This window comes from Heterodontus francisci, chromosome 2 (assembly GCF_036365525.1).
Source record: "Heterodontus francisci isolate sHetFra1 chromosome 2, sHetFra1.hap1, whole genome shotgun sequence".
Classification (NCBI taxonomy): Eukaryota; Metazoa; Chordata; class Chondrichthyes; order Heterodontiformes; family Heterodontidae; genus Heterodontus; species Heterodontus francisci.
In genome coordinates, this window is record NC_090372.1 from 163,585,664 (window position 1) to 163,729,842 (window position 144,179).

At 44.9% G+C, this 144,179-nt stretch overlaps 1 protein-coding gene across 1 annotated transcript; it reads right to left on the reverse strand.

Moving 5' to 3' along the window:
* Positions 1–47,439: 47,439 nt before the first annotated feature.
* On the reverse strand, positions 47,440–102,125 carry LOC137380849 (alpha-2,8-sialyltransferase 8F-like). The gene is made up of 7 exons (XM_068053264.1): positions 102,024–102,125; positions 101,715–101,923; positions 100,581–100,667; positions 92,571–92,715; positions 76,052–76,164; positions 67,590–67,679; positions 47,440–47,899 (listed from the first exon to the last, which is right to left on the reverse strand). The coding sequence occupies exons 1-7, from the start codon at positions 102,123–102,125 to the stop codon at positions 47,440–47,442; spliced, it is 1,206 nt and encodes a 401-aa protein (XP_067909365.1).
* Positions 102,126–144,179: the final 42,054 nt, after the last annotated feature.

Sequence of the window (144,179 nt, forward strand, 5' to 3'; positions counted from 1 at the left end):
GCAGTCTCAAGTACTAAGAGACAAGTGAGAATGCCAGAATGACCAAATCAATGAGCAAATCAAAAACGGCCACAACCATGACTGCAGAACATCGAGTGAAAGAATTTGGAAGGCAAATTCTGAATGCCAATGGTGGAATATTGTTTTGTACAAACTGCAATGTTTCGTTGGATCACACATGGCGAGCAATAGTTCACTGCCACTTCGAATTGAAAGCCATCACAGCAGGAAGAGAGCATCTGACACCACACTGCCAAAAAATGAACACCTAAAAAAACATGCAACAATTTCATCTCTTGTTAAGAAGTCAACAGAGAGCTCAGAAAATCGTCAGTTGGTTACAATGGAACTTGTGGATGCTTTTGCAAGCACCAACATAACATTGGAAAAACTTACTCACCCAAAGCTGCGGGAATTCATTCAATGTAATGTGCAAAATGGTGGTTGCTTGCTAAGTGCAAATAAACCTCAACAGGACTACCTACCAAAAGTTTTTGCTACACATTGCGAGGAGATGAAGTCGCAGATTAACACGTCAGTTTTTTGCAATTATTTATGATGAGTCCACAGACGAGCAAGACGATAATCTGCTGCATGTTTTGTTTGATTTTATGTCTGGTAAGGCCAAAGATGTACAGTCAGTAAAGCTAACAACAGTGCTCGCAGACTGCATCCACTTAGAAGCTGTTAATTATTTCTTGGGAAACTGCAGTGTAATCAAAATTGTTTTAAAATTCGGTGCAGATTTCAACAAAGCGTCTGCTTACATTAGTGACAATGCAACTTACATGACAAAATCTTTCAAATCTGTTCTCCAAGGTGAAATGCCTGATGCTATCTATTTTACATATAATGCACATATAGGGCTGAATTTTATGAGCCCCCTAAGACAGGTTCTGAGGTGGGGAGCACATAGAATTGTGCCAGGAGGTGGGGCGGAGAGACCGTTGCCTCCCCGTTGCAATGCGACTTTGTCGGAGACAGGATAAGCCGTCAACAGCCTTCCGGCCCAGAGGCCAATTGAGGCCCTTCAGAAACCTATTAACAGCCACTTAAGGGCCTCTTCCACTACCATCACCACCCTCCTCCCCCCCCCACCCCCCCCACCTGCCCCACCCCTACTGGCATTAAGCTAGTGGCAGGGGAGCCTCTGCCATGCAGGGAGATCACCCAGTAAAACAAGCTAACCTCCCTTCGGGCTTGGGGTGGTGGTGGGGGGGGGGGGGGGGTGCCCTCCTCCGTGGGCAATCTGTGGCCCTGGCAAACCTACCTCATTTACCTGAGGTACGGGCTCCATCACTGGGCCTAGGTCCAAGCCCTCTGTAGTACCGGCAGCAGCCGCCAGTCCCAGTGGAACCGATACTCCTGGGTGCCAGCCCTGTGACTGGCCAGCAGTTCTTGGAGGCGGGATCCCTGTCTTTAAAGGGATGGGGATCCCTGTGCCGGGTTGCTAATTGGCCCGGCTCTGTAAAATCGCTCTAGGGGGGCTCCAGCTGGCTGAGGTGCATAGACGGTCCTTCATCAAGAACACATTCAACTTTAAGGAAGCCAACATTTAAAAGCCCGAAAGAATGTACTGTAAACACAAACTTTGCCTCCCGGAACTGTGAAAACCTTACATAGACACAATGAGTGACTTTTTTAATATACTAGTCAAGAGACAGCTAATGAAGCCATTAGGCCACACAATGGGGGTTTGTGTCAGCCCAGTTAAACGAATTTGTCTTGATCCCTGTGGCCAAACTATAGAAATGTAAATGATATCTACAGACTAACGAACTTTATGTAGCCACTGCATCTGGATGTGCCCCACATTCCTTAGAAATGCTAATACCAGAGAACCTTCTGATTAGAGCAAAACCTACCTGATATGATAACCAGGATATTCCTCATTGAAACCACCTTAATATGTTAATAGATTATTCATGAACCAGAATAGGAGATCATTACAATATGTAAGAAGGCACAGATTCGGGGAGAGGTTTGCGGCAATCATTGTCACGGGTGCGATTTTCTTTCTTGTTGGTTGTAAAAAAAATGCGTGTTTTAGCTGTAGTATTAGCAGCAGATAGCAGGGCAGAAGCAGCAGTTTTTCAGAAGCAGGAATTCATGGGTTAATAGAGTGAGTGCAACTCAGAAGGGAGTGGTGTTTGTATGATACTGATCTTTGTAAGTTTATCAATGTTACAATAAACTATTACAGAACAGTTGTGTGCCTTGACCTAGTGTGGCTTTCGTGCAGAGAGATCGACTATTGACATGCTGTTCTCCCTTCGTCAGATACAGGAGAAATGCCGTGAACAACAGATGCCCCTCTACATTGCTTTCATTGATCTCACCAAAGCCTTTGACCTCGTCAGCAGACGTGGTCTCTTCAGACTACTAGAAAAGATCGGATGTCCACCAAAGCTACTAAGTATCATCACCTCATTCCATGACAATATGAAAGGCACAATTCAACATGGTGGCTCCTCATCAGAGCCCTTTCCTATCCTGAGTGGTGTGAAACAGGGCTGTGTTCTCGCACCCACACTTTTTGGGATTTTCTTCTCCCTGCTGCTTTCACATGCGTTCAAATCCTCTGAAGAAGGAATTTTCCTCCACACAAGATCAGGGGGCAGGTTGTTCAACCTTGCCCGTCTAAGAGCGAAGTCCAAAGTACGGAAAGTCCTCATCAGAGAACTCCTCTTTGCTGACGATGCTGCTTTAACATCTCACACTGAAGAATGCCTGCAGAGTCTCATCGACAGGTTTGCGTCTGCCTGCAATGAATTTGGCCTAACCATCAGCCTCAAGAAAACGAACATCATGGGGCAGGATGTCAGAAATGCTCCATCCATCAATATTGGCGACCACGCTCTGGAAGTGGTTCAAGAGTTCACCTACCTAGGCTCAACTATCACCAGTAACCTGTCTCTAGATGCAGAAATCAACAAGCGCATGGGTAAGGCTTCCACTGCTATGTCCAGACTGGCCAAGAGAGTGTGGGAAAATGGCGCACTGACACGGAACACAAAAGTCCGAGTGTATCAGGCCTGTGTCCTCAGTACCTTGCTCTACGGCAGCGAGGCCTGGACAACGTATGCCAGCCAAGAGCGACGTCTCAATTCATTCCATCTTCGCTGCCTTCGGAGAATACTTGGCATCAGGTGGCAGGACTATATCTCCAACACAGAAGTCCTTGAAGCGGCCAACACCCCCAGCTTATACACACTACTGAGTCAGCGGCGCTTGAGATGGCTTGGCCATGTGAGCCGCATGGAAGATGGCAGGATCCCCAAAGACACATTGTACAGCGAGCTCGCCACTGGTATCAGACCCACCGGCCGTCCATGTCTCCGTTATAAAGACGTCTGCAAACGCGACATGAAATCGTGTGACATTGATCACAAGTCGTGGGAGTCAGTTGCCAGCATTCGCCAGAGCTGGCGGGCAGCCATAAAGACAGGGCTAAATTGTGGCGAGTCGAAGAGACTTAGTAGTTGGCAGGAAAAAAGACAGAGGCGCAAGGGGAGAGCCAACTGTGCAACAGCCCCAACAAACAAATTTCTCTGCAGCACCTGTGGAAGAGCCTGTCACTCCAGAATTGGCCTTTATAGCCACTCCAGGCGCTGCTTCACAAACCACTGACCACCTCCAGGCGCGTATCCATTGTCTCTCGAGATAAGGAGGCCCAAAAGAAAAAAGAAAAAAAGAAGAGCAGGGCAGAAGCAGCAGTTTTTCAGAAGCAGGAATTCATGGGTTAATAGAGTGAGTGCAACTCAGAAGGGAGTGGTGTTTGTATGATACTGATCTTTGTAAGTTTATCAATGTTACAATAAACTATTACAGAACAGTTATGTGCCTTGACCATTTGCTCCACCCAGATGAGTTCACCCTGAATCTTCAGAGTATAAGAGGGGAGGTGTTGATTCACTTACCTACAGTTTCAAAGCTTGTTTTTCGAGACAGTCCCTAACTAAAAGTGAAACTAAAAACTTTAGGGTTCTGGGGCGACAGAACTAGTTTGAACCAGAGTCATCCCCAGGTCACAAGATTGCAGGCTGCAGATGGTGGGCTGGATATAGTGGAGTTACCGGGGCTCCTGGTGCTAGGCCAAAAAGGCGGTGGGAACTCTGCCTTGGCCTTTTGGAGCCCCCCCACCCCCGACTCTATTTAATGGCACTCAGGCAAATATTAGCCCAGCGCCGGGATTCTCTTCCCTTTAAGGACAGGGATCCCACCTCCAAAAGCTGCCAGCCAATCAGAGTACCGACAGCTCAGTAGCATCGGCAGCATCACCAGGAGCATTGACCACTGCCAGTATTACTGGAGGCCAGGGAGCAGGCCCAGCGCTGGAGACTGGGAGAGAAGGTAAGTGAAGTGAGGTCACCGAGGCCAGTCTACTGGGCCCCAGCGATGGCGGGTAGGGGCGAGTGTGCGATGTGTGTGGCGGGGGGGGGGGGGGGGGGGTGGGGGGGAAGCGTTGTTAAGGGAGGTGGGTTGTTTGCTACCAGGAACCCTCTATGGGACACAGACTTTCCATAGAGAGAAACCCCTCCCACAGCCCTCAGGGACACCACCTCATTTTACTGAGCGTCCACCCCGCGTGGCAGAAGCCCCCATTACCACTAGAATAATTCCAGTGGTGGTGGGAATAGGCCTTTAAGTGGCTAATAATGGACTTCTTAAGGGCCTCAATTGGCCTCTGGGCAGGAAGGCCGCCTTTGGCCTTTCCCGTTCCCGACCGAATCACGTTCCGACAAGAAGGCGTCTGGACCTCTGCTCCCCGCCTCCAGTCGCAATTCTTTGGGCCCTTCCACCTCCTAGCCAATCTCTGGGGAGTGGCCCATTTAATCCAGCCCAGTGTGTGCAGGCATTTTGCAGACAAGCTGAGAAAGAGGAAACTGTATCCATGAGCTGGCCATAGGCAAGTGCATGTTGCTGCAGCTGTTTTCAGTTACTTAAAGAAATACTGGTGGATCCACACCATTAGGGCTGTCATTGTAAACATGGACTGAAATGACTGAAATGACGATGTAACTGATCTGTCAGGGGTAATGGAAGAGTGGGCCAGGGTGAAGTGGAGGGAACGATCCTTTCGGAATGCTAACAGGGGAGGGGAAGATGCATTTGGTAGTGGCATCACACTGGATGTGGCGGAAATTGAAGAGGATGATCCTTTGGATGTGGAGGCTGGTGGGGTGGAAAGTGAGGACAAGGGGAACCCTGTCGCGGTTCTGTAAGGGAGGGGAAGGAGTGAGGGAAAGTGCGGGAAAAGGGCCAGACACGGTTGAAGGCCCTGTCAACCACAGTGGGGGGGAATCCTCGGCTGAGGAAAAAGAATGACATATCAGAAGCACTGTTGTGGAAGGTTGCATCATCAGAGCAGATGCGTCAGAGATGGAGAAACTCTGAGAATGGAATGGAGTCCTTACATGAGGCAGGGTGTGAAGAAGTGTAGTCGAGGTAGCTGTGGCAGTTGGTGGGTTTATAATAAATATTAGTAGACAGCCTATCCTCAGAGATGAAGACAGAGAAGTCGAGGAAGGGAAGGGAATTGTTGGAGATGGACCATGTAAAGGTGAGTAGGGTGGAAATTGGAAGCAAAGTTGATAAAGTTTTCCAGTTCTGGGCGGGAGTAGGAAACGGCATCGATACAGTCATCAATGTACTGGAAAAAGAGTTGGTGCGGGGAGGCCTGAGTAGGACTGGAACAAGGAATGTTCGACATATCCCACAAAAAAACAGGCATAACTAGGACCCATGCGGGTACCCATAGCAACACCTTTAACTTGAAGGAAGTGAGTGGAGTTGAAGGAGAAATTCTTCAATGTGAGAACACGTTCAGCCAGGCGGAGGAGGGTAGTGGTGGATGGGGACTGGTTGGGCCTCTGTTCAAGGAAGAAGCGGAGAGTCCTCAGACCATCCTGGTGGGGGATGGAGATGTAGAGAGATTGGACGTCCATAGTGAAGATGAGGCAGTTGGGGCCAGGAAACTGGAAATTGTCCAAATGACGTAGGGCGTCAGAAGAGTCACGGATGTAGGTGGGAAGAGACTGGACCAGGGGCGAAAAGATAGAGTCAAGATTGGTAGAAATAAGTTCAGTGAGGCAGGAACATGCTGAAATGATGGGTCTGCTGGGACAGTCATGTTTGTGGATTTTAGGAAGAAGGTAGAAGCAGGTTGTCCAGGGTTGTGGGACTATGAGGTTGGAAGCTGTAGAGGGAAGATCTCCGGAGGAGATGAGGTCAGTGACAGTCCTGTGGACAGTAGCTTGATGTTTGGTGGTAGGGTCATGGTCCAGGGGGAGGTAGGAAGAAGTGTCTGAGAGTTGACGCTCAGCCTCTGAAAGGTAGAGGTCGGTACGCTAGACAGCAACAGCACCACCCTTGTCTGCAGGTTTGATGACAATGTTGGGGTTATATCTGTGAGAACGGAGTGCAGCAAGTACAGAGGGGGCAGGTTAGAGTGAGTGAGGGGAGCAGAGAAATTGAGATGGCCGATGTCTCGCCGACAGTTTTCAATGAAAAGATCAAGAGCGGGTAAGAGGCCAGAGGAAGGGGTCCAGGTGGAAGGAGCATGCTGGAGGTGGGTGAATGGGTGTGCTGGTCGGGGGTGGACTCCTGGTCAAAGAAATGAGCCCGGAGGCGAATGTGATGGAAGAAGAGCTCAATGTCATGCCGAGTGCAAAATTCATTGAGGTGGGGTTGTAAGGGGATAAAACTGAGTCCTTTGCTGAGTAGAGAACATTCAGCATCAGAGAGGGGAAGGTCAGAGGGTATAGTGAATACATGGCAAGGGGTCAGATCAGAAGTGATGGGGTCAGAGGGAAGTGAAGGGGAAGAAGGATCTGGAGGTGCATTAGTCTCTGGGATCTTTTCTTCTCCTCTCATTGCAAACATTCCAATGGCGCAAATACCTATGATTATCAAAACACTGGCAGGATGAACCTCATTAAGGGAATCCTGTAACTTCTTCTGTTCCATGGACATCATTACGGTCAGATGAGTGAGGAACCTTAAAACAGAGTGAAGGAAGACACCTGGATGATTGAGAGAGGGACAGACACTCACATCATGGTTGGCAACAGAGGCCATCCTCTTTGTCCTTATTACTAGCACCTGCTTGGGACTCTGTCCATGAGAGGTAACATCACCCTTGACCACTCACAGACCTGACCATGACAGGGAGCAATCCCTGATCACCACAGTTTCTGAACACATGTCCAGAGGGTTATAAGAAAGGCAAACCTTCCTTTGCTCTTCACTGTACAGCCAGACCATTGGCAAACATGTCAGAAGTTACATCTTTTCCCCTGGGCATCTGATCAGTGCTCCAGGTGTGAACAGAGACTAGAGGGGACCAGCTGGGCTGGGTAAGAGAAAAGCTTGTGAGTATTATTCAGTGAACGTATAACCCTTTAGTCTCCTGGTTGGGTTAAAATGGAGAGTTGGAGGGGAAGTGCCAGTTTTCTGTGATCGAGTTAAAGAGATTGAAGGACGAGGCTGGGATTGTGTGGAAGTTCCAGCTTTGTGGATATCATCCAGACAACTGGTCTCATAGTTTAAAGTAAGACATGCCAGTTGTCCTGTGGATTGGGAGGATTCAATTCCTGTGGGTTAGTTATAAAATGAGGTCACAACTTAATTGAAAGCGGCCAGTTTGTAAGTTTTGTTGATAGGTCCTTCATGGCATAATTCACCTGTTCATCAGCTATAAGTGTGATTTTGAAGCATAGTTCAATAAAGTTAGTTCAAGAATTTTGTAATCCTATTGCTTTGCCAGTGTCATTATTTATTTTATTCCAGTCTGAATCCTCAGCAAATGGAATGTGTGTGTGGGGTTGGACAGTCAATGGGTTGGTGGGGGTATAGGAAAAGATATTAATCACGCACAGTAATTGATCATGCAGGGAAATATCCTATCATTGATCCCAGTGACATTGCGCACAAGAGGAGAGTGAGGGTCAATCCTAGATATAAGGCAATCCCCTTTCCTTTATCTGGCGCTGCAGTTGAGATAGCCTGGCCAGCAATTGGAAGAAGATCACTCCTGAACGACTGATCATTGACCAGTGGGAACTTGGTGAGACTAAAAACACAGACTAGGTAAAAGTCTGTGGGTATCATTTGTAACATTGATTTTACAATGATATTCACCAGGATTTTAGTGCTATTTTACTGGAATTCTATGTAACCTATGTGTAATCTTTGATCTTGTAGGGCATATTTAATTTTTTTTGAAAGCCATGCGGAGTAAAGCTTAAGGTACTCCAAGGGACTCCCGCGTGTTGGCATTTATTTTCTTATCAGGTCAAATCTGTAGTTAAGTAGGACTAGACTTGTGAATAATTGTTTTTAAGTTGCTTGTCTTACACATGAGCAGAGGTGAGGAGGTTCAGGTGTAATGTGCCATTTTTCTGTTGGAGACCATAACAGTGGAGTTCGGGATTGAAGGGGAATTGTTGCCAGATGACACACGGTGGCTGCATCTTGGAAGATGGGATCTGAAGATCTACCTGAAGAAGTTTAGACCTTTGAAGGACTTTGTGGCTGTAATTAGTGCCATATATGCTGAGTGGACTGCACAGTAAATCCGTGAGATCTATCTTTGATGTATCTGAAAAAGAACATGCAAATCTGTAAAATTTATATTGACCGTGATTTATCTGTTATTTCACATTTAAGTTATGTTGATTTTGGTTTGACTGCTAAAGTAAAAGTTATAAAAGTGAAATCTTGACCATTTGCTTTTTTTATTGGGGTCATTTGGTAAATTCAGTTCTTTTGGTTTGTTGATCTCCATGGGGATCATAACAAAATCGGGGCCTTGTCCGAGCTTGATCCAAATTAGGCCGTGAAATAGGTTTACTGGAATTTTCCAGAATTTAAACTAACAAGATTACACATTTAGTTTTGTTGAATACAGTGGGAAATCAACGTGAGTCCCTTTTGATGCTCAGGCCTTTGCAGGGAGAGAGAGAATTTGTCTCTTAATGTCTTGGAACAATTGACAAAGGTTAATTTGATTGCTGCAGCAAGCATGTCAGTGTCAGTGTAAGCCCAGGAACTAAGAAAGCCGAGATCATCCAAGAATTGGCTCATCATTTGAAGCTCGAGAAAGAAAAGGATGGGCTAGATTTTGTGCTGGAGGGGGGGTCTCGGCGCTGGGACTAAAGGCAGGGAGAACCCCGCCTCTGCCTTTTCCTATCACCCTGGAGCAATCCTCTAGTCTTTTTAAATCAAAGTTTCAGGAGGCAGGATCCCCGTCTCTTTAAAGTCTCAATGGCAGTGTCGGCAGCACCACCGGGAGTGGTGGCTACTGCAAAGGCCTTGGACCCAGGTCCAGCAGTGGAACCCCAGAACAGAGGTAGGTGAGACAGGATAGCTGAGGCCAATCCAGAAGGCCCCAACCAGGAGGGTGGAGGGGGTGATCATGCAGTCGAGAGGGAGGGGAGGTTCCCAGGGGGTAAAGTTGTTCCTGGTGGGGGTCCTCCGTGGGCTACAAAAATTGCCCACGAAGGAGGCCCTGCTGCAAGCCTGCAGGGAGGGTACCTCATTTTACAAGGTGTCCTTCCCATGCAGCAGAAGCACCCTCCCCCCCCCCCCCCAACACCCACACCATTGGTAAGATCGAAGCAGCAGTGAGAGGCGGCCAAAATTGGCCGTTAATAGTACACTTAAGCACAATTGGCCTCCAGGTGGGAAGGCCGTCCTCAGCCTATCCTGCGCCTGGTGGGAAGATCTCTTGGTGATGGGTCCTCCACCCCACTGACACTCCCACCACCACCCGTCGTGATACTCCATGCCACCACCTCCCTCCCCCCACCGCTTCCGAACCCGTCTCAGTGGGCATCACAAAATCCTGGCTGATGTTTCTGTTAGCATTCAAGTAGAACTAGCCAAAATTGAGTTCGAAAGAGAGAGGATGAAATTGAAAGGAAAATGGCGAGGTTAGAAAGAGAAATGAGAAATCCTGAATTAGAACGAGAAAGGGAAAAGGAAAAACTTGAATTCGGAAGAAAAAGGGAACAGGAGATTTTAAAAAGGGAGAAATTTGAATGAGAGAGGAAAGCTCAGAGTCCTTGTACATGCATTGGGGACAAACATGGATGAATTGCAACAATTGTTTATCCCTGTCTGGCGCAAAAGTAAAACGGAAAACGTAGCCAAACCATGGCGTACAAGGGAAATTAGAGATAGCATTAGATCCAAGGAAGAGGCATATAAATTTGCCAGAAAAAATAACAGACCTGAGGATTGGGAGCAGTTTAGAATTCAGCAAAGGAGGATCAAGGGATTGATTAAGAAGGGGAAAATAGAGTACGAGAGTAAGCTTGCGGGGAACATAAAAACTGACTATTTTTTAATTTTTTCATGGGATGTGGGCATCGCAGGCCAGGCCAGCATTTATTGCCCATCCCTAATTGCCCTTGAACTGAGTGGCTTGCTAGGCCATGTAAGAGTCAAACACATTGCTGTGGATCTGGAGTCACATGTCGGCCAAACCAGGTAAGGACAGCAGATTTCCTTCCCTAAAGGACATTCGTAAACCAGATGGGTTTTTACAACAATTGACAATGGTTTCATGGCCATCACTAGACTAGCTTTAAATTCCAGATTTATTAATTGAATTCAAATTCCACCTTCTGCTGTGGTGGAATTCGAACCCATGTCCCCAGAGCAATACCTGGGTCGCTGGGTTACTAGTCCAGTGACAATACCAGTACGCCACCACCTCCCCTGTAAAAGCTTCTATAGGTATGTGAAGAGGAAAAGATTGGTGAAGACAAATGTAGGTCCCTTACAGTCAGAAACAGGGGAATTTATTATGGGGAACAAAGAAATGGCTGACCAACTAAATGCATACTTTGGTTCTGTCTTCACAAAGGAGGACACAAATATCATACCAGAAATGTTGGGGAACACAGGGCTTAGTGAGAGAGAGGAACTGAAAGAAATCAGTATTAGTAGAGAAATGGTATTGGGGAAATTAGTGGGATGAAGGCCAATAAATCCCCAGGGCCTGATGGTATGCATCCCAGAGTACTTAAAGAAGTGGCCCTAGAAATAGTGGATGCATTGGTGGTCATCTTCCAAGATTCTATAGACTCTGGAACAGTTCCTACAGATTGAAGGGTAGCTAATGTAACCCCACTATTTAAAAAGGGAGGTAGAGAGAAAGCAGGGAATTATAGACCAGTCAGCCTGACATCAGTAGTGGGGAAAATTCTAGAGTCCATTATCAAAGATTTTATAGCAGAGCACTAAAAGAACAGAGGTAGAATCGGGCAGAGTCAGCATGGATTTACGAAAGGGAAATCATGCTTGACAAATCCACTAGAATTCTTCGAGGATGTAACTAGTAGAGTTGATGAGGGGGAGCCAGTGGATGTAGTTTATTTGGTCTTTCAGAAGTTCCACATAAGAGATTAGCATGTAAAAATAAAGCGCATGGGATTGGAGGTAGTGTATTGCGATGGATAGAAAATTGGTTGACAGACAGGAAACAAAGAGTAGGGATAAATGTGTTTTTTTCCGAATGGCAGGCAGTGACTAGTGGGGTATCGCAGGGATCGGTGCTAGGACCCCAGCTATTCACAATATATATTAACGATTTAGATGAGAGAACTGAATGTAATATCTCCAAATTTGCAGACGACACAAAACTTGGTGGGAGGATGAATTGTGAGGAGGATGCAGAGAGGCTTCAGGGTGATTTGGACAAGTTGAGTGAGTGGGCAAATGCATGGCAGATGCAGTATAATGTGGATAAATGTGAGGTTATCCATTTTGGTAGCAAAAACAGGAAGGCAGATTATTATCTGAACGGCTATAAACTGAGAGAGCGGAATATGCAGCAAGACCTGGATGTTCTTGTACACCAGTCGCTGAAGGTAAGCATGCAGGTGCAACAGGTGGTAAAAAAGGCAAATGGTATGTTGGCCTTCATAGCGAGAGGATTCGAGTACAGGAGCAGGGATGTCTTGCTGCAATTATACAGGGTCATTGTGAGGCCACACCTGGAATATTGTGTGCAGTTTTGGTCTACTTATCTGAGGAAGGATGTTCTTGCTATAGAGGGAGTGCAGCGAAGGTTTACCAGACTGATTCCTGGGATGGCGGGACTCACATATGAGGAGAGATTGAGTCGGTTCGAATTATATTCGCTGGAGTTCAGAAGAGTGAGGGGGGATCTCATAGAAACCTATAAAATTCTGACAGGACTTGACTGGGTAGATGCAGGAAGGATGTTCCTGATGGTGGGGGAGTCCAGAACCAGGGGTCATAGTCCAAGGATACAGGGTAAAACTTTCATTACTGAGATGAGGAGAAATTTCTTCACCCAGAGAGTGGTGAGCCTGTGGAATTCAATACCACAGAAAGCAGTTGAGGCCAAAACATTGTATGTTTTCAAGAAGGAGTTAGCTATAGCTACTGGGTCTAAAGGGATCAAAGGGTATGGGGCAACAGCGGGAACAGGTTACTGAGTTGGATGATTAGCCATGATCATAATGAATGGCGGAGCAGGCTCGAAGGGGTGAAGGGCCTACTCCAGCTCCTATTTTCTATGTTTCTATGTAAGTTGAGGCAGACCAAGAGCAAACTCCTCATAGTTTGATTTGGCAAAGAATATTCATTTGGTACCTAAATTTAGTGAGGAGGGAATACTAATGTACTTTATGTCATTTGAGAAAATTGCTACAAATCTGAATTGGCCTAAATCATCTGGACAATGCTCCTACAATGTGTTTTTGTAGGGAAAGCTTTGGAGGTGTACTCTTCTCTTTCAGAAGCATACTCGCATGACTATGACAAAATAAAGACTGCTGTTCCCAATACCAATGAGTTGGTACCAGAGGCCTACAGACAGAAATTCAGTAATTTAGAAAGGAAACAGGGCCAGACATATGTGGAATTTGTTACAGAGAAGGAAATGGTGTTCGATAGGTGGTATAGATCGATGAAGGCTGCACAAGACTTTGAGAGCCTTAGGGAAGTGATTCTGATCGAAGAATTCAAAAATAGTGTCCCTTTGGGAATAAGGTCTCACCTGGAAGAACTTAAAGTTCTTAAAACAAAGAAAGCCACAGTGGTGGCAGATGATTATAAATGGATTCAAAAGAACAGTAGTTATGGGCCCCAATTTGGAAACTTCAGAAAAATTGGAGAGATAGGAAGTTTGATAAAAAGAGATCTGGTTTGATTGAGAAAGATGGAAAAGGTAAAGAGACAGACACTCGTCAGGCTAGTAAAAGAGACAGTCCGGAGGACAAGTTTGGTTCGAGGGAACCAACGTGTTATTTTTGTCATAAAAAAGGACATGTGAAGGCTGAGTGTTGGAAGTGGAAAAACAAGCCTGTCATATGTGTACAGTCAAATGGTGTCCCCTTGGAAATATTGTCCTCGCGGGAAACGTTTATGACAAGCAGATAGTTTGTCCCATGTTTACTGATAGAATGAATCAGGTTGCAGAAAACTATACAAGTTTCCTATTTGAGAGTGAAGTATCGCCACTTCTGTCTGGTGAGGCAGGCAAGTCAATTGTTATCCTTAGAGATCCAGGGCAGCACAGTCACTGATGTTGCCAGGTGACATGAATTTCTTCCCTGGTAGTTGGCTGAATGCGAAGCTGTTAGTTCAGGATATTGATGGAACCTATTTATCTGTTCCCTTAGATTGGGTTAATTTAAAATGTGACTTAGTCACTGGCTCTGTTACCCTTGCTGAAGAAATACTATGACCGTGAGCATAGTCAGCCAGTAGGTGGAGCACAGTGGGTAGAGAATGTAGATGGCGATACTGGTGATACTGCATGTAATGAACTAGATGATGAGTCTGAGACTGAGTGTTCTCAGATTGAGCCTCCTGCGGTGATGCTGGCGAACGCAGGGGTATTGGAGGGTCTGGATGAGGTGCTACAGCATCTACCTGAGCAACAGAAGAAAGACATAGCTGACCTATTGAGGGAATATAAGCCTGTATGCACAGATAAGTCAGGTTGTATTTCGCTAGCTATTCATGAGGTTGATATAGGGGAAGCTAAACCAATTAAACAAAACTCTACAGACTCAATTCCAGCAAGTTGGCCAAAGTCAGGGAGGAGGTTCAATATATGTTAAATAATTATATAATTGAACCCAGCTAAAGTAGTTGGCATTCTCCTGTCATTTTGGTCCTAAAATCAAACAGTTCTCAAAGATTCTGCATTGACTACCAAAAAAATTAATGCAGCAACTAAGACAGATTCCTATCCATTCCCAAGGCTCTGGGATTGTGCTGATAGGGTGGGGAACTCGGCCTATGTTAGCAAGATTGATTTGCTTAAAGGATATTGGCAAGTCCTCTATTACGACCAAGCCAATTAATTTCTGCTTTTGTGACACCAGATGGTCTGTTTCACTGTAAAGTCATGTCATTTGGTATGAAAAATGACCCGACTACATTTCAAAGAATAGCCAATCAAATGATTGTCAAGTTGAGTAAATGTGTTGACCTTTTGTTATACAGCAACATATGGAGTGGTCATGTGCATATTTAAGAGTTCTATTTGACAGGCTGGCCAAAGCTGGTCATGTCATAAACTTGGCAAAGAGCAAGTTTGCCAAGGCCAAAGTCTTTCATTCTGGACCTATCGTGGATCAAAGTCGAGTGAGAGGCCAAGCCCAAGGTTCAGGTAATAATAGACTGTCCTGTATCCAAGACAAAGAAAGAAATGATATGATTTCTGGGAATGTGTGGGTTCTACAGGAAATTTGTCCCTGATTTCAGCACAGTAATCATCCCATTGATGAATCCATTAAAGAGAAACATGCGGCTGGGTTTTAAGAGCTTGCTGCTGATGTCGATGGTGAGCTTAAAAATTGGTGGCCTGCGACAAAGAACCACCACAACCCGAAGCGCAGTGGCTCATTTAAATAGCCGGGGTGGCCCATGCCCCCAATCATGTGGAGGGGGCGGGCTTTTTGTCCCTGGCAATGGTGTCAGCTGCCTGTGCACAGGCACTGATGCCATCTTTAAAGGGCAGTCAACCCTACCGGCTTATTTAAATATTTAAAGACATATTCAACAAAATTAAATAAATACATTTTATTTGCATTAATTTTATGAATTTGAATATGGTGATTGTGGCTCTGTCGCCAAGCGCCTGCCAGGAGGATCGGGCCGGGCCCTGCCGGCATCGAGGTCTGTGGCGGGCCTTATCCAGAGCCATCTTCAGAACCCCCCTGCCTCCCCCACCTCCTGCCACGGATCTCGATGTTGAGGGCTGCTTAAAAACCAGCCCATGATGTTCGAATGGTCAGAGTCATGCCAAATGACATTTGAGAAGTTGTCAGCTATTTTGATAAAGGAACTAGTTGTTGCAACCCCAGATTTCAGTAAGACATTCAAGGTGGCCTTTGATGCCAGTGAGATAGGGGTAGGAGCGTGACTCTTCAAAGATGATGATGCTGGTATGGAACGGCCTGATAGCTACTTCTCTAGGATGCTTAATAAGCATCAAAGAAAGTATTTGACCATCGAGAAAGAGGCTTTAAGTCTTGTACTGGCTCTACAACAGTTTGAAGTATGTGTAACCAATGGTCAGGGGAAAATGCTAATTTATAAAGACCACAACCCACTTGTCTGTCTAGAAAGTTTCAGAACAAAAAACATCATTCTGCTTTGCTGCAGTTTGATATTACAGCCACTTACACAAAAGATTGTGCATTTTTCAGGGAAAAGAAATGTAATTGCTGATGATTTGTTCAGAGTTTAAAGACGGCATGTAAGACAGAAGGAAGGCTCTGCGTTATGATAAATTTATGTTTGAATTTTGCTAATTGTAATTGTCACATTTACTTGGTTTTGTTACTGGTAAAGCCCTTATGATTTTGGTAATATGATATATATAATTGTGGAATATGAAAATTACTACTTAAAGCTTTCTTTTTCCTCCAAGGATGGGGGAGTGTGATGGATTCTGTGGATTGCGAGACCAGTGGGGGAACTTGTCCAAGCTGTTGTCTGAACAGATGACTTGTTGAATGTTCTGTTCAGTTCACTGACTCTGGTTTCAACGCTTGTTTTTTGAGGCAGTCCCTAACTAAAAGTCAAACTAAAAACTTCAGGGTTCTGGGGAGACAGAACTGCTTTGAACCAGATAAGAGACAGAGTCATCTGAACAGAGTTATCCTCAGATCACAAGACTGTAGAGTTCAAACAGGCTGCAGGTGGTGTGTGCAGGCAGTTTGTAGACAAGCTGAGAAAGAGGACACTGAATGGCCATAGGCAAATACATGTTACTGCAGCTGTTTTTAGGTTACTTAAGGGAATACTGGTGGATCTACACCATCAAGATTGTTGTGTGCAGATCTGAGGAGGTTCTGGAGCAATGCACCTTGTTTGGTTGGAGACCGTACCTGTGGAGTTCGGGATTGAAGGGGAACTGCTGCTGATGAGACTCAGTGGCTGCATCTTCGAAGACAGGATCTGGAGATCTCCCTGAAGGAGGACTTTGTGGCTGTAATTGGTGCCATATATGCTGAGTGGACTGCCCAATAAATCCATGAGATTTATCTTTGTTGTATCTGATAATTAACATGCAATCTGTATCATATATATTGACCATGATTTCTCTGTTATTTATGTTTAATTTATGTTGATTTTGTTTTGCTTGTTAAAGTATAAGTTATTTAAGTGAAATCTTGACCATTTGTTTTTTTTTATTGGGATCATTCACGAAATTCAGTTCTTTTGGTTTGTTGATCTCCATGGGGATCAAAACAACTTAAATAACTCTTTTGTCTTTTAAATTTTCCAGAACAAAAGGTCTTCTTCAGGCAAAATTTTCAAGATCTGGTCTCAAAATCTTCATTTCTATGTTACAGTTTAATTAAACAAACACCTTATTTTGCAGTAATCTTCTCTATTCACTTTGCAATGCTCGCTCTTAAATGTTCCAGCATCCTTTCAGTTAGGCTGAATTTCTACCTTCCCAGCTACCTCTCTGCTTCTTCTTTTACCTCACGTTCCAACACCCGCCAGTTCTCACCGAAGTTTGTGTCCCAATTCATGGCGGCCTGCTGTATCCTCCAGAACCTGGCCATCATGAGAGCACAACCCGAGCCACCAGCTATACAGTGGTCAGCTCAGGAGCAGGAGGAGCAGGAAGAGGAGTAAGAAGAAAAGGAACATAAGGAGCAGGAAGAAGGGAGGAGGCAACCAGGCTGTCCCCTTTTGGCCTACGCTGTCAGTGATCGCCTCATTTGATAACAGAACACAAACCCAAATCCCCAGAGTAGAACAGCCACATATCTAACCATCCCTCTGTGATGGATGTCACAGCATCCTCATGGCCACAATGCTGAAATAAAAGTCACCACAAAATTCCAAACTAATTTTATCCAACAAACCATCCAATATTCCATACAAATGTCAATTAATCACCCTTGTGCATTCCCTTAATGTTTGTCTTTGCCTGTCCTGGTCCTCCTGTACAGTGCTACCTCTGTGGCTGCAGAATGGCTGGAGGAAGGCTGCTGACTTTCACTGGCGGAGACTGCAGATGGTCTTGCAGGATGTCCTCGAGCAGTTCTGGGCCTAGAAGCTTTGAACTACACCAACTCAGCACGGATGTCAGCAGGCTGGTCTGGCTGGCTAACAGGGAACAGCAGGGGTAGAGTGGCAGCGGTGGAAGCATTAGTGCTGTCATCCAGAGTCAGAACAGCAAGTTCGTATTCTACAGAGCCACCGACACTCCCCTGGGGCAGTGTATCAGCAATCCTAGTAATCTGCTGGATCACAGATGACTGGACTGCTGTGAGACCCTGAAAGCCACTTTGAGTCTGGTATCGACAGCCATGATGGCCAGAGTCTGAGTCTGCATGGCATCAAGCTTGGTTTGCAGGGCAATGAGCTGCGATTTCATGACCTCGGTCTAAGCTCCCAATTCAGCACTCAGATGTTGGGTGGTTTCTGCTTGTGCTGCAATGGAAGATGAGAGATCAGCCATCACATGCTACATCATGGTCAAGTCCACAAGATTTCTCAGGGAATTCACCATCACTTCCACCCAGGAAAGGATGGGCTCCAAGCTCTGTGCAAAAGCCTGTGCCAAGTTGGAACCGGACTGCTCTATGTTCCTTGACAATGACATCAGGCTTTCTTGCAGGCCTGCCAATATATTAAGCATTTCTGTGTGCATGCCCCTCAGCCTTTTTCTATACGCTGCCCCATCAAGTTTCACAACTGCTTCATCTGCAGCAGAACTCATGTGCGACCTTGCCCTTTGGGGAGCTAGCACCTGCTCCATTCTTTGCCCCTGCCCTGGCTGCAGGCTTCTCAGCTGTTTCTTCTTCATCAGTGTCCTGCTCCTCTTGCACTTAATGCTCTCACATCAGTGCTTGATCAGGTCCCAGTTCTTGGGCATTTGGAAGGTGAAAGGCACAGGGGTACGGTTGGGTCAGAAAAGGGGGAAAGTAAGAGATCCATGCTTACCCCATCTTCAGCTTGAAACTCTGAAACCTTTTATATTTTGTTCTTACTTTTCCTTTCTATCTCTTTTTTTATAGTAAGGCAAAGAAATCAATCAGACAGGTTTTCTTAGATTTAAACAAAAAAGGTGTAAGTTTATTAATCTGAAACTCTAATTCGGTTAACGACTACAAATATGCGACGCGACCACACTAGCATACATACATGGTAAACATACACGCAGATAGAGACAGAAAAAGTAGGAAGAATAAAGGGGAAATGTTTGAGGCAATGGCTGGCTTTCTATTTACGGTCCTTAGAGTTCGATTTGGAGTCTTTGGTTGCCGGAGAGTCTTGCCATGTTGTTGGGGCATAGTGCATGTTTTAAAACCATTTTCGAAGTAGGAGATTTTTCTCTCTTGAGGTTTAAGTGACTTCAGTGGATCCGGAGATTAGTGAAAGAGAGAGAGTCAGCCAGGAGAGAGGATCTTGTTCCAAGTTCAGTTGCAATTGGCAGTCTGCCCCAAGCTATCCTGTGAGCAGTTCAAAACCAGACCTGGGCCAGCAGGTTAGTCACGTGACTCGCTTTTTTAACAAACTCCTGCACTTGTGGATTCCAAAGCTCTAGGTGGGAGGGTTAAGTGCAGTCTCTTACACCAACAAGATGTGGATCACTATTGCCCAGACCAATCTCTGTTAATTGAATCAGTGAGCAATTCTTTTGTCTCTCCAAGCACTGTCGCTTAGTAAGCAAATGTTTTTCCAGCCACTGCTGATCTCATTAAACAAGTCATCTCTCCACTTCAGCAACAGTTTAAAATTAATGTTCATGTGATGAAATTAATATGCCTCATTCTTGCCAGGTGGGGGTCTTCAAGACACTATGTTTATCACATTTTTTTGATTAGAGATACAGCACTGAAACAGGCCCTTCGGCCCACCGAGTCTGTGCCGAACATCAACCACCCATTTATACTAATCCTACACATCCCATATTCCTACCAAACATCCCCACCAGTCCCTATATTTCACACTCCTCCTCTTTAACTACAATATCTACATTGCCCCCTTCTTTTGTGAAGATAGACGCAAAGAATTCATTAAGAACCATACCAAAATCTTCCGCCCCGACACATAGGTTACCTTTTTGGTTTTTATGGGTCCTACTCTCTCCTTAGTTATCCTCTTACTCTTAATGTATTGATAAAACATCTTTGGGTTCACCATAATTTTGCATGCCAATACTCTTTCATGTCCTCTCTTTGCTTTCCTAATTTCCTTTTTGATTTCATCCCTCCACTTTCTATCCTCCTCTCGGCTTTCTGTAGTATTGAGTTCTCGGGTTGGACATAAGCTTTCCTTTTCTACCTTATCTTACCCTGTAGGCTCCATGACATCCATGGGGCTCCAGATTTGGCTGGCTCACCCTTTTTCTTTGTGGGAACATGTTTACCTTTAACCCTTGAATCTCCCTTTTGAATGCCTCACACTGCTCTGACACTCATTTACTTTCAAGTAGCTGTTTCCAGTCACTTTCGCTAAATCACTCCTCAGTTTAGTAAAATTGGCTTTGCCCCAATTGAGAACTCTAACTTCTGTTTTATCTCTGTCCTTTTCCGTAATTATGGTAAAATTGACTGAATTATCCCCTTTCCTATCCTGAGTGGCGGGAAACAGGGCTGTGTTCTCGCACCTACACTGTTTGGGATCTTCTTCTCCCTGCTGCTCTCACATGCGTTCAAGTCTTCAGAAGAAGGAATTTTCCTCCACACAAGATCAGGGGGCAGGTTGTTCAACCTTGCCCGTCTAAGAGCGAAGACCAAAGTACAGAAAGTCCTCATCAGGTAACTCCTCTTTGCTGACGATGCTGCATTAACATCCCACACAGAAGAGTGTCTGCAGAGACTCATCGACAGGATTGCGGCTGCCTGCAACGAATTTGGCCTAACCATCAGCCTCAAGAAAATGAACATCATGGGACAGGATGTCAGAAATGCTCCATCCATAAATATTGGCGACCACACTCTGGAAGTGGTTCAAGAGTTCACCTACCTAGGCTCAACCATCACCAGTAACCTGTCTCTCGATGCAGAAATCAACAAGTGCATGGGAAAGGCTTCCACTGCTATGTCCAGACTGGCCAAGAGAGTGTGGGAAAATGGTGCACTGACACGGAACACAAAAGTCCGAGTGTATCAAGCCTGTGTCCTCAGTACCTTGCTCTACGGCAGCGAGGCCTGGACAACGTATGTCAGCCAAGAGCGACGTCTCAATTCATTCCATCTTCGCTGCTTCCGGAGAATCCTTGGCATCAGGCGGCAGGACCGTATCTCTAACACAGAAGCCCTCGAGGCGGCCAACATCCCCAGCATATACATCCTACTGAGCCAGCAGTGCTTGAGATGGCTTGGCCATGTGAGCTGCATGGAAGATGGCAGGATCCCCAAGGACACATTGTACAGCGAGCTCGTCACGAGTATCAGACCCACCGGCCGTCCTTGTCTCCGCTTTAAAGACGTCTGCAAACGCGATATGAGGTCCTGTGACATTGATCACAAGTCATGGGAGTCAGTTGCCAGTGATCGCCAGAGCTGGCGGGCAACCATAAAGGCAGGGCTAAAGTGTGGTGAGTCGAAGAGACTTAGCAGTTGGCAGGAAAAAAGACAGAAGTGCAAGGGGAGAGCCAACTGTGTAACAGCCCCGACAGCCAATTTTATCTGCAGCACCTGTGGAAGAGTCTGTTACTCCAGAATTGGCCTTTATAGCCACTCAAGGCGCTGCTTCACAAACCACTGACCACCTCCAGGCGCTTACCCATTGTCTCTCGAGACAAGGAGGCCAAAGAAGACTGAACTATGATCACTACTGCCAAAATGCTCTCCCATTCCTTCCACCTGCTCAGATTCATTTCCTAAAACTAAGTCTAAAACTGCACCCTCTCTTGTTGGATTTGTTACATACTGGCCAAAAAAGTTTTCCTGAATGCACCTCAAGAATTCTGCTCCCTCAGTTCTTGAATTGAATTTGGCCTTCCCCCAGTTAATTATTCTTACCCTGGATTGTTCTTTGTCCTTTTCCATAGTCAGCCTAAACCTTATGATACAATGATCACTGTTCCCTAAATGCTCTCCAACTGAAACTTGATCCACTAGGCCCACCTCATTCCCAAAAAAAACAGGTCTAGCAATGCCTCCTTTCTTGTTGGACTAGTATCATACTGTTGTAGAAAATTTTCCTGAACACACTCTAGGAACTCTTGCCCCTCACTGCCCTTTACACTACTATTATTCTGGTCTGTGTTTGGATAATTAAAGTCCCCCATTATAATTACTCTATAATTTTTGCACTATGCACCCTATAATATTGCCTGCCTCCTTGTTCCAAAATCTTAGAGTGTAGGAAACTTTACTTGAAGGTAAAGTATACATTGAATGAGAAAATGTAGGCAGCAGAATAAATGCATCTTCATCAGCAGATACTTAAGGATGTCAGGATAGTATGAGGTGCCACCACTGCGGTATAAGGGGACATTTTGCCCACGATTGTAGAAAACCGAAAACCGATTATAGAAAAAGGGGCAGGACAAAGGAAATAGAATGCAGGCAACCCCCACCCCAAGTGCCCCTAGTTACGAGGAGTTTGAGGAATTTATGAAATGGCTGCAGTCTAAAGAGATAGGGTACCCCCAAGATAAGGTCCATGCTGCTCATGGCAGGGACTGCCAAGAGGTTTTAGCATGAACGGGCTGTGCCCAGCCTGTGTACCTATATCCACTCAGATACGATGGATACGATAGATCATGGCCTAGATTTTTAAAGGCCACTGGGGATGGTAGTGAGTGTGCACGTGATTTTAAGATTGCATTCTTGAAGGTCAGTATTAGGTCCCGCCACCTCTGAAACACAAAGTAATTTTAAAGGGATGCCAGGAGGGAAGGAATGGCAACCCTGCACACCTCCAATTCAGTGACTGTTGAGCTCATTGAGGAGCTCATGAACAGGCTTGTCAGCAGCAGTTTACAATCTTAAAAGGAAGGGCACAGGGAACATGCCAAGTCTGGAACACAGCAGGGTCTACAAGTGGTGCACACTGTGGAGGGCCATGAGGGCTATGGGTGGGGCTATTTGAACTAAAGAAAGCTCAGCTGCTCCAAACGTGTCACAAAGTGGCCATTACTGCAGCTGTAAGTCTTGTTTTCTCAGTGGTGAATGATAGGAATCTGGAGAGGGATGTGTGTCTGCTGGCATCACTTGGGCAGCTGGTGTTGGCAAAGGAAGGCCTGGTGAATGCACAAAGCCCAGCTGAGGGAGGTCAGGTGTGAACAGGATACTCTGACATTGGACAGGATCAGCTTCAGTAGATGCAACCTCCTGGACACGAGGAGACCAGAGGAGCAGAGCGGGAGGGCTTCAAGGGGAAGAAGGCATTTCCCAAGACATCAGGTTAACCACCCAAAACTCAGCTACCTGCAAGTGACAGAGCACCAGTGACATAGGAGGCTGCGATTATCCAGCCAGATGGTCTTGGTCCTGTGTGCTCTGATCCACAAGCCTGAGGCCTCGCGGCCCCCATGGCAGTCCTTTACTTGCAGCTGTCAAGGTCACTGTCGGCCTGAATTTCTATGCAACCGAGTTGTTCCAGAGATCAGCTGGGGACCTGGTTGCCATCTCGGAACCGGCAGCTCATCAGGCCATCAGGCAGGTCACAGATACCATATTCTGGATGTTGGGGGACTACATCCACTTTGACACAAAAGTAAGAGCAAAATACTACGAATGCTAGAATTCTGAAATGGGAACAGAAAGTGGTAGAAATACTCAGCAGGTCTGGCAGCATCTGAGGAGAGAGAAACAGAGTTAACATTTCAGGTTTGTGATCCTTCATCAGAACTGACAAAAGTTAGAAATGTAACAGTCTTTGAGCAAGTGTGCAGATTGCAAGCTGAGTGTGGAGATTCAAGTTTGGTGAGTGGGGATGTTAAGTGCTGTTATCTTTAAAAGTCTGGTCTGCAGTTCGCATTTAACTGGGATTTACCATCTAGCTAAAGTAGGGCTAAGAAAGTAAAGTAGGGTTAAGAAAGTAAAGTAAGTTTCTTACAGTCTTAGGCAAGGATTAACAGGCTCAACTGCAGAGTAGCTGATTAGTTAAGTAGCTGACCAGTCAAATCTGGTTGCTGCAGTTTCAGCTTCAAAAGGTATAAATACAGAGGTCTGGATGCAACCTGTAAATGTGTGCAGATTGCAAGCTGAGTGTAGAGATTCGAGTTTGGTGAGTGACGGGTTCTGTGAGGGGGGGAGGAGGTACTCCATTATTCTACTTTTTAATCCTCCAGTATTCGGTTCCTGTTTCAGTGCAGTGGAAGGAGCTGTTTGGTGAGCACCTGGTAAGCTATTCCACTTATAATAAATAGTCTGTAAAGTTAAGGTATGGCAGGGCAGCTCTGCCGAGTGGAATGTACAACATGTAGGAAGTCATGGTTGTATCATTGGTTTCCAATGACTCCAGTACATAGCCTTCAGGATTCGGACTGGTAGGATATTTGCACTAGCTCCAGTGTTAATCTTAACCCTGAGTGTGTGTGTGCCAGATTTCTCTGGGCACATGTTGCTAATAGTAGCAAAAGCTTCCAGTTGTTTGACTTCATCAACACAAAGTGTCAGAGTCACAATGTGGAAGGTCTACTCATCTTCTAGTTGAGAATTGCTACGTTCTGAGTCTTGTCTCATGTCTGTTTTGCTGTGGACTTTATGTATCAGCTTGCGTTTATGCAGGTCTCTGGAGCTCTTGGTGCTGCTGTTGCTGCGCCTGTTTTCTGTTTGCTTGTGCCCTACTGTGACTTCTGGCTGCGTCTTTGGAGCCAGATGTCTTGCATAGGCAGGCCCAGTGTCCTTTTGCACCGCACGCCTTGCACAGATCTTGAAATGGAGGACAACTTTGCAGTGAGTGGAACAAATCGCACTTACCACACAGCTTGCTTACTTTTTGCAACCTGGTTATCATGCCAATACTGTTGGTTACACCTAGTGCTTGCAGATGCTGTTGTCCAGCAACAATGGCTTTGTATTTCCTGCCATCTTCTAGTAGCTCATCAATGCTGTGCCCTTTCTTTTTCCCCAAGACGTCTTCTGAAACGCTTCAATGGGTGTTGAGACAATCACCAGCTCCATTAGTCACTCTGACAGCTCAGTTTCTGAAAAATTGCATTCGTAGCCCTTACTGCTGCATCTACTGATGAACAGATCTATTGATTCCTGTGGCTGTTGCCTGTAGGACATCAATTCCAGGCGGTAAATTCTAAAATTCACTCTTAATCGAAGCTGGTCTTCCAGCACTTTCCATATCTTTGCAGGATCTTCAAATAAGCCAGAGGTGTTTATTCTGTGTTAACCCCTCATTTCCAACTGCTGTTATTATTTTTATAGCTTGCTTCGCTGGTTCTACAATCACTTGGTCTGTGAAGCATATCTGCATTCTTTGTTTAAAAAGTTTGAACCTGATAGGATATCAATGGCCTTCCAGTTTATGCAGGGAAATTTGGTATCCATCTTTCTGCTTCTCTTTTGCTGTCTGTCCTTTATTTAACTTTGTTCAGCTCAGTGCTGTTCCCGCTTTAAAAAATTCTTAGTTATTTAGACTAGCTGCTTGGGTGTACAGGAGCAGGTGTTTGATAGTGTTCTGTGTTTATCTTGCTTGCAGTATTTAAGCCTGTCTGTTTATACAGTTGTTCAATTGGCAGTTCAATTGCAGTTTTTTGCCAGAGTTTGTTTCTGTTGTTCATGCTTGAGCAGTTTAATTTTTTAAAAGCTTTGGCTGCGTGAATGGAGACTTTGCACTGATAGTGGTTTTCTCACTCATTTTTGCTATCGGATGCCTCCTGTAATGATGCTGACCTCGATCAGCCTGGCAGACAAATTGGATTTTTTCTGTTTATTTTCTCTTCCACAGAGCCCTTGAATGAAAATCAATTTCTTAAGCACTTCATAGCTTGTTTTTTTAAAAACTAGGATTCCTCAACTATCGGCACAATGACTCACGCGATCGCAAGAATTAATTTGCAGCCTGTCATTCAGCGCTCTGTCTCCTACAACTGGAGGTAGGTTCTTTTTTCTTTCCACTTTTGGGCCAGTATTCTTTTGAACTTTCTCTCTTTTGGCTCTAGGAAGGGTCGTTTTCAAAGCTGTTTTACATGCGGTCTTCAAGCTTAGATCTTGTGCTTTCACCACAACTTCTACCATGTCATGAGTTCTTTATGTTATCTGATGTAACATAAATTAACTGCTTGGAGTCCAGTTTGTTGAAGATCTCAAACAGGTTTCTTAAAGCTAAACTATTATATACGGTACAGACCTTCATCTGGGTTTTACAATTGCAGAGTGAAACTGGCTTGCAGTCACATGACTACGTCCCATGGTCCTTAGCTCATTTGCCTACTTTGATCTTAAAGGGACATCACTCTTAAAGACAAGCATACAACAGCTCGGTCTATAAAATGCAGAATGGAAATATTCTTGCCTTTGTCACATACCTTTAAATCCATGGCAATTACCTTGATAAAGTCACATGCCAATGGAAGGCTTACAATAAGATGTGATGGTGTCCTCTAGTTTTTTTTAATGGATTTCATCCTTTTCGCCAAAATCTTTTATTATCCTCATATACTCTGCATCAATCTCACCTGCGTCCTTTAGCAGGGTTTTAAATCTATGACAAGCAGGGTGAGCAAATTGTCTGTGTAACTTGAAGACAATTTGCTTTTTATCACTCTGATTCTTATCACCTGATGCCATTAATACTTCTCTAACGCTCTGACTAGAAACATCAGGTTTTGTTAAGGGGATACAATAATGCCCTGATTGGGTAAACTGCACATTCACTGACTTACCAAAAACAATGGGCTTATCATGTTCCATATCAAGTTTCATTTGTGCCTTTTTCATTGACGGTTTAGTCAACAGTAAAGCTATCTCACTACAGACTACATCAGTACTGATAAAGTGGATTACTCCAGCGATTTTACATGGAATTACTACTTTCTTTAGTGACTCAGTGTGTTGTCATCACAAACCTAAACTGGTAGTACTTTTATACTCCTTAACCTTGCATCAATCCTCACTACTGAGTGAATCCAGATTACATTGCAACATTCTCCCAGTTTCTCCATCTTCAACGCACCAGTTCTGCTGATGCAACCTTCCACAACAGTGCTTCTGTCTTCCCTTTTCCTCAATCGAGGAAACTGCCCTCAATCCTGTCCAACCCATTTCCTGCATTTCTGCCCTTGCCCTTCCTCTCCTTCCCAGAACCGCAACAGGGTTCCCTTGTCCTTACTTTCCATCTCTCCAGGATCATCCTCTGCCATTTTTGCCATCTCCAGCGCAATGCCACCACCAAACACATCTTCCCTTCCCATCTTCTGTCAGCATTCCGAAGGGATCGTTCCCTCCGTGACACCCTGGTCCACTCCTCCATCACCCCTGACACCTCACCCCCTTCCCACGGCATCTTCCCATGCAATGCAGGAGGTGTAATACCTGCCCTTTTATCTCCTCTCTCCTCACCATCTAAGGCCCTAAACACTCCTTCCAGGTGAAGCAGTGATTTACTTGTACTTCCTTCAATTTATTATACTGTATTTGCTGCTCACAATGCAGTCTCCTCTACACTGGGAAGACCAAATGTAGATTGGTGACCGCTTTGTGGAATACCTCCGCTCAGTTCAAAAGCATGACACCGAGCTTCCGGTTGCTTGCCATTTCAACACACCGCCCTCCTCTCATGCCCACATTTCTGTCCTTGGCCTGCTGCAGTGTTCCAGTGAACATCGATGCAAGCTCGAGGAGCAGCACCTCATCTTCCAATTAGACGCTCTACAGCCTTCCAGGCACAACACTGAGTTCCACAATTTCAGAGCATGACTGGCCACTTTTTTTTATTTTCTTTATTTCTTTAATTATCTTATTTTAGTTTTTACCCATGTGCCTGTTTTTCATGTGCTTTTTGATAGAGCTGCTCATTATTCTGCCATTAACACTCTCTCTGGACTAGTGCTTTGTCTTTCACCACAACCATTAGGACTCCCTTTGCCTTTGATCCATGACATCTTTGTTATTTAATCTCTACTGCCCTCTGCCCTGTCACACACCTTCCCCTTTGTTTTCTTTCTCACCACCACCACCACCCACTCCCCCTTTCACTTGCTGAAAACCTAATACTTTTCTTACCTTTGCCAGTTCTGATGAAAGGTCACAGACCTGAAACGTTAACTCTGCATCTGTCTTCACAGATGCTGCCTGACATGCTGAGTATTTCCAGCACTTTCTATTTTTATTTCTGGTTCTTGGTATTATGGAGACAGCTGCGACAGAGCCTGTGATCTTTGGCATTGCTGAGAACATTGACAATAACTGTATGTTTGTGTTTGATGTCCCTTCACAACTCACAGGTCGACTTCATCTTGCTACCTGCTATGATGAGCAAGCTGCTGATGGCATGACCGTGGACCTCTTGTTATCCTCCACACTCTGTCCCTCACCCCAACCTTCCCCTTTCTGATTTCCTGCTCTCAGACCCCCCGAGAACTGCTTCCTGCCCAGCCGCAGTACACCCAGGAGCAGGAGAGAGAGCAACAGCACAGCATGTCTGAAGATGCCCCACCGCTTGATCTGACATTGGCGGCCACTAGCTTCAGAGGCCCGGACAAAAGCTTCCACCACGGCAGCTGGGGGGAATTTAAATTCAATTAATTAATACATCTGGAATAAGAAGCTAGTCTCAATAATCATAATTGAGATTATAATCTCAATAATTGATCATAAAGCTGTCAGATTGTTGTAAAAACCCATCTGGTTCATTAACATCCTTCAGGAAAGTAATTCTGCCGTCCTTACCTGGCCTGGCCTACATGTGACTGTAGACCCACAGCAATGTGGTTGACTCTTAACTGCCCTCTGAAATGGCCTAGTAAGCCATTCAGTTGTATCAATCTGCTACAGAAAGGTTGTATAAGCATGAAACTAGACGGACCACCCGGCATCGAGCTCGGCGCCAGAAACTACCAACCGATCCTCCAAAGTCTTCTACACTAACATCTGGGAGAGCTGTCCCATGGGCTAGTCAAGTCACAGCCTGGCATAGTCATACTTACAGAATTATATCATACAGTCAATGCCATAGACTCCTCCATTGCCATCCCTAGGTCTGTCCTGTCCAGAGGTGGTGGCACAGTGGTATACAGTTAGGACGGAGTTGCCCTGCAAGTCCTCACCTGAGACTCCGAGCCCCATGAAGTCTCATGGAATTTGTCAAATATGGGCAAGGAAACCTCCTGCTGATCACCATCTAGCACCCTCTCTCAGCTGATGAATCATTGCTCCTCCATATTGAACTCCACGTGGAAGAACCACTGAAGGTGGCAAGGGCACAGAATGTACTCTGGGTGGGGCACTTCAATGTCCATCACCAAGAATGGCTCTGTAGCACCACTACTGGCCAAGCGGGCTGAGTCCTGAAGGACAAAGCTGCGAGACTGGGTCTTCTGCAGGTGGTGAGAGAACCAACAAGAAGAAAAAACCGACTTGACCTCATCCTCACCAATCTACCTATTGCAAAGTTAGATATTTATGTATTAATTCATAGCCGCTGGCCATTTTTGTAGCTTCCCTTACTATTGTGTAACTCATCTTTAGGTTTCCCTTTGGGATTTTGGTGCATCCTCACTTATGTGTCTATTGGGTGCCAATTAATGCAAGACGTAACCTTTTACCCTTGATTGGTTACTCCACAGTTCAAACACAAGAATTACGAGAAATAAGAAGACAACGCACAAATCCCAAATTAAACACTAATAACTTTAATAGGTTTGGTAGGAATACTACTTTACAATACAATATACCCATTAGCAATACACCCGTTAGCAATGCCAGGCAGCTAATCCATTTTGGCCTCCTCCTGAGGTCCACAGCATCACAGATGCCAGTCTTCAGCCAATTCAATTCACTCCACGTGATATCAAGAAACAATTGAAAGCACTGGATACTGCAAAGGCTATGGGTCCAGACAACATCCTGGATGTAGTACTGAAGACCTGTGTTTCAGAATCAGCTGTGCCCTTAGCCAAACTGTTCCAGTACAGCTACAACACTGGCAGCTAACCGACAATGTAGAAAATTACCCAGGTATTTCCTGTCCACAAAAAGCTGGACAAATCCAACTGGACAAGTACTGCTCCATCAGTCTACTCATGATCATTAGCAAAGTGATGGAAGGTGTCATCGACAATGTTGTGGGACAACAAAGAACAAAGAACAGTACAGCACAGGAACAGGCCATTCGGCCCTCCAAGCCTGCGCCGATCTTGATGCCTGCCTAAACAAACACCTTCTGCACTTCCGGGATCCGTATCCCTCCATTCCCATCCTATTTATGTATTTGTCAAGATGCCTCTTAAACATCTCTATGGTACCTGCTTCCACCACCTCCCCCGGCAACAAGTTCCAGGCACTCACCACCCTCTGTGGAAAGAACTTGCCTCGCACATCCCCTCTAAACTTTGCCCCTCTCACCTTAAACCTATGTCCCCTAGTAACTGACTCTTCCACCCTGGGAAAAAGCTTCTGACTATCCACTCTGTCCATGTCGCTTATAACTTTGTAAACCTCTATCATGTCGCCCCTCCACCTCCGTCGTTCCAGTGAAAACAATCTGAGTTTATCCAACCTCTCCTCATAGCTAATGCCTTCCAGACCAGGCAACATCCTGGTAAACCTCTTCTATACCCTCTCCAAAGCCTCCACGTCCTTCTGGTGTGTGGGGACCAGAATTGCACGCAATATTCTAAGTGTGGCCTAACTAAGGTTCTGTACAGCTGCAGCATGACTTGCCAATTTTTATACTCTATGCCCCGACCGATGAAGGTAAGCATGCCATATGCCTTCTTGACTACCTTATCCACCTGCGTTGCCACTTTCAGTGTCCTGTGGACCTGTACGCCCAGATCTCTCTGCCTGTCAATACTCCTAAGGGTTCTGCCATTTACTGTATACATCCCACCTGCATTAGACCTTCCAAAATGCATTACCTCACATTTGTCCGGATTAAACTCCATCTGCCATTTCTCCGCCCAAGTCTCCAACCAATCTATATCCTGCTGTATCCTCTGACAATCCTCATCACTATCCGCAACTCCACCAACCTTTGTGTCGTCCGCAAACTTACGAATCAGACCAGCTACATTTTCCTCCAAATCATTTATAGATACTACAAACAGCAAAGGTCCCAGCACTGATCCCTGCGGAACACCACTAGTCACATCCCTCCATTCAGAAAAGCACCCTTCCAATGCTACTCTCTGTCTTCTATGACCAAGCCAGTTCTGTATCCATCTTGCCAGCTCACCGCTGATCCCATGTGACTTCACCTTTTGTATCAGTCTGCCATGAGGGACCTTGTCAAAGGCTTTACTGAAGTCCATATAGATAACATCCACTGCCCTTCCTTCATCAATCATCTTTGTCACTTCCTCAAAAAACTCAATCAAATTAGTGAGACACGACCTCCCCTTCACAAAACCATGCTGCCTCTCGCTAATCAGTCCATTTGTTTCCAAATGGGAGTAAATCCTGTCCCGAAGAATCCTCTCTAATAATTTCCCTACCACTGACATAAGGCTCACCGGCCTATAATTTCCTGGATTATCCTTGCTACCCTTCTTAAACAAAGGAACAACATTGGCTATTCTCCAGTCCTCTGGGACCTCACCTGTAGCCAATGAGGATGCAAAGATTTCTGTCAAGGCCCCAGCAATTTCTTCCCTTGCCTCCCTCAGTATTCTGGGGTAGATCCCATCAGGCCCTGGGGACTTATCTACCTTAATGCTTTGCAAGACACCCAACACCTCCTCCTTTTTGATAATGAGATGACTGAGACTATCTACAGTCCCTTACCTAGGCTCATCATCCACCAAGTCCTTCTCCTTGGTGAATACTGATGCAAAGTACTCATTTAGTACCCCGCCCATTTACTCTGGCTCCACACATAGATTCCCTCCTCTGTCCTTGAGTGGGCCAACCCTTTCCCTGGTTACCCTCTTGCTCTTTATATACGTATAAAAAGCCTTGGGATTTTCCTTAATCCTGTTTGCCAATGACTTTTCATGACCCCTTTTAGCCCTCCTGACTCCTTGCTTAAGTTCCTTCCTACTGTCTTTATATTCCTCAAGGGATTCGTCTGTTCCTAGCCTTCCAGCCCTTACGAATGCTTCCTTTTTCTTTTTGGCGAGGCTCACAATATCCCGCGTTATCCAAGGTACCCGAAACTTGCCAAACTTATCCTTCTCCCTCACAGGAACGTGCTGGTCCTGGATTCTAATCAACTGATGTTTGAAAGACTCCCTCATGTCAGATGTTGATTTACCCTCAAATAGCCACCCCCAATCTAAATTCTTCAGTTCCTGCCTAATATTGTTATAATTAGCCTTCCCCCAATTTAGCACCTTCACCCGAGGACTACTCTTATCCTTATCCACAAGTACCTTAAAACTTATGGAATTATGGTCACTGTTCCTGAAATGCTCCCCTACTGAAACTTCGACCACCTGGCCGGGCTCATTCCCCAATACCAGGTCCAGTACGGCCCCATCCCTAGTTGGACTATCTACGTATTGTTTCAAGAAGCCCTCCTGGATGCTCCTTACAAATTCTGACCCATCCAAGCCCCTAGCACTAAGTGAGTCCCAGTCAATATAGGGGAAGTTAAAATCACCCACCACTACAACCCTGTTACCTTTACAACCTTACGAAGGGACCAACTTAAGAGAGGATCACCTTAAGGGCTGTAAGGAAAGATCACTGAAAGAAGCGATGCTGTGTCACACATCAGGCGGCACAGTGGCGCAGTGGTTAGCACAGCAGCCTCACAGCTCCAGGGACCTGGGTTCGATTCTGGGTACTGCCTGTGCGGAGTTTGCAAGTTTTCTCTGTAACCGTGTGGGTTTTCGCTGGGTGCTCCTGTTTCTCCCACAGCCAAAGACTAGCAGGTGATAGGTAAATTGGCCATTGTAAATTGACCCTAGTGTAGGTAGGTGGTAGGGAATATGGGATTACTGTAGGGTTAGTATAAATGGGTGGTTGTTGGTCAGCACAGACTCGGTGGGCCGAAGGGCCTGTTTCAGTGCTGTATCTCTAAAATAAAAACAGGATCAGTCAGTTGTTGGTGAAGCCCAACATATATATGGATATTCGCAGGACTGCAAGTAATAACTAAAGTAAACGTGGGTTTTATTATACGTCATATATATATATTATATATATATATCTTCTCTTCTTCTTTGGCCTCCTTGTCTCTCGAGACAATGGGTAAGTGCCTAGAGGTGGTCAGTGGTTTGTGGAGCAGCGCCTGGAGTGGCTATAAGGGCCAATTCTCGAGTGACAGACTCTTCCACAGTCGCTGCAGATAAAACTGGTTGTCGGGGCTGTTACACAGTTGGCTCTCTCCTTGCGCTTCTGACCTTTTTCCTGCCAACTGCTAAGTCTCTTCAACTTGCCTCTCTTTAGCCCCGCCTTTATAGCTGTCCGCCAGCTCTGGCGATTGCTGGTAACTGACACCTACGACTTGTGATCAATGTCGCAGGACTTCATTTCGCACTTGCAGACATCTTTAAAGTGGAGACATGGACTGCGGGGGGGGGTCTGATACCAGTGACGAGCTCACTGTACAGTGCGTCCTTGGGGATCCTGCCATCTTCCATGCGACTCACATGGCCGCCTCGAGGACTTCTGCATTGGAGATACGGTCCTGCCACCTGATGTCAAGAATTCTCCAGAGACAGCGAAGATGGAATGCGTTGAGACATCACTCTTGGCTGACATATGTTGTCCAGGCCTTGCTGCCTTAGAGCAAGTTACTGAGGACACAGGCTTGAAACATTCAGACTTTTGTGTTCCGTGTCAGTGCACCATTTTCCCACATCCTCTTGGCCAGTCTGGTCATAGGATGCCCTTCCCGGGTGCTTGTTGATTTCTGCATTGAAAGACAGGTTACTGGTGATAGTTGAACCACTTCCAGAGCGTGGTCTCCGTTATTGATGGATGGAGCATTTCTGACATCCTGTCCCATGATGTTCATTTTCTTGAGGCTGATGGTTTGGCCAAATTCGTTGCAGGCAGCCGCAATCCTGTGGATGAGACTCTGCAGACACTCTTCAGTGTGAGATGTTAATGCAGCATTGTCAGCAAGAGGTGTTCCCTGATGAGGACTTTCCGTACTTTGGTCTTTGCTCTTAGACGGGCAAGGTTGAACAACCTGCCATCTGATCTTGTGTGGAGGAAAATTCCTTCTTCTGAAGACTTAAACGCATGTGAGAGCAGCAGGGAGAAGAAAATCCCAAACAGTGTAGGTGCAAGAACACATCCCTGTTTCACGCCACTCAGGATAGGAAAGGGGTCTGATGAGGCACTGCTATGCTGAATTGTGCCTTTCAGATTGTCATGGAATGAGGTGATGGTACTTAGTAGCTTTGGTGGACATCCGATCTTTGCTAGTAGTCTGAAGAGACCATGTCTGCTGACGAGGTTAAAGGTTTTGGTGAGATCTATGAAGGCAACGTGTGGGGCCTCTGTTGTTTGCGGCATTTCTCCTGTAGCTGGCAAAGGGAGAACAGCATGTCAATGGTGGATCTCTGCTTGAAAGCCGCACTGTGCCTCAGTGTAGACACACTCTGCCAGTTTCTGAAGTCTGTTTAAAACGACAGGAGCGTAGGCTTTCCCTAGTATGCTGAGCAGGGAGATTCCACAGTAGTTGTTGCAGTCACCGCGGTCACCCTTGTTCTGAAAGAGGGTGATGATATTGGCATTACGCATGTCCTGTAGTACTGCTCCCTCATCCCAGCACAGGCAAAGTAGTTCATGGAGTGCTGAGAGTATAGCATATATTTTATATATATATATATAAAGTATGCCTTCCGTGTTGTTTTAGTCGCTGTGAGGCAACTATGGAGTGACCTCTCCATGGCGCATGCCTGGGCAAATTTATGGGGGTTGAGAGTTGCCCAGTCGTCAAAACCCCCCTCTCGGCCTTTCTGGTGGGGTCCAAAGGAGTGCAGGACACGACGTTTGGCACCAGTATGGCTGCAGGAACTGCCGGAAACATGCCAAAGGTGACACATGACCGCCTACAGGGTTCCGCTCCGGATTTTCTGTTAGGGTTTACTCCCTTAGCCTTGGTCTCTCCCGAGACGCCCACAAGGCAGTGGGGTTGTTGGGGCCCCTACACAGGTGTAGGATGGTGCCGGTGGGAGGAGGGGATGCAAGGGGGAGGGGTAGAGGGAGGGGGTGGGGGGGGGGTGCAGGGGAAGGGGGTGCGGGGTGAAGATGGTGCGAGGGGGGGGCGGGCTGGGACGGGGTTGTGAGGGGGTGAGCTGAGAGGGTGGAGCAGGGAAGGGGACGGGGGTGGGGGGGGGTGGAAGGGGGGTAAAGGGGGGGGAGGGGGGGTGCAATCTGGTGCAGGTAATAAGCCATTTCCTCAGTGCCCACCATCGACGTCCGGAAAGCTCATCCACGTCCTTCGGGAGGTGAAGCATCATTTGGCAGACTTAGAGGTGATTACATTTGCTAAGCCTGTCACTCCAGAATTGGCCTTTATAGCCACTCCAGGCGCTGCTTCACAAACCACTGACCACCTCCAGGCGCGTATCCATTGTCTCTCGAGATAAGGAGGCCCAAAAGGATATAAAGTATAATAAAACCCACGTTTACTTTGAATATTACTGTGAGTCCTACATAGATCACACACAAAAGGAACAAGTAATATTATATGGTGGCAACGTTTGGGATATATCTTTTTCTGAAGACCACAAAAGATTACATCGTGGCAATATTTTTTTTCTGAAGAGCACATCAAGAGCAAACAAAGAACAGCAGGCTGCCTACCTAGAGTGGCTGAAGAGACTGGACAATAGTCAGCAGGAAACCCCACAATATTGCAGCAAGCTAGGCTACAGACAGGACCCTGGGAGGTGTTGAAACTCTGAGTACAGCATGCAATTTGCCAGAAGATCAGAGCTTTCACCTATCTGGCAGTGAGTCGAAAATTTGAAAAGCAGTAGCTGAAGCCATTACTGTTTTAGCTTTCCTGTTTTATTTTTGCTTTCTGGGCAGAGCCGAAGTCAAAAAGAGCAAGAAGAACCCAACAGCACCACTGGAGGTCCAGAACAAAATAAAAGGCCAGATTTGGCAGGTTCTGGTACTACAAGCGTCAGCCTCTTGAACAAAATAAACACTGCTCTGTTTAAAATTACAGCTCGCAGTTTGAAAAAAATCGAACAGCTGTCACCAAAAAGCTGATCTCTCCTGGTTCAAAAAAAAACAAGCTGTGTAAACAATGAAAGCTGTAGTCTCTCACTCTTAAAAGGGCAGGCCTGCAAAAGCGAACCCATCTTAAAAAGAAAATAATAAGAACTGTGCCTGTGAAAAAGAAAACCTGTGAAAGCGACTGTATTTATAAAAAATCAGGATCATTAAGACAATGACTTTCAGATATCCAGTTATAGACTGGATGACGTCAGACATAGCATCTGAATTTATACTGTTCTGACAGAAAATGGAGCTGCGTTTCCTGGATCAAGAGGTGAGTGAATCAGGGAAACAAGATACCAAAATTAAGATTTCACTAGGCAACGAGGGCCTGAAATGGATCAATACATCAGGATTGTCAGCTAAGGATCAGAAGGACCCTAGAAAGATATTCCTCATTCCTGCAGCAGCAACTGAAAGTGAAGGTAAATTTCTGAGTACATAGGCTTGAGCTTGTAACTTACCAGCAAAGGCAAGATGAGTCCATTGATCAGGATGTTGCAATATGCCGAGACAAAGCTCAATATTGCGACTTCGTAGATATCGAACTGTCAGAACAGGTTACAGAGCTAGTAATCGCGTCTAGCCCACGAGAGGCCTTTCAAAAAGACCTGCGACAAAAGAAGGAAGGGTACACCATAGATGCACTACTTAATGATGGAAGGAAATTTGAAGCCATCATTATTGATGCCAATTGTTACAGGCATTGCGGATGGCTACAGCAATTGATATGGTAACCAAGGATCAGTATTCTGCTAAGCCTTGTGGCAAATGTGGCCTGACTCACCAAAATTGCAGTTGTTCGGCATACCTGGACCTGTGCAAAGCTTGTAGCATGCAAGGACATTGGGCAAAGTACATTGCAGAAGGCCGAGCTCAGATACTGCACACAGGAATGGTGGCAGATCACATGCAGAGAGAACGTCTGCAAGGCAGGATGGCAACAAAAGATATGCCGACACACAACAAAAGCGAAGCAGGTACATCAGGTCAGCAGAGTGACACATTGCCAGGAGGACACAGATGATGAGTGCACTCGTGTGAACAGTGAGCAAGCATTTCACATAGTTAATTTGGATCAACATGTCAATGCTATTACACAATCTGTGGCATTTGCCGTGATCGGAATTATATGTCTGCAGAAGAGTGGCAAGCATAACTCAGAGTTAAAATTGACACTGGAGCAAGTAGAAATATTCTCCCCATCCATATACGGAAGGATATGTACTTAAAGGAACAGGAATCTATGGTGCAACTCACCACATCTAGGCTGACTGGTTACAATGGTTCTCCAATCAAGTGCATTGGAATGATAACCTTTCAGTGCAGTTATAGGAACTCCCAATGGCTACCACAAATTTTTTATGCTGTAGACATAACTGGACCAGATGTTGCAGGACTTCCAGTCTGCCAAGATTTACAAATCATCAAAATATGTGAGGTCAGCACTGCACCAAAAGATACTGAAGGTTGCAACACAGAGTGAATTGAGTCGGTTAGAGACATGAAACTATTTTACCCAGACAGGTTTGATGCAATCGGCTATTTCAAGGGTGATGTCATATTGCACGTGAGGGAGGATGCAGTTCCTACTATCAACGCACCAAGGAAGTGCAGCATGCACATTCAAGAGAGCTGGATGAGATGGAGCACAACATTGGTGCAGCTCCAGACCTGTGCAATGAAGAAAGATGGCAATCTCAGGATTTCCTTCGACCTGCGATGACTGAATTTAGCCCTCAAGAGATGCCTGCACAAAATCCCAACCCTGGAGGAGGTAAATCCTAAATTTACTGGTGCTAAGTATTTTTCAAAGCTCGACATGAAGCGTGGCTACTGATCTGTCCATTTAGCCAAGAAATCCCAGCTACTCACAACGTAGAGAGTGCCATTCGGGAGATGCTATTTCGCACAGTTACCATTTTGTCTGTACGCCAGCCAGGACATTTTCCAACATTACATGGACAGGATAACAGAAAATGTTCCTGGTTGTATCTTTATTGCCGAAGACAGTGTGCTACAATATTAAGACCTGATCAAAGACAGCACGCTCGAGGTCGATGTGTCCCAGAAGGTATTAGCCACCTGCATCATGCAGGAAGGGAAGCCAATCACCTTTGTATCGAAGAGTTTGTCGCAAACCCAATCCAATTATTCGAACATTGAACTTGAAACCTGAACTCTGGCTTTTGGTATCGCTAGATTTCACACACACTTACTTGTAAAATAATTTACAATGGAGACTGACCACAAACCACTTGAGACTATATAGTGCAAATTGCTCATGAGTGACCTTCCACTGTTGCAGAGACTTTTTCTGAAAGTCCAGGGCTAGGATTGTGATATCTGATATCAACCAGGCAGCAAAATGGTCACATCGGACACCCTGAGCAGGTTGCCTAACCCAAATAGAGATGCAGATCTCTCGGTGGATTTGCATGTCCACAGTGTAGATACTGAGATTGAGGATGTCCTCCAGATCAACTTCATGAGTTTGGACCACGCAGATGCGAGCGACTAAGAGATGAGATGGCACATTACTCTACCCTATCATTGTTGTGGAAGGTGATTATGGAAAGATGGCCTGACACCATACAGAAAGTAACCGAACGTTTACGCTGTTTCTGGCTGTATCGAGACGAGCTCAGTGTATCACGGGGTGATTTTCAAAGGGAAACCGGTCCTGATATCCGAAGCTCTGTGTTCTGATATCCTAGCCCAACTGCATGAAGGACATTTGGGAATAGAATGTACAAAAGGCCTTGCCAGAGAGATGATCTATTGGCCAGGAATCAACAATGATGTTGGGATGTTGGTGAAATTCTGTGAGGCATGTCAAAGTTGTCAGCCAAATCAACAGAAGGAGCCCTTGATCCAGCATGAAACACCTTCACATCCATGAGCAAAGATTGGCATGGATTTATTACATGTTCAAACTGGTGATTTCCTCCTTGTCATGGATTACTTCACCGAGTTTCTGATCATCAGGCAGCAATGAGATACAAGTGCAGTGATTGCTGATGTGGTCAGTGTTCTCTTCAGCCTATTTGACACGCTGGAAGAAATCATCTCCAATAATGGGCCGCAATATACAGGAAGACCATTCAAATACATGTGTGCCAAATCGGGTGTCCGTCACATGACATCGTTGCAGCATTATCCGAAGTCCAATGGCATGGCTGAATGCCTGGGGTACACCATCGTATCGCTAATTTTAAAGTGTAGGCAGACAGGACAAGATCTCAAGGTTGCAAAGCTGCATCTCCGAGGTACTCCATCAGACATGGGCTCACCATCGCGTGGAGAGTTGATGCTCGGAAGGCAGGTAAGAGCTACCCTGCCCAGTCGTCATCTCTCTAAGTTTTCCACAGTAAAGGATATATTTCTGTGCAAACAAGGGAAGCTGAAGGCATCACATGACAGGCAAGCAGGACAAGAATTAGCTCGATTGCGAGTGGGCCAGAAGGTCAGAGTCCTAAATCATACATCGGGAACTTAGTATCCTACAGCGATTGCTAGGACATGTGACCATTCCAAATCGTACGAAAGAACCAAAGTCAGCTCAGAGAGATGTACGACAACACTACATGTGACAGCCCTGAGGCATCACGGACACATTTAAAGACCAAGTCCAAGATGAATATACAGAGACTACGAGCACAGCAGAAGAACATGCTAACCAGAGTTCTGAGTCTCAGAGCAGTCAAAATGAGCTCAGCTCTGGGAAGAGATTCACGATAACCAGTTCAGGGCAAATAAGGAAACTTCCTCTATGCTTTAGAAAGTGTTAAATTTGCTTGCCTGCACATATGTTTTGTTTTAATCATTTATAGTTAGTCCCAACCGCAACACCATCTTTGGATATAAGGGGCATGTTGTGTGATGATCTTAAGAAGAAACCACGTTTGGAAAGGACCACCTTAAGGGCTGTAAGAAAGGTCACTGGAGGAGGTGATGTCATGTTACACATGACCAGTTAGTTGTGGGAGGATTCCGACAGAGCAAGATATGTTTATCGTGCCGTAAATATTTATATTATATATATATCTTTCAGTTAAAGTATAAAATAAACCCATGTTTACTTTGGATGTTACTTGCAGTCCTGTGAGTCTTACAATAGATAACACACCAAAGGAACACGTAATTTTATAAACAGTGCTATCAAGCACAACCTGTATACGTGGGATGCTTGGGAACATTACCATCTGAAAGTTTCCCTCTAAGCCAAACACCATCCTGACTTGGAAATATATAACCATTCCTTCACTGTCACTGGATCAAAATCCTGGAACTCCTTCCCTAACAGCACTGTGTACCTGCACCATATGGACTGCAGCAGTTCAAGAAGGCAGCTCACCAACACCTTCTCAAGGGCAATTAAGGATGGACAACAGATGCTGGCCTTGCCAGCAAAGTCCACACCCCATGAAACGACTAAATAAAAAATATATACATTAGCAATATACTCGTTCACCACAAATAAATTACAAAGAATCATACATTCATGATCACCCAGTCAGCGGTCACCTCCCTGCCAACTATTCTCTTCAATCGTTGACCAATCTAGCCGACTTAAGCACTGAACCACTCATTGCCATGATTTTATACCTTTCTTTCCAAGCTGGGCAGGATTCTTCATTGACAAGATTGTACTGTCCTATCAAAATCCAACTTAAGTTGCAATTTGTCCATTATTACTATTTCTTTGTTCAAACTATGATATTAGAGACTGCCTTGACGATCAGCTTATGTTTAAATTTCCTTCTGTCACTTCATCACCCCTCGTGGATGTTACAGATGCCTTCAAGATCTTTATCAGTAAATATAACAGCAGCTTCCTTTTCTGGTCACACACACATTTTAAAACTACAGGACAATTAAACAATTCAAGTTCCTTTAATTACTGACTTCTTACAAAGTGTTGCTTGGAGAATTAAGGACAGAGTTTATCTGATAAAGTATATAAAGAATATGACTTCTAGTATCTCTACATTTCCATAGAAGGTAAACTCTGCCGACATTATTCAACATTAGTTTGTGTCACTCTCTCACAACTTTTCAAAACACTTTGGACCATTTACGCCAGATAAACTAGCATTTTTTAAAAACTTGTTCAGTCATGTCAATCTCTTACCTTTGTGCTTCCAGGTGCCATGACTCCATGTTCTTGTGTATGTGAAGCTTCTCCAAAATTCTAACTTGGCATCAAAACAAAACATAGCTTTGAAGTTTATCTGTTTATTGGTTTTGACTTGATTTTTATGACTTTTCTGCTTTTTGCTAAACATAGAGTTAAAGTATTTTTTAACCAGTAACTCTGTTTATCTGTAATGGAAACAGCTAGCAGCTGTAAACAGGTTACTTTAGCCTGAAAAGCCCTTTTAGCCTTTGCAATGCATGCTGGTCAGATTTGGTCACAGTTCTGTATACCTGTATACAACATAGCTTTCTGCATTTCATTTAAACTATCAATGCTCCTGGATTAGATCACCTCGCAAGTCTAACTGCAAATTTCAGTTAAAATATTACCATCTTTTTACAGTAAATAAAAAATTATCACATTGCTGTTTGTGAGAGCTTGCTGTGCACAAATTGGCTGCAGTTTGGCCTGCAGTAGAGCATTAACTACACTTCAAAAAGTGTCTCAAAAGCACTTTGGACATCCTGAGAACGTGAAAGATGTGAGATAAATGCAAGCCTATAATTTTTCCCTCTACTCGCTGACCCACTGGATTTGAGGAACTTAGGAACAGGAGTAGGCTATTCAGCTCCCCATGTATGTTCCACTAAGTCAGTTTGCAAGATTAGTGGGAGGTTGCCTCATTTGCAAGGGCCAGGAAGGCACAAGCACAATTTCAGGCATATTTTTTTATTTTTTTTATTTACAGATACAGCACTGAAACAGGCCCTTCGGCCCACCGAGTCTGTGCTGACCATCAACCACCCATTTATACTAATCCTACATTAATCCCATATTCCTATCACATCCCCACCTGTCCCTATATTTCCCTACCACCTACCTATACTAGGGGCAATTTATAATGGCCAATTTACCTATCAACCTGCAAGTCTTTGGCATGTGGGAGGAAACCGGAGCACCCGGAGAAAACCCACGCAGACACAGGGAGAACCTGCAAACTCCGCACAGGCAGTACCCAGAATTGAACCCGGGTCCCTGGAGCTGTGAGGCTGCAGTGCTAACCACTGCACCACTGTGCCGCCCATATGTTCAGCACCCTTCTGTTTATGCCTGCTGAAGACTCCAGCACATACCCCCCTGTAGAAGCTGGGATATCCAGGCACCCCACACCCTAACCTCAGTGGTTGGGAAACAATTGGAAAACATTCCGAGAAATAGGATTAATCTCCACTTGGAGAGGCAGGGATTAATCAGGGATAGTCAGCATGGCTTTGTCAGGGGGAGATCGTGTCTAACAAACTAGATTGAAATTTTCAAAGAGGTGACTAGATGTGTAGATGAGGGTAAAGCAGTTGATGTAGTCTACATGGACTTCAGTAAGGCTTTTGATAAGGTCCCGCATGGGAGATTGGTTAAGAAGGTAAGAGCCCATCGGATCCAGGGCAATTTGGCAAATTGGATCCAAAATTGGCTTAGTGGCAGGAGGCAGAGAGTAATGGTCAAGGGTTGTTTCTTCAGCCTCCGCAGTGGCCACCTCTGTCAGTGGCACTGCAGGGATCGGTGCTGGGACCCTAGCTGTTTGTAGTGTACATTAATGATTTAGAGGTGAATTTTGGAGGTGTGATCAGTAAGTTCGCGGATGACACGAAAATTGGTGGTGCCGTAAATAGTGAGGAGGAAAGCCTTAGATTACAGGACGATATAGATGGGCTGGTAAGATGGGCAGAGCAGTGGCAAATGGAATTCAATCCTGAGAAGTGTGAGGTGATACATTTTGGGAGGACTAACAAGGCAAGGGAATATACAATGGATGGTAGGACCCTCGGAAGTACAGAAGGTCAGAAGGACCCTGGTGTACTTGTCCATAGATCACTGAAGGCTGCAGCACAGGTAGATAAGGTGGTTAGGAAGGCATATGGGATACTTGCCTTTATTAGCCGAGGCATAGAGCATAAGAACAGGGAGGTTATGATGGAGCTGTGTAAAACGCGAGTTAGGCCACAGCTGGAGTACTGTGTACAGTTCTGGGCAACACACGATAGGAAGGATGTGATTGTATTGGAGAGTGACGAGGAGATTCACCAAGATGTTGCCTGGGCTGGAGCATTTCAGTTATGAAGAGAGACTAAAAAGGCTAGGGTTGTTTTCCTTGGAGCAGAGGAGGCTGAGGGGGGACATGGTTGAGGTATACATGATTATGAGGGGCATTGATAGATTAGATAGGAAGATACTTTTTCCCTTTGCAGTGGGGTCAATAACCAGGGGGCATAGATTTAAGGTTAGGGGCAGGAAGTTTAGAGGGTATTTGAAGAAAAAAAATTTCACCCAGAGGGTGGTTGGAATCTGGAACACACTGCCTGAAGAGGTGGTAGAGGCAGGAACCATCACAACACTTAAGAAGTATTCAGATGAGCACTTGAAACGTCATAGCATACAAGGCTACAGGCCAAGTGCTGGAAAATGGGATTAGAATAGTTAGGCACTTGATGGCCGGCTTAGATACGATGGGCCGAAGGGCTTGTTTCTGTGTTGTATGACTCTATGACTCTAGCCCCTAACCTGGCCATATTCCTATCAGCCCCCTGAACAAGGGAATCAATCTGTGACATATTTAAAAAATTTTTTTTAACCTCCTCAGGTGTCCAAGCCCACGACTTCAGAGATGGGGTCCATATATGACCTTACTGATGATGTTATGCTTCCACAAACAAGACATATTTCCTGCCACTACTATGCTGAGTCCTGACTGAGGTTCAGGAGCTGGACTTCCAGCCTCTGGCTCTCCCAGTAGGCTTCACTTGCTTTGAAAAATGTTCCACTCTGACAAGAAGCTCCTGGAAACTATGGAGATTCAGCACAGCTGAATATCTACCATTTTCCTGGGGATTCAGCTGGGACTCCCACCAGTGTTATTGGTGGATATTGATGGCACACCCAATGAATTTTTGGACCAACGTTACCGAGGTGTTACACTGCTCCAGGTAGGAATAGAATCGGAGTAGAATGGTGCCATGGAGGTGTAACATGGTAAAGTTTCTGATTTTGCTCACTCCATAATGGTATTGATGTACTGTGCTTAATGTGTTCATTATCCTGATGAAATTATGTGAAGTTTTGTTTTTCAGACTTTTATCATTAAGAACATGAGATAATAAAAGACACAGCTTCAAATAACCTGGAATTTGTTGTTTATTATAAGACAGCAAGGTCTGCTAAAATGAACAAGAAATGAGCATCTTCTTATTTGCCATTTTATAATATTAACAATTCTTTACAGTTCCATACTAAACACCAAAATCACATTGTTCCGTACCCAGTTGTAACCATATGTTCACCTATCATTTCATTTGTTTGGGCATCACAATCCAATGTCCCTCACTCTATCCAGTTGGTCCTGCTCATTCCACTAAACCATAGAAAATAGAAATATAGATGTCTACATTACAGAAGGAGGCCATTCGGCACATCACATCTGTGCCAGCCCTTTGCTAGAGCAATCCAAAACTAATCCCAGTTCCTGATTTTTCTCCATCGCCCTGTACCAAAATATCACCAGGGCAGCAAGGGTTAAGTATATGAGGAGAGATTCCATAAATGAGGCTCGTAGTCCCCAGATGGTGAGATGATGGTTTGGGGATTTTAAAAGGAATTGATAGGGTTTTTTTCAATTCTTTCATGGAATGTGGGTGTTGCTGACAAGGTCAGCATTTGTTGCTCATCCCTTTTTCTGCTGGTGGGAAAGTCTCGGACAACAGAGGTCATAACCTTAAATTCAGAGAAAGACCATTCAGTAGAGAAGTTAGGAAACACTCCTTCACACAAAGGATGCCAGAAGTGTGGGACGAAAGCAATAGATACTAGCTCACTTAAGAATTTTAAATCTACGATTGATAAAGTTCTGCTGGGCAAGGGTTTTAAGGGCTATGGAGCCAAGAGGTGAATGAAGTTAAATCAGTCATTAACTCATTGAATGGTGGAACAGGCTCGAACAGCTGAATGGCCTGCTCCTGTTCCTCTGTGCCTATCATCCTCTACATCAAAAATTTATCCAATTTACACTTCAAAGAAGCAATGGTTTCTGTCTCAACCACTTCCTGTGACAAAGCATTCCAGGTCTCCACAACTTTATTTCAGGAAATTTGTTCTTTCTTCTCATTGTCTCAATGATAATTTAAAATTGGCTATCCTTGGTTATTGCATTCACCAAAAAGAAGAATTTTCGTCAGTGGGGGATGTTCATGACATAAACTGCCATTTACACCACTGAGAGTGCCAGAATTCACAGGGTTCAAGGAATCCGATTTAACTTTCATCTCACTGGTAGGCACCCATGCCACTGGGGCACAGAGGACACGCGCCCAATGAAGAAGCTGCAAATTTTAGCCGAAAGTTATCATGCCAGGGTCAGAGTTATCCACCTCAGAAACAGAAGGCACTCAGTGGACCCATTTATACCTCTTTTGAAACTAACTTAAAGGGATTAGATATCCCTGTTGAAGTGGCACTAGTAATAAACAGCAACGAGAAAAACTTAAAAGGAAATAAGTCTCTCCGGTGCCCATTGGTCATGGAAAGCCTCAAGTGTACCAGCGGACACCGCGTGCTCCCTCTCCACAGACACCAGGGCACGGACAAGCTACTGAAAACAGACAATAATCTAGCCGAGTGACACCTTTGACCACCCGCTGCCTGGAACTGTTGATGGCCATGTTGGTCAGACCCAGGAGCATTCCCACGAGGAGGTTCCTTGACTTGCCTGTTCCTTTTCACACTGGGTGGCCAAAGATCAGAAGCATGAGACTGAAGTGCAACCAGAATTTGAGGAGCAGCCCCCTCAGATAGTCAAACAGGGGCTGCAACCTCGCACATTCTACATAAATGTGAAAAACAGATTCCTCCAGGCCGTGGCCCCATTTATAAGAGGCTGCATTTAATTAAAGAATTTGGGTTTCTCTTCAGGAATCCAGAACATGTTCTTAGCCTTGAACCCCAGATTGGCCCCACATTCAAGATTATTGACAACGTCTGCCTCACGAAGTATATCTCTGGTTACCCAATGCCCAGTCACTCAACAAAGGGAGTCCATTCCCCCAGCCTGTCCCTACTAAAACCTTTGGCCCTGCTTAGGTCTCCAAAAGAGCTAAATCCCAGATGTAAGGTTGAGATTCAACATAACTGAGCCTGGCCTAATTTGCGGCCTTTCTCACATCACTGAAAATAGTCTGAGCCTCTTGAGCCTCTCCTCACCAAAATCACCCAGACTCTCCACGATTATCACCACAATTAAAAAATGTTAAAAGCATCCTTCAATAAATGAAAAGAAACCTTGCAAGATGTTTTAAAGCTGACTCACGTTGGCTGGATTTTACCAGCCCTCTGGAGATGGGCTGAGAGGTGGGAGGTGTTGTGAAATAGCAGTGGAAGGCATCGGGAGGGAAGCCTGATGTCTCACCATCGCCGTGGGATATTTCCAAGGCAGGAACGGCAGCAGCACGGCCGCACGGACTTGGGATGCGCTTTTGATCTGGCAGCAGGACGCATGGCATGCTGATAAAATACCAATCACAAACTAGTAAAATTTGTCTCCTGCAGTTTGACAAGAATACGTTGGCCAGAATCTTACTGGCACCTCAGAGGTCCCACTGCCAGGACCAAAGGTGGATCCGCATGGGTGGGCAGCAGGACCTGGGGGGGGATTATTACCAGTGGCAGCCAGTTAAGAAGGTGCCACGAGGACCACCGCCCAATTAAGGATGGCAGCTTGCCTCTCCGAGCTGTCGACCTAATCAAGGCCTGGCAAGCTGCAGCCTTGGCCACTGACAGAGGTGGCCACTGCTGAGGCTGCAGGAAGGAGAGGGCACCTCCACATTGAGAGTGAACCCTTCAGTGGCAGCGCTGGAGTCGTGGGGGCGACCACTGCCATTGGAGAACCTCCTCTGTGGGACATGGAGCCTCCAGAAAGGAAGGGTGCTTCCTGGGAAGCCGCTGGGAGGCCACCATGATGTATCTGGCAGTCTCCCAAGAAGCGGGGTGCTGTCCCAAGACTTGATTAGAGGGGAAATGAGAAAAATCTTTTTCACCCAGCGGGTGGTGCGGGTCTGGAAGGCACTGCCTGAAAGGGTGGCAGAGGTCAAAAACCTCATCTCATTTAAAAGGTGCTTGGATGTGCACCTGAAATGCCGTCACCTGCAGGGCTACGGACCAAATGCTGGGTGGCTCTTTTTTCAGCCGGTGCAGACATGATGGGCCAAGTGGCCTCTTTCTGCGCTGTACAGTTTCTATGATGCTATGATTCTAGTAAAATGCCGGCAGAGGCATAGAATGGTCATTAATAGGCCAGTTAATTACCTTAATTCCCAATGATTGTCGGTGGGCGGCCGTGCCGCTGCCACTCCCATCTCTGGAAATATCCACGGCAGCGGGATGATGTCGGGCTTCCCTCCTCATGCTTTCCACCATCATTTTATAACCTCTCCCGCCTCCTAGCTCATCTCCAGATGGTAAAATCCATCTCATTTATTCACACTCATCAGCTTGCAGTTTGACAATGCCTTTCATGTGAAGCTGCAGAAGTTTGTAGAATTCATGAGGCATTGAGTGGACATTTTTTGGCATTACATTGTCATAGTAATGATTGGACAATTGGTTTCTATGCACACCTTTAGAGAAGGGCCAGAATCCATACACTGACACTTCCTCACACATTTCCAATGCTGCACTTAATATTATGAAACCAGTAGAAAGACGACGCTCTTTTACACCTTCGGCTTTCCAGAACTGACTGACAGTTTTCATGTATGATGGATTTGAGAATATTGCCTGTTGTTTTGTTCCAAAATCTTGCAGAGTATAGGAGACTTTAAATGAAGGTGAAGTATTGACTGAATAAGAAAATGCAGGCAGCAGAATAAATGCATCATTATAGGCAGATACATAGTCCACAAAAGGTCTTCTCCTTAAATTTAGATTTTTGTACCTGTAAAATAAACAAGATTGTTTATGTTTAGTCTCTGAAATTCAGGGATTTTATTAGGCTCCTGGCGTAACTTTGGTAGGAGACCAGCGGAACCCCTACGGAAATGGCAGTGACTGGTTATATTGAGTCTCTTGTCATTTTTGGGAATTTCCAAGCAGCCTTGCAAAGAATGCACCTTCTATTTGTCCGGTACAAGGCAAATGACAAGCCATGGCCATGGACACAGTTGTCGTTGTGGTTGAAGCTATGGTGGGGTTGGATTGGGAGGGGTTGCTGTTGGATCGTGGCCAGAGCTGGGGTCATAGCTGGAGTGGGGTGACGTGGGGTCATGGCTGGGATGGGTGACGTGGGGTCATGGCCAGGGTGGAGTGGAGCCTTGGTCATGGCTGGGCCCAAATGGGGTGAGATTGTGGCCAAGACATAGTGGGCCGGTGTTGTGGCTAGTGTCGGGTGAGGGGGTGCAGGTGCAAGTTTGTGCCGGAGCAAGTCGGGGTGGGGTAGGTTGTAGCGATAACCAGGGATGAGGCAGGGAAGCATGGGTTGGAGTCATGGTCAGCGGGGGGGCAAGAATCGGTTGTGGTCATGGTTGAGCAGGATGAGATAGGGAAATGGTCGAGTGGGACCAGGGTCGTACCAGATTTTCCCAGTTTTGGCTATGGAAACGGATACATTGTTCCAATGGCAGCTGGTTCACCCAGGGCCAAACAGTAGGTTTCAAGGTCGGCAAAAAATTCCTGGATCAACTTTGTTGTTCGCTGTGAAGTTGTAACAGTGCCCAGTTGGGTGAGAAGAGGTGGAGGGTGGTAGGATTGGACCTGGGTATTCTTCCCACATGTGGGCTGGTGGGTGTTGAATTTTCCAGGCATTGTAATGAGTTCTTTATGTTGTCTGATGCAACATAAATAAAATGCATGGAGTCCATTTGGTTGAAGATCTCTGACAGGTTTATTAACAGCTAAACTGCTATATACAGTGAAGAGCAAACTATTTACAGAAACTTCATCTGGGTGTTATAGTTGCAGAGTGACCATGGCTTGCAGTCACCTGACTATGTCCTGGTACTCAGCTCATCAACATACTGAGATCTTAAAGGGATATCGCTCTCAAGACAATCACACAACATCCCCCTTTTTTCCAAAGTAACGTCTCGTATGCTACAAGTAAAAACACATAAAATTAGATAACATCAAAATTAGTTATACGGGATAAAGATTATAAAATTTACAAGTATAGAAGCTTAAGAGTCCATATATCGTTTTGTGGTTTGGCAACTCTTCCAGATCTGGTTATGGTATAACCTTCTGGGGATGTGGATTTCAGCCTTGGTTGTTTTTGATTTGCAGGCATGTTGTCAATGTGTTGATTGCTGTCCTGTTGTTCCGTCACATCCTCATCATCAGAGTGTGGTCTTTTGAGACCGCTGTGTGCAATTGGAGTATTGCACACTTCTCTTAGTTGGCTTCGGTTCCTTCTCAACACCAGTCCACGATATATTGTACTGTCTTAGGGCCCAGGCTCACTGCATACTTTGGATACCTCTGTGGATATCCATGTTCTCATTGTGGGGTGTGTGACCCTGACCTTTAGTCCTACGTGTAGTTGAGGTAGTTTCGCCCCTGCGTGTCGATCATGAGCCATCTTCATTCTCCCCTATTTTCCAAGCAGTGTCTCCTGCACCCAGGAGAATTTGGATAGACGATGGCTTGGCAGAGTTGTTCGCACTTGTCTACCAAACATGATCTCTGCTGGTGACTGTAAAACCATATCCATAGGTGCAGCTCTGAGGTGGAGCATGGCAACACAAAAATCTTGTTTCATTGTCCTACACTTTAGGATAAGTGATTTGACTGTGTGAACCATTTGCTCAGCAAGACCATTAGATCTAGGGTAATGTGGCGAGGACGTCACATGGTTTATGTCCCATTTGGCGCACATATCCCTGAAAGATTTGCCCGTATACTGTGTCCCATTGTCAGAAATGATTTCTTCAGGTGCACCAAATAAACTGAATATAGCACTCAATGTGTCTGTGATGACTGGGCTTGAAGTGTCTTTTACCTGTCTGACAATTGGAAATTTGGAGAAATAAATCGGTGACTAAGATAAAGTTGTCTCCATTAATGGAAAATAAATCAGTGGCGATTTTGGACCAAGGGACTGAGGAAATCTCGTGAGGGTGTAGAGGTTCTTTGCATTGTTGTGGCTGGTGACTCTGGCATGCCTCGCACATCCTCACTAACCTTTTAATGTCACTGTTTATCCCTGGCCAATAAACAGTCTCTCGTGCCAGTCGTCTTGTTCGCTTTATACCCATATGGCCTTGGTGAAGTTGTGACAAGATATCCTTTCAGAGAGCTTTGGGCACAATCACTTGTTTTCCCTTGAAGGTGACACATCTCAAGATACCAAGCTCATTGCTGTAAGGCCAAAAGCACCTGAGGGTTTCTGAACAAAGAAATGAACAAAGAAAATTACAGCACAGTAACAGGCCCTTCGGCCCTCCAAGCCTGCACCTCTTTTACTGTATCTGACCAACCTTCCATGATGACTGTCCACAATGCATTCAGTTGTGGGCCATTGGCTGTTTCTGATTGTAGTTGGTCACATTTGCACTGAACAAAATACAATAAAATCGCTTTTGAGCACATCTTCCAATTCAATGTCCATGCTGTCTACTTGTAGATCCAATGGGACTTCTTCGTTCTTGCTCAGATTTGGCAATCTGCTCAGCATATCCGAGGTGACCGTTTTGGTATCCAGTTTGTAGCAGACGAGGTCGTACCCCTGTACTTTCACTAAGAGTCGCTGTAATGGTTGTCAATGATTTGTGCCAGGTCATCTCCAGTGGTTTGTGGTTGGTTTCTGTAGTGAACTGCCTGCTGAACGGGTAGGTGTTGAACCTTGTGATCCCAAACACAAGAGCAAGTGTTTCACGCTCTATGTTTGAGTAATTGGACTGTACTGAGGATAAACATTCGGACCTGAATGCAATTGATTTGCCATCCTGCAGGATGCAAGCTCCTAGCCCTTTCTGTGAGGCGTCGCCTTCCAAGATTGTTGTCAGAACAGAATTTTTAAGAACAAAATAATATGGGGACATTTAAGATGAAATAATTAATCAATCATGTATTGCTAACAAGCTAGCTTCGGAGCTGCAGAGACTGCTTATCAGTAATGACTTCATAGCTTTAGAGCTTCAGCAGACAGCTTATCAGAAATTCATAGTAGCCTATTCAGTGCTGTAGGGACAGCTTATCAGTAGAAATAGACTAACCAGCTAAAACCTAGCAGGACAGCTGCAGCTGTTGAAGACTAACCCTTTGTATGACAATCAGCCCAACGTTCCCAGGGAGATAGGGGAATAAGAAACTGCTTGAGGGAGAGGTGACAAGGCAGTGCCCCAATCAGGCCCTAACACCAAGAAACTGCAGAGTTTGTAAACCAATTGGGAACATAAAGGGAGTGTCACTGATTTGTAAGAAGAACTATAAGAAAGGCTTGATTTCCCCGCCCAGGCAGGGAAAAAGCATGGAGGAAGAGGGAGGAGAGCCCAGGTGTTGTTGTTGTACGCTTCGCTGATGATGTACCCACTAAGTACTTCAATAAAGTTTCTTAAAGCTACAGTCGGACTTCGTCTCTTTTTGGTGTAACCAATGAGAACAGGAAAATTGAGATCCAACAATTGCCTTCTTTCTTGGATCGTAGTACTGCAGGGTACAGGTTTCCGCTGACAATGCTTGTTTGAGAGTCTCAAATTTATGCTGATGGTCCTCCCGCCATACAGATGGTACATCCTTCTTTAAAAGCTCTCTCAGCGATGATGCTTTGTCAGAAAAGTTGAAATATATGGTGCCAAGAAGTTGAAAAATCCAAGACATCTCTGGAGGTCTTCATTGTTTTGTCGGATAGGCATATGCCTTACATCTTTGACTTTGCCTATGTCAGGACGGATTCCACAACCTGAATAGATGGAGCCAAAGAAATTGATCTGACTTACGTTAACCTGACACTTCTTACTGTTAAAAATGAGCCCTTCATGATGAGCTACTGCCATCAGTCAATGAAGATTTTGATCATGCTCTTCTTTTGTTTTATCGCAATATCATCGGCAATGCATATCCATCCAGGCGCGTTTTCTATGATTTTGTCCATATGCTGCTGAAACAGATCTTGGCTGACAGAGAAGCTGAAGGGTAGTCTCTGGAAGTAATACCTTTCAAATAGTATCCTGAAGGTAATGACTTCTTGAGATTTCTTAACTAGGTGTACCCACTGATATCTTTGTTTAGCATTCAACTTGGAGAAGAATTTGGCACCTTTGAAATTGGGATTCAATTCCTCTAGTGTTGGAATCTTGTGGGGGCATCTCTTTAGGGAGAGGTTTAGACGCCTCAATCACTAGACATACCCTGATTGCTCCATCTTTCTTTAGTACGCACGTAATTGAGCTGCACCAGTCTGTGTGATGATACAACCGATGGATGATGCCATTGCCTTCCATGTCATCTAACTCGTGCTTAACCTATCTTGTATGTGCTTGTTGCACTTTCTGGGAGGGCTGATTGACAGAATTGTATTTTCGCTGAGGTGCAGTACAGCATCACCTTTGAAATCTCCTATGGCATCAAACCTGTCTGGGTACATTTGTTGTAGGTCATGAACTGACTCACTGTAGGACCCTTGGACTCTTCTGCTGTAATTGGTACCTTAGTGACCTTGTGGATAGTCACAATGTTGAGGACCTTTCACGCTGGTAGTTCTGCCATTGCTAGTCCGCTCATATCTACCAGGTAAAATATTTGCAGTTTCCGTGCTGACTTGCCATAGGTACATTGCATTGACAGTGTGCCACTGCAAGGAATGGGTGACCCATTACATGCAGATAACTTTGCATTTGTCAGTTGTATCATTGATTTCCACCAACTCTGGAACATATCCTTCAGGATTCGGACTGGTAGGATATTTGTACTAGCTCCGGTGTCGATCTTAACCTGGAGTGTATGTTTGCCAGCTTTCTTTGGGCACATGATGTTAATAGCGGCGAAAGCTTCCAGTTGTTTGACTTCATCAACAACACAATGTGTCAGGTTCACAATGTGAAATGCCAGCTCATCTTTTGGCTCAGAATCGCTTCTCTCTGAGTCTTGTCTCAGGACTTTGTGCATTAGTTTGCATTCATACAGGTCTCTGGTGCTTTCCTTTCTGCCATTGCCTTGTTGCTGTGCCTGTTTGTTTGTATCCTACTGTAACTTCTGGCTGTGTCTTTGGAGCCAGATTTCTTGCATAGGTGGGCCCAGTGTCCTTTTGCACCACATGCCTTGCACAGATCTTGAAATGCAGGACGACTTCTCGATGAGTGGGACAAGCCACACTTACCACACAGCATATTTACTTTTTTCGACCTGGTTGTCACGCCGATGCTATTGGCTGCACCTTGTGCTTTCAGATGCTGTTGCCAAGCTACAATGGCTTCGTATTTCCTGCCATCAGTGCATCATTGCTGTGGCCTTTTTCCCCCCAGGAAGTCTTTCTGAAACACTTCAATGGATGTTGATACAATCACTAGCTCCATTATTCATTCTGACAGCTCAGTTTCTGAACAATGGCATTCATTGCCATTACTACGACATCTGCTGATGAACTGATCTATTGATTCCTGTGGCTGCTGCCTGTAGGATATTAATTCCAGGTGGTGCATTCTAAAATTCACTTATAATCGGAGCTGATCTTCTAGCACTTTCCATATCTTAGTGGGATCTTTCTGGCCCTCATCAGATAAGCCAGAGATGTTGATTCTGTGTAACCCCTGATTTCCAATTGGTATCAGCATTTATACAGTCTGTTTCTTTGATACTACAGTTGCTTGGTCAGTGGAGCATAAGTGCATTCTTTGTTTAAAAAGTTTGAACTCAGATATGATATCAATTGCCCTTCTAGTTCATGCTGGGAAATTCGGAATCCATCTTTCTGCTGTTCTTTTGTTTTCTGCTCTATATTTAACTTTGCTCAACTCTGAGTGTGTTTTCGGCACTGTATTTATTATGACTTTTCCACCAGTTTCCAAACTGGTTTTAAAACTTGCTCTATTCACTCTGTGTTGTTTCCCCTTTAAGAAATCCTTTGCTGTTGAGACTAGCTGCTTGGATGGAGAGTAGCAGGTGTCTGACAGTGTTCTCTGTTTATCTTGCTTGCAGCATTTAAACTGGCCTGTTCACACAGCTGTTCAATTGATTATTTTTGCTCGAGTTTGTTTAGGTTCTTCACACTCAAGTGGTGTAATGATTTTTTTAAAGCTCTGGCTGCGTGAATGGAAACTCTTCTTCACGCTGAAAAGGTTTAATGATTTTTAAAAAAATCTTTGGTTGCATGAATGGAGACGCTGCAGAATTTAGGGTTTTCCCATGCTTTTTGCTATCAGATGCCTCCTGTAATGTCTCTGACCTCGATCAGCCTGTGCCCAGAACCGGGTCTTCACTTTTTTTTTTTAAATGGAGCCTGTGAAAATAGTCAGCCTTTTAAGCACTTCAAAGTTGTTTTGTTAAAACGGGGATTCCATGACCATCAGAACAATAACTCACCCGATTGCAGGAATTTATTTGTAGCCTGCCGTTCTGAGCTCTGTCTTCCACAACTGGAGGTAAGTTCTTTCTTTTTTCCACATTTTGGGCCAGTATTTCTTTTGAACTTTCTCTCTTTTGACTTTAGGCAGCGTTGTTTTCACAGCTGTTTTAACTGTGGTCTCAGCTTTAGACTTTGTCCTTTCACCACAGCTACCACTATGTAATGAGTTCTTTATGTTGTCTAATACAACAGAAATGAAATGTGTGGAATCCAGTTGGTTGAAGACGTCTAACAGTTTTATTAACGGCGAAACTGTTATATACATTAAAGAGCAAACTATTTACAGAACCTTCAACTGGGTGTTACAGTTGCAGAGTGACCATGGCTTGCAGTCACGTGACTACATCCTGGTACATAGCTCATTAGCATACTGAGATCTTAAAGGGACATCAATCTGAAGGTGATCACACAACAGACACCTGGGGCAGGTGGCTTCAAAGATACACCTGAAGTGGCCTTGTTGCCCACCTGTCCCAGTCCTAAACAAATAAGGTTGACCCCACAAACTTCAGCAGGGTCACAGCTGGAGTGCACTGCCAGGGCTGAGGCCTTGTGGAATTTTGGGACCTCAATGCATTTGGTAATTTTAATTGACAGTGATCCAATTGGTAAACATATGATGATATATTTTGATTTGCTTCTGAAGTTTCACACACAATGCTATGCAAATACTCCTCCAAAATGGTCAAGTCACAGTACATCAGTAGTGGGGAAAATGCTAGAGTCCATTATAAAAGATGTAATAGCAGAGCACTTGGAAAACAATGACAGGATCAGACAAAGTCAACATGCATTTACGAAAGGGAAATCATGCTTGACAAATCTACTGGAATTTTTTGAGGATGTAACTGGTAGAATAGATAAGGGAGACCCAGAGGATGTGGTATATTTGGACTTTCAGAAGGCTTTCGATAAGGTCTCACATAAGAGATTAGCGTGCAAAATTAAACCTAAAAAAATTCTCACAGGACTTGACAGGGTAGATGCAGGAAGCATGTTCCCGATGGTGGGGGAGTCCAGAACCAGGGGTTGTAGTCTAAGGATACGGGGTAAACCTTTCAGGACTGAGATGAGGGGAAATTTCTTCACCCAGAGAGTGGTGAGCCTGTGGAATCCGCAACCACATAAAGCAGTTGAGGCCAAAACATTGTATGTTTTCAAGAAGGAATTAGATATAGCTCTTGGGTCTAAAGAGATCAAAGGGTATGGGGCGAAAGCATGAACAGGTTACTGAGTTGGATGATCAGCCATGATCATAATGAATGGTGGAGCAGGCTCGAAGGGCCGAATGGCCTACTCCGGCTCCTATTTTCTATGTTTCTATGTTTAAAGCTTTGGAAAGGGTGCAGAGGAGATTTACTAGGATGTTGCCTGGTATGGAGGGAAGGTCTTACAAGGAAAGGCTGAGGGACTTGAGGTTGTTTTCGTTGGAGAAAAGGAGGAGGAGAAGTGACTTAATAGAGACATATAAGATAATCAGAGGGTTAGATAGGGTGGATAGTGGGAGTCTTTTTCCTCGGATGGTGATGGCAAACACGAGGGGACATAGCTTTAAGTTGAGGGGTGATAGATATAGGACAGATGTTAGAGGTAGTTTCTTTACTCAGAGAGCAGTAGGGGCGTGGAACGCCCTGCCTGCAACAGTAGTAGACTCGCCAACTTTAAGGGCATTTAAGTGGTTATTAGATAGACATATGGATGAAAATGGAATAGTGTAGGTCAGATGGTTTCACAGGTCGGCGCAATATCGAGGGCCGAAGGGCCTGTACTGCGCTGTAATGTTCTAATTCTAAAGTACATGGGATTGGGGGTAAGGTACTGACGTGAATAGAGAACTGGTTGGTAGACAGGAAACAAAGAGTAGGAATAAACGAGCTCTTATCCGAGTGGCAGGCAGTGACTAGTGGGGTACCGCAGGGATCAGCGCTAGGACCCCAGGTATTCACAACATATATTAATGATATAGATGAGGGAATTAAACGTAATATATTCAAGTTTGCAGACAACATAAAGCTGGGTGGGAGTGTGAGCTGTGAGGAGGATGCAGAGGAGCTCCAGTGTGATTTGGACAGGTTGAGTGAGTGGGCAAATACATGGCAGATGAAATATAATGTGGATAAATGTGAGGTTATCCACTTTTGTGGCAAAAACAGAAAGGCAGATTATTATCTGAACGGTGATAGATTAGATTGGGAAAGGAGGAGGTGCAGCGAGACCTGGGTGTCCTTGTGCACCAGTCACTGAAAGTAAGCATGCAGGTGCAGCAGGCAGTTAAGAAGGCAAATGGTATGTTGGCCATCATAGCGAGAGGATTCGAGTACAGGAGAAGGGATGTCTTGCTGCAGGTTTACAAGGCCTTGGTGAGACCACATCTGGAGTATTGTGTGCAGTTTTGCTCTCCTTATCTGAGGACGGATGTTCTTGCTATGGAGACAGTGCAGCGAAGGTTCACCAGACTGATTTCTGGGATGACAGGACTGACGTATGAAGAGAGATTGGGTCGATTAGGCTTGTATTCGCTAGAGTTTAGAAGAATGAGAGGGGATCTCATTGAAACCTACAAAATTCTAACAGGACTGGACAGACTAGATCAGGAAGGATTTCCCGATGGTGGGGGAGTCCAGGACCAGGGGTCACAGTCTAAGGATAAGTGATAAGCCATTTAGGACAGAGATGAGGAGGGATTTCTTCACTGGTGAACCTGTGGAATTCTTTACCACAGAAAGCAGTTGAGGCCAAATCATTAAATATATTCAAGAAAGAGTTGGATATAGTTCTTAGGGCCAAAGTGATCCAGGGAGAAAGGGGGAACAGGGTACTGAGTTTGGATGCTCAGCCATGATCGTATTGAATGGCAGTGCAGACTCGAAGGGCCGAATGGCCTACTCCTGCTTCTATTTTTCTATGTTTCTATGTTTCTATATCAATGGTACTGATTTTTTAAGTGCAACTTTGTGAGCAATTGTCATCTTCAATTCCTAAGTGTTCATCTGACAATGCCACCCATCATAAAACCCAACCAATTTTCATCCCATCGCCTAGTGGAGCTCGGGCAGTACAAGCCGAGGGGGACTGGAGAAGTTACAGTCAGTTGACTCCATCTGATGGATTGGGAATAGACGGAGGAAACTCACTGTATATTTTGAATTTCAAAAGGTCCTTTATCCAGGGATTGTGTTCGCAGCCACTCATGGTAAGGATATGGTTCAATAACTTTTTCTGTCATACTTGGGCAAGGGAATTATATGGGAAGTCACATGACACATGCCCTTGCTGGGGGCAGAGCAAAATGTTTGTCAGACACAATTGCTTCAGCAAGGTGGCAGGTTAACAGATAAGGACAGTCCCTGCCAAAGGTGATGAGCACGGTTCAGCCACAGTCTTGGGACAAAGCTGCTGGTGTGCGGTAGCTCAGCTGAAGGCCCAGCACAGAAGGTTCAGTGCCGGTCAGGCCATACCAATGGATACTGTGATTAGGTAAGATATCTGAGGCACCAGGTTCAGGAGTGGCACATCTGTCAGGAATGGTTTCCAACAGCCCGTGGAATCCTGTAGTCCAGAAGGACTGGCAGCTACATGACATGCTTGGTGCAGTACACATAGTCCTTGCAACTCAGTCACTCGACACACTATGCAAGGGACCTTTTCTAGGGAGGGGGAGTAATAAAGCACTTTAATATTTCCCTGTATTGCATTGATTGATTTTGCTAAATTATAGTATTTTTATATGTGCAGCAGTTTTGATTCAATATTTCAGACAAGGGGAGAAATACTACATGCATGTGTAGTAGTTATGTCATGAAACGAAGATTTGCACCCACTAGTGATCGGGAGAGGGAAATAGATGAGAATTCCTGGGTCGACTCATTTGAATACCCGTTGGACTAATCTTTGGTGTAATACATGTGCACAACATTTGTAAGTTGCTGTCGTGCATGGACATTGGGGAAAATTTGCCTTTAGAAAAACAGTTCAGCCAGCACACTACAGCAGCAGACTGGGGAACAACCAGGTAAGGAATGAAGATTGCTCGGCTCACTCACTTCACTGCCATGTCTCTCAATCTTTTTCTCATAGTTTTAAGGAATGTCTGCAGCAAGACCATCTGGAGGAAGCAGCCAAACAAGGCAAGAGAGCACAGCAATCAGAAAAAGAGGACACAGATATTTCGAACTTGGACCTCCAAAGCCTCCTTGAGACACAGACTCCAGAATCCTGTTTTTAATGGGGAGGTTGGTGGCTGGGTAATGTAGGTACAGTGTGTGCGAGACCCAAAAATGTTCCAGGGCCCTGGTTTGCATATTTAAACAGCACCCGAATGCCTTTCTGTGGGTGTTCTGCTCAAAAGAGAAGGGTAATAGTCAGACCTGTCTCAAAGACAGGGGGATCTGAATGGATAGGACCCTTCCCTGATTTTAACTGCCCCTGACCAGTTTCCACCAGGCTGGGACTGGGGAGTTAAAAATCGGGGTTCGGGTGTCTGTGCCAGCAAGCCTGCCAGCAATGTCATATGTGCCACCTGGAAGGACAGTCGTCCGGTGCTGTGAAAAAAATCAATGACATTACCAATGCAGGCAAAGTACCACACCAGACACTCTTCCATTTCTGCCTGCCCTCCCAGAATACTGGCACACTTTTCATCCTCTTATTCAACACTTGTACAACTAGTCCTTCACAATTTTCCCTGTCTAAGTGTCGAAGAGGCAGGGGGATTGGTGAAGGGGGTCCCTAAATCAGGAGGTTGTGCTGAGGGCTCCCCATTTCCCCTAGAGCCAATTATTTACAAACACACCCTTAAAACCTCTTTCCCTATTTTAAAAGGCTGATGCCTCCACATCTCCGACTTCAGCTTTCCCATGCCACTTGGCACAAGCACCTCAACTGGGATCTTTCTCCTCCAGGCATTCAAACTTCTTGCAGAACCACATTGTGCACAATGTCCAAGAGAGGCAGACAATTGGAGAAGACATCCCAACTTTAAACTCCTCACACAGAGAAGACCATGGAGCTTATTGGGAGATACTCTATTCTCCATGTCGGAAATCAGGAGGTTGGCGGCATATTGTCCACATCAGTTTAGTGACTGAACACCTGCACTGTCACTTTGCCACCCCTGTGAAGGACCACACAGACACAATGTTCTACTTTGTTCCCTGTCTCCATAATTCCAATGGATAATGCTCTTAATTTCTATTCTCCTTTCCTGCAGATCCACTGAAACATCAGGAGGCACAGCAGGTTAAGTGTAATGATAACTAAGATGAGTCAGAAATGCAACGATCTCCTTATCAACTGTAATGATGGTGAGGAGGACGATGATGAAGAGGGAGATGATGGCAGTCTGCAGTTGACCCATGAGTTCCTCCAGAGTCCAGCCTCATGTTCCTCTTGCCCAGCCAATTTTGTGTTGTCCTCTTGTGCATCAGTTTCAGTAACCATGGCCACCTTTGGATCCACGCCCAAATTTGGGCACAAAGAGCGAAGAAATTCAGATGAGGTCTGATGCTAATACAATAATAATATAATTTGCCTACACTCACTGTCAAGGTTCAAAGGTTTTTGCAGTAGATCAATGTCTGTCCATAAGAAGAGTTCATTGACCCAGTGCCAGAAGTATGCAATTCCTGTGGATAGGGGTCAGCCTTTTCACACTGACTCCTGTTGCTTTTTAGCAATGATAGGCACTGAATCAGCAGCTGGGTAGACTGCAGCCCACTTAAGATGGATCCTTTTTGCAAAAAAATTCTTTATTTATTGTTCATTTGATATGTCGTGTATTGTTCATTTGAAGCCACCATACATGCTTGGTGTAACATGTACAGTGTACTACTAGAGAGAGTTGATAATAAACATTCTGTTTATAGCAGCAGTCCAGAAGGTAGTGCCATGTATTTCTACCAGAGATTTATCATAATACATCTCTACAATATGAGATCTTACAATGACAACAAGGATGGGATCTAGCATTTACTTTATTGTCAGTTCTAATTTGCGAGGCTTTGAGTTGCGCACTTCAGGCTTTGCAGATTGTCAAATACGGACAGCGTTGGGGTTTGTGCACTGCAGGTCTTGTATCTTAGTGCAGCTAATGCATGACAGCGTTTGCTCTTCGTAAACCTTAGAGAAGAACGTATCACAGTATTATAGCACCCCACGAAATGTTTAGTTCAGTTTAGTTTAGAGATACAGCACTGAAACAGGCCCTTCGGCCTGTGCCGACCATCAACCACCCATTTATACTAATCCTACACTAATTCCATATTCCTACCACATCCCCACCTGTCCCTATATTTCCCGACCACCTACCTATACTAGGGGCAATTTATAATGGCCAGTTAACCTATCAGCAAGTCTTTGGCTTGTGGGAGGAAACCGGAGCACCCGGAGGAAACCCACGCAGACACAGGGAGAACTTGCAAACTCCACACAGGCAGTACCCAGGATTGAACCCGGGTCGCTGGAGCTGTGAGGCTGCGGTGCTAACCACTGCGCCACTGTGCCGCCCTAAATGCACATTTGTTTCTTCCTTCTGACATCATTTACTTTAATGATATCTGTGCGATAGTGTACTGCAGGCACAATCCTGGATCATGCACTATTGCTGCACTGACAATCAAGATGGCAATGGCTATGCCCAACCTATCACATTTTGACATGCACTCTGAGCCCTTATCTGTGTATCCTCATTGCCAGAAATCGCTGCGACATTTCGAAAGCACAATGGTGGGGTTTGGAATTGCTGATGATTTGAGAAGAAAAGCCTTACTTTTCTATTATGGGGGGAAGAACTGGAAAATATTTTTGAGACACTTACACCTGTGCAAGATGACTGCAACACAGCAAACAATGCACGAACAACTTATTTCTCACCCAAGAATCCAATATTAAAAACAATAATTTTCCAATGAACCAAACAAGAAGCAAGCAAGACAATGTTGCACATGATTGAGACAACTGGCAACCAAATGTGACTTTGGTGACATGTGACATGTCTCAGAGGAAATCTAAACACAAACAATTGAATGTTGTCTCTCTAGTAAAGTATGTAGAGAGCACTTGAGAAAGACAGCAAGTTGTCAGAGCTGCCGGAGTTAGTGGGATCGCTTTCCCTTTCAGAGTCCAGAGTTGCTGAAGTTGAGGCTGCCAAGACTTCAAGCTCAACTCCTATGAACAGTGTTCACCGCTCATGTGTCAAGCAAACACCGGCAAAGCATAGACAGCAATCTCACAAACAGGTTCATGATGTGTCCAAGCAATGCTTCCACTGTGGTGTCGAGCAGCCGATGGTCACAGTCACACATGGCTGGTTGCTGTGTTCAGAAGATAGCATAAAGGTATATTCAGGGTAATCTATCTCTACATTGGCCACATTCTCTCACCTTTTCGGTGTGGTAAGCATGTGTGACACACAAATGCTGTTTTCCATGTCATGTCTGGAGAAAGTGACATGTTCTGCAGTTTCCACACAAGAACAGATCTGCACATGGTTGCAGTCATACATGCAGTTCCTATGTGTACCAAAAACATTCTTGAACTGTATGCTGACTGCTTCCTGGTTATTGGCAAACTGAAGGGTTCTAGATGTAAGCTGCACATAGATCCCAAGGTGCGTACAATCATTCGTCAACATGGACAAATGCCGTTCCATATCAGAAAGCTGACAGAGAAGGAATTTCAGTGTTTGCTTGACCTCGATGTCAATGAGAATGTTAGGGATGAACCCACCTCTTGGGATTGACCCATATAAGTTGTCAAGAAATGCAAGAGTGAGAATAAGATCAGAATCTGTGTCGATATGCGGTCACCAAACCAAGCAATACAACAAGAAAGACATTTGATAGCAACAATTAATGATATCATAAAAAAAGTGAAGGGTGCCAAAACATTTTGCTGAACTTCACATCAATGCAGGTTACCATCAAATCAGGCTTGAAGAATTGAGGTATCTTATAGTGTTCGAACTCACAATGGGCTCAACTTGGGAGTCAACTCAGCAGCTGAGGTTATGAAAACCCCATATGCCAAATGGAAAATATTAATTGCAATGAGTGGAACTTTGCCTGAGACTTCGACTGGAAATGGTTACAAATAACTTTTGAAAAGGAACAGCTAGCAGCTAAGATGGCTACAAACATTTGCAACTGAAAACCAAAGGATTAGACTGGAGACAAATATGATTGACTCAGCCTAGCCAGAACAATGGGGTGCTGTCTGATTCAATTACCTTTAAAACACAAAAAAGTGGTCATATCATGTGACTGCTTGTGCAACTCTGGGAGTTTGTGAATGGTGACACAGAAGGTAGACTATAACTGGAAGCAAGCAAGGTAACAGCTCTCTCTCTCCTCTCTCCCTCTCTCCAGTAGATATCCAGAGAAGCCTCAAGCTGCAGCTGGTGAAGTCAAGTCTACAGATCCTTACAACCAACAACTAGGATACAAGCAAGTCTGCAACCGTGCATGTGGCCCAGTGAGGATTTCAGGGCTATAATTTCAACTAAAGACACTGAGACTACTGAACTGTATTTCAATTCTATTTATTACAGACTCTACTCCAACCTCCCAACTCAGTTTTTCCTTCTGTGTTCTGTGTATTTGTGTGTGTGGCCCTTGTGTGAATGTGAGGCATGGATGCGCAGCATATTTTAGTAATTTTTAACCAGTTTAGATTGATAAGGTTAATAAACTTACATCTTTCTTGTTTAAATTCAAGAAAACCTGTCTGATTGGTTCATTTGCAATTATATTAGAGAAACAGGAGCAAATGCTCAATGAGGTGGTAAGTTAAATTACTGGGTTAAAAACGATAAACCCTGTTGTGGTCAAACCAGAGAAGGGGTGAAAGGGGAGCCTGAGAATCCTTCCTCCTCTGGTTGTAACAAGTATTTCAACACATGATTCAGTCTGCACTACAAGGACTTGATGACATGTTGAATGTCAGCAATGAAATTCTCATTTATGGTCGCACGGAAAGTGAACTTGAGAGATGCCAAAAGCATGTCTACAACATCTTAGAGACTACAACAAAGACAAGTGCCTGCTCAATGAAGACAAAATTGAATTCTTCGGTCACGTATTCAGCAGTGAAGGAGTATTACCTGATCCATGGAATGTCGAAGCCATTGCAAATGCTGCAGGTCCTACAAATGTACAGGAAGTCTGGAGTCTGCTGAGGTTCATCACATACTGTAGTTGTTTCATTCCTGACATCGCTATGCTGTCTGTCCCCCTACACAATCTGCCAATAGAGACTGAGTGGGAGGAGACAAAATCTGACTAACAGGCTGCACAATGGTTGTCAAGAGGTTTCCCAAATGCCTACTTCAAACCTGAGAAAACCACACAGGAGTCATTAATTAGAGCCCGGTTGGCTTAGGTACAGGTACGTGCAGAAAGACAAAGTAGGTCACCCATCAATCATCATGATGACAAGCAGATTGTAAACATCCGTAGAACCATGACATTCACAATCAGAGAGAGAAGCACTGTCAATCACATGGAGCATCCTATACTTTCATCTCGACTGGTATGGAACTGGATTTGAAGTGATAACCGATCATAGGCCTTGAGTGAGCCTATTCAACAATCCACTTAGCAAGCCACCTATTCAAATAGATAGTTGAATCCTCAGATTACAAGAGTACAAGTTCTGTGTTAAGTATCAGCCAGGCAAGCTTAACCCAGCGGACTACCTTTCACGCCATCCTTTGCAGACAATCAGTCTACTAGCCGTGAAGAGCAGACTGGCGAACAACAGCATAACTATGTGAGCATAAACCCAGTGCCAAAGTCACTAATATTGACAGACATCAAAGTGGCAACAAAGCAAGCTGAAGTGTTGCAGCTATGTATGACAGCTATGGAATTGCAAAACTGGAAAGACGTTGTTATGACCAGGTGAGAAAGATGTCTCGGGTTCCCTTTCAGCCTTCACCTGGTCTTACTGTAACAGGGTTTTATTTTTAATGGTGAATGCTTGTTCACCGCTTTCCAATTATAAGACAAAGAAACGAGCACAAACAGGCTTTCTTAGGTTTAAAGAAGAAAGGTGAAATTTTATTAAACTTAAACTCTAATTTGTTTAATGCCTACGGATACAAGACGTGCTCATACGATCATGCATACATGATACACACATGCAAATAGAGACAGAAAAGGGCAGACAATAAATAAAGTGGAAAGGTTTGAGGCAATATCTGAAGAGTTTTTGTTATGGTTCTTCAAGCTCACTGTAGAGTCCTTGATTGTAGGTAGTTATTGCTTTTCATTGTGGCCCAGTATTCTTCTTAAACCTTGTTCACTGTAGGAGACATTTCTCTCTTGGGGTTCATGTGAGTTCAGTGAGTTTTTGGAATTCCATGAGAAAGAGATGGGAGAAGACAGGCAGACAGGAACATTCTGCTTTCTGCCAGTTCAAATTCTGTCTCTACAATTTAAAACTCCCCAAGTTGGCTAGCAGGGTAGTCACATGACCGACTAGCATAATCACTTCTGGCTTTGTGTGTCAGGGAATGGTTATTTGTCTACAAACACTGTCTGTTAATATGCAAAATTGTCTTTCCAGCCAGGGACCTGGCAACACTTTGTAACAGGCCTTCTCTTCTTCCCAGCAATAACTTGAAATTTAATGTCCATATGACAAAATTAATGTGCCTCATTCTTGGCAGGTGGGGGGCCTGCATGACGTGATCAAGAGACTATTTACAAACGAAAATCGCTCACACGCTACAAGATCTTCGCAATGTTTGAAATGAGCTCACAGTTGCAACCACTTCTGAACTCGTGTAATGCGACAACTGCATTGTCATTCTGCAGTCAATGAGAGAACGTGTTGTAGAAATAGCACAAGAGTCTCCAGACAATAGTTAAAACTGAGCAACTTCTTTGGGAAAAGGTATAGTGCCAGACATAAACCACATGGTGGAGCACAATATCAATCAGTGTTTGATATATCAGGCAACCATAATGTCAAATCTTCATGATCCTCTCAAGAAGACTTCACAGACATGCCCACTAACAAGCATTTGCTTGTTGTCACTGTCAGATGTGCAGTCGCAGAAATAGTTAGGCCAACCTCCACGAAAGCATCGCCCCAAAGCTTGACCAGACTTTCACTTTGTTTGCAGTCCCTCAAGCAGTGAGAAGTGACAATGGATCCCCATTCAACAGCGATGAGTTCAGTAAATTTGTGAACTACCTGGGCTCCACTCACCGAGAGATCACACCCTGTTGGCCAAGTGCTAATGGAGAATTGCAGAGATTCATGCATACCTTCAAAAAAAGTGATCCATACAGCTACTGCTGGGAGCAACTCATGGAAGCAGGAGTTGTATCATTTTCTTTGCAATTACAGAGCAACCCCTCCCCCGACTACTGGAAAGCCTCTAGGTATGCTCATCTTCACACATCCTGTGTGCAAACATCTTCCAAAGCTACCCCACAAAGCTAATGATCATCATGTACACGAGCGTGATCAAGGACAGAAAGATCACATGAAAGCAAACGCACAGCAAAACATGAAATTCAGATCTACACCGATAAGGCTAGGCGACAAAGTGCTTGTAAAACGCGATGGGTATGTTGGAAAGCAAACAACCCCCCTATGACATCCAACCATTAGTTGTGACCAACACAAAAGGATCACTGATCACTATTGAGCATGGTTCACAAATCATCACACGAAACGTGTCATTCTTCAAAGTGTTGCAAACACCATCCACAAGCATTGCGTCTGAACCAGACATCGACAGTTCAGATGAAGCGCATGGAGTTAAATGACACAGCACCTGATGTCACACATTCATATTCTACTTGTAAGTGGAAACATCTGCCATACTAAAGCAATTATGTTACAAACTGAAGTAATGTCCAAACAGAACAATGTAAGCAAACCATTGAATCTCGCACGTACCAAGAAGGGGAGTGATGTAGAGTATTAGTGATAGGCACTGAATTAGCAGCTGGGTAGACTGGAGCCCATGTAAGGTGGATCCTTTGTGTAGTGCATTGTTCATTTACCATTCATTTGATATGTAATGTATTGTTCATTTGAAGCCACCGAGCATGCTTGGTATAGCATGTGCAGTATGCCACTAACAGGTGTTGATAATAAACTTTTGATGTTGAGGGGATTAAAAACCTTGGATCCCAGGCTGAAAACCAAAATCTGATGATTACTGGACCACATAATTCTGCCAAGCATCGCAGAGCAGAAATGACATTATCCTCGATGAACTAGAGATAAATCATCACCTTTACAACTAGAACCCAGCAAGAAGTTATTGGGTTGCATTATGTTCCTTGATCCCATATGAAATCCAGTGGATAATGGAAGTAAATGGAGGAAAATTGGGCGGCGAGACCTTTGCGCCATCTCCCTACCCTGAACTCCATATCCCTTCCTCTGTGCTCTCAAAGACTACTACAAGCTGTCGTTTCCCCTCCTAATATATGAAAATGCCACCAGGGAGGCAGGGTCCAGGTGCTTGGCCTATTTCTGTCCATACTTCCCTCTTCCTGCAACTCTGAGAGTGCCTGCAAAAAGGTGATGATAGGCCTGGTTTAACAGCAGGAAGGCCTTACATTTTATAAAAGGAGAGAGAGGGCAAAGTAGAGACCTCCTCTGCCCTCCAGTGTGGTCCCCATACACTAACCATTCTAAGCCTCATTCCTCTGCACCTTTAGTATCCCTTTACACGTCTTCAAATACTGCAAAAGCAGTACCCCAGTAGCACTGCTGCCTTCTCTTTAGCAGTGGCAGAATTCCTCTTGGAGGTAGGAATCCTGCCATGAGTCCATCTTACATGTCAAACGAGCTACAAATCAATTATATAGATCAGGGTCAGAGGGCAGATAGAAGAACTGCACCACTGTTACTCAACTCCAAAAAGAAAATTCTACCTAATACCTTCAGGTCAAAAGATGAAGAGAAAATTGGAAAAGGATAATGACTGAGAGAGGAATTATTTCAGTGGTTAGCTTATGCTCACTTCTTCTCACACAGACCTTCTTCTTCCCATTTTTGCTCTCTTCTACTTTTAATTTGTTACGAAATGCAAATAGATAATTACCTTTTGATAATGATACTTGGATTGGATGTCACAAGGTCTGTTTTAGTTCCCACATCATCTCTATAATCAATGATAGGGGCTAGATTACACCTGCAAATAAATACGTAACTAATTATATCACCTTTTTAAAACAATAATGCATAACATAAAATATCATCACCTTGACAGTACACACTCATGCAAGGCAATAAACGAACAGAACAAATTCCGAAATACTCTTGTTCATCAGACCAGTAAAGATAATTCATGTAAATTAGTATTAAAATGATTCTCCAATAAATCAACATTGTTCAACAATTAAATCATTATTCACATCAACCCATCAGTTTAATCCTTAGATTGCCAGCAGGCACAGGGAAATTCAAGTCTTTGATTGGTCGTTTCCAGCCTGTAGTGTCATTTCCAGGGGGCTAATGGTTTCAGAGCAGCCCTCAGTGCTGGTTGTCCTCTTTTATGTATTGTTCTTTCATTATCACATGTATATTCTCTCTTAAGTATATATTCCCTTTGAGATTGCTATTCTTCAAAAGACATGTACCCTTAAAATCTTGATTTATCAAATTATTCTACTGATTCACCAACACCTCCAACTCACTGTTTCACACCTGCTTGAGCATAACTTTGTCAGGTAAATTTTGCAAGGCCTTTTGCCACCAGTGGACCTTATACGTGACCAGTGCAGATCAGATGGTCTTAGGTGCATTGCATTGTAAGTTGGCTATATTTTGTTACATGCCTTCCAGTCATGCAAATTTAAACTTTTCATATTGCACTAATGATGTTAATCTGCTTGCAGTGTTCCTTCAATGTTCTGAGGTTTTTGATTCTCTGAAATTTATCTCATTTACATTGGCAATTGCAGAGCATCAGCAATGATACCAGTGTGTGTTATTGGAGGCATGAATATAGGATCAGACCATGTGCCTTAACTTTATCAACAAGCCTCCTATGGAGTACCTGGCTGCTCTATAGTTAACTGGTTTATTCATTTCTCCCTTTTGAACAGTGGTGTTTCATTAGCATTAACATTAGTACTTGAACAAATTGTCTCTTCCCAAATTCATGTCCACCTTTCCCAGAACACCAATCAGGTTTCTGCCCTTTCACAGTACCAAAATGGCTCAAATCAAAGTCCAAAATGACATCCTATGTGACTGTGACGAAGGTAAATTACCCCTCCTCAACCTCTCGACCTGTCTGCAGCCTTTGATATTACTGACCACACCATCCTCTCCAAAGTCGCCTGGCTGGGTGGGACTGCACTTGCCTGGGTCCATTCTTATGTATCTGATCATAGCAAGCATATCACTTTCAATGGCTTCTCTTCACGTCCACACACTGTTACTTATGTTGTCCCTCAATAATCTATCCCTAGCCACCTTCTACTTCTTATCTATATGCGGTCCCTCAGTGACATCATCTGAAAACACAGCATTAGTTTTCACATGAACGCTAACGACACACAGTTCTGTCTCACAAGCAGCTCTCTCGGCTCCTCCACTGTTACTAAATTATCAAACAGTTTGTCTGACATCCAGTGCTAGATGAGCAGAAATTTCCACCGATTAAATATTGGGAAGACTGACTAGCTACTGACTCCATTCCGATCCCTGGCAACTGTTGGAGGCTGAACCTGGTTGTTTGTACCCTCAGCGTCATAACCAATCCTGAGATGAGCTTCCGACCACAGTTCCACACCAATACTAAGACCGTCTATTTCCACCAGTGTAACAACACCCAACTTCACCATTGTTTCAGCTCATCTGCTACTGAAAGCCTCATCCACACTTTTGTTACCTCTAAACTTGACTATTCCATCACACTCCGGGCTGGTCTCTAGCATACTACCATCCATGAACTTGAGGTCATCCAAAACTCTGCTGCCCAGGTCCTTATTTGCGCTAAGGCCTGTTCACCCATCATCCCTGTGCTTGTTGACCTGCATTCATTCCCATTCAAGCAACATTCTAATTTTTAAATTCTCATCATTGTTTTCAAATACCTCCAAGGCCTTGCCCCTTCCTGGGCTGAATTTTGTTGAGCTCCTGGTGTTGTGTTCTGTGGCAGGGGAGGGCCGGAAGATCGCAGCGGGCGGCCATGGAGCGCAACGCCGGGCTTACAGGGCACAATTTTGCCGGCAGCAGCAAGGTCCATGGCGGCCACCCCGCTGCTCGGCGATGGGGCCCAACTTTAAATATTGAAATAAAGGACATGAATACATTAACATGTCATTCCCCGCAAACTTACCGACTGTCCACGATCTTCCGTGAGACGGCGCACACTCATGTGCCTTCACTTTCCCGTCCAGGGAAATCTGGCACCAGGAAGGGTGGAACTTAGGATTTTTAGTGTAGTGGGGTGTGGGGGGGGGGGGGGCGGTGCTGGGGAGGTTGTTGGGGACAGAGTCAACTCTGCAATTCTACTGTGGTGGGAGGAGGGAGAGAAAGAGGTGACCACTGCTCTTTGTGCAGTTGTGGGGTGAGAGGTCAACTATTCAATTTAAGGGTTTCAGGGGGTGAGTACGGGGCTACCATTTATTTTATGTGTACTGGGGTGGGGACAAGTCACACAATAATGCATGGCGTAGTGGTGGAGGCACAGAGGGGCGTTCCGGGTTGAACTTTTTTCTCTCTGTGCAGATCTGGCAGCCCTTCAAAAATAGCGCCAGTGCCTGAGTAATGCAGCTGGCACCATTGCCGGTGTGACTGGGTGTTGGGTGGTGCGGCAGGAAAAGAGTCCTGCATATGGAAATGAGCCATCGTGCACTAGATCACCTCGGCATGGCAGCGAGCCACTTTTTTTTTCACCCGTTGCCGCTCCCAGCAGCAGGAGAATAAAATTCAGCCCCCTATCTCTATAATCCCTTCCAGTCCCACAACCCTCTCAGATATCTGCGCTCATCAAAGTCTGGCCTCTTGAGCATCCCCGATTTTAATTGCTCCACCATAGCTGGCTGTCATTTAAGCTGCCTAGGCTGCAAGTTCTTGAATTCCCTTCCGAAACCTTCCTGCCTCTCTTTCCTCTTTTAAGATGCTCCTTAAATGTACTTCCTTTGCTAAGCTTTTGACCATCAGCTCTAATATCACCTTGTGGTTTGGTGTCCAAATTTGCTTGATAACGCTCCAGTGAAGAACTTTGGGGTGTTTTATTATGTTAAATGTGCTATAGAAATACAAGTTGGTTTTGTTGTTTTAACAACCCTTTATTCCTCAGGATCAGCTTCCATCTAATGATGATGTGCAGAGCCTATTTCCTCTCTGATTTCCCTTAGTACACAAGAATGCGTACTCACTTAGCATTTCTGTCATCCCTTCATTCTCCGAGAAAAGAGTTCCTTTTTCATTTATAATTGGCACTACCTATTCTGTAACTATCCTTTTAATTATTTTGTTTGTAAAATCCTTTATGACTTTCCCCTTATGTTACCTGTCAGTCTTTCTTCATACTTTCTCTTCACCTTTTTAATCATTTTGGTTGCTTATCCTCAATAGGTTCCATATTTGGACTGCTTTTATTTTACATTATTGGCCCTTAATTTGTCACATGTCGCTTTTTAGTGTCTTATTTTAATTTCTGTATTGATTCAGGGAACTCTCACTTTAACCTCTTGTCTGGTCAGGATCCTAATCATTTACTGTAGGAACATTGTCTTATCAGCAACATTTTCTTTACAATTTATCCCTTTTTATCTCATTTCAATTGGCATTTTCAAATACCTTTATATTTCACTGTTACCAACCTTTTCCAGTAATTCTTTTGGGCCTCCTTATCTCGAGAGACAATGGATACGCGCCTGGAGGTGGTCAGTGGTTTGTGAAGCAGCGCCTGGAGTGGCTATAAAGGCCAATTCTGGAGTGACAGGCTCTTCCACAGGTGCTGCAGAGAAATTTGTTTGTTGGGGCTGTTGCACAGTTGGCTCTCCCCTTGCGCCTCTGTCTTTTTTCCTGCCAACTACTAAGTCTCTTCGACTCGCCACAATTTAGCCCTGTCTTTATGGCTGCCCGCCAGCTCTGGCGAATGCTGGCAACTGACTCCCACGACTTGTGATCAATGTCACACGATTTCATGTCGCGTTTGCAGACGTCTTTATAACGGAGACATGGACGGCCGGTGGGTCTGATACCAGTGGCGAGCTCGCTGTACAATGTGTCTTTGGGGATCCTGCCATCTTCCATGCGGCTCACATGGCCAAGCCATCTCAAGCGCCGCTGACTCAGTAGTGTGTATAAGCTGGGGATGCTGGCCGCTTCAAGGACTTCTGTGTTGGAGATATAGTCCTGCCACCTGATGCCAAGTATTCTCCGAAGGCAGCGAAGATGGAATGAATTGAGACGTCGCTCTTGGCTGGCATACGTTGTCCAGGCCTCGCTGCCGTAGAGCAAGGTACTGAGGACACAGGCCTGATACACTCGGACTTTTGTGTTCCGTGTCAGTGCGCCATTTTCCCACACTCTCTTGGCCAGTCTGGACATAGCAGTGGAAGCCTTACCCATGCGCTTGTTGATTTCTGCATCTAGAGACAGGTTACTGGTGATAGTTGAGCCTAGGTAGGTGAACTCTTGAACCACTTCCAGAGCGTCGTCGCCAATATTGATGGATGGAGCATTTCTGACATCCTGCCCCATGATGTTCGCTTTCTTGAGGCTGATGGTTAGGCCAAATTCATTGCAGGCAGACGCAAACCTGTCGATGAGACTCTGCAGGCATTCTTCAGTGTGAGATGTTAAAGCAGCATCGTCAGCAAAGAGGAGTTCTCTGATGAGGACTTTCCGTACTTTGGACTTCGCTCTTAGACGGGCAAGGTTGAACAACCTGCCCCCTGATCTTGTGTGGAGGAAAATTCCTTCTTCTGAAGACTTGAACGCATGTGAAAGCAGCAGGGAGAAGAAAATCCCAAAAAGTGTGGGTGCGAGAACACAGCCCTGTTTCACACCACTCAGGATAGGAAAGGGCTCTGATGAGGAGCCACCATGTTGAATTGTGCCTTTCATATTGTCATGGAATGAGGTGATGATACTTAGTAGCTTTGGTGGACATCCGATCTTTTCTAGTAGTCTGAAGAGACCACGTCTGCTGACGAGGTCAAAGGCTTTGGTGAGATCAATGAAAGCAATGTAGAGGGGCATCTGTTGTTCACGGCATTTCTCCTGTATCTGACGAAGGGAGAACAGCATGTCAATAGTCGATCTCTCTGCACGAAAGCCACACTGTGCCTCAGGGTAGACGCGCTCGGCCAGCTTCTGGAGCCTGTTCAGAGCGACTCGAGCAAAGACTTTCCCCACTATGCTGAGCAGGGAGATTCCACGGTAGTTGTTGCAGTCACCGCGGTCACCTTTGTTTTTATAGAGGGTGATGATGTTGGCATCGCGCATGTCCTGGGGTACTGCTCCCTCGTCCCAGCACAGGCATAGCAGTTCATGTAGTGCTGAGAGTATAGCAGGCTTGGCACTCTTGATTATTTCAGGGGTAATGCTGTCCTTCCCAGGGGCTTTTCCGCTGGCTAGGGAATCAATGGCATCACTGAGTTCCGATTTGGTTGGCTGTATGTCCAGCTCATCCATGACTGGTAGAGGCTGGGCTGCATTGAGGGCAGTCTCAGTGACAGCATTCTCCCTGGAGTACAGTTCTAGGTAGTGCTCAACCCAGCGGTCCATCTGTTTGCGTTGGTCAGTGATTATGTCCCCCGATTTAGATTTGAGGAGGGTGATCTTCTTGATGGTTGGCCCAAGAGCTCTCTTCATGCCATCATACATTCCTCTGATGTTTCCGGTGTCTGAGGCCAGCTGAATATGACTGCATAGGTGTTGCCAGTAGTCGTTTGCGCAACGCCTAGCTGTTCTTTGTGCAGTACTTCTGGCTGCTTTAAGTGCTGCAGATGTTAAATCGCTGGGGGCTTTCTTGTAGTTCAAAAGTGCAATGCGCTTAGCGGCTATGACAGGTTCCAGCTCTTCATTATGAGATTGAAACCAGTCTGCATTTCTCTTCGCACTTTTGCCGTAGGTGGTCAAAGCTGACTCATAGATGGCGTCTCTGATGTGGGCCCACTTGGTCTCAGCATCCCCTGTGGGAGTGTTTTGAAGGGCTGTTACAAGTGAATTTAGAAATTTTTGTAACAGCTGTGGGTGAGAAATTCTGCTCGTGTTGATGCGCGGGTGGCCCTTCTGCTTGGAATGATGCAACTTCTTTGGTCTGAGTCTAACCTTGCTGCACACCAGGGAGTGGTCGGTGTCGCAGTCCGCACTGTGGAAGCTGCGTGTGATTTGAACACTGTTTAAGGCGGCTCGCCTTGTGACAATGAGGTCTAGCTGGTGCCAACGACGTGATCTTGGGTGCCTCCATGAAACCTGGTGACAGGGTTTAGTGTGAAAGAACGAGTTGGTGATGCAGAGGTTATGATAGGTACACAACTCAAGCAGTCTCTGCCCGTTCTCATTCATCCTTCCAACGCCATAGCGCCCAAGGCAGGAGGGCCATGAGTCATGGTCGGCCCCAACCCTGGCATTAAAGTCCCCCAGCAGGAATAGGTGTTCGGTGTTGGGGATGCTGCTAATGATGTTATGGAGTTGTTCATAGAACTGGTCTTTAGCTTCAGGTGCGGAACAGAGTGTTGGAGCATAGATGCTGAGTAGGTGTACTGGACCAGAGGTGGTGAGCAGTTGGATGGACAGTATGCGTTCCGAGCCATTTGAGGGAGGCTCTATCATGCTGAGCAAGGAGTTTCTGATGGCGAAGCCCACTCCATGCTGTCTTGGTTCTTCAGGATCCCTGCCCTGCCAGAAGAAGGTGTAGTCTTGCTCTGCTAGAGAGCCACTCGCGGGGAGGCGAGTCTCCTGAAGTGCTGCAATGTCCACATTGAGTCTACTGAGCTCGTTGTTAATGATGGCGGTCTTCCGAGAATCGTTGATTTGTGTAAGGTCTTCCGACAGGCCAGGACACATAGTTCTGACGTTCCAGCTTGCAAAGCGAAGGGCTGGTACCTTCTTTCCTTTTTTCATGTTGTTTGGTGCGGTGTATCAGTCCACCTTTCGGGCAATGACCCTGAGCTCCAAGCACCCATTGAAGCAGGCAGACTGTGGCGGGACAGAACCTTATTGACCGGGGGCTGCCCGGTTTGAGGCGGGCGGTAGCTGTCCAGTGAGGTGCAATGACCTCTCCCACCGACAAAGGCAACCCGTGGCGCCCAGTTTCTACGCCAATTTATCTGGACTTATAACCCGTAACTGCTGCCTTCCGTGTTGTTTCAGTCGCTGTGAGGCAACTATGGAGTGACCTCTCCATGGCGCATGCCTGGGCAAATTTATGGAGGTTGAGAGTTGCCCAGTCGTCAAAACCCCCCTCTCGGCCTTTCTGGTGGGGTCCAAAGGAGTGCAGGACACGACGTTTGGCACCAGTATGGCTGCAGGAACTGCCGGAAACATGCCAAAGGTGACACATGACCGCCTACGGGGTTCCGCTCCGGATTTTCTGTTAGGGTTTACTCCCTTAGCCTTGGTCTCTCCCGAGACGCCCACAAGGCAGTGGGGTTGTTGGGGCCCCTACACAGGTGTAGGATGGTGCCGGTGGGAGGAGGGGATGCAAGGGGGAGGGGTAGAGGGAGGGGGTGGGGGGGGGGTGCAGGGGAAGGGGGCGCGGGGTGAAGATGGTGCGCGGGGGGGGCGGGCTGGGACGGGGTTGTGAGGGGGTGAGCTGAGAGGGTGGAGCAGGGAAGGGGACGGGGGTGGGGGAGGGGGGGTGGAATCTGGTGCAGGTAATAAGCCATTTCCTCAGTGCCCACCATCGACGTCCGGAAAGCTCATCCACGTCCTTCGGGAGGTGAAGCATCATTTGGCAGACTTAGAGGTGATTACATTTGTTAAGGGTTTTTTTTTTTGCAGTGGTTTAAATAAAGGCATGCAGCATTGCCGACAGTGCGCTGCAGATGCTCTCCGAGCCATCTCCCGCGGGCGCTTTGAAGTTGCGGCCGGGGGGGCCGTTCGTGGATGTTTTGGGTGTTCGGGGCACCTTTTCACAGGACTTCTCTCGGGTCCCGCAGCTCCTTCTTCACCTCAATGGACTTACCGCATGCCGTGGCTGCAGACACTCTGGACTGATAGTAATACATCAAACCTAATTACACTACTGTCATTGTTTCCTGGTTGCGCCCCTGCTCTTACATTACCTATTATCATTGTTGTGGCCAAAATCAGGCTCGTGGTCAGAGTGATGACTCTGATATAAATGAGAACCACTCTCTTTCATTATTACTCTATTTATATTTTGACTCTGAGTAAACCAGCAGTTTGCTGAAGAAATACGGGACTATCTACATACCTCTGGCCAACAATTAAAAGGAGTGTTGCAATGACAGCACCACATGTTGTGCAATTTAAAAAAAAAGATTTTACCTGCATTCTGGTATTAACCCTCACATTCATTAACAGCAACAAACACAGACCTGATCCTGCAGCTGTTTTGATTCTTACCTGAACACAAAGTCAGCCTGATTTATTTCTGCTCCACAGCTGCTGTTAGTTAGAACTCCTGCATTTCCGACAACAGAGCAGTGTTTAAATACACGATCTTTTAAAGGGTTTGTCTGAAAATAAACATGTGAAATTAGCATCATTACTGCAACTCAGAAGTTCCTTTAATTATACAGAAAATTGAATAAATGGTTTTTAATCTGCACCTAATAAATAGGATTATTTTTAAGTATATTCAGATAAAGAGGTACTCAAAGTGGAGAAGAACCAAAATGACTGTTATGCTGAAACAAAAACAAGAAAGGCTGGAAATACTCAGCAGGTCTGGCAGCATCTGTGGAGAGAGAAGCAGAGTTAACGTTTCAGGTCAGTGACCGTTCATCAGAACTGACAAATATTACTGTTATACTGCTTAGTTCCAAAGCTCATTCCACAGTCAGAAAGAAAATTTAACAGAACAAAGAATTCAATGTTACACTGCACAGATTATATGAATGCTGTCAGCTTTTTTATTCATTCATGGAATTTGGGAACCGCTGGCAAGGCCGCAATTTATAACCCATCCCTAATTATCTTTGAGAAGGTGGCGGTGAGCTGCCTTCCTGAACCGCTGTAGTCATCTACAATACTGTTATGGAGGGAGTTCCAAGATTTTGACCCAGCGATGATGAAAGCCAACAGTAAAATTTTGGGGGAGACTGTGGCATAGTGGTAGTGTCACTGGACTAGTAATCCAGATCCCCAGGCTTATGGTCTTGGGACATGGGTTCGAATCCCACCATGGCAGATGGTGAAATTTGAACGTAATTAATAAATCTGGAATTAAAAGCTAATCTAATGGCAGCCATGAAACCACGGTCGATTGTTGTAAAAACCCATCTGGTTCACTAATGTCATTCTGGGAAGGAAATTGCCATCCACACCTGGTCTGGCCTACATGTAACTCCAGACCCACAGCAATGTGGTTGACTCTTAAATGCCCTCTGAATGGCTTAGCAAGCCACTCAGTTCAAGGGCAATTAGGGATGGGCAACAAATTCTAGCCTCGCCAGTGATGCCCACATCCCATAAACGAATTTAAAAAAAGTGAGGATGGTGTGTGACTTGGAGGGGGACTTGCAAGTTGTGGTGTTTTCATGTGCTCATTTCCTGTGTTCTTCTAGGTGGTAGAGATCACAAGTTGGAAGATACTGTTGAAGCAGTCTTGGCGAGTTGCTGCAGTGTATCTTGTAGATGGTGCACACTGCTGCCACTGTGCGCTGGTGGTGCAGGGTGTGAATGTTTAAGGTAGTGGATGGTGTACCAATCAAGCATGCTGATTTTTCCTGGATGCTGTTGAACTTCTTGAGTGTTGTTGGAGCTGCACTCAACCATACAAGTGAAAATTATTCCATCAAACTCCTCATTGTGCCTTGTAGATGGGCCAAAGGTTTTTGAGAGTAAGGAGGTGAGTTACCTGCTGCAGAATACCCAGCCTTTGACTTGCACGTGAAGCCACAATATTTGGATGGCTGGTCCAGTGAAGTTTCTGGTCAATGATGAACTCCCCCCAACCCCCACCACCCTACCAACCACCCCCCCACCATGTCCATGAATGTCAATGTAAGGTGGCTAGAATTTCTCCTGTTGGAGATGGTCATTACCTGGCATAAATGTTACTTGTCACTTATTAGCCCAGCCTGAATATTGTCCAGGTCTTGCTGCACGGGATCATGGGCTACTTCATTGTCTGAGGAGTTGTGAATGGAACTGAACACATTGTAATCATCAGCAAACATCTCCACTTTTGGCCTTATGATGAAGAGAAGGTCATTGATGAAGCAGTTGAAAATAGTTGGGCCTAGGACACTGCCCTGAGGAGCTCCTGTAGCAATGGCTAAGATCATTGGGCCCCACAAAACACAACCATCTTCCTTTGTGCTACGTATGAATCCAACCAGTGGAGAATTTTCCCCCTGATTCCCATGGATTTCAATTTTATTGGAGCTCCTTGATGCCACTGTAGGTCAAATGCTGCCCTCATTTCAAGGACAGTCGCACTCACCTCACATCTGGAATTCAGTTCTTTTGCCCATATTTGGACCATTCTTAAAATGAGGTCAGGAGCCGAGTGGTCCTGGCGGAACCCGAACTAAGCATTGGTGAGCAGGTTATTAGAGAGTAAGTGGCATTTGTTAGCACTGTCAATAATACCTTCTGTCGCTTTACTGATGATTGAGAGTAGTTGTGGATTCTTAATGATTCCTTTCCCTCAACAAAGTTAGTGAGATCAGCTTGTTGCTGCAGTGAACTAGTCATAAGTCCATAGGGGTTTAAATTGGGCTGTAAAGTGCTCACCTTTTAGGTGCTAAGTGGACACCGAAGCTTCCAAAATGGGGTCCAAGTTGCCCATGCCAAATTCTGACATGAAGTGTGCAAGATGTCAACTTGGTAAAAGAGTTTGTGTGCACACCGACCAAACACTGTTATATAACCAGCTGTTTATATGTTCAGATTTGGTTTAATCTCACGTGATTAAGACTTTTGTTTTATGTTTAATTATAGTTAACTTGTGGATTGGTATTGTAGTTAGAAATAATGAAATGATTAAGTTGTTCATTCCCAGGATGCTTTAGGTTTTGATGTATCAGTTTGCAATTTAGCTGTGTGCTAGTGAGATGCGGGATGTGTAATTCATGCTTGTTGAATATATCTCCAAATTAGATAGCCAAGATAATCTTGAAATAAGGTAATGGATATTGGGCCCAAATTGATTAGTTGTGTGAATAATGGTAAACAGATTGGCCATCTGGAAGATTTGTAGGAAGTATCTAATTTCTGAGCATCTTGTTCACAATAACACTTGTCATGCCATAACAAATCGTCTAGGATAGTATGCATGACTGGAGGCCTATAAAGATCTTGAGCCTTCATTCACAATTTGTAGAGACAGACAGAAACAAAAAGTTTGACGTAGTTTACATCTATTCTAAAGGGAACAACAGTTTATTTCTCTGTATCCCTTCTGCTTAGAGACATTGAACATAATAAAAGGTTTACATTGCAAATCATACTTGGTGGTTGATTCAAATTATTTTACTATTGGCAATTGGTGGCAGGATTTGACCAGCAATACTCCTGCTTGTGTGATATCAAGTACCTATAGGAAAAAAGGAACAGGAGTAGGCCATTTAGCCTCTCAAGCCTGCTCTGCCATTCAATGAGATAATGGCTGATCTGTGACCTAACTCCATGTTTGCCCCATATCACTTCATACATTTAGCAAAAATCGATCAATCTCAGTTTTAAAATTAACAATTGATGAAGCATGAATTGTCACTTGTAGAAGCAAAATCCAAACTTTTATCACCCTTTGTGTGTAGAATGTTTCCTAATTTCACTCTGAAAGGTCTGGCTCTAATGTTTTGACTATGCCACCTAGTCCTAGACTCCCCAGACAGCAAGAATAGTTTCTCTCTATCTACCCTAGCTGTTCTCCTCAATATCTTGAAAAATGTGATCAAATAACCACTTAACCTTCCTAAATTCCAGGAAATACAACCTAGTTTGCTTAACTTCTCATAATTTAACTCTTGGAGTCCAGGTATCATTCTGATTAATCTAGGCTGCACTCCCTCCAAGGCCAATCCATCATTCCTGATGTGTGGTTCCCGGAACTGCACACAGTGCTCCATGTTTGGTCTAGCCAGGGCTTTGAAAAGCTGAAGCGTGACTTCTACCCTCTCGTATTCTATTCTCTAGATATAAAGGCCAACATTTCATTAGCCGGCATTAATGGGCATGGACACGATCGGCCAAATGGTCTCCTTCTGTGTTGTAAATTTTTCTTTGTTTCCATTATACTTTTTAATTATTTTCTCACCAGTTCATGACATTCTAACGATCTATGTTTGTACCTTGACCTCAAGTTTATTTGAACCTCCACTATTTCTAACTTTTCACCACTTAGAAAATGCCCTGTTCTATCCTTTTTAGGTCAAAGTGGATGAATTCACATTTACTTACAATAAAATCCATTAGTCCTGTTTTTTCTCATTCACATAATCTATCAATATCTCTGTAATTTTACACTTCCGTCCTCTTTTTAATTCATTCATGGGATGTGGGCATTGCTGGCTAGGCCAGTATTTATTGCCCATCCCTCATTGCCTGGAGGCACTCATTGATTCAGTATCAGAGAGGAGAGATCTGATTTTCCTGACTTCAGGAAGGAGAAATCCACCAGGACAGACCAAGAGGACTTGGATAGAAGTGGCCACAGAAGTCAGCAGCCAACCCACAGAAGGTGGAGGAAGAGGTTCAATGACCATTTGCGGTCTGGTAAGGTGAGTGGCCCGCAGCATTCCAGCTGATTGGTCACAAATTCTCTAAGTTCCAGAATGCACACAAACTGACCTCACAGAATTACCATAGTTCTCCCTAACATTGTCAGATCAATTGCACAGTCACAGCACTGAGATGGCAGCCACCCTCACATATGGGATAACAGTCAGATGGGGGACATCAATGAGGGGAAGGAACATCAGACCATGTGTGTGTCATGCTGGAAGAGAAGAGGGAGGGCAGCCTACTCATGAATCATTTTCCTCTCATCGTGCAGAAGAGAGCCGATAACACTCGAGAGATGGCCAGAACAGCTGGTGGAGTGGCCCAACTGTAAAGCTTGACCCCGCTGCAGGAGGCAATGCTGGAGATTTGCAGGGAACCCTCGAGGCATTCGATGAGGGATGGCAAAATGGAAGGCCATGAGCAACAAGGTCATTGAATAGCCCTTTCTTGAGGTCAAGGGCATGGAGGAGACTCCAGCCCAATGCGTGCTTTGGATCTTAGACCGCTGTTATCTAAGGGGATGTTATGCTGGGGCACCTGTTGAGTCAGATGAGTCATCATTTCCTTTTTTTTGTGTATCCCACAGGGTCAGTTGCAGAGGGCGAGCTAAGTATACCCATCCAATTGGCGCTGCAATCCTTGGCGGGGGAGTCTCCATGGAACCTGCACCGTCACATCATACCTTGGCACCTTTCAGCAGCGCAGATGCACTCACCTCAGTGGGGTCGCAGTGTAGTGAAGAAAGGGGAGCACTGGGTGAACCTTACATCACATGTTAGCAGGAAGAGGAGGGCGATGCAGAGTCAGCTGTGAGCAGTCCCTCTCGGAGGACAGATACAGTGATACTTCACTGGGAGAAGATACTGGGACTCGGGTGTTAGAGACAAGGAGGGTCTTCCTCGAGAACGAGAGGCAGATAAATTCTCATTTGTTGGAGTTCCCGGAGGTCTTGAGGAACCATGGGCAGGCAATGGAGGAGTCCATACAGCACATGTGCTCTGTCATGATCCAGGGATTCGATCGCATGAGCTCATCCATTGAGAGATTGGGCAACGTCTTGGGGAGTCAAATGCAGTACCACTCTGAGAGGGTGCAGGAGTAGAGCGCTGATATGCACAGAAAGAGTGAGACACTCTGCAGCATTGACCACTCATTGTCGCTGATGACGCAGGGGTGCTCAGTTTGGATGCCAGAAGCATCTCAGTCGGTGCCTCATCCAGCATCCAAGGGTGCCAGGAAAAGGCTGAGACTGTCAAAGCAGCAGGTGAAGGGGCCACCCCTCAGGAGGCACCGGTGTCACCCTTCGGCCCCTTGCCCCCCAACTCAAGAACCATCTGTATGCCAAGGCACTGTGACTGAGGAGGCCCTTGCAATGACGCAGGTATGGCAGCCTGTAAAGGACACCTCCAAGATGAGGATGGAAGGCACAGGCATCTCAGTCAGAGACAGAGAGCAGGCTGCCTCCACCTCATCCTCTGCCACAGGGGGAGGAACCTGTAGAATTGTTAGCAAAAGAAAGCTGTCATGACCAAAGTTTTTTGTTCTGAGCATGGTCCCACCCACCGGCTGAGAAGGCAGGGACGACCTGCCTCCGCCGGGCCTGGAAGCTACGCTGCAATTTTGTGTGGTCCAGGCTCTCAATTGGACTCGGTCAGGAATTTCGCCCCTCTGACACAAGCAGTCCCACCTCCAATTGCTGCTGGTTAATCAGAGGTCCAGCAGCTCTTCAGTCCCAACAGCACCACTGGAGGTGGTAGCCACTGCTGGGACTGCACACAGGCAGAAGAGGACGATGGATGTTGCCATTCAAAAAGTTAAGTGGGGTTCGGGTCTCAACAATCAGCTGGGCCCCGGTGAGGAGGGTGGGAGTTGAAGAGCAGGGTGGAGGGGTACCTTTAGTGGGGGATGGCCCATGCTGGTGAGGGGGGGGGCCCTCTATGGGGCACGGGGTGCCCGATCAGGTGAGTCCTCCCAGCATACAAGAAGGTCGCCATGTGTTACTGGGCAGCCTTCTCAGGTGCTGAAATGCCCATCCGCTGCTGGTAAAACATCAGTGGTAGCGAAAGGAGGTGAGAAGTGGCCCTTAAGTGGCAATTAACTTGCCTTTTAAGGGCCTCAATTAGCCTGTTGCGGGTGCGCCATTTGCCACCTCTCCACCTCTGGTAAAACAGCAGCAGGGATGGCTAGGTGGGCACTGTGGCCCCGCCTCCCATTTGATTTTACGGCCCCCGCCTTTCAGCCTGCTCCCGGGGGCAGCATAGAAATCCGGCTCATGAGTCACCTGGGTGCTATTCCACAAATTTGACTGTTCCTTTGCTATCATCACAATATAATTTAGGTTGTCACTCTAATATGTGTGTTTGATGTTTCATCTCAGAAAACGGATTTAGCATTGTGTAATGGGTGAGGCGGGGGATGTGCGGCCCTAGGAATGTATGTGCTCATGCCTTGTGATTTTTGAGAACGTTGGTGAGGAACCTTCATTCTGCAAGTTCATGGCTGTCAATGGAACCTCGCAGTTATGGGCCACAGTGGTTTGATAGGTCCCTGTGCTGGAAGGACAATTTTGGGGTCAGCAGCTGCAGGGGCTCGGGGGTGATCAGGTGAAGGGCTGCTGAATCAGCATGGCCCTTGTGGCCATGCCAGCCTGTAGTTCACCCTGAGGTCCAGGATGGCGTGGCCAGGCATCCTCCACTGCCTGGTTGCCGGCCACCTCTGAACGATCCCTTCCTCCTCCTCTTCCTTGTCTTCTTCCTCCTCCCAGTCCTCCTCTGAGGTGCCATGGCGTTCCAAGTTATCCTCTTCATCCATCTCCAGGCCTCTTTGTATTGTCATGTTGTGCAGGGCACAGCAGATGATTACGATATGGGACACTGTGGCTGGCACGTACTGGAGCACACCACCTGAGCGATCAACACAACAGAAGCACATTTTCAAGAGGCCAGTGATCTGTTCAATACAGGTCCATGTTGGGAGATGGTTCTGATTTCAGAGCCTCTCTCCATCTATGTCTGGGTCTCGAATGGGTGTCAGCAGCCACCGCCTTAGGGGATAACCCTTATCTCCCAGCAGCCACCCATGGAATCTGAATGTGGTTCTGAAGAGGTGCAGAAATTGTGACTCTCGTATGAGAAAGGAATCATGACAGCTTCCCGGGAACCAGCTGCAGACCCGCAAGATTCGCTTCCTGTGATCACAGACCAGCTGGACATTCAATGAGTGGGAGCCATTTCTGTTCAGGAATCTGACTGGCTGGTCTGTCAGAGCCTTGATGACTTTGTTGGTGCAATCGATGATGCCCTGGACATGATGGAATCCATCGATGGCAGCAAAGCCCAAAGACCAATGTGTCTGCTCTGGCCCATCTGTGTCAAAGGTGGATGTAGTCCCCCATCCTCCTGAATATGGCAGCCATGACATGCGTGATGGCGTAATGAGCTGCTGATTGTGAGATGCCACCTGGGTCTGCAGCTAATCCCTGGAACGACACGACTGCATAGAAATTTAGTGCAACAGTGACCTTGACAGCTGCAGGACTGCCATGGGGGCCGTGAGGCCTCAGGTCATTGTGGATCAAGTGTGCGATAACTTCTGCCTAGATAGGTGCAGCCTCCTGCAGCACTAGCGCTCTGTCATTTGCAGGTGGCTGACTCTTGAGCAGTAGACCCAATGTCTTGGGTAGCTCGTTCTTCCCCTTGCAACCCCCTGCTGTGCTCCTCTGGCCTCCTGCTGTCCTGGGGGTTGCATCTGATGAAGATCATCCTGGCTGCTCTGTCCAATGTCAAGGTAGCCTGTTCCCATCTGAACTCCCTCAGTTGGGGTTTGTGCATTCACCAGACTTGCCCCTGCCAACACCAGATGCCCCAGTGATGCCAGCGAGCTCACATCCCTCTCCACATTCCTACCACTCACCACTGAGAAAAACAAGTCTTACAACTGCAGCAATGGCCACTCTGTGACATTTGGAGCAGCTCAGTTTTATTTAGGGCCTCTGCATCATGTTACTCTGTCCTTCCCACAGCCCTCAGGGCCTCTCGCAGTTCTCACGTCTTCTACACCCTGCTGTGTTCCAGACATGGTGCTTTCCCTGTGCCCTTGCATTAAAACTCATGAACTGCTCCAGACAAGCCATTTAATGAGCTCCGCAATGAGTTCAACAGGTGATTAATTGGAGGCGTGTGGGCTTCCCATTCCCTCCCTCCTGGCGTTCCTTTAAAAATAGCTTAGGATTCCGGAGTCAGCGGGGCATCTACTTCCACTCCCAATGGGCTTTAAAAATCAAGCCCACCGAGTAGGAAACAATGATTAACTTGATCAAGTCAGAAAACAGATAATATACACACTGCCTGATAAGGGAGGATGTAACTGGGAAGGTGCTAACCCTAACAGTTTAGCTGATTCAGGATTTGTGTGAATGAAAGGTGTATGGAAACACACATTAAGACGCATCTAGTACAGAGACACTGGAGGAGGACATCAAGCTGAGGAAATCAACATTATGGTCATGGCCCAGGGATCAAACGGGTCATATGTTTCAGATCTCAGTCTGTTCTTGCTTAGACATAAAACGTTTTAAATGTGTGGATTAGCAGTAAATAAAAATCAGTTAACCATATTGGTGTCTACCGAACCTATCTCACAACCCATTAAAGACAGATGCATGTGATACTCCAATCAAACAGAGAAAATGTCTGGCTTTTTGGATGAATACTTTGGATCCATCTTCACAGTAAAGGAAGAGGATAAACTACTAGCGTTAGAAGAGAAAATAATTATGAAACAGGAGGAAGAAGTTAATGGATTTAATCTACTTTTAAAAAATCGATAATGGAATAAATAATGGAACTTAAGATAGAAAACTCTCATGAATCTCCAGAGCCTGAAGAGGAGTATGGCCCTACTCTCCACTCCATTAAGTCCCAGGGATGCAGACATGAAAGGATATGGTGAATAACTGGTTTAGCCATTCACCACCAGATCTGACTGGACCACATCAAACAATATCAGGTCCTGCTGTTGTCTACTAAAACTACTCACTATTTTTGGATCATTCGGCTTTTTTTCTCTCCTGAAAACCATCTTTTTAAATCCTTCTCTCCTGTATCCTCCATCCTCATTTCCAACAATAAGTGCAAGGAGCTCATGGACTTCTTTATCACTAAGATTGATCAGCTGACTCTGACCATCCCTCCCTTCCACTAGTCCACCTGGCCAAACTTCTTCTAATGCTCCACCCTGCCCTAACCCTAAACTTGCATCTTTCTCTCCTATCTTTCCTCATGTCCTCTCCAAGCTCATCTTCTCCATGAGACCCACCTCCTGCTCCCTTAGTCCTATTTCTACTGAACTGCTGATCACCCAACTTCCCCTCTTGGTCCCCATATTAGCTGATATTGTAAATGTTTCTCTTCTTCAGGTGTTGTTCCTTTCTGCTTTATGACTGATGTCATCATCCTCTCCTCCAGATACCAACCATTGACTCCACCTTTTTTGCAAACTACCGTCCAATCTCCAACCTCCCTTTCCTCTCCAAAGTTCTTGAACATGTTGTCGTCTCACAAATCCGTTCACATCTTTCTTGGAACTCCATGTTTGAATCCCTCCAGTCAGGTTTCCACAACTGCCACAGTATCAAAACAGCTGCTATCAGTCACAAATGACATCCTATATAACTGGGACAAAGGTAAACTTCCCCTCATCATCCTTCTCAACCTCTTTGCAGTTTTTGACAATACTGACAACACCATCCTCCTCCAAAAACTCGCCGTTGTCATCCAGCTGGGAGGGACTACTATCACCCGGTTCTATTCTTCTATATCTAACCACTGCCCTCCCCCAGCCACACCTGCTCTTTGTTTTCTCAATGAAATTGATCCGGATGAAACTGACGAGAACAGCTGCCGATACTTTAATCTCCGATCCTGCTGTCTTCACAGTCCAGAGTGTCTGCAGCCACGGCATGCGGTAAGTCCATTGAGGTGAAGAAGGAGCTGCGGGACCCGAGAGAAGTCCTGTGAAAAGGTGCCCCGAACACCCAAAACATCCACGAACGGCCCCCCCGGCCGCAACTTCAAAGCGCCCGCGGGAGATGGCTCGGAGAGCATCTGCAGCGCACTGTCGGCAATGCTGCATGCCTTTATTTAAACCACTGCAAAAAAAAAATCCCTTAACAAATGTAATCACCTCTAAGTCTGCCAAATGATGCTTCACCTCCCGAAGGACGTGGATGAGCTTTCCGGACGTCGATGGTGGGCACTGAGGAAATGGCTTATTACCTGCACCAGATTCCACCCCCCCTCCCCCCCCTTTACCCCCCTTCCACCCCCCCCCACCCCCGTCCCCTTCCCTGCTCCACCCTCTCAGCTCACCCCCTCACAAACCCGTCCCAGCCCGCCCCCCCCCCTCGCACCATCTTCACCCCGCACCCCCTTCCCCTGCACCCCCCCCCCCACCCCCTCCCTCTACCCCTCCCCCTTGCATCCCCTCCTCCCACCGGCACCATCCTACACCTGTGTAGGGGCCCCAACAACCCCACTGCCTTGTGGGCGTCTCGGGAGAGACCAAGGCTAAGGGAGTAAACCCTAACAGAAAATCCGGAGCGGAACCCCGTAGGCGGTCATGTGTCACCTTTGGCATGTTTCCGGCAGTTCCTGCAGCCATACTGGTGCCAAACGTCGTGTCCTGCACTCCTTTGGACCCCACCAGAAAGGCCGAGAGGGGGGTTTTGACGACTGGGCAACTCTCAACCTCCATAAATTTGCCCAGGCATGCGCCATGGAGAGGTCACTCCATAGTTGCCTCACAGCGACTGAAACAACACGGAAGGCAGCAGTTACGGGTTATAAGTCCAGATAAATTGGCGTAGAAACTGGGCGCCACGGGTTGCCTTTGTCGGTGGGAGAGGTCATTGCACCTCACTGGACAGCTACCGCCCGCCTCAAACCGGGCAGCCCCCGGTCAATAAGGTTCTGTCCCGCCACAGTCTGCCTGCTTCAATGGGTGCTTGGAGCTCAGGGTCATTGCCCGAAAGGTGGACTGATACACCGCACCAAACAACATGAAAAAAGGAAAGAAGGTACCAGCCCTTCGCTTTGCAAGCTGGAACGTCAGAACTATGTGTCCTGGCCTGTCGGAAGATCTTACACAAATCAACGATTCTCGGAAGACCGCCATCATTAACAACGAGCTCAGTAGACTCAATGTGGACATTGCAGCACTTCAGGAGACTCGCCTCCCCGCGAGTGGCTCTCTAGCAGAGCAAGACTACACCTTCTTCTGGCAGGGCAGGGATCCTGAAGAACCAAGACAGCATGGAGTGGGCTTCGCCATCAGAAACTCCTTGCTCAGCATGATAGAGCCTCCCTCAAATGGCTCGGAACGCATACTGTCCATCCGACTGCTCACCACCTCTGGTCCAGTACACCTACTCAGCATCTATGCTCCAACACTCTGTTCCGCACCTGAAGCTAAAGACCAGTTCTATGAACAACTCCATAACATCATTAGCAGCATCCCCAACACCGAACACCTATTCCTGCTGGGGGACTTTAATGCCAGGGTTGGGGCCGACCATGACTCATGGCCCTCCTGCCTTGGGCGCTATGGCGTTGGAAGGATGAATGAGAACGGGCAGAGACTGCTTGAGTTGTGTACCTATCATAACCTCTGCATCACCAACTCGTTCTTTCACACTAAACCCTGTCACCAGGTTTCATGGAGGCACCCAAGATCACGTCGTTGGCACCAGCTAGACCTCATTGTCACAAGGCGAGCCGCCTTAAACAGTGTTCAAATCACACGCAGCTTCCACAGTGCGGACTGCGACACCGACCACTCCCTGGTGTGCAGTAAGGTTAGACTCAGACCAAAGAAGTTGCATCATTCCAAGCAGAAGGGCCACCCGCGCATCAACACGAGCAGAATTTCTCACCCACAGCTGTTACAAAAATTTCTAAATTCACTTGTAACAGCCCTTCAAAACACTCCCACAGGGGATGCTGAGACCAAGTGGGCCCACATCAGAGACGCCATCTATGAGTCAGCTTTGACCACCTACGGCAAAAGTGCGAAGAGAAATGCAGACTGGTTTCAATCTCATAATGAAGAGCTGGAACCTGTCATAGCCGCTAAGCGCATTGCACTTTTGAACTACAAGAAAGCCCCCAGCGATTTAACATCCGCAGCACTTAAAGCAGCCAGAAGTACTGCACAAAGAACAGCTAGGCGTTGCGCAAACGACTACTGGCAACACCTATGCAGTCATATTCAGCTGGCCTCAGACACCGGAAACATCAGAGGAATGTATGATGGCATGAAGAGAGCTCTTGGGCCAACCATCAAGAAGATCACCCCCCTCAAATCTAAATCGGGGGACATAATCACTGACCAACGCAAACAGATGGACCGCTGGGTTGAGCACTACCTAGAACTGTACTCCAGGGAGAATGCTGTCACTGAGACTGCCCTCAATGCAGCCCAGCCTCTACCAGTCATGGATGAGCTGGACATACAGCCAACCAAATCGGAACTCAGTGATGCCATTGATTCCCTAGCCAGCGGAAAAGCCCCTGGGAAGGACAGCATTACCCCTGAAATAATCAAGAGTGCCAAGCCTGCTATACTCTCAGCACTACATGAACTGCTATGCCTGTGCTGGGACGAGGGAGCAGTACCCCAGGACATGCGCGATGCCAACATCATCACCCTCTATAAAAACAAAGGTACCGCGGTGACTGCAACAACTACCGTGGAATCTCCCTGCTCAGCATAGTGGGGAAAGTCTTTGCTCGAGTCGCTCTGAACAGGCTCCAGAAGCTGGCCGAGCGCGTCTACCCTGAGGCACAGTGTGGCTTTCGTGCAGAGAGATCGACTATTGACATGCTGTTCTCCCTTCGTCAGATACAGGAGAAATGCCGTGAACAACAGATGCCCCTCTACATTGCTTTCATTGATCTCACCAAAGCCTTTGACCTCGTCAGCAGACGTGGTCTCTTCAGACTACTAGAAAAGATCGGATGTCCACCAAAGCTACTAAGTATCATCACCTCATTCCATGACAATATGAAAGGCACAATTCAACATGGTGGCTCCTCATCAGAGCCCTTTCCTATCCTGAGTGGTGTGAAACAGGGCTGTGTTCTCGCACCCACACTTTTTGGGATTTTCTTCTCCCTGCTGCTTTCACATGCGTTCAAATCCTCTGAAGAAGGAATTTTCCTCCACACAAGATCAGGGGGCAGGTTGTTCAACCTTGCCCGTCTAAGAGCGAAGTCCAAAGTACGGAAAGTCCTCATCAGAGAACTCCTCTTTGCTGACGATGCTGCTTTAACATCTCACACTGAAGAATGCCTGCAGAGTCTCATCGACAGGTTTGCGTCTGCCTGCAATGAATTTGGCCTAACCATCAGCCTCAAGAAAACGAACATCATGGGGCAGGATGTCAGAAATGCTCCATCCATCAATATTGGCGACCACGCTCTGGAAGTGGTTCAAGAGTTCACCTACCTAGGCTCAACTATCACCAGTAACCTGTCTCTAGATGCAGAAATCAACAAGCGCATGGGTAAGGCTTCCACTGCTATGTTCAGACTGGCCAAGAGAGTGTGGGAAAATGGCGCACTGACACGGAACACAAAAGTCCGAGTGTATCAGGCCTGTGTCCTCAGTACCTTGCTCTACGGCAGCGAGGCCTGGACAACGTATGCCAGCCAAGAGCGACGTCTCAATTCATTCCATCTTCGCTGCCTTCGGAGAATACTTGGCATCAGGTGGCAGGACTATATCTCCAACACAGAAGTCCTTGAAGCGGCCAACATCCCCAGCTTATACACACTACTGAGTCAGCGGCGCTTGAGATGGCTTGGCCATGTGAGCCGCATGGAAGATGGCAGGATCCCCAAAGACACATTGTACAGCGAGCTCGCCACTGGTGTCAGACCCACCGGCCGTCCATGTCTCCGTTATAAAGACGTCTGCAAACGCGACATGAAATCGTGTGACATTGATCACAAGTCGTGGGAGTCAGTTGCCAGCATTCGCCAGAGCTGGCGGGCAGCCATAAAGACAGGGCTAAATTGTGGCGAGTCGAAGAGACTTAGTAGTTGGCAGGAAAAAAGACAGAGGCGCAAGGGGAGAGCCAACTGTGCAACAGCCCCAACAAACAAATTTCTCTGCAGCACCTGTGGAAGAGCCTGTCACTCCAGAATTGGCCTTTATAGCCACTCCAGGCGCTGCTTCACAAACCACTGACCACCTCCAGGCGCGTATCCATTGTCTCTCGAGATAAGGAGGCCCAAAAGAAAATCATAGCCAGAGTATCACTTGCAATAGCTTCTCTTCCTGCTTCAGCACCCTTACCTCTGATGTCATCCAAGAATCAATCCTTTGTCCCCTCCTATTTCTCATCTACATGCTGTCCCTCAGCGACATCATCCAAAAGCTCATTGTTAGTTTACACATGGGCGCTGATAACACCCAGCTCTACCTCACCACCACCTCTCTCAATTCCTCCTCTGTTGCTATATTATCACACTGCTTAACCGACATCCAGTATTGGATGAGCAGCAATTTCCTCCAATTAAATATTGGGAAAACTGAAGCCATGGTTTTCAGTCCTGGCTCCAAACTCTGATTCCCAGCTACTGACTCCATCCCGCTCCCTGGCAACAATCTGCGATTCAACCAATCTGCTCGCAACCTTGGTGTCACTTTTGACCTCGAGATGAGCTACTGACATCACATTCACGCAATCTCTAAAACCATCTATTTCCACCTTTGTTACAACGCCTGACTTCATGCCTGTCTCAGCCCATATGCTACTGAAACCCTTCATTACCTCGAGACTTGACTATTCCAACACACTTCTGGCTGGTCTCCCACAATCTACTCTCTGCAAACTTGAGGTCATCCAAAGCTCTGCTGTTCAGGTCTTAACTTGCACCAAGTTCCATTCACCTAGCATGCCTGTGTTCACTGACTTACATTGACTCCCAGTCAAGCAACATCTTGATTTTAAAATTCTCATCCTTCTTTTCAAATCCCTCCATGGCTTCAACCCTCCCTATCTCTGTAATCTCCTCTAGCTCCACAACCCTCCAAGATACCTGTGCTTCTCTAATTCTGCCCCTTTGAACATCCCCAATTTTAATTGCTCCACCATAGGTGGCTGTGCCTTCAGTTGCCTTGGCTCTAAGCTCTGGACTTCCCTCCCTGCACCTCTCCACCTCACTTTTCACTTTCACATATTTCATAAAAACCCACCTCTTTTACCAAGTTTTTGGTTATCTGATTTAATATCTCCTTTGGAGGCTCGATGTCACATTTTGTTTTCTTATACTCCTGTGAAGCACTTTGGCACATTTTATTATGTTAAAGGCACTATATAAATATAAGTAATAGTGATTGTTGTAGAGGAGGCTGCAGCAGTGCCACACCTCAATCCAATCCCAACTTCAATAATCATTTGGCAAGATATAATACAGGATATAGATTTAAGGTGAGGGGCAGGAGGTTTAGAGGGGATTTGAGGAAAATAAATTTCACCCAGAGGGTGGTTGGAATCTGGAACACACTGCCTGAAGAGGTAGTAGAGGCAGGAACCCTCACAACATTTAAGAAGTATTTAGATGAGCACTTGAAATGTCATAGCATACAAGGCTACGGGCTAAGTGCTAGAAAATGGAATTAGAATAGTTAGGTGCTTGATGGCCGGCACAGACACGATGGGCCAAAGGGCCTGTTTGTGTGCTGTATAACGCGATGACTCTATGACACCTGCTCTTAATTTGCATATGTAGCAATTGCATTAATAGTTCTGTTTACGTCTTCCCTGCATCCTCCTCAAATAGGTCTTTGTCCAAGCTACCTAAATTTTCAGGTCAACTTACAAACATCACATTCCTGCCATCTGATAAATATGTTTGCAAATATTTACAAGAATTATTTATGCTCATGCAGCATCAATGCAATCTGACTTTTACTGTCAAACCATATCTGTTTGCTTCTACAGAGTCTATGGGAAAAGCAATGATTACTGCCTGACATGGAGAGCTCCTCTGCAGACAGTCCATGATTCTGTTCATGCTCCATAGTGGATTGCTTTGCTGCAAAACCATCACACAAAGCAGCACATGTACAGACGGTAGCTCTGTTTCCTGTGGCAGAACATTATACCTGAGCACAAACAACTTACCTTCGGAATCAGTTCAAGAACATTTTCTGTAATCCTTATAATTCTTTTAGGTTCTGCATCATAACTTAGATTTGTTCCCAGTGGTGTATTGACTTGTGTGACAATGAATTTTTGAGCTGCATCACAACATTTCTCCAACTGTGAACTGCAAGATAAAACATTTTCTGTGTCATTATGGATTATTGAATGGCAACTATGGCTCAGTCTTTAGAACTCTCAATTCAGAGTCAGAAGATTGGGGTTCATTTCCCACTTGAGACTCGAGCACAAGAATCTAGGCTGACACTGCCAGTCCCACAGTGAGAGATTTCTCAACTGTTGAAGGTGCTGCCTTTTAGCTGAGATATTAAACTGAGGCCCCATTGCCCTCACAGGCACAAAAAAGAGCAGGGGAGTTATCTCTGGGGCCTGGCCAATGTTGATCCCCCAACGAACATCACAAAAAAGGAGATAATCTGGTCATTATCACATTGTTGTCTGTGGGAACTTGCTGTGCACAAAGAGGTTGCTGTGTTTCATATGTTACAACTGTGATTACATTTTAAAAAATATTTCACTGGCTGTAAAGCACTTTGAGGCATCCTGAACTAAATAGGGGCTTTATTGTAACCTACCAGTCAGGATCAAGTTTTTTTCCCATAGAACTGTTAATACAATGTCAGACTGAATGGTTTACAATGAGGAAAATACATTGTAATTTAATTTCCAAAAGCATTCACTTTTCGAAAACCACAAAGTAACCCTATCCAATGCACTACCCTTGAATTGATCTCATTGACTGATATTTAGATTTCTGAAATGTTATTTTCAGAAATAGTGCATCTCCCATGGCATTGCTCATGGACAGTCTCGCAGAATATAGCCTGGCTTCTATTGCTCACTGCAGCTCCACTCGACGGTGCTGGTTCAGCACTTAGGTTCTGCTGCTGTTGCTCACCAAATTCCACAGCCTGTGCAGCTTCAAAGAACCACACACTAAGGCTTGCTTAGAGGCTTGCTTAGAATTGTAGTCGTGGGTGAATGGCAATCACAGTCATGAACTGTCATGTTATAACAGTGTGCAGGATACCTTATTCTTATAACTATAGTAAATGAAGGATTAGGATTTAGTTTGATCTTGTACGATTAGGTTTTTGCTTTCTTTTCACTTAAACATTGCTTTTAGGCTTACATTATAGTCTGAAATAATAAAATGCTCAAAGTTACTCATTCCCAGAATCCTTCAGGGTATGGAACTCATCTTTCTCTAGTTTCTCTCCTATCTCCCCTCCTGCCCTCTCACAGCTCATCTTGTCCATGAGACCCAACTCCTGTTCCTTCAATCTTATTCCCATTAAACTGATCACTCAACTTCCCCTCATCCCCATGTTAACCATCTTGTAAATGGTTCTTTTCCTCCAGGTGTTGTTTCTTTGTGTTATCTTAAGCAACACAATGAGGTATGTGGATTCCAGTTCCTTGAAGATCTCTAGGTTTATTAACAGCTAAACTAGTACATACAATACAAAGCAAATTATATACAGAACCTTTGTCAAGGGTATGACAGTGCAGAAGGACTGTGGCTTCTAGTCACATGACTACATCCTGGTACTTATCTTATTAGCATACTGAGTTCTTAAAGGCACATCACTCTTAAAGCAATCATACAACATTCCCTTTCTTTCCAAAGATAAGTCTCGTACACTACAAGTAAAAACACGTAAAATTGGATATCAAAATTAGTTATACAGGGATAGATATATAAAATTTACAAGTATAAAGATATGAATTGTGAAATTTATGACTGCAGAAGTGCAGGCCTTTTAGAAGTTTTTGGGTTTTACTTCTACCTTGCTTTTGCTTTGCTTTTGAATTAGAAAAAAACTGTATTAAACCTGTAGTGAATTTTTAAAGGTTACTTTGGAGACATTAATTAAAAACTAGGTGTGATTGTGCTCTGAGACAAGTAATTAATCAGTTATGTAATGAATGGTAAATTATTAATTGTGAACTCATATTTTTCCAAGAACTTCTTCCTTTTGTTTGCATGCTGATCAGGCCAGGCCATGCACAGCTGTTGTTTTGTCTAAACTACTGTTTTTTCCTTCTTAAATATAACAGCCACTTTCTCATTGTTTAAACAGAAGTCAGTTCTTATGGTATTCGATGACCCTAGAACTACAAGTCAGGACAATGGATAACCTTGCACATTGGGTGGTCCAGTATGGTGTAAAGTCAGAAGATGGAGTTTAACTGATGGACAGTATAACCTAATTGATTGCTGGAGAGAGATACCATCAAAGGATATGTCAATAGCCTGAATGGCCTCGTAGTGCCTATGAGAAGAATTTAATAAGGACTCTTGGTTGTCGGACCTTTGTTTTGAGAAAGTCTGGATGGAAACCTCGAGAAGCTGGAATGGAGGCAGAAATTGGACGTAAAGAGTCAAAGCATCCAACGTTCGGGGCTGCAGCTGGAGTGGTCTAGTCATCCACTGAAGACTACTGAGGGAGGGACGTCAATGGGGTGACTGATTGGAGAGTCCATCCCTGTGCAAGGTTCTCTGGAGACTTGGTGATATATGTACCAAGGGGGAACAATGTACCATTTTAGGGGGCTGTTGTGAACAGACTAATTTGAGGTTAAAGCAGTATGCTGTAATTTTTCTTGTCTTTCTATACTCTTTTCCTTCCTTTCATAATAATAAAGTTAGCTTTCTTTCCTTTTTATCATTAATAATTGTTTAATAATTACTTAATAATTACTCAGTAAAATTACTGTTTTTGCACATTATTTGGTGTTAAGTCATTCATTGCTGTTATCTCTAGAGTACAGCTCTGAGACAATGCAGGGGACTCTCACACCCTACAGAAGCTTAAGAGTCCACATATTGTTTTGTTAGTTTGACAACTCTTCCAGATCCTGTTATGGTATACCCTTCCGGGAATGTAGATTTCACCCTTGGCTGTTTGAGCAGTGTCTCCTGCATCTTGGAGAATTTGCATAATTTGCATTTGCTGTTTTTTCTGAAGTCTCTCCCTCTCTGCATTCAGTTTCTGTTGCTCTGCCTTCAGCCTGCTAACATACTCTGTTGATTTTCTCAGGATGACCACTTTTGAGGCCTTGTGATTCTTGGAAAGTTCCAGCACTTCATCTTGAAGAACCAACAGACAAAGCTTCAACTCATTCCTCCTCTGCCTCTTCAGGATATTGAGTGTCTTTCGCCTCTCCACATCTTCTGCATCTGTAGGCCTGGCACTCAAGGTCGAAGACTTGTTCAAGGAGGCGTACTTGGCATCATGGAGGTACCAGTCCGTTCTGGCTTATGTTGGTGCTGCTGGTTCTCTCAAGAGCAGAGGTGAGGGCATGGCATAGTTGTGCTGTTACTGTATTTCCAGACTGCACCGTTTGATGCTGTTCAGAGTCTGCGAGCGGGTTCCGGTCCTTGGAGATTTCCCATTGGAAATGCTCCCCATTGACAGCCTTTGCTTCTCAGTGGTTATAACGTCAATCTCTTCTTCTGAGTCACTGATGCATGAAGAAACACTACCTGTTGACAAAGAACATTCATCAACTGAATTTGGATCTTCATTCTCTTGGTGTGACATCTAAAAGAAGGGGCTGATACTCTCCGAATCAGAACCACTGAGATCCTGGAAGAACTGTGACTCAATCTCAGACATCAGGTGGTTGAACACAGGGAGTGCATCCTCTCTGAGGTGCAGTAAGGCATTGCCTTTGAAATCTCTTATGACATTGAATCTGTCCGGGTACATTTGTTGTAATTCCTGGACTGACTCAATGTAAGTACCCTTCGTCTCCTCTGCTGTAATGTGTACCTTGGTGATCTCATGAATAGTCATGATGTTGAGGTCCTTACACGTTGGTAGTCCTGCCGCTGATGGTCGGCTCATGTCTACCAGGTAAAATATTTGTGGTTTCCATACCGACTTGCCATAGCTGCATTGCATTGTTAAAGTGCCACTGCAAGGGATGGGTGACTCATTGAATGCAGTTAACTTTGCAGTTGTCGGTTGTATCATTAATTTTCAATGACCCCGGTACATATCCTTCAGGATTTGGACTGATAGGATATTTGCACTAGCTCCCATGTCAATCTTAGTCCTGAATGTGTATTTGTCAACTTTCTTTGGGCACATCATACTAATAGTAGCAAAAGCTTCCAGTTGCTTGACTTCATCAACACAATGGGCTGAATTTCACATGCTCATGATATCTCAAAGCACCTCACAGCCAATTTAAAGTGTAGTCACTGTTCTTATACAGGCAGCTGTGGCAGATAATTTGTTCACAGCAAGTCCCACAAGCTGCAACGAAGTAAATGATTGGAAACAGAAAAACTTGCAGAGCATATTCCACCCAATTTTGTAACTCTCACCTGTCCAGATTACTGGCATCACAGGTGAGGAAAGTCAGCCAAGCAAGTTTAAATGTGATTGATATGTGATAGACCTGTATGTTGAAAATGTATGACAGGGAGAGCATAATAGGGAAATGCTACAAGAAGTAAATGTTACACTTGTAACCAGCAACCTATATGGAAAACTTTTAATGTTTGATGGACAGTAGATGGATAGATACAAATGTAATTTCAAATTTAGACTAAATAAAGCTATGTCATGGCCACACAAAAACAAACCCAATGGATCTACAACCTTCCGGACAGCATTATAAAGAATTATTTAAACCCAGTCGACCCCAAAGTGTGAAAAGACATTTGAAAAAACTATAACTATGAAGATTTAAATTACAGTGTATGATGCAGCATTCTTTGTCCTTAAATGACGCATTGTTGTTTTGAAATGGCACAGCACCACTCTTTTCAAAAATCGTTTTGCCTGGGAAAGTCAAAACACTTCATGTGTCTTGGGGGACAATGTGTGTAGGAAGTGTTTCCAGCTACATCAGATCGAGCTCAGGATTTCCAAGTTGAGGAGCAGCTGGAATCACTGTGGAGCATCAGGAAGCAAGAAAGATTCCTGAATTGTTTCCTCAAGGAGGTGGTCACACTACAGACAGTAAAAGTTCAGGATAGTAGGAGGATGGACATCTGGAAGAGTAGGAAGAGGCAGGAAGTGCAGGAGTCTTATGGGTGTGTGCCACTCTCAAACGGGTATTCAGTGTTGGAGACAGCTGGGAGTGACAATAGCCTGAAGGAGTGCAGTCCAGACCATGACACTAATGGGCAGGGGACTGTACAGGAGGGAGCAGCAAAGAGTAGAAATGCAGTTGTTACAGGAGATTTCATAGTTAGGGGGTCAGACAGGCATTTCTGTAACTGTTATCATGAGTCCCACATGGTGTGTTGCCTCCCTGGTGCCAGGTAAAGGACATCTCAAAGAGGGTGCAGGATATTCTACAGAGGGAAGGAAGTTGGAGTAAACGTTCGTACCAACGGCATCGCAAGTACAGGTATTGAGGTCCTATGGTCAGATTTTCAGGAGCTAGGGAGGAAGTTAAAGAGTAGGACCTCGAAGGTAGTAATCTCTGGATTACACCCAGTGCCACACGCTATGGACAGTAGTAATAGGAAGATAGGGAGGACCAATGTGTGGCTTGAAGCATGGTGCCGGAGGGAGGTCATCAGATTCTTGGGGCATTGGGACCAGTTCTGGGGCAAAAGTCTCTTATTCAAAAGGGACGAGATGCTCATCAACAGGACTGGGAGCAAAATCATCACGAGGAGATTCACTCGTGTGATTGGGGAGGGTGTGAGTTAAATTAGCAGGGGATGGGCATTGTAGAAGTAGAAAACAAGAATAAGGTGTACAATGTGAGAGTTGGACAATACTAGAGAAGGGAGCAGTTCCATATTCGATAAGAGTGGACTGAAAAGGACTCGGAGGAATACAAAGACAGGATTGTAATGCATGTGTGTAAACAGACAAAGTGTGGTGAATAAGTTTGGTGAGCTGCAAGCAGAAATAGCAGTCTGGGAATCAGATATAGTGGTAATAACGGAATCATGGCTTAGAAATGGTGAGGGCTGGACACTTAATATACAAGGATATAAAGTATTCAGAAAAGATAGAGAAGGAGAAAAGGGAGGTGGGATGACAGTACTGATTAGGGAAGACATTGTAGTGTTGGAAAGGGAGAATGTCCTTGAGGGGGCAAAGACAGATTCCATTTGGTTATAGTTGTGAAGTAAAAAGGGTATGATCACGTAACTAGTGGTATTCTATAGGCCTCCAAATAGTGAGAGACAGAGGAGCAAATCTGCACGGAAATCACAGAGATATCCAGGAACTATACAGTGGTGATACTGGAGGACTTTAATTACCCAAATATTGACTGGGATAATGTTGGAGTAAAAGGTAAGGTGGGCGAGGAATTTATGAAATGTGTTCAGGAGAAGTTCTTTGATCAGCATGTTCTCAGCCCAACTGGAAACGAGGCATTGCTGAATTTGGTGCTGGGAAATGAGGTGGGCCTAGTGGACCAAGTGTCTGTTGGGGAGAACTTGTATCGTTGTATCGAAAGGTATAAACTAGTAATGCTGAAAAGCAAGGTACGAAATCAGGTAGAATGTCTCGGTTGGAAGAGGGCTAATTTCAATGCAATGGGAAGGGATCTAGCCAGGGTAAAATGGAACCAAAGACTGACAGGAAAAGTTGTGACAGTACAATGGGTTATTTTTCAGGAAGAGATGCTTCAGGTACAGGTTAGGTACATTCCAACAAGGGTGAGAGGTAGGGGATCCAAAAACAGGACTCCTTGGATAATGAGGGAGATAGAGATTGTAATGAAACAGTAAAAGAGGATGTATGATGCATGCCAGGTGAATTCTTCAAGTTAGAACCAGGCCGTAAACAATAAGTTGAGAGGGCAGGTGAAGAGGAAAATAAGACTGGCAAAGAGAGAACATGAGAATAGAACGGCAGTCAACATAAAGGGGAACCCAAAAATCTTCTACCAGCATGTAAATATTAAGTGGCTGAGCGCAGCCTATAAGGGACATTTAGAGGTGCGAGGCAAGGCTAGAATACATAATGAGCACTTTGTATCAATGTTTCCTAAGGAAGAGGATTCTGACAAAGTTTCAGTCGAAGCGGAGAGAGTAGAAGCAATGGCTGGGGTAAAAATTGAGAGTGAGGAGGTACTAAAAAGTCTGGCTATGCTGAGCCTAGACAACTCATCTGTCCGGATGACTTGCATCGTAGATTGCTAAAGGAAATGGGGATGGAGTTTGCGGAATGGCTTTCCATAATCTTCCATTCTTCTCTAGATATAGGGGAGGTGCCAGAGGATTGGAGAGTAGCAAATGTGACACCCTTATTGAAGAAAGCGTGTAAGGACAGTCCTTGCAACTACAGGCCAGTTAGTTTAACATCAGTGGTGGATAAGGTTTTAGAAACAATAATCAGGGGAAAAAATCAACAGGCACTTGGAGAGTTTTGAGTTAATTAAGGATAGCCAGCACGGATTTGTCAAAGACAGATCACACTTGACGAATTGAATTTTTTGATGAATTAACGGAGAAGGTTGATGAAGGGAAAGCGGTGGATGTTGACTATGTGGATTTTTAAAAAAGGGGTTGACAATGTACCACATAAAAGGCTGGCTAACAAAATTAAGGTGTCCAAGATTATGACAGACTTAGATAAGTTAGACAAGGAAAAACTGTTGCCATTAACTGATGGCACAAGTACTGGGGGACACAGACTGAAGGTTTTGGGCAAGAGATGCAGGGGGAATGTGAGGAAGAACTTTTTTACACAGCAGGTAATAATGACCTGGAGCTCGCTGCCCACCAGAATTGTGGAAGTGAAGACAATCAATGATTTGAAAAGGAAATTAGCTGGTCACTCGAAGGAAATAAATTTGCTGCACTATGAGGATCGAGCAGGGGAATGGGACTGACTGGATTGCTCTGTGAAAAGTTGGCATGAACTCGATGGGCCGATTGGCTTCCTTCTGTGCCATAAATAACTCTATGTCTCTGAAGTTCCAAGGAACTGTCATATTCTAATTGTTCAGCAGTACTGACCTTTGACATCAGAAAATTACCTTAATTTTTTGTGTTCTTCAGGATTCTGTTTCCATTTGCATTTCTGAACTTTCTTGAACAATTTAATAAAATCATCCTCAGAAAACCTAAAAATATAAAATCAAACAATGAAGAGTTAAACCGTAAGGAAGTCAATGCTGGAAATTCATGGTGTCATTGGTAACATCCAGATGTAATGCAGGTACTTCACAATTTTGAAGGTTAGATTTTAAGGCAGGACCCATTTCTGTCAGGTTTTTTGTCAATGAAATTTCTGGTCTAGCTGGGGTGGAGGTGAGGACAATTCCTCCATCTGGCACTTTACCTGCTGAGACATACAAATCAGGTGGATGGTGTTGGGACTGTTTTTCTGTTCTGCTTCATTTTGTTACTGTAAACACCAGAGTACACACACATCTGTTGCAACAACCACAGAATCAGGTCTTAAATGAGCTCATAGTAAACAATTGAACATGAAGATTCAGGTAAATCATATTACACAATTCCAACATGATTACACAATTCTTTAGTGAGTCCACAATTCACTATAAGAATTCAAGTACATCACAATCCACAATCCAGTGTGACGACAGCATTGGGCAGTTACTGAAAACTCTCATACCAATTCTATCTTTAATCTTTACATTTCATACAGACTCCCACGAAAACACAATACATCAAAAGACACACAATGTGACATTGAACAAATCAGCATAGAACCATGGGCAGCACAGTGGCGCAGTGGTTAGCACCACAACATCACAGCTCCAGCAACCCAGGTTCAATTCTGGACACTGCCTGTGCGGAGTTTGCAAGTTCTCCCTGTGACTGCGTGGGTTTTCGTCGGGTGCTCCGGTTTCCTCCCACAGCCAAAGACTTGCAGGTTGATAGGTAAATTAGCCATTATAAATTGCCCCTAGTATAGATGGGTGGTAGGGGAATTGAGGGGATGTGGTAGGAATATGGGATTAATGTAGGATTAGTATAAATGGGTGACTGATGGTCAGCACAGACTCGGTGGGCTGAAGGGCCTGTTTCAGAGCTGTATCTCTAAATAAAATAAAATAAAACCAAGAAGATGCACTGAGCCCATCTCAACCTTTTCTAATCATCCTATTACCATGGTTATATGGAGCTGAATTTTTCCAGCTTGCTGTTGATCTTGTTGGTGAACCGGCATGGCACACGTGCGAGATGTGCGCCGCAGAGCTGCCATGGAGTGGGTGAACCACCCACCCCGATGATGTAGAGGAGGCGGGCGCTCTGTCCCCGGCAACGGCATCCGGCACCACCGCTCAGGCGCCAGCTCATTTTTGAAGGACTCAAACCCTTCAGGACCATTTACATTTTTAAATGGCCCAGTCTGCAAAAAATACAATTAAAATTTTAATTGCGCTTTTAATTCCCTCTCCCAAACCATCCCCCACAAATGAGGTTTCAATCGGAAATTGCCCTGTCTCTACAAAAAAGCCTTTGTGCTGATCTTGAACTTCCCCCGCCACCACCACCAGCACCCCCCCGTCACAAAGCTGATTAACTTTGACGGTCAACCCTTTCTCAACCATCGCCGTAACCAATAGTAAGAGTTTCTCCCCTCACCTGCCCTGAAAGCTTCACTCCTCCCCCTCCCCATCACTGTTCCACCTTGGATCTCCAAACGGAGATCCAAAGGCGTGGGAGTTCCGGCAATCAGCCGGAATATTGGCGTGGGACGGCCGCAGGGATGAGGTAAGTGATTATGCATTAATTAACATTTATTTAAATATTTAAATTAAGGTTCTGTCGATGTGCGGCCGGGGTGGTGGGGAGATGCTGCCACAAGGTCGCACCGCCGCTGATAATATGGGGCGGTGCCGTCCCGGCATTGAGGCCCATGGTAGGCCTCTCTCAGAGGTTTCTTCTGGTCCTACCGGTTACGGCCCTCCCAACGTCGGGGGGCTGGTAAAATCCAGCCCATGGTCTAATGAAGCTCTTCAATCATTTTATTCCTATAAACACAGTGAACAGACTAATATCTCCCCAAAAGCTCAAGACATGAATGAACAAACTTCAAATATTCATTCAATTCTTCATCCTTGCCTTCGGCCTGCTTCACAAAGTATCCCTGTTCAGCACAAAGCCATTTTAAATCATTGTGTGCTGATTGCAAAACAATCATGGCATAAAGGTAGAGTGAGCCTATATACCCACACTTCCCTGATTCTTCTCTGTTGTTTAGACCAGGAATAATCTGGGCAACATTTGTAAAGTCATTTTAGACCATTTAACAGCATTGTCCAGTTGTAGTCCTTGTTTTCAAACACGCCATCCTGTAGTAAATCAAAATTACCAGCACAATTAACAGAACCAGCATAGGGAGTGGGTGCACCATCATGTTGGGCACACCAGTAACCATCGAGCTCCATCTGAATAATGAATCCCACCAGCTCACATGTGACATTTCCATTCCCACAACAATCACTTAATTCAAATGTTGAAGCTGTAAAAAGCTTCCATTCCATTTCCACATCTCCTTCCTCCAAATAGCAACACAATCGGTGTTTACTAAGGAAGAAGAAGAGGTCCAGAATAACGGTAGAAGCAGAGATGGTAGAGGTAATGGATGGGGTGAACATTGATAGGCAGATGTACTGGAAAGATTGTCTAAGCTTAGAGTGGATATGTTGCATGGTCTGGATGGCCAGCATCCCAGGTTGCTAAGGGAAGTGGAAGTGGAGATAGCGGAAGGGCTCGCCATCATCTTCCAATCTTCCCTAGATAGGGAGGTGCCATAGAATTGGAAAGTGGCAAATGTGACATCCTCAGTCAAGAAAGAACAAAGAACAAAGAACAGTACAGCACAGGAACAGGCCATTCTGCCCTCCAAGCCTGCGCCGATCTTGAGGCCCGTCTCAACTAAAACCTTCTGCACTTCCAGGGTCTGTATCCCTCTATTCCCATCCTATTCATGGATTTGTCAAGATGCCTCTTAAAAGTCGCTATCGTATCTGCTTCCACCACCTCCCCCAGCAGCAAGTTCCAGGCACTCACCACCCTCTGTGTAAAGAACTTGCCTCGCACATCCCCTCTAAACTTTGCCCCTTGTACCTTAAACCTATCTCCCCTAGTAACTGACTCTTCCACCCTGGGAAAAAGCTTCTGACTATCCACTCTGTCCATGCCACTCATAACTTTGTAAACATCTATCATGTCGCCCCTCCACCTCCGTCGTTCCAGTGAAAACAATCCGAGTTTATCCAACCTCTCCTCATAGCTAATGTCCTCCAGACCAGGCAACACCCTGATGAACCTCTTCTGTACCTTCTCCAAAGCCTCCATGTCCTTCTGGTAGTGTGGCGACCAGAATTGCACGCAATATTCTAAATGTGGCCTAACTAAGGTTCTGTACAGCTGCATCATGACTTGCCAATTTTTATACTCTATGCCCCGACCGATGAAGGCAAGCATGCCATATACCTTCTTGACTACCTTATCCACCTGCGTTGCCACTTTCAGTGACCTGTGGACCTGTACGCCCAGATCTCTCTGCCTGTCAATACTCCTAAGGGTTCTGCCATTTACTGTATACTTCCCACCTGCATTAGACCTTCCAAAATGCATTACCTCACATTTGTCCGGAATAAACTCCATCTCTTGGGCCATTTCTCCGCCCAAGTCTCCAACCGATCTGTATCCTGCTGTATCCTCTGACAATCCTCATCACTATCCGCAACTCCATCAACCTTTGAGTCGTCCGCAAACTTACTGATCAGACCAGCTACATTTTCCTCCAAATCATTTATATATACTACAAACAGCAAAGATCCCAGCACTGATCCCTGCGGAACACCACGAGTCAAAGCCCTCCATTCAGAAAAGCACCCTTCCACCGCCACCCTCTGTCTTCTATGATCAAGCCCGTTCTGTATCCATCTTGCCAGCTCACCTCTGATTCTGTGTGACTTCACCTTTTGTACCAGTCTGCCATGAGGGACCTTGTCAAAGGCTTTATTGAAGTCCATGTAGACAACATCTACTGCCCTTCCTTTAACAATCATCTTCGTCACTTCCTCAAAAAACGCAATCAAGTTAGTGAGACACGACCTCCCCTTCACAAAACCATGCTGCCTCTCGCTAATAAGTTCATTTGTTTCCAAATGGGAGTCATTCCTGTCCCGAAGAATCCTCTCTAATAATTTCCCTACCACTGACGTAAGGCTCACCGGCCTATAATTTCCTGGATTATCCTTGCTACCCTTCTTGAACAAAGGAACAACATTGGCTATTCTCCAGTCCTCTGGGACCTCACCTGCAGCCAATGAGGTCACAAAGATTTCTGTCAAGGCCCCAGCAATTTCTTCCCTTGCCTCCCTCAGTATTCTGGGGTAGATCCCATCAGGCCCTGGGGACTTATCTACCTTAATGCTTTGCAAGACGCCCAACACCTCCTCCTTTTTGATAACGACATGACCCAGACTATCTACACTCCCTTCCCTAGACTCATCATCCACCAAGTCCTTCTCTTTTGTGAATACTGATGCAAAGTACTCATTTAGTACCTCGCCCATTTCCTCTGGCTCCACACATAGATTCCCTCCTCTGTCCTTGAGTGGGCCAACCCTTTCCCTGGTTACCCTCTTGCTCTTTATATACAGATAAAAAGCCTTGGGATTCTCCTGAATCCTGTTTGCCAATGACTTTTCATAACCCCTTTCAGCCTTCCTGACTCCTTGCTTAAGTTCCTTCCTACTGTCTTTATATTCCTCAAGGGCTTCGTTTGTTCCCAGCCTTCTAGCCCTTACGAATGCTTCCTTTTTCTTTTTGACTAGGCTCACAATATCCCTTGTTCCCCAAGGTTCCCGAAACTTGCCAAACTTATCCTTCTTTCTCACAGGAACATGCCAGTCCTGGATTCTAATCAACTGACGCTTGAAAGACTCCCACATGTCAGATGTTGATTTACCCTCAAACAGCCGCCCCCAAACTAAATTCTTCAGTTCCTGCCTAATATTGTTATAATTAGCCTTCCCCCAATTTAGCACCTTCACCCGAGGACTACTCTTATCCTTATCCACAAGTACCTTAAAACTTATGGAATTATGGTCACTGTTCCCGAAATGCTCCCCTACTGAAACTTCGACCACCTAGCCGGGCTCATTCCCCAATACCAGATCCAGTACAGCCCCATCCCTAGTTGGACTAGCTACATATTGTTTCAAGAAGCCCTCCTAGATGCTCCATACAAATTCTGCCCCATCCAAGCCCCTAGCACTAAGTGAGTCCCAGTCAATATCGGGGAAGTTAAAATCACCCACCACTACAACCCTGTTACCTATACATCTTTCCAAAATCTGTCTACATATCTGATCCTCCACCTCCCGTTGGCTGTTGGGAGACCTGTAGTAAACCCCCAACATCGTGACTACACCCTTCCTATTCCTGAGCTCCACCCATATTGCCTCGCTGCACGGCCCCTCTGAGGTGTCCTCCTGCAGTACAGCTGTGATATTCTCCTTAACCAGTAATGCAACTGCCCCATCCCTTTTACATCCCCCTCTATCCCGCCTGAAGCTTCTAAATCCCGGAACATTTAGCTGCCAATCCTGTCCTTCCCTCAACCAAGTCTCTGTAATAGCAACAACAGCATAGTTCCAAGTACTAATCCAAGCTCTAAGTTCATCTGCCTTACCTGTTATACCTCTCGTATTGAAACAAATACACTTCAGACCACCAGTCCCACTGTGCTCAGCAACATCTGCCTGTTCTTCCTCTTAGTCTCACTGGCCTTATTTGCTAGTTCCGCCTCATTTATTTCACCTGCTGTCCTACTGCTCTGTTTCCCACTCCCCTGGCACACTAGTTTAAACCCTCCCGAGTGACGCTAGCAAATCTCGTAGCCAGGATATTTGTGCCCCTCCAGTTTAGATGCAACCCGTCCTTCTTGCACAGGTCCCACCTGTCCCTGAAGAGATCACAATAATCCAGATATCTGAAACCCTCCCTCCTACACCAGCTGTTCAGCCACGTGTTTAGCTGCACTATCTTCCTATTTCGAGCCTCACTGGCACGTGGCACAGGGAGTAATCCAGAGATTACAACCCGAGAGGTCCTGTATTTTAACTTTCTACCTAACTATTTCTAGTAACCACAGGCCAGTCAGTTTAACATAAGTGGTAGGTAAGGTTTTAGAAACAATAATCACAGAAAAAATTAACCAGCATTCGGAGAGGTTTGAGTTCACTAAGGAGAACCAGCATGGATTTGGAAAAGGCGGATCCTGTTTGACTAATCTAATTGAATTTTTTGATGAAGTAACAGAGAATGTTGATGAAGGGAAGGCAATGGATGTTGTCTACATGGATTTTAAGAAAGTGTTTAACAAAGTACCACATAAAAGGCTGGTTAGTAAAACTGAGACTCACGGAATAGGAAGGTGAGTGTCAGCTTGCATAAAAAATAATTAGCTTAAGGACAGAAAACAGCGATTTGAGGTAAATGACGAGGAAAGGTCACAGACCTGAAAAATTAACCTCAGCTTCTCTCGCTACAGATGCTGCCTGACCTGCTGAGTATTTCCAGCACTTTATGGAGGATGGTAGACCGTGGTGTCCCCCAAGGATCAACATATGGCAGATGGAATTGAATAAAGAAAAGTATTAAGTGGTGCATTTTGGCAGAATGGATAGGGAAATCAATATATACTTAATGGCACCGTTCTGAAGAGTGAGAAGGTACCGAGAGATTTGAAGTTTCATGTGCATCGATCCTTGAAGATGGCAGGACATATTGAGAGAGTAATTAGCAAAGCATATTGGATAAAAGCAAAATACTGCAGATGCTGGAAATCTGAAATAAAAACAGAAAGTGCTGGAAATACTCAGGAGATCAGGCAGCATCTGTGGAGAGAGAAGCAGAATTAACATTTCAGGTCTGTGACCTTTCATCAGACTTGCTGAAACAAAGGGCGGCACAGTGGTGCAGTGGTAAGCACCGCAGCCTCACAGCTCCAGCGACCTGGGTTCAATTCTGGGTACTGCCTGTGTGGAGTTTGCAAGTTCTCCCTGTGTCTGCGTGGCTTTTCTCCGGGTGCTCCGGTTTCCTCCCACAAGCCAAAAGACTTGCAGGTTGGTAGGTGAATTGGCCATTATAAATTGTCCCGAGTATAGGTAGGTGGTAGGGAAACATAGGGACAGGTGGGGATGTGGTAGGAATATGGGATTAGTGTAGGATTAGTATAAATGGGTGGTTGATGGTTGGCACAGATTCGCTGGGCCGAAGGGCCTGTTTCAGTGCTGTATCTCTAAACTAAACTAAACTAAAGAAGTCATGCGGAACCTGTGGAAAGTTCTGGTTATGACACAACTAGGGTATTGTGCCCAGTTCTGGTCACACAGGATATGATGGTCCTTGAGAGGGTTCAGAGGAGATTTACAAGAATGGATCCAGTGATGAGGGAAATTAGCTGCAAGGTTAGGCTGAAGAAGCTGAAGTTGTTATCCTTAGAGCAAAGCAGATTGAGCGGATATCTGATAGAGGTATATAAGATTATGACAGGTTCAGATAAGGTAGACAAGGAAAAGCTGTTCCTATTAGCTCATGATACAAGGACGAGGGGGACACAGATTGAAGGTTTTGGGCAAGAGATACAGTGGGGTTTGAGGAAGAACATTTTTAGGCAGCGAGTGTTAATGACCTGGAGCCCGCTGCCTATGAGAGTTGTGGAAGTGGAGAAAATCAATGATTTCAAAAAGAAATTGGAGAGGCACTTGAGGGAAATAAACGTGGAGGTCTACAGGGATAGAGCAAGGAACATAGGAGGAGGAGTAGGAAACCAAGGCCCCTGCCCACCAGCACCCACATTGGGAAAATGCTGGGAGTCTGGCTTGATGGAGCTGACGGGCACTCCAGCTGGGGAAGGGGGTGCCGGTCAGACACTGGTAAAATGGCCATCAATAGGACAATTAATTGGCTCAATTGGCCACCCACCTCCAGTCGGTGGGCAACTTAGCATTGCCATCCCCACACAGTGGGAAAGTGACCTGGCGGCAGGAATATGTTGGGCTTCCCTCATGACACCATTTTCCATCATTTTACCGCCCTTCCCACCTCCCAGTCTGTCTTCAATGGGCTGGCAAAATTCTGCCCTCTGACTCTATGGCAATTAGGCTTGCTGTAAACTCAGATTCTCAGAATGCTTTTTGAAAGTATGATGGTCTGTGATCACTTTGTGTCGAAAGGATTGCAAACTACCATACTTCACAATTAGAAGCGATTGATTAGGACAATAAGATACATCTTCCAGATGTGTGTTTATTGTATCTGATTATGAGTAACAACAAACCCATGACAAGGATGCAGATTTTGTTCACACAATCTCCCAAACTCCATATCCACCATCACAGATTTATTTAACCTTCGCACTTCAACATTACATGAGTGATAGCATTCCCTACAGGATGTTAAATTACCATTGTCCTGATGGATATTATCACACACAGACTTATCATCAAAGATCCAATGAAACCTCTGATCAATTTCTATTGAATTTAGTAAACGCCCTGCTAATGGATCCCAAAACAATATCAGTCAATCTTCATAGATTTCATGTAAATTTTCAGAACAAAAGGTGTTGATTGATGAATTAAAAACAGAATTAATCTGATATTAGAATGCACAAAAACACATGGTTGCTTGTGGAAAGAGGTATCCTGGTTGCATTTCAGAAGAAGACACACCGAGACATCATCAATCAATGTCAGCTTGTATCAGCTTCTTGCAGCTTTCAAGTACCTGGGTGCATATGTGCATAAATCATTGAAGGTGGCAGGACAGGTTGAGAGAGCGGTTGATAGAGCATACAGTATCCAAAGCTTCATTAATGGGGGCAAAGAGTACAAAAACTAGGAGTTATGTTAAAATAAATGTTCTGATGAACGGTCATCTGCTTCTCTTTCCACAGATGCTGCCAGACTTCCTGAGTATTTCCAGCACTTTCTCTTTTTTTGAGGTTATGTTAAACTTGGATAGAACACTGGTTTGGCTTCATCTGGAATATTGTGTCCAGTTCTGGGAACCACACTTTAGGAAAGATGTGAAGGCATTAGAGAGACAGCAGAAAAGATTCACAAGAATAGTTCCAAGGATGAAGAACTTCAGTTATGTGGATAAATTAGAGAAGTTGGGAATGTTTGCCTTAGAGAAGAGAAGGTTGAGAGGAGATTTGATAGAGATGTTCGAAATCAAGAGGGGTCTGGATGGAGCAGATAAGGAAAAATTGTCCCATTGGTGGAAGAATCGTGAACAAGAGGGTGCAGATTTAAGGTTAGTGGCAATAGGAGCAATAGTGACATGAGGAAATAATTTTTCATGCAGTGAATGGTTAGGATCTGGAATGCTGTGCCTGAGAGTGTGGTGGGGGCAGGTTCAATCAAGGCACTCAAGAGGGAATCGGATTGTTATCTGAAAAGGAAGAATGTGCAGGGCTACAGGGAAGAGGCAGGGGAGTGGTTCTAGATAAATTGCTCTTTTGAAGTGCCAATGCAGACATGATGGGCCAAATGGCCTCCTTCAGTGCTGAAACAATTCTGTGATTCTGTTATTCTGTGAAGAAAACTTAAATATTATACATACACTGAGCAACTCTGTATTACAATCTAACTACAAGATGTCAACAGATTGTTGCGGACAGGTGGAAAGGGGTGTGGGTGACTTCTGCTGTTCACCTCCCAACTGACCCAAATCGTATTATTTTAAATGCTGCATTAGCCCCTGAATGTCTTTCAGGCCAAATAAACAGACAAATTGAAGGTTTTCTCATAGGTTAAGGGAAGGTAACTATTTTTACACAATTCCCGAAATGGTAGCAACCTCACCCATGTACACGTTCACTCACACACACCTACAAAAGAACCGATAGAAAGAAAAAAGGTAATTAGTTTAAAGTTCAACATGAGGCAGAAGGGCAGGTTAATAGGGTGGTGAAAAAGGCATATGGGACACTTGCCTTTATCAATCGAGGCATAGATTACAAAAGCAGGGAGGTCATGTTGGAGTTGTACAGGACTTTGGTAAGACCACAGCTGGAGTACTGTGTGAAATTCTGGTCGCCACATTATAGGAAGGATGTGATTGCATTGGAGGGGGTGCAGAGAGGATTCACCAGGATGTTGCCTGGGATGGAACATTTAAGCTATGAAGAGAGGGTGGATAGGCTTGGGTTGTTTTCGCTGGAGCAGAGAAGACTGAGGGGTGAGCTGATCGAGGTGTACAAGATTATAAGGGGCATGGACAGGGTGGATAGGGAGCAGCTGTTGCTGCTTAGTTGAAGGGTCAGTTACAAGGGCTCACAAGTTTAAGATGAGGGGCGGGAGGTTTAAGGGGGATTTGAAGAAGAGCTTTTTTACCCAGAGGGTGGTGACGGTCTGCAATGCCCTGTGAGGCGGGTTGCCTCACATCCTTTAAAAAGTACCTAGATGAGCACTTGGCGCATCATCACATTCAAGGCTATGGGCCAAGTGCTGACAAATGGGATTAGGTAGACAGGTCAGGTGTCTTTAATGCATCGGTGCAGACTCGATGGGCCGAAGGGCCTCTTCTACACTGTATAATTCTGTGATTCTGTTATTCTGTGATTCTGAAGTGTTCATGGTTTATGGTAAACCTGTTGAAACGTCACAGGACAGTCTCTTTTAAAGGAGCAGGCCTGGGTGTTTTTACGTCTTGAATTTGTTGAGGTGTTGTAGATTTTCTGGTGGTTAAAGCTTCTGACTGTAGGTGGTGATCACTTTAAGTTCCCTGCTGCAGAAAGTTGAAGTGTAGAATTAGCAGCAGGGCTTCCTCCTTGCTTGGCAGGGTCTCTCTCACGGCCACTCGCTGGACTGCATTCTGAAGGTGTTGGCTTGATCTCTCCCTCTCTTTCCAGACGGTAACTTTTTAAGGTAGAAATTCATCACGTTAGAGTTTCAGATAGGAAATACAAGGTCCTGTCCCCTGGTATGACCACACAACGGACCAGGATGTCAGGAACATGGCTATGGATTGATGTCTGAATGAGTACCATTCTGCTAACATGATGCCATTTCACACCGATTCAATTTTGTTTGGGCTGTGTTATCACCGGGTGAGGCAGGGGTCTCAGGCTCCCCTCCAGCACCTTTCCTGATTTGGCCATCACACTGTTTAACTTTTTAAAAACACAGTGTTTTTAGCTTCACCTCAGTGACTCCTTGCTCATTGTTCTCTAGTTATAATTGTAAATGAACCAGACAGACTTCCTTAGGTTTAAACAAGAAAGGTGTAAATTTGTTAGCCTTTACACTCTAATTCAGGTAAAGTTATTAAAAATACATGCTAGCATGCATACGCGATAAACACACTCACAGATAGATACAGAGGAGGAAAGGAATTAAAGGGGAAGGGTTTGGAGTAGTAAATGGAATTCAGTTACTGGATTTGGTTTGGGTGTTAGGTCCGAGATTGGAGTTAAGTCTTGCATTTCTCGTTGTGGCCCAGTGTACACTTTCAAATTTGTTTCACTGGTACTTGAAGGCTGAAGCAGTCCTCTTAAGCTGTTTCCATGAGTCCCTGGAGCTTTGCTGGTGAGAGAGAGAGAGAGCTGCTTTATTCTTGAAGTTCAATTGCAGTCTGCCTCAAACATTTCTGTGAGGCAAAATGCAATCAATTCCCAGGTTGGCCAGCAGGTAAGTTATGTGACCAGCTGTTTGTTTAAAATAGCATCACCTGAAAGGGTTGTTGATTCTTCAAAGCTTACTAGATACACTCAGTGGGAGGGTGGAGGGTTGGAGTACTAGCTCTTGGACAATGGCTCTCAATATCTAATGGTCATCACGATTGACAAGCACCATCTCGCTAATTGAATCAGGGAGCACTCTCATTGTCTCTTTATGCAGCTGTCTCTCAGAATGCAAATGTGCAGCCATGTTTCAGCTGTTTAGCTCCGTGGTCTTTTAAACAAGTTATGTTCAATGTCCAGTAAAAGTTCAAATAATGTTCCAGATGATGAAATTAAAATGTTTCCCTTTGGCAGGTGTGGATTCCATCACATTTGTGAGACCGTCAGTCTCCAGAATCCCTTGTGAGTTCATTTGTGTTGATAAGAGTCATTAATATGCAAGAATGCTCTTTTCAATTTCAAAGAGATTCTTTCCAGAGCTATTTCAGGTGAGGGTAATGAGTTCTATCCTTGTAGACAGGTTTGTTGATTTCCATACAGGAGGTGTCACGTGGAAACTACTCCATTCTGACTGTGTTACAAGTGTCCATGTTCTTGTGGTTTTGTCAATTGACTTTCTAAATTCATATTTCTTCCATTTCATTGTTTATTTCATCACAGCTGCTTCCATGCCTGACAAGATTATCATCCACACAGTGGCAGCATTCTCCCACCAGACCCCCAGTAAATTTAGAAATCCTTCTTTAAGGCTGAGAAAAGTAGAACAGACAGGAAATCCATAAGCTAAGGACAAAAGGCCTAGAATCTCTGCACCATTATGGAGCAAAAGACACAAGTCCTGGTACAATAAGGTCGACAGGATGGTGAGAGTGGGATTTGGGGAGAGGGGTTTCATGGGTACGGTTGCTTCTTTCACCAGCACCCCCATCTATCCAAAAATCACTTTTTAGGTGTGCCTCGTGGGATCCTGAGCTACTCAGGATTTATGTAAATTAAAATTGGAAGTGATTGAAATACTGAGCTCTGTGACCCTACACTCAGTGCTTCTCCCCAACCCAACATAATTCTTCTCATAAATGTTTATTGTTTTCTACTGTTCAACAAATTTCTTATTCATCCCAAGATTTACTCTGAATCTGAATACTGGGTTACTTTACTTTGACATCTGCCATGAAGTCTGCCATCCTGTTTCATAATTGTTTCCAGGCACACTTCGCATTATAGAGAGAATAGTTACACTGTCAACTGTCTCCTGCCAGACAATACAGATAACTCTTGTCTGGGATTGTTTCCAGTGAGTGCCAAACCTCTTTTTCCTTAACTACATGCATCAGTCACCAACAGCATCAACCATCAGTATTCCCATGTACTTTCAGGAACACTTCATTGGCAACAAATAGTCTCAATCTAAAACCCCTTCTTTCGGTTCATGTGAAATGACAGATTAATTCAGGGAGTTTACTGACTTGAACTCCAAACTGATTCTTTGATATATTTAATCAACAAATTTTATTTGTAGATCATGGGAGAAACTTTTTCTGCAGTTTGCTCTCAATTATGTTTTCAACCCTTTAAAATTAATTTTGGGGAGATCTCAGGGGTAAATTGGTTAGCCAAAAAAAAGGGTACGGAGATCATGTTAGGCGATTAAGACACACCCATTGAGTGAAAAGCATGCCGACTTTGTGCTGCCTGTTCACAATGATAATTTCTACATGCAGTCAGCACTCCTCATGCTATTCATGGCTGCGTGCATCAGCAGGGTTGCTAACTTGTACTACATACATCTAACCTGCTCTACTAGACTGCACCTGTTAAACAAGAGGTGCATTGTGGTTGGAACAGGTGATAGAAATTGTTCTGCAACTGAATCTGACCTGGGAAAGATAGAACAATGGCTGATTATAGGAGAGAGTGGGCTCCAGATTTTCAAACACTGCATTGTCTTGGTGGAGGAGGTGAAAAGGAGGAAAGCGGGGCGGGGGTTGTTGGGGGGGGGGGTGGATAACGGCAGGAGGCCCTCCATAAACACGAAGTGGGAAGCCGCAGAGATTAATGCCAGGAGTGTAGCCCCAAGGACCTGATGCAAAACCTCAAAAGAATGGTCAAGGTCTGAGAATGCATATTCAAATACCATATTCTACCAAGTGCACCACGAGCCTCAGCAACTGGTGAAGTCACCTTAGCCCGATCACTCACCTAACAACAAACTTTATCGAACACAACCCGTACCAATCATAAATATGTTTCACCTCACCCCTACATGCTTAGTGCTGTTTCAGGAATCACATCCACATGTCACAGCTTGCACACACTGCCAGCTATTCAATCATGACAGCTACGTCATCCAAACAGATTGAACAACGCTACTAACACACTCCCTACTCTCTTGCTGCAGAAGGTGGTACACATTCAGAGGTAGTAGGAACTAACTGGATGTGGAGAAGTGGGCCTGCAGGTTCTGACACCCCCTCCCCACCCCCGCCCCGCCCCTGGAGAAGACAGTGCTGGCCATTGTAGGAAAGGCCATTGCTGAGGCCGAGGCCTCCGGTGGGGCTGAAGCCATTGAAGATGACCTTATCCTCACATGTAATCCTCCTCCTCACATCCCCCTCATCCCTATCTCTCTCTTGACTTACAACTTAAAGAAGATTTGGGCATGCACTTCTGAATTTCTCCGTTCCGCTCGCCATAAACTACTCTTTGTTCATTTTTCATTTAAGATACAGAGGAACTGCAACCTGCCCAGCAAGTTATTAAAGAGTAGGAAGACAGTGAAGATGAAGATACACTGTCACTGCATTTCTCAGCCGCAGCCACCTGCTCAGACGTTGACGGTGCATGTGGACTAACATTCACTGTCAGGATACACAGCAGGCAAATCATGCTAATTTGATGCCATTTTGGTGCTCCTCGCTCCAGCCAACTCCCTCTCTTAACCTCCCATTCAACAGCATGAAAGATGCGACACCAATGCTATTTCAAGGGATCATCAACCACTTACAGGCTGGTTGTTTGATTATCTCTTCTGGCTATTGCTACAATTCTACATGTTTTGTGTGCTTTTCATCGTTGTTTCAAGTTTTAAATATCCACAGGGAATTGTGTGACAGAAGCTGAAGGACTTTTGCTGACTCCTAGACTTCTGCACCAGCTGCTTCCACACATGGGTGAGCTAGTAGGCCTTCTTCTTGGCACTGAGTATGACTGGCAGAATGAGCAGAAGCCACGCAGAGCAGGACAAGCTGTTAGAAGAGGGAGGAGGAGGGGAGAAGGTCTCTCAGCAGGAGTCCATACCCTCCCAAAATGTTCAGCACCAAATCCACAACCTGAACATCAGTGGCAATCAATGTTTAAGATGTCTGTGTTTCACTAAGGAGGTCATCATTGAAATTTACCAACTGCTGCAGCCACAGCTGCAATCTCAGAGCAGGGCAAGCACTCATTGCCAATGGCTGTGAAGGTAACTGTGGCTAGGAATGTTTATGGATCTAATTATCTGTTTGCAGTGCAGTGCTGCAAAAGGATGTCACTCAGGCTCTCTATGAAATGAAAGATAACTTTATTTCATTCCCTCTTGCCAGAGAGAAGCAGGCAAAGTGAGCACAAAGGTTTGCAAGGATTTCAGGTTGCCATTGACTATATGCACAATGCTTTGAGTGTGCCTCATGTCAATTGTACCATGCACCTGATCTGAAAGGAATTCCACTTCCTCAACATGCAGCTGTTGTGTGACCATAGGCAATGGATCATGCAGGTCAATACCTAATATTCTTGCACTTGTCACAATGCATTAATTCTGTGGCAGTCCTCTGTGTCAATCACCATGGCAAATCAAAGGGTGGCTACTGGGCGACAAATGCTGTCCATTAAGGACATGGCTCATGACTCAGGACTGCAACCCATGCACATTCAGCAGGCATCACAATGAAAGCCCTGCTGCTACAAGAAATGTTATAAAGGAGACCATTGGCATCCTGAAGCAACGATTCTGCTGTCTGGACCACTCTGGAGGAACCCTGCAGCACTTGCATGAGCAGGTCTCAAGATTTGTCAAGGTATGTTGCATACTGCACAAGCCTGGCTACCATGGAGGAACAGCAAGATACCAGCCATCGGGTGAGAAGTTGTGGAGCAGGAGCACAAGGAGGAGGAAGAGGAACAGAAAGAAGGAGAAGAGGATGGGTGGCTGCAAACTAAATAACCCCTTTCTGCCTGGACTGTTCATCAACAAGTAAGTCAAGAGCAATACCGGGAGCCTCAACCCCAATTCCCCATTCACCAATAGACCCACACTCCTTATCTTCACTCTATCACTGACCATCACAGTGTCCTCTTACCCACAATGCAAAATTAAAAGCTAACCTAAAACATACATTCCAATCCAAATGTATAAAATAATTCAGGCTATACTGCATACAAAAATAAGCTGATTACCCTTGTGCATTCCCTTAATGCCTGTCTTTGCCTGTCCTATTGCTCCGACACAGAGATACCCCAGTGGTTGCAGCATGGTTGGTGGAAGGCTGCTGATTTGCAGAGAAGGAGACTGCAAATGGACTTAGAGAACAACGTTGAGCAGCTCTGAGCCTAGAAGGCCTGGCTTGAAACTTCACCATCTCAGCATGGAGAGCAACATTCTGGACTGGCTGGCTGACAGGCAACTGCAAGGGCACTGGCAGAATGGCACGGTGTGAGCATGAGTGCTATCATCCTGAGAGACAACACTTGGATATGCACTCGAGGTGTCGTAACCTACAAGCCTACGGACCAAGAGCTGGAAGGTGGGATTCGATAGGATAGATTTTTTACATCCTGCGCAGACACGTTGGACTGAATCCTTTTGTATTGTACATCTTTCTATGTTCCTTTCTATATGTTTCTGTGACTACAAGTTCGTAATCCATGGAGCTACTGCCACTGTACCCAAGTGACACCTCAGTAATTATAGTATTTTGTTGGTGAACAGATTTTTTATTTGTTAATTTTTTTTTTAGATTTAGAGATACAGCACTGAAACAGGCCCTTCGGCCCACTGAGTCTGTGCCAACCATCAACCACCCATTTATACTAATCCTACACTAATCCCATATTCCTACCACATCCTCACCTGTCCCTATATTCCCTGCCACCTACCTATACTAGGGGCAATTTATAATGGCCAATTTACCTAACAACCTGCAAGTCTTTTTGGCTGTGGGAGGAAACCGGAGCACCCGGAGGAAACCCACGCAGACACAGGGAGAACTTGCAAACTCCACACAGGCAGTACCCAGAATTGAACCCGGGTCGCTGGAGCTGTGAGGCTGCGGTGCTAACCACTGCGCAACTGTTCCGCCCTTGATGGGATGTGGATGTCGCTGGCAAGGCCAACAATTGTTGCCCTCCCTAATTGCCCTTGAGAAGGTGATGGTGAGCTGCCTTCTTGAACTGCTGCAGTCCATCTGGTGTAAGTACACCCACAGAGCTGTTAGGAAGGGAGTTCCAGGTTATTGATCCAGTGACAGTGAAGGAATGGCGATATAGTTCCAAGTCAGGTTGATGTGTGTCTTGGAGGGCAACTTGCAGGTGATGGTTTTCCGATTGTCTTCTGTCCTTGTCCTTGGAGGTGGAAGAGGTTGTGGGTTTGGAAGATGCTGTCGAAGGAGGCTTGGTGAGTTGCTGAAGTGCATCTTGTAGATGGTACACGCTGCTGCCACTCTATGCCAGTGGTGAAGGGAGTGACTGTTTAAAGTGGTGGATAGGGTGCTGAACAAGTGGGCTGCTTTATTTTGGATGGCATCGAGCTTTGAGTATTGTTGGAACTGCAAGTGTGGAGTATTCCATCACACTCCTGACTTGTGCCTTGTATCTACAAGCTTTGGAGAGTCAGGAGGTGAGTTACTCATCACAGAATTCCCAGCCTCTGACCTACTCTTGTAGCCACAGTATTTATATAGCTGGTCCAGTTTAGTTTCTGGTCAATGGTATCTCACAGGATGTTGATGGTGAGGGATTCAGCGATGGAATGTCAAGGGGAGATGGTTAGATTCTCTCTGGTTGGAGATGGTCACTGGCTAGCACTTGTGTGATGCACATGTGACTTTCCACTTATCAGCATAAGCCTGAATGTTGTCCAGGTCTTGCTGCATATGGACAATGACTGCTTCAGTATCTGAGAGGTCACGAATGGTACTGAACACTGTGCAATCATAAGCAAACATTCCCAATTCTGACCATATTTGGAGGGAAGGTCATTGATGAAACAGCTGAAGATGGTTGAGCATAAGACACTACCCTGAGGAACTCCTGCAGTAATGTCCTGGGGCTGAGATGATTGGCCTCCAACAACCACAACCATCTTTCTTTGTGCCTGGTATGACTCCAGCCAAGAGAGAGTTTTCCCCCCGAAACCCATTGACTTCAATTTTACAAGGGGTCCTTGATGCCATACTTAGTCAAATGCTGTCTTGATGTCAAGAGCTATCACTCTCACCTCATCTCTTGAATTCAGCTCTGTTATCCATGTTTGGACCAAGGCTGTAATTTGATCTGGAGCTGCGTGGCCCCGACAGAACCAAAAGTGAACATTGGTGAGTAAGTTATTACTGTGTATGTTTTTTTTTATTCGTTTCATGTGAACATCGCTGGCAATGCCAGAATTTCTTTCCCAAACCTACCTGCCCTTGAGAAGATGGTGGTGAGCTGCTTCTTAATCCACTTCAGTCTATCTGCTGCAGGTACATCCACACTGCTGTTAGGGAGGGAGTTCCAGGGTTTTGATCCAGCAACTATGAAGGAACATCAATATAATTCCAAGTCTAGATGGTGTGTGGCTTGGAAGGGAACTTGCATGCAGATAGTGGTGTTCCCATGCATCTGCTCCCATTGTCCTTCTCTGTGGAAGAGGTCGTGGGTTTGGATGGTGCTGTCGAAGGAGCCTTGATGATTTGCTGCTGTACTGGAACAGCTTGGCTAGGAGCGTGGCTAGTTCTGGAGCACAAGTCTTTGGTACTATTGTCGGAATGTTGTCAGGGCTCATAGCCTTTGCAGTATTCAGTGACTTCAGCCATTTCTTGATATCATGTGGAGTGAATCAAATTGCCTGAAGACTGGCATCTATGATGCTGGGGACCTCAGGAGAAGGCTGAGATGGATCATCCACTTGGCACTTCTGGCTGAAGATGGATGCAAATGTTTCAGCCTTGTGCTTTGTACTGATGTGCTTGGCTCCTTCATCATTATGGATGAGGATATTTGTGGAGTCTCCTTCTCCTGTTAGTTGCCTAATTATCCCACCACAATTCACGACTGGATGTGGCAGGACTGCAGAGCTTTGATCTAATCTATTGGTTGTGGGATTGCTTAACTCTGTCTATCGCATGCTGTTTCTGCTGTTTAGCATGCATGTAGTCCTGTGCTGTAGCTTCACCAGGTTGGCACCTCATTATTAGATATGCGTGATGTTTCTCCTGGCATGCTCTCCTCCGTTCCTCTGGCGTTGATCCCCGAGCATGATGGTGATGGTAGAGTGAGGGATATGGCAGGCCACGAGGCTACAAAATGTGGTTGAATACAATTCTGCTGTTATTGATGGACTGCAGTGCTTCACAGATGCCCCATTTTAAGCTGCTCGATGAATCTATCTCATTTAGTACAGCAGTAGAGCCACAAATCATGATGCACAGTATCCTCAGTGAGAAGCCAAATTTTCATCTTCACAAGGACTGTGCAGTGGTCACTCCTACCAATACTGTCATGAGCAGTGCAGTAGTGGCGTTCAGCACATTTCATGTTAGAAATCTAGTTGGACGTCTTTTTGCAACTTTGAAGGGCCTCATGGTGCCCGCTGAGCCCAATTGCACTACCCATATCTTACAAATTTCACACCTCAAAATATTCAGGGGGAAAATTGGATATGTCTTGTAAACAGGAGTGGGGATTGCAATGAGCACTTAACCTTCGCCTGTTCAAATTGATGCAGGCAGCACACAACCTTCTCACTGCCTAATAGTATGAATGATAATGGATTGCAGCCCAATGCTAAGCACACTGAGTGGTCCCATGCCTCAGTAGAGGCCAAAGTTCATGTGAGGCTCATACCATTTAAAGCGAGCCTGCACCACTTAAATCCAGCTTGTTAAAGAGGGGGTGCATTTGGCTGCAGCAGGGGCTGGATCTGGGTACAGAAAACTCTCTGATCAGAAAGAGGAGTGGAAATGGCATGCTCCCAGGACATCCTCCTCCCTCAGGGAGACAGGAGGCCCTCCAGACAGACACTAAGAAGTTAATGCTAATAGTCTAGCCCCGAGAACCGAAATGCAATACCGCAATAAATTCAATGACCTCACACGAGTGGTCGTGTTCGGTGAGTACATCTTCATGTGCCATATCCTTACAAATGAACCACTCGCCTCACATGATGCTCCATTCATTCCATACACTCTTCACTCATCTACCAACAGTCTCCATTAAAAATAACTCATACCTAATATTCAGAGCCTCACCTCACCTCCACAACCACAGCTTGCAGTTTGCACACACTGCCACCTATGACAGGCACATCACCCAAACACATTGCACCACACTCACTGATACACCTGATCTCTTATTCAGGACAAGATGGCACATAATTGGAAGAGGCAGGAGCAACAAACCTGCAGCGGATAGGCACAACTGCATGCCCTCATCTCCATGGAGGATACAGTGCAGGCCAGTCGTGTGACTCAAACTGTAGAGGATGACAGTATGTTCCAACCTATTCCACTTTCCGACATTCCACATCCCCCTCATCACATAATCTTTTCTGATTTACAAGCTGCAGACAGTGTAAGCATGGACCTCTAGTAAAGGATCCTCTAGGCAAGAGTGATCATATCATGATAGCATTTCACATTCAGTTTGAGGGTGAGAATCTTGGGTCTGAAACTACTGTCTTAAATTTAAATAAAGGCAATTTCAAGAGTATGAAGACAGACTTGGCTGCAGTGGACTGGGAAATTAGGTTAAAGGTAAGAGGGTAGAGAAGCAGTGGCAGACTTTATTGAGATATTTCAGAACTCTCAACCGTTGAGAAAGAACGACTCTACGAGAAGGATGCATCATCTGTGGCTAACTAAGGAAGTTAAGGATGCTATCAAATTGAAAGAAAAGTAGAATGCTGTAAAAATTAGTGGTAGGTCAGAAGATTGGGAAAATTTTAGAAACTACGCATTGGATGACTAAAAAAAGGGAGAAATTGGAGTATGAGCGTAATCTAGCAAGAAATATAAAAACAGTCTATAAAAGCTTCACAACTATGTAAAAATGAAAAGAATAGCTAAAGTAAGCTTTGGTCCCTCAGAGGATGAGACAGGAGAATTACTAATGGGAAATAAGGAAATGGCAGAGGCTGTGAACAAATATTTTGCATCTGTCTTCGCAGTAGAAGACACAAAAAGCATCCCGAGAACAGTGGAAAATAAGGAGGCAAAAGGGAGGGAGGAACATAAAACAATCGCTAGTGATTGAGAAAAAGTAATGGAAATACTAATGGGACTAAAGGCTGACAAGTCCCCTGGACCTGATGGCCTGCATTCAAGCGTCTGAAAGGAAGTGGCCGCAGAGATAGTGGATGCATTAGCAGCAATCTTCCAAAATCCCTAGATCCTGGAAAGGTCCCATCAGATTGGAAAACCGCAAATGTAACACCTCTGTTCAAGAAAGGAGGGAGACAGAAAGCAGGAAACTATAGGCCAGTTAGCCTAACATCTGTCACTGGGAAAGTACGAGAATTCACTATGAAAGAGTTCGCAGCAAGATATCAAGATAATCATAATACAATCAGGTAGAGTCAACATGATTTTGTGAAAGAGAAATCGTGTTTGACAAATTTATTAGAGTCCTTTGCAATGTAACAAGCAGGGTAGATAAAGGAGAACCAGTTGATGTAGTGCATGTGGATTTCCAAAAGGCATTCGATAAGGTGCCACATCAAAGGTTACTACACAAGATAAGAGTTCATGGTGTTGGGTGTGATATATTAGTATGGATTGAGGACTGGTTAACTAACAGAAAACAGACTGTTGGAATAAATGGGTCTTTTCAGGTTGGCAAACTGTAACCAGTGGAGTGTCACAGGGATCAGAGCTGGGGCCTTAACTATTTATGGTCTGTATTAATAATTTGGATGAAGGGACCGAGTATATTGTAGCCAAATTTGCTGATAATACAAAGATAGGGAAGAAAGCAAGTTGTGAGGAGGATACACAGAGTTTGCAAAGGGCTATAGATAGGTTAAGTGAATGGGCAAAAATGTGACAGATGGAGTGTAATGTGGGAAAATGTGAGGTTGTTCATTTTGGCAGGAAGAATAGAAAAACAGAAGATTATTTACATGCAGAGAGACTGCAGAATGCTGCAGTACAGAGGGACCTGGGTGTCCTTGTTAGCAAGTGAGCATGCAGGCACAGCCAGAAATTAGGAAGGCAAATGAAATGTTGGCCTTTATTGCAAGGGGAATTGGAGTATAAAAGTAGGGAGCTCTTGTGACAACTATACAGGGTATTGGTGAGGGAACACCTAGAGTACTCGTGTACAGTTTTGATCATCTTATTTAAAGAGGGATATACTTGCAATTCAGAGAAGGGTCAGCAGTCTGATTCCTGGGATGAGAGGTTTGTCTTATGAGGAAAGGTTAAGCAGGTTTGGCCGAGACTCATTGGAGTTTACAAGATTGAGAGGTGATCTTATTGAAATGTATAAGATTCTGAGAGGGCTTGATAGGGAAGATGCTGAGAGGATGTTTCCCCTCATGGAAAAATCTAGAACTAGGGGGTATAGTTTCAAGTTAAGGGGTCTCCCATTTAAGATGGAGATGAGGAGGAATTTCTTCTCTCAGAGGGTTGTTAATCTTTGGAATTCTCTTCCCCAGTGAGCAGTGGTGGCTGAGTCATTGAATATATTCAAGGCTGAGTAAGAAATTTTTGATTTATTTGGGAGTCAAAGATTATGGTGGGGGCAGGCAGCAAAGTGGAGATAAGGCCACAATCAGAGCAGCCATGATCTTATTGAATGGTGGAGCAGGCTTGAGGGGCTGAATGGCCTACTCCTGCTCCTATTTCCTAAGTTTTTATATTCTGCATAATTCCAGCACACATTCCAAATTACTATGCTACTGATCTTGCCAAAATGGCATCAAGCACAAGCCACATCAAATGTGTGTGAGTGGGAAAGGCACCATTTTGGTACCAAAATTACACCAGTAGTGTTGAAAATTTCATCACTTCTCAAAGGTCACACAGATCTGAAATATTAACTCTTGTTTTTCTCTCCACAAATTCTGCCCGACTGGCTGAGAATATCCAACATTTTCTGTTTTTGTTTCTAAAATCTCCTTATGTGGCTCAGTGTCATCTTTTGTTTTATAATGCTCCTGTGAAGCACCTTAGGACATGTTATTCGGTTAAAGGCGGTATAAAAATATGTTGCTGTTGTTACTTACCTTTGTTCCATATCCCTCGATACCATTTCCCAATATAAAACTATCAATCTCAATTTTGAAATTTCAATTGACTGACGTCCACAGTCTTTGGGGGATGAGTTTTAGATTTTCACTACCTTTTATGTGAAAATGTGTTTCATAATTTTTCTCCGAGGATGTCCTAGCTCTAATTTTAAGGCTATGCCCACTTGTTCTGGATTCCTGTACCAGAGAAAATATTTTCTCTGTATCGCACAGTAAAATCTCTATCATGTTACACACCTATGTTTGATCACTCCATCAAGCTTCTATACTTGAGGGAATACCAGCCACATTGATGCATTGTGCCCTCATGATTTAACCCACTTGGTCCTGGAATCGTTCTGGTGAAACTACACCTAATCTCAGCCATACCAATCTACCTGCCGCAGATGCATCTATCCATGACAGTATTAGTAGGAGTGATTGCTGTATGGCCTGATGGAGACAGAGACCTGTCTTTGCATTGAGGACTCCCTCCATCATGTTGTGTGGCACTAACACCATGGTAAATGAAAAGATTCAGAACACATCTAGCAGCTTAAAACTGGGCATCCATGAGGTGCTGTGGGTCATCAGCAGCAGCATAATTGTACTCCATCACAATCTGTAATCTCATGGCTTGCCATATCCTTCACTACCATTACCATCAAGCCAGGGGACCAAGGAGCGTAAGAGAGCTTGCCAGGAAAAGCATCAGGCCTATCTGAAAATGAATTCCCAACCTGATGTGGCTACAACACAGGACTATATGCATGCTAAACAACAGAAGCAGCACGCTGTAGACAGAGCTAAGTGATCTCACAGCCAACTGATCAGATTAAAGCTGTGCAATCCTGCCACATCCAGTCATGAATGGTGCTGGTGAATTAAACAACTAATAGGAGTCCATAAATATCCCACACTCAATGATTGGGGAGCCCAGCACATGAGTTCAAGAGATAAGGCTGAAGTGTTTGCAACCATCTTCAACCAGAGTGCTAAGTGGATGATCCATCTCAGCCTCCTCCTGAGGAGCCACTATTAAAGATGCCAGTCTTCAGCCAATTTGATTCACTCCATGTGATATCAAGAAATAGTTGAGTTCACTGGAAACAGCAAATGCTATGGGCTCTGAAACATCGGATTGTAGTGCTGAAGATTTCTGCTCTGGAACTAGCTACACCTCTCGCCAAGCTGTTCCAGGACAGCTACAACACTAATATCTGCCTGACAAAGTGGAAAATTGCCCAGGTATGTCTGCTCACAAAAAGTAGGTTAAATTCAATCCAGCCAATTATTGCCCCATTAGTCTGCTCTCAATCATCAGCAAAGTGATGGAACATGTCATCGACAGTGCTATAAAGCAGCATTTACCAATAAGAACATAAGAAAGGAGCAGCAGTAGTCTATATGGCTCCTCGAGCCTGCTCCACCATTCAATACAATCATGGCTTCTTCAGCTTCAGCTCCATTTTCCCACCTACTCCCCATATCCCTGATTCCCTGAAAGACCAATAATCTATCCATCTCAGCTTTAAATATACTCAGTGATGGAGCATCCTCAACCCTCTGCGATAGAGAATTTCAAAGATTCACAACCCAATGAGTGAAGAAATTTCTCCTCCTCATAGTCCTAAATGATCGACCCCTTCTCCTGAGGTTGTGTCCCCGTGTTCTTGATTCCCTGGCCATGGGAAACAACCTCTCCATGTCTACCCTCACAAGGCCCTTCAGAATCTTGTATATTTCAATTAGATCACCTCTCATTATTCTTAACTCCAGAAAATGTCGGCCCAATTTACTCAGCCTCTCATCAGAGGACAAGCCTCTCACACCAGGAACCAATCTAGTGAACCTTCTCTGTACCATCTCCAAGGCGTTCATCATTCTTTAGATACGCAGACCAAAACTGTGCCCAGTATTCCAGGTGTGGTCTCACCAAAGCCCTATACAATTGTAGCAAGACTTCCTTATTCTTGTTCTCTTAACACCTTGCAATAAAGGCCAATCTGCCATTTGCTGTCCAAATTCCTAATTCCTAATTGCTTACCTGCATGCTAACGTACTGTGTTCCTTGTACATCAAGTGTCTATGAACATCACATTTTGAAGTTTCTCATCTTTTAAAAAATATTCTACTTTTCTATTCTTACTACCAAAATGAATAACCTCACACTTCCCCCCATTATACTCCATCTGCCAACTTCTTGCCACTCACTTACCCTGTCTATATCTCTTTGCTGCCTCTTTGTGTCCTCTTCACAACTTATATTCCCACCTGGCTTTGTATCATCAGTAAATATTACTATTGGTGTGATTGTCTAAGCTATTAATATAGATTGTAAATAGCTGAGACTCCGGGACTTATCCTCGTGATACTCGAGTAGTTACAGCCTGCCAACTTGAAAATGCCTTGTTTATCACTACTCTTTGCTTCCTGTCCATTTACCAATCTTCCATCCATCCATATTGCTCCCAACTTTATGACCCCTTTTCTTGCACACTAACCTTTTGTGTGGCACCATATCGAAAGCTTTTGGAAATCCAAGTACACTAAATCTACTTTGTCCCTTTTATCTGGCCTCATAGGTGTATCATCAACAGACTAATAAATTAGTCAAACACATTTTCCCTTTCATAAAACCATGTTGATTCTGTCTGAATATCTTTTATTTTCTCATTGTTAAGATTTCCATAATGATAGATTCCTTAATAATAGATTCCAGCATTTTCCCAATGACCGACGTCAAGCCAACTGGTCTGTCGTTCCATTTTCTCCCTTCTTCCTTGAATAGCTGAGTTACATTTGCTAACTTTCAATCCATCGCAACCATTCTATGATCTCGGGAAGTTTGGAAAATTAAAACCGGTGCATCCACTATCTCGGCAGCTACCTCTTTTAGAACCCTAGGATGTTAGCCATTAGGTCCTGGAGATCTGTCAGTTTTTAGTTCTTTAAGTTTCTCTAAGACTTTTTCTCTGCTGTTATTAATTAAGTTCTTCACTCTATTTCTGGTGTGCAATTTGTGGCTTCCACGGTGAAGACAGACACAAAGGATTGGATTTTCAATTGCCTATGGGAGTGAGAATGGGAGTGGGTACATTTTGAAAATAGCGCTCCTGGATGGCGTGTCAGTGTCCCGATGCCTCCGGGATGCACTGGTATTGGAAAAGCAAGGGCAGGAGTTGAGGGGGTGAGGGGCAGCCATGAACTTGCTCGCCTCCAATTAACTGCCCGTTAAGAATGTTTCAGATCTGAAACGTTAACTCTGCTCCTCTCTTCACAAATGCTGCCTGACCTGCTGAGTGTTTCCAGCACTTTTTGATTTTATTTCAGCATAACTTCCCTGCTTTTGTACTCAAAGCCTTTGTTTATGCAGCCCAAGATCCCATATGCTTTGCTAACCACTCTCTCAATATGTCCTGCCACCTTCAAAGATCAATGCACATGCACCCTGTCAGAATATGTAGGTTAATATGGAATTATGGATTCGGGAAATGCCGAGAAGCTACGCATGATTTTAAATTAATTTAATCAATGTCAGATTTTGATGCATAGGGTCAGTGGAAAGAAAATGCCAAGCTGTTGTAAGTGCTGGTATCAGAGGATATTCTGACCTTTAGCTGATTGGAAGCTGAGCCTCAGAGGGGCAGAAATCCCCATCGAGACCAATTAAGGGCCTGGGCCACATAAAAGTGCAGTGTAGCTTCCAGGCCCAGTAGAAGAGGGCTCTTCCATGAATTTTTAGTCGGTGCGCGGGGTCACCGCCACAACGTAAAATTCCGGACAAGGGCAGCAGATGCTTGGGAACACCACCACCTGCAATTTCCCCTCCAAGTCACACAGCATCCTAACTTCAAATTATATCGCCGTTCCTTCCCTGTCACTGGGTCAAAATCCTAGAACTGCCTCCCTAACAGCACTATGGGTATACCTACACCACATGGATTACTGCAGTTCAAGAAGGCAGCTCACCACCACCTTCTCAAGGGCAATTAGGGATGAACAATAAATTTTGACCTGGCCAGCAATGCCCACATCCCATGAATGAATTTTTTAAAAGTCTGTAAATTTGCTCCTCTATCTCCTTCCCACTATTTGATGGCCAAGATTATACACCCTGCAATGTAATACGTCCTTGTCTTCAGCTGCTTCTTCCTGCTGCTGTGAAACAGATGCAAATTACCCAACAATTGATGGTAAGAAGACAGAAAGGAAGCAATCAGTGACGGATGTTTGGTCAATTCATCTCTTACTGGCTGTCAAGAAAATATCCCTTGTGCAGACCTCAATGGGCACCTTCTGCAATAAAGTAGGAGACTTGCCTGCAGCTTGACATAGTTTGTGTATGAAACAGCACTGGCTTTCTTTAAATAGCCTTGGATAATTATATGCAAAATAAACCCTCTTCAGAGCGGAATGATTATGTTTATTAAAAAACTGGCTTCCATATTTGCATTTATGTGCACTGCATATGGCTTGGGTGTAAGTTAGTGTTATCATTTTTACCACTTTTCAATCCAACTATGCCCAAAAGAATTGTAAACAATGGTCAAGACTCCAATTTACCTTCCACCTACAGGTGGAAATGCTAACACAAAGACAGAGTCTCGCTCCTCCCTATTGCAATACAATGATTTCTTTCATAAGATCAGTCGAGATATTGATTTTAGAAGAAAATGTTGCGTTACCCATTGGGTTTAAGTGTAAGAATTTTGCTCAGCTCCGCGCATTCCAGTGGATTAATCTCAAGTTGATGCTTTGTTTTCTGCTTCTTGATCCTATAATAAAAGAGAAAAAATGTGACTTCATTGAAATGTATGAGGCAAAGTACTCAAACAATAAAACCACCACGTGGAGGCGGTGGTGTAGTGGTATTATCATTGGACTAGTAACCCAGAGACCCAGGGTATTGATGTGGAGACATGGGTTCGCATCCCACCACAGCAGAAGGTGGAATTTGAATTTAATTAATAAATCTGGAGTTAAAAGCTGGTCTAATGATGGCTATGAAACCATTGTCGATTGTTGTAAAAGCCCATCTGGTTCACCAATGTCCTTTAGGGAAGGAAATCTGCCGACCTTACCTGGTCTGGCCTACATGTGACTCCAGGCCCACAGCATCGACCTAGGCACCGGAAACAACAACGGCAAATCCAGCCCTGTCGACCCTGCAGAGTCCTCCTTACTAACATCTGGGGGCTTGTGCCAAAGTTGGGAGAGCTGTCCCACAGACCAGTCAAGCAACAGTCTGACATAGTCATACTCACGGAATCATACCTTACAGACAATGTCCCAGACACTGCCATCACCATCCCTGGGTATGTCCTGTCCCACCGGCAGGACAGACCCACCAGAGGTGGCGGGACAGTGGTCTACAGTAGGGAGGGAGTTGCCCTGGGATTCCTCAACATCGACTCTGGACCCCATGAAGTATCATGGCATCAGGTCAAACATGGGCAAGGTAACCTACCTACCGCCCTCCCTCAGCTGATGAATCAGTACTCTTCCATGTTGAACACCACTTGGAGGAAGCACTGAGGGTGGCAAGGGCACAAAATGTACTCTGGGTGGGGGACTTCAAGGTCCATCACCAAGAGTGGCTCGGTAGCACCACTACTGACCGAGCTGGCCGAGTACTAAAGGACATAGCTGCTAGACTGGGTCTGCGGCAGGTGGTGGGGGAACCAACATGAGGGAAAAACATACTCGACCTTGTCCTCACCAATCTGCCTGTTGCAGATGCTTCTGTCCATGACTGTATTGGTAGGAGTGACCACCGCACAGTCCTTGTGGAGACGAAGTCCCACCTTCACATTGAGGATACTGTCCATCATGTTGTGTGGCACTATCACCATGCTAAATGGGATAGATTTTGAACAGATCTAGCAATGCAAAACTGGGAATCCATGAGGCGCTGTGGGCCATCAGCAGCAGCAGAATTGTACTCAACCACAATCTGATATTTCATGGCCCGGCATATCCCCCACTGTCCCATTACCATCAAGCCAGGAGACCCACCCTGGTTCAATGAATGGTGCAGGAGGGCATGCTAGGAGCAGCACCAGGCATACCTCAAAATGAGGTGTCAACCTGGTGAAGCTACAACCCAGGACTACTTGCATACCAAACTGCATAAGCAGCATGCGATAGACAGAGCTAAGCAATCCCATAACCAACGGATCAGATCTAAGCTCTGCAGTCCTGCCACATCCAGTCGTGAATGTTGGTGGACAAGTGAACAACTAACTGGAGGAGGTCGCTCCACAAATATCCCCATTCTCAATGATGGGGGAGCCCAGCACATCAGTGCTAAAGATAAGGCAGAAGCATTTGCAACAATCTTCAGCCAGAAGTGCTGAGTTGATGATCCATCTCGGCCCCCTCCTGAGGTCCCCAGCATTACAGATGCCAGACTTCAGCCAATTCGATTCACTCCGCGTGATATCAAGAAACGACTGAAGGTACAGGATACTGCAAAGGCTATGGGTCCTGACAATATTCCGGCAAAAGTACTGAAGACCTGTGCTCCAGAACATGCCGCACCCAGAGCCAAGCTGTTCCAGTATAGCTACAACACTGGCATCTCCCCGGCAATGTGAAAAATTGCCCAGGTTTGTCCAGTACACAAAAAACAGGACAAGTCCAACCCGGGCAATTACCGCCCCATCAGTCAACTCTCAATCAGTAAAGCGATGGAAGGTGTCATCAACAGTGTCATCAAGCAGCACTTGCTTAGCAATAACCTGCTCAGCGATGCTCAGTTTGGGTTCCGCCAGGGCCACTCAGCTCCTGACCTCATTACAGCCTTGGTTCAAACATGAACAAAAGAGCTGAACTCAAGAGGTGAGGTGAGAGTGACTGCCCTTGACATCAAGGCAGCATTTGACCGAGTGTGGCATCAAGGAGCCCGAGCAAAACTGGAGTCAATGGGAATCAGGGGGAAAACTCTCTGTTGGTTGGAGTCATAGCTAGCACAAAGGAAGATGGCTGTGGTTGTTGGAGGTCAAACATCTGAGCTCCAGGACATCACTGCAGGAGTTCCTCAGGGTAGTATCCTAGGCCCAACCATCTTCAGCTGCTTCATCAATGACCTTCCTTCTATCATAAGGTCACAAGTGGGGATGTTCGCTGATGATTGCACAATGTTCAGCACCATTCGCGACTTCTCAAAAACTGAAGCAGTCCGTGTAGAAATGCAGCAAGACCTGGACAATATCCAGGCTTGGGCTGATAAGTGGCAAGTAACATTTGCGCCACACAAGTACCAGGCAATGACCATCTCTAACAAGAGAGAATCTAACCATCTCCCCTTCACATTCAGCAGCATTACCATCGCTGAATCCTCCACTATCTACATCTTAGGGGCTACCATTGACCAGAAACTGAACTGGAGTAGCCATATAAATACTGTGGCAACAAGTGCAGTTCAGAGGCTCGGATTCCTGCGGCGAGTAACTCACCTCCTGACTCCCCAAAACCTGTCCATCATCTACAAGGCACAAGTCAGGAGTGTGATGGAATATTCTAGACTTGCCTGGATGGGTGCTGCTCCAACAACATTCAAGAAACTTCACACCATCCAGAACAAAGCTGCCCGCTTGATTGGCACACCATCCACATTCACTCCCTCCACCACCGACGTATAGTGGCAGTAGTGTGTACCATCTACAAGATGCACTGCAGCAACGCATCAAGGCTCCTCAGAGAGCACACTCCAAACCCGCGACCTCTACCACCTCAAAAGTCAAGAGCAGCAGATGCATGGGAACATCACCACCTGCAAGTTCCTGTCCAAGTCACACACCATCCTGACTTGGAACTGTATTGCCGTTCCTTCACTGTCGCTGGGTCAAAATCCTGGAACTCCCTTCCTAACAGCACTGTGGGGTATACCTACTTCACATGGACTGCAGCGGTTCAAGAAGGCAACTCACCACCACCTTCTCAAGGGCAATTAGGGATGGGCAATAAATGCTGGCATAGCCAGTGATGCCCACATCCCATGAATGAATTAAAAAAAAAATCTATTTCAAGATATTTCTATTGGCTCTAAACCTAACCATAAAGCAAAGGTTTGTATTTATTTAAATCCTTTCCTTCACTTTGAGAGAACTCATATCTATATATTTTTCTATTGATTATAAAGGAAACTGTCATGGAAGTGTAGTTTTTTCTGTTCAAAATGGAGTTCCTTTAAAACTCTATTTAAAAACAGTGTGCCTTTAAAAACTCAGGGGGCACAGTGTGCCTGTTGCACCTGTTTCCCAGGCCAGCAGGAAAGAGAAGGTCACATGTGTACTGTAATTTTTAATAGTGTAAAAAATAGGGTTAAAACCAGTATGATCTGGAACCAAACGAAGCATGCTGTACACTGGAGGAAGAAGCTGTCTATTTTTCAGCAGAGAAAATCTATATTGAGCTCTGACTGTGTTTGCCTGAGATTAAAAAAACTGGAAGGAACATGTTTGTTGGAGGTAGTAAATTTCATTTTATTTCGAAACTCTAAGAAGACTGCTACAGCAGTAACACTCTCTATTGCTTGTTTATGTTTGCTGGAATTCTCAGTAAAGGCTTTACCAAAAGTCTGCAGATTCTAAAATCCAAGGAGACCTATTGCTGTAATTCTCATTGAAAGAACTGTGTGATGCCTGCTGCAGCTGAAATACTTTGAATGCCTATCTATTGAGGACTGTTTCATCGAATTCACCTGGAGACCTCGAGTGGCATCTGATTACTCTAACCTGGGACGGAACTTACCAGGACTTACAACCCAGCTACTTATTTTATTGCAAGAAAGCTTTTTTTAACAACTGTTTAACCGTTGTTTTTTTTGAATGTATGAGTGTGTGCATGGAGGGTGGGGGGCTGAGATTAAGGAAGAGGTTAGGTCTTTAGACATAAATTTATCTTCATTGTGTTAAGATTTAGTTAATTAATGAATTCTTAATTTGTTATTGTCTAAAGATACCTGGTTTGGTGTATCTTATTCTGGGGGTTAATGAAGTGTTCAATTTGGCTGTTTTCTGGCAAGGGAGGAAAATGTTAATAATATGCTACGACCTGTGGAGTATTGGGACTCAATTGACAGTGCATTGCTCCCGCCTCGGTCGTAACATATTAATTGGGGGCTCGTCTGGGATAACATATTAATTGGGGACTTGCTTCTGTAATATCATATTAATTGCTCATCTCTGGGATCATATTAATTGTGGTGCTCGATTGTTGGGATCCAAATCTAACGCCAATTATGTGAATTATAAGGGGAACAATAATTTGAAAGAGAAAAAATAAAAGGAACCAGCTTTCTTGTATATAAGGTTAAAGGCTGTATCATCAAAAAGGCATTAGCAGTTGCAGTAGAGTTTCTGGGAAAGGAGAATGGGTCCCTCTGTGACTTGACAACTTTAACTAAGAATAAACTAAAAGAATTGGTGGCAAAATTGAGGTTAGAGTTGAAAATCAGGTGCTAAAAAAGCAGAGATAATTGACGTTATAGACCAACATTTAAAATTGGGAAACAGGAAGAAGAGGAAGAATAAGATAGTAAGTCAGAGAGTGATGAAGTGGAATGAGCTCAAATTCAGTTACAGTTGAGGCAACTGGAGCTTCAACAGAAAACAGAAAAAACAATAATAAGAAAACTTGAACTTGCGAGAGAAAGTAAAAGAGAAGAGAGGGAATTGAGGTTAAAAGAGATGGAACTAAGACAAAGGGTAGTCTTGAATCCAGGGAAAGTTCTGATCAGGAAGAATCTGAATTCAGCCCAGTACCCAATGAAAAGTTCTTTAACTTTATACAAGCTCTTCCCAAGTTCGAGGAAAGGGACATAGAGGCATTTTTCATATCTTGTGAAAAAATAACCAAACAAATGAAATGGCCAAAGGAAAGCTAGATACTGTTTATGCAAAGCAGGTTGATAGGCAGCGCTCATGAAGTTTAAACCATGCTTCCTGAAGAGGCTTCTGCAGATTATGAGATGGCAAAAAAGACTATTCTCACTGCATATGAGTTTCTCCCTGAAGTTTACCGTCAGAAGTTCTGGAACTTCCAGAGATTGGCTGGACAGACGTATGTTGAATTTGAGAGGGTGAAGCAAATTGATTTTGACCATTGGATATGGGCATTAAAGAGGGAAACCATATACGAGAACCTTCGCGAATTGCTTCTCTTGGAAGAATTTAAAAATTCCGTCCCTTCAGTAGTGACAACTCATATAGATAACCTGAACGTTTTGAAAGCTGGGCAAGCAGTGGAAATTGCTGATGATTTTGAGCTTGTGAATAAGCCAAAAACTTTTGTTCATCACCCGCATAAACCCGAGAAGGATAGAAAGTGGGAGAGTGAAAGGAAGGCAAGTAGCCAGGGACACAAAGGAACAGCTAGGAATGCAGCAGGATCACCTCCACAGGCCAGAAAGGAAGGTGTGGAGGGTAGGAGTGAGGTTTGCAAGCGACAAAACCAGTCATTTTCATTCAGAATGCTGGAAATTGCGAGGTAAACACATAGGACTTGTTGGGGTACACAATGCTGATGCGGAAAGAGCAACTCTGACTGAGAGTACATCAGACAGCAGCTGTAAAACCAGATACAAAAACTAAAGTGAGTATCGAGGTTAAGAATAAGATACCCAAAAGTTATCATGAATTCTTGTCAAAGGGGAAAGTAACTCCATATCCTTTAAGTGAGGCAAGAAAACGTATCATTATATTCAGAGATACAGGAGCAACCCAAACCCTGTTGCTGGGGAAAGATATAGTGTTTCCACCAGAGAGCACCTTGAACGTTAAGGAATTGGCAGGGAGTATATACCCGTACCTTTATATAAAGTACACCTAGAGAGTGATTAAATATCTGGGATGTTAATGGTAGGAGTTGTCCACAGTTTGCCGGTAGAGAGCATTGATCTACTCTTAGGAAATTATTTGGCCAGATCAAAAGTATCAGTTTCTCCTATAACTACAGAGGAACCAAGTGAAGTTAGATAAACGGAACAATTACAGGAACAAGTTCCAGGAATATTTCCTGTGTTTGAGTCACCGAGGAATGGCTAAACAAGCTCCATTGTTGGAGATAAAAGTGGCACCACAACCAGATAGCTGAGTATCTGAAACCTTATTTGGAGATTTAGATAATGCAAATGAGATTTTTAACAGATCTTCTATAATTGCACCACAACGACCTGATCCAGAGTTATACAGAATGGCACAGACTGCTCTGCCAGAAGCTTAGGTGAAAGAAGTTCCAGAAGGCTATTATATGGGAAATAGAGTTTTGAGGAGGAAATGGAGACCGCCTCATAGACCTATAGATGAAGGCTGGACAGTTGTTGAACAGATCGTGGCACTATCTAAATATCGCCAGGGATTATTAAGGTTAGCACATGACATTCCTTTTGCAGGACATAGGGGGATTCGGAAGATTAAATCACGTATACGCCAACATTATTACTGGCCAGACCTTACAAAGGATGTGAGACAATTTTGTAGGACATGCCATACATGCCAAATGGTGGGAAAACCACAACCTACCACGAGTTCCCACACCAGTGATTGAGGAACCATTTAGCAGGGTATTGGTAGACTGTGTCGGACCCTTGCCAAAAACAAAAGCAGGACATCAATACATACTTACTATCATGGATATGGCTACTTGATTTCCAGAGGCCATTCCTTTAAGGACAATTACTGCTAGAATATTAGTAGAAAAGTTAACCCAATCCTTTACAAGATATGAATTACCACTTGAAGTTCAATCGGATCAAGGTTCTAATTTCATCTCTAAGATATTTCAAGAAGTCATGGGAAATTTGGGTATCAGACAGTTGAAATCTTCAGCATATCACGCACAGTCACAGGGAGTTTTAGAGAGGTACCACCAGGCTCTCAAAATAGTGATTAGAATATACTGTCAAAAAAAAAAAAAAAAAAAAGACAGAGGCGCAAGGGGAGAGCCAACTGTGCAACAGCCCCAACAAACAAATTTCTCTGCAGCACCTGTGGAAGAGCCTGTCACTCCAGAATTGGCCTTTATAGCCACTCCAGGCGCTGCTTCACAAACCACTGACCACCTCCAGGCGCGTATCCATTGTCTCTCGAGATAAGGAGGCCCAAAAGGAATATCCACATGACTGGGATAACGACCTAGACTTTCTTTTTTTTGGCACCAGAGACTCACCAAATGAGTCTACAGGTTTCAGTCCTTTCAAATTGAATTTGAAGTAAAAGGTCCTCTAAAACTCATCAAAGACAGGTTCTTTGAACAAAGGAATGAATCTTTGATACTAGACTATGTATCTGTGTTCCGAGAAAGGCTTATGAAAGCTTGCGGCATGGCTCATGAACACCTTAAAGCATCCCAAGCCAATATGAGAAAAATGGGCAGACAGGAATGCAAAGACCCACAATTTTTAACCAGGGAATGAAGGGAACGGTGTTATTACTGTTACAGGGGAACCATTAAAAGCATGTTTCAGTGGCCCATATAAAGTGACTTAAAGAATGGGTAAGGTAGATTACTTGATTGACACCCCTGATCACTGGAAGAAGAACCGGTTGTGTCACATCAATATGGTAAAGCAATATTGTTGCAGGAAGGAGAATAAGCTAGTACAGATATGCCAGGTAATGGGGCCTGTTTAGAAGGAAAAGGATAGTGCGGATGAGGCAGAAGGAGGCCTAGACAATTCTCACATTGAACCTCCACCTATCCAGTTAGCGAATACAGAATGGCCAGGAAAATTGGACAACATGCTTTTGCATTTAGAGGAAAAACGTGAAGATCTAACCAGGCTTTTCACAACATCTAAAAGAGTCTGTCGGAATAAGCCAGGATGTACAACCTTAGCCACACATGATGTGGATATAGGGGAATCCGTTCCTTTAAAGCAAAATCCTTACTGCTTAATTCCGGACAAACAGGCCCCAAGTAAAAGCAGAAATCAAATACATGCTGGAAAACAACTTTATTGAACCGAGTCAAAGCAGCTGGAGTTCACCAATAGTTCTCGTACCTAATTCTGACGGGACAACCCAACGTCGTATTGACGACAGACAAGTCAGTGAAGTAATGAAGGCAGACTCCTACCCAATTCCACGGTTAGAAGACTGTATAGGCAGAGTGCTTTTTATTCTCACCAAGATCGACCTGTTACAGGGATACTGGCAAGTTCCTTTAACTGCTTGAGTCAAAGAGATATCAGCCTTTGCAACACCTGATGGTCTTTGTTCATTCCAGGTGATGCCATTCGGGCTAAAAAATGCCCCAGCCACTTTTCAAAGATTAATGAATCAGGTGGTAGCCAGTGTTCCCAAATGGGTAGTGTATCTCAATGACGTACTAATATACAGTAACACTTGACAAGAACACTTAAACCAGTTAAAAATTCTGTTTAAAAACAATAAGCAGTGGACTTAGTGATAAATCTGGAAAAAAGCAAATTTGGAAAAGCAAGAGTAACTTACCTCAGACACATAGTGGGCAAGGACAAGTATTGCCAAAAACGGCAAAGGTACAAGCCTTACTAGAGTTCCCTATCCCTAATACTAACTGTAAAATCATGAGGTTTTTACAGATGTACGGTTTTTACAGGGTATTTATGTGGAATTTTAGTACTGTATCTGTTTGCTACAAATAAAGAAAAACAAAACAGTACGATCAGATGAATGCCAAGCAGCTTTTGAAAAGCTAAAGGCAATCTTAACTAATGAACCAGTGTTGGCTGCTCCAAACTTTGCTAAACCATTCAAAATAACAATCCCAATGCTAGCAACCAGGGGTTGATGCAGTCCTGTTGCAGGATGATGAATCGGGCATAGAAAAGCCAGTAGGGTACTATTCAAGAAAACTAAATTGCCATAAAAAAAAAGGTATTCCACTGTGGAAAAAGAAACATGAGGACTTTTGCTGGCTCTCAAACATTTCAAAGTGTATGTCCACCAAGACTACAAAGAAACACTATTATACACTGACCATAACCCATTAACATTTGTGGAAAAATTTAAAAACCAAAATGCTAGAATATTTAGATGGAGTTTGTTTTTACAGCCTTATCATTTGAAAATTGTACATATTTTGGGGAAAAACAATGTTATCACCGACAGTTTGTCACAAATCTAACCTTGTTAACTGACATAGATGGCAATGGTACAAAGAAATATTCTGTAAATTATCAGTAGAGTGAATGGGGTCATGAATGTGAAAAAATGTTCAGAGTGTTTTGTTTCAGTTTCTATTTTTGGCATTGCAATGAAACTCATTTTTAAGAAAGGTGTTTCATTTCGCCAAGGGTGGAAGTGTCATGGAAGTGTATTTTTTTTTCTGTTTAAAACAGTATGCCTTTAAGACTCTGTTTAAAAACAGTGTTCCATTTAAAACTAAGGGGCACAGTGTGCCAGCTGCACCTGTTTCTGAGGCCAGCAGGAGATAGAGAAGGTTGCATGGTGGACTGTAACTTTTAACTCTGTATAAATAAAGGCTAAAATCCAGTATGATCCAGCACCAAACGAAGCATGCTCCACACTGAAGGAAGAAGCTATCTATTTCTCAGCAGAGAAAAACTACATTGAGCTCAGACTGTGTTTGCCTGAGGGAAAAAACCCTGGGAGAAAGATTTTCTTGTTGGAGGTAGTAAATTTGTGTTATTTTGAAACTCTAAGCAGATTGCTGCAGAAGTAACACTCTCTATTGCTTGTTTGTGTTTGCTGGAATTCTCAGTAAAGGCTTTACCAAAAGACTACAGATTCTAAAATCCAAGGAGACCTATTGCTGTGCTTCTCATTGAAAGAACTGTGAGATGCCTGTTGCAGCTGAAATACTTTGAATGCCTATCTACTGAGAACTGTTTCATCGAAACCGCCTGGAGACGTCGAGTGGCATCTGATTACTCTAATCTGGGACAGCTCATTAACCGGGAATGTAACTTACCAGGACCTACAACCCTGCTACTTATTTTATTGCTAAGAAACCTTTTATCTTGAACAACTGGTTAACCATTGTTTTCATGAATGTATGTGTGTGTGCATTGGGGGCTGGGGTTAAATAAGAAGTTATAAAGTCATTAATCACAAATCTTCATAGTGTTAAGATTTAGTTTATTAATAAGTCATTAATTTGTTGTTGGCTAAAGATACCTGGCTTGGTGTATTTTATTCTGAGAGCTAATAAAGTGTTTAATTTGACTGTTTTCCAATTAGGTGGGAAAACTTTAATAATTTGCTGCAACCTGTGGAGTATTGGGACTGAATTGAAAGTCCATTGCTCCCGCCTCGGTTGTAACAAAACCCATTGCTTCTAATCCCAATTCACACTTAGAAAACCCAATAATAACTTTCTATTTTATATTCTGCATTGAGGTATTACTTCAGTTTTGGACACTAAACCTCAGGATGGATATATTGGCCTTGGAGGGGATACATCACAGATTCACTGGAATGATACCAGATATTTAAGTATGGAGGTCACACCTGCAGCCTTTGCCACCTCTGACCAGCAGAAGAGTTCAATCTGGTCTCTGGTATGCTATGCCAAGTCTCCCAACCAGTGCTACTTATAATCGGAAGATTGCACAGTGCATTCTCCATCAGATTTTTCATACATTTTTCAAAATGATCCTGAAGTAGGCACAGGAAAATTCTTTGCTTAGTTAAGTTAATCCAACACTGATTTCAAGCAGATGCCAGGCATCCCTACAAGCATTGAGGGCCAATGTGGCAGCAGTCATGCTGCCAGCACAGACACAATCTTCATTGAGTGTTAAAACCAAGAAAAATGCCAACTGCCCGTGAAGGCTTATGGAGCATCCTGCTCAAATTTGGCTGCCCTCTGACGTTTGTCACCATCCTCCATCTCCTCCACGATGACATGCACGCTATGATCCTTACCAACAGAACTACCACAGACACTATCTCAGTCAAGACCTGGATCAAGCAAGGCTGTGTCATTGCACCAATCCTCTTCTCCATTTACCTTGCTACAATTGGGCGGCACAGTGGCGCAGTGGTTAGCACCGCAGCCTCACAGCTCCAGCGACCCGGGTTCAATTCTGGGTACTGCCTGTGCGGAGTTTGCAAGTTCTCCCTGTGTCTGCGTGGGTTTCCTCCGGGTGCTCCGGTTTCCTCCCACATGCCAAAGACTTGCAGGGTGATAGGTTAATTGGCTGTTATAAATTGCCCCTAGTATAGGTAGGTGGTAGGGAAATATAGGGACAGGTGGGGATGAGGTAGGAATATGGGATTAGTGTAGAATTAGTATAAATGGGTGGTTGATGGTCGGCACAGACTCGGTGGGCCGAAGGGCCTGTTTCAGTGCTGTATCTCTAAACTAAACTAAATTAAACAATCCTACACTTCACCTCCAGCAAACTACCCACAGGAATGGAGATAATCTGCAGAACAGACGGGAAACTCTTCAACCTATACCAACTTCAATCCAAAACCAAAATCACTCCAACGTCAGTTGTCGAGCTTCAGTATACAGATGATGGTTGCATGTACACTAACTCTGAAACTGAGCTCCAAATCATTGTTGACTCTTTTTCCAAAGCATATGAGGTAACGGGTCTTTCACGAAACACTCGAAAAAAGCAGCTCCTGCAGCACAACACCTCCCTCCATCAATCAAGATCAATGGCAAGAAAACATGGACCATTTTCCATATCTTGGGACTCTCCTCTCGGTGAAGGCAGACATAGATGACAAAGTTCATCATTGCCTTCAATGTGCCAGCTCAGCCTTTGGCTGTCTGAGGAAAAAAAATTTGAGGATCAGGATCTCAAACCTGAGACTAAGTTTATGGTTTACCGGACAACAGTGACCCCTGTGCTCCTATATACTTTGTAAACTTGGACAAACTACAGCAGTCACCTCAAAGCACTGGTGAATTACTACCAGAGGTGCCTCCTCAAGGTTGTCTAAATCTGGTGGCAAGAAAAGCGGTCTGACAGCAGTGGGGTTTGATTCCCAGTTGTTGCAAGTTGTGTTTTGGCTGTCTTATGATGAGAGGTTGAGTAAATTGGGTCTATACTCTCTGGAATTTAGAAGAATGAAAGGTGATCTCATTGAAACATATATGATTCTGGAGGGGCTTGACAGGGTAGACACTGAAATGCTGTTTCCCCTGGCTGGGGAATCGAGAATACGGGGGCAAAGTCTCAGGATTGAGGGCCAATCATTTAGACCTGAGATGACGGGCAATTTCAGCACTCAAAGGGTTGCAAATCTTGGAATTCTGTACACGAGAGGGTCCTGGATGCGCCTTCGTTGAATATATTTAAGGCTGAGATAGACAGATTATTGGTCTCTTAAGGAATCAGGGATATGGGGAGCAGGTGGGAAAGTGGAGCTAAAGCTGAAGATTAGCCGCGATCGTATTGAATGGTGGAGCAGGCTCAATGGGCCGTATGGTCGACTCCTGCTCTTATTTCCTCTCTACATATAGGGCTGAATTTTACCGTCCCCGCGACGCCGCAGGTTGTGGCACGGGGGCCAAATAAAATCCTGTGGGGAGAGGCCCACCTCGACCCACGATGTCGCGAAGGGCGCACCGAAAAGTACTGGCCGCTGAGGAACCTTGGTGCAGCCCCCTGCCGTCAGGCGGCGGGCCCTTCATATACATATGCAAACCGAACCAAATGAGATGCAAATAAACTTACCTCCAGGCGGTGGCCATCCCACACCGATATTACGGCTGCCGTTCGTACTCTGCGCACCTTCGGAACTGTACACGGAGTTCCGGGTGAGAACCTGGTGGGGAGGGGGGAGTAATAGTACTTTCAGGGTGGGAGGGGTGGAGAAGCGGGGTAAACAACCTTTACTGGCTAATGGGATTTTGGGAAGGGGTTGAGGGTCAAAGGGAACAAATTTTGGGGAGTAAAGTTCAGAATACTATTCAAGGTTTATTGTGAGGGAAGAGTGCGATTAGTGATTAATTTACCCATGGTTGGCTGGGGGTGAGGGGGGTGGTGGGTGCACGGTGGTGGGATAAGTGATTTCTATCAGGCATGACATTGTATTGTTACATCCTGGAGATCGTGACCTTTAAATTTTAAAAGGCTACTGAAGGGCTTAGAGCCCTTTAAAAATGGCGCTGGCGCCTGCGCGGTGACGCCTAATGCCATTGTCAGGGACGCAGTGGCTGCCCCCTTATGTCATCAGGTCGGCCACACCGCCCCCTCTATTTGAATGAGCCCCCCCAAATAATATCGCGGGGGCTCAGGGATGGCGCATCTGCAACTGCGGCACACTTGTAAATTCAGCCCATATTTGTATGAGGCCACCTCAACAAGCATGTCAGCCCATTTTGGATTCTGCCAGGGCCACTCAGCTCCTGACCTCATTATAGCCTTGGTTCAAACATGGACGAAAGAGCTGAATTCAAGCGGTGAGGTCAGAGTGACTGCCCTTGACATCAGGGCAGCATTTGACTGAGTATGGCATCAAGGAGCCCTTGCAAAACTGGAGTCAATGGTATTCAGGGGGAAAACTCTCTGCTAGTTGGAGTCATACTGTCATGCAGGCCCCCACCTGCCAAGAATGAGGCACATAGATTTTGCCACCTGGACATTAAATATTAAAATTGTTGCTGGGAAGAAAAGAAGGCCTATTGCAAGAACTGGAAAGACATCTTTTGCATACTAACATACGAACATATGAATTAGGAGCAGGAGTAGGCCACTCGGCCCTTTGATCCTGCTCCGCCATTCCATAAGATCATGGCTGAACTGATTACTCCACATTTCCACCTAGCCCCGATAACCTTCCACCCCCTTGTTTATCAAGAATCTATCTACCTCAACCTTAAAAATATTCAAAGACTCAGCTTCCACTGCCATTTGAGGAAGAGAATTCCGAAGACCATGTCCCTGTGAGAGAAAAAAATTCTCCTCATCTCTGTATTAAATGGGCATCCCCTTATTTTTAAATAGTGACCCTTGGCATCTTGACAAATACATGAATAGGATGGGAATAGAGGGATACGGTCTCCGGAAGTGCAGAAGGTTTTAGTTTAGGCAGGCATCAAGATCGGCGCAGGCTTCGAGGGCCGAATGGCCTGTTCCTGTGCTGTACTGTTCTTTGTTCTTGACCCTTAGTTCTAGATTCTCCCACAAGGGGAAACATCCTTTCCACATCCACCCTGTCTAGACCCCTCAGGATCTTATATGTTTCAATCAAGTCACCTCTTTCTCTTCTAAACTCCAGCAGATACATGCCTAGCCTGTCCAATCTTTCCTCATAAGACAGCCAGACAATTCCAGGTATTAGTCTAGTAAACCTTCTCTGTTTTGCCTCCAATGCATTCACATCCTTCCTGAAATAAGGAGACCAGATGTGGTCTCACCAATGCCCTGAATAGCTGAAGCATAACCTCCTTATTTCTGTATTGAATTTCCCTAGTGATAAACGATAACATTCTATTAGCTTTCCTAATTACGTGCTATACCTGAAAACTAACCTTTTTCCAATTCATGCATTAGGATACCCAGATCCTTATGCATATCAGATACATAATATATTTCATCATATAATATATATATATATATATCATTATATCATCATACAAAGTAAACACTCCCTGTTCCAATTTAATCCACAATGGACTTTTGATTACCAGACGTTGAGGATGGAGGTGCTCGCATTCCAGGTTGACTGCAAAGATGGCTGAATACGCAAACAGACATGGTCACACCCCCTAGTCACATGACTAACCTGCTGGGCAACCTGAGTTTTTTTAACTTGAACTTGCCACAGAGTATTTGAAAAAAGAAAGCTCCTGACTCCTGGATTGAGATTATCTCCCTCCTGTCTGCTCTCATTTCTTTCTCAACCGGTTTCAGAATCCATTGAAGACATATGAACCCAAAGAGAGAAAAATCTCCTACAGTGAACAAGGTTTAAGAAGAATACTGAGCCCCAATGAAAAGCAAGATCTACCTACAAGCAAGGACTACTGTGAGCTTGAAGCATAGTAACAAAAACCCCTCTTCAGAGATTGCCTCAAACCGCTCTACTTTATTTTTTCTTCTGCTCTTTTCTGTCTCTATTTGCATGTGCATATCCAGTATGCATGCTAGTGTGGGGCATGACATGTATCCGTAGGTTAGAGTTTTACTTTTAGTTTTAATGAATTTCACCTTTCTTCTATAAACCTTAGAAAGCCTGTTTGTGCTAATTTCTTTGCCTTATCAAGAGAAAACGTTGAATAAGGATTCACCAAGGGGGGGACTTAAAACACATTGTGTTTAAAATCAAAATCCTGTTACAGTAAGACCAGGTGAAGGCTGAGAGGGACCCCTGGACACCTTTCTCACCTGGTTGTAACAACACAGATTGGTGCAGCTCAATAATGGCTGCGGTCAAAAAGAGAATGCACCATATGGGTGTATTTGGACCCCAGAAGGCTAAAGAAGGCATTGAAACATTTTCCTCACAAAATCCCCACATTAGAAAAGCTGAATCCAAAATTTGCAAAGGCCAAGTTCTTCTTAAAACT

What these genes read in the sequence shown, in the direction of transcription:
- LOC137380849 (XM_068053264.1), bottom strand. Translation starts at nt 102,125, where the DNA reads ATGGTTGAGAAAGGGTTGACCGTCAAAGTTAATCAGCTTTGTGACGGG. An exon ending in GTTCACCAACAAGATCAACA is followed by an intron (nt 100,668 to 101,714) that starts GCAAGCTGGAAA and finishes TTATATTTTTAG; the next exon opens with GTTTTCTGAGGATGATTTTA. An exon ending in TTCTTGAACTGATTCCGAAG is followed by an intron (nt 76,165 to 92,570) that starts GTAAGTTGTTTG and finishes GTTTATTTTCAG; the next exon opens with ACAAACCCTTTAAAAGATCG.